General features: G+C 50.5%; 14 protein-coding genes across 19 annotated transcripts in view; 7 read left to right on the top strand and 7 right to left on the bottom strand.

The window, feature by feature from the left end:
* Positions 1–19,204: 19,204 nt before the first annotated feature.
* On the bottom strand, positions 19,205–20,787 carry LOC131213661 (uncharacterized). 3 transcript variants are annotated; one of them, XM_058207749.1, is made up of 3 exons: positions 20,681–20,787; positions 20,381–20,586; positions 19,205–20,309 (listed from the first exon to the last, which is right to left on the bottom strand). In XM_058207749.1, the coding sequence occupies exon 3, from the start codon at positions 20,223–20,225 to the stop codon at positions 19,572–19,574; it is 654 nt and encodes a 217-aa protein (XP_058063732.1). In that variant the 5' UTR covers positions 20,226–20,309; positions 20,381–20,586; positions 20,681–20,787; the 3' UTR covers positions 19,205–19,571. The 3 variants fall into 3 exon arrangements, with proteins under 3 accessions (XP_058063732.1, XP_058063731.1, XP_058063733.1); XM_058207748.1 differs by having other exon boundaries at positions 20,381–20,583; positions 20,681–20,782; XM_058207750.1 differs by lacking the exon at positions 20,681–20,787 and having other exon boundaries at positions 20,381–20,599.
* Positions 20,788–28,752: 7,965 nt separating this feature from the next.
* LOC131213335 (zinc finger SWIM domain-containing protein 8 homolog) lies at positions 28,753–36,569 on the top strand. Its single transcript, XM_058207362.1, has 8 exons — positions 28,753–29,194; positions 29,306–29,712; positions 30,059–30,644; positions 30,756–35,086; positions 35,126–35,554; positions 35,708–36,207; positions 36,284–36,433; positions 36,509–36,569. Exons 1-8 carry the CDS (start codon positions 28,753–28,755, stop codon positions 36,567–36,569), a joined length of 6,906 nt encoding a protein of 2,301 aa, XP_058063345.1.
* Positions 36,570–41,812: 5,243 nt separating this feature from the next.
* Positions 41,813–47,344, top strand: LOC131213333 (uncharacterized). The gene is made up of 4 exons (XM_058207357.1): positions 41,813–41,926; positions 46,433–46,659; positions 46,754–46,936; positions 47,011–47,344. The coding sequence occupies exons 1-4, from the start codon at positions 41,813–41,815 to the stop codon at positions 47,342–47,344; spliced, it is 858 nt and encodes a 285-aa protein (XP_058063340.1).
* A 216-nt stretch (positions 47,345–47,560) lies between these two features.
* LOC131213205 (BTB/POZ domain-containing protein KCTD5) lies at positions 47,561–50,957 on the bottom strand. The gene is made up of 2 exons (XM_058207200.1): positions 49,950–50,957; positions 47,561–49,872 (listed from the first exon to the last, which is right to left on the bottom strand). Exons 1-2 carry the CDS (start codon positions 50,157–50,159, stop codon positions 49,420–49,422), a joined length of 663 nt encoding a protein of 220 aa, XP_058063183.1. The 5' UTR covers positions 50,160–50,957; the 3' UTR covers positions 47,561–49,419.
* A 2,024-nt stretch (positions 50,958–52,981) lies between these two features.
* On the top strand, positions 52,982–56,808 carry LOC131214023 (glucose-induced degradation protein 4 homolog). The gene is made up of 5 exons (XM_058208336.1): positions 52,982–53,802; positions 53,876–54,043; positions 54,132–54,245; positions 54,344–54,462; positions 54,527–56,808. Exons 1-5 carry the CDS (start codon positions 53,656–53,658, stop codon positions 54,588–54,590), a joined length of 612 nt encoding a protein of 203 aa, XP_058064319.1. The 5' UTR covers positions 52,982–53,655; the 3' UTR covers positions 54,591–56,808.
* Positions 55,480–60,271, bottom strand: LOC131214022 (alanine--glyoxylate aminotransferase 2-like). Its single transcript, XM_058208335.1, has 7 exons — positions 59,964–60,271; positions 59,200–59,318; positions 58,312–58,546; positions 58,132–58,225; positions 57,849–58,051; positions 57,553–57,772; positions 55,480–57,467 (listed from the first exon to the last, which is right to left on the bottom strand). The coding sequence occupies exons 1-7, from the start codon at positions 60,026–60,028 to the stop codon at positions 56,907–56,909; spliced, it is 1,497 nt and encodes a 498-aa protein (XP_058064318.1). The 5' UTR covers positions 60,029–60,271; the 3' UTR covers positions 55,480–56,906.
* A 1,238-nt stretch (positions 60,272–61,509) lies between these two features.
* On the bottom strand, positions 61,510–94,357 carry LOC131213690 (mediator of RNA polymerase II transcription subunit 1.1). 3 transcript variants are annotated; one of them, XR_009156970.1, is made up of 9 exons: positions 94,229–94,357; positions 93,301–93,367; positions 83,366–85,397; positions 81,075–81,446; positions 72,665–73,018; positions 66,426–66,508; positions 66,201–66,340; positions 63,153–66,121; positions 61,510–63,073 (listed from the first exon to the last, which is right to left on the bottom strand). XR_009156970.1 is itself a non-coding variant. In XM_058207792.1 (8 exons), the coding sequence occupies exons 3-8, from the start codon at positions 84,544–84,546 to the stop codon at positions 65,879–65,881; spliced, it is 2,373 nt and encodes a 790-aa protein (XP_058063775.1). In that variant the 5' UTR covers positions 84,547–85,397; positions 93,301–93,367; positions 94,229–94,357; the 3' UTR covers positions 61,510–65,878. The 3 variants fall into 3 exon arrangements, 2 of the variants coding, with proteins under 2 accessions (XP_058063775.1, XP_058063776.1); XM_058207792.1 differs by having other exon boundaries at positions 61,510–66,121; XM_058207793.1 differs by lacking the exon at positions 94,229–94,357 and adding an exon at positions 94,022–94,099 and having other exon boundaries at positions 61,510–66,121.
* LOC131213691 (cytochrome P450 4d8-like) lies at positions 70,579–72,282 on the top strand. The gene has a single exon (XM_058207794.1). It carries the CDS (start codon positions 70,635–70,637, stop codon positions 72,201–72,203), a length of 1,569 nt encoding a protein of 522 aa, XP_058063777.1. The 5' UTR covers positions 70,579–70,634; the 3' UTR covers positions 72,204–72,282.
* Positions 94,358–97,023: 2,666 nt separating the features above from the next.
* On the bottom strand, positions 97,024–99,016 carry LOC131213509 (myosin regulatory light chain sqh-like). The gene is made up of 2 exons (XM_058207560.1): positions 98,879–99,016; positions 97,024–97,901 (listed from the first exon to the last, which is right to left on the bottom strand). The coding sequence occupies exon 2, from the start codon at positions 97,797–97,799 to the stop codon at positions 97,275–97,277; it is 525 nt and encodes a 174-aa protein (XP_058063543.1). The 5' UTR covers positions 97,800–97,901; positions 98,879–99,016; the 3' UTR covers positions 97,024–97,274.
* Positions 99,017–99,170: 154 nt separating this feature from the next.
* On the top strand, positions 99,171–100,919 carry LOC131213184 (peroxisome biogenesis factor 10). The gene is made up of 3 exons (XM_058207175.1): positions 99,171–99,193; positions 99,309–100,182; positions 100,254–100,919. Exons 2-3 carry the CDS (start codon positions 99,667–99,669, stop codon positions 100,656–100,658), a joined length of 921 nt encoding a protein of 306 aa, XP_058063158.1. The 5' UTR covers positions 99,171–99,193; positions 99,309–99,666; the 3' UTR covers positions 100,659–100,919.
* Positions 100,920–101,490: 571 nt separating this feature from the next.
* On the bottom strand, positions 101,491–115,519 carry LOC131213325 (sushi, von Willebrand factor type A, EGF and pentraxin domain-containing protein 1). Its single transcript, XM_058207345.1, has 10 exons — positions 115,315–115,519; positions 105,560–105,736; positions 104,835–105,404; positions 104,622–104,774; positions 104,204–104,530; positions 103,606–104,136; positions 102,928–103,527; positions 102,510–102,863; positions 102,261–102,440; positions 101,491–102,185 (listed from the first exon to the last, which is right to left on the bottom strand). Exons 1-10 carry the CDS (start codon positions 115,517–115,519, stop codon positions 101,611–101,613), a joined length of 3,672 nt encoding a protein of 1,223 aa, XP_058063328.1. The 3' UTR covers positions 101,491–101,610.
* Positions 115,520–120,616: 5,097 nt separating this feature from the next.
* Positions 120,617–125,650, bottom strand: LOC131214028 (gamma-aminobutyric acid receptor subunit beta-like). Of its 2 annotated transcripts, XM_058208343.1 has the most exons (9): positions 125,348–125,650; positions 124,225–124,483; positions 124,036–124,139; positions 123,904–123,971; positions 123,453–123,825; positions 123,274–123,389; positions 121,659–122,046; positions 121,026–121,250; positions 120,617–120,966 (listed from the first exon to the last, which is right to left on the bottom strand). In XM_058208343.1, the coding sequence occupies exons 2-9, from the start codon at positions 124,284–124,286 to the stop codon at positions 120,794–120,796; spliced, it is 1,509 nt and encodes a 502-aa protein (XP_058064326.1). In that variant the 5' UTR covers positions 124,287–124,483; positions 125,348–125,650; the 3' UTR covers positions 120,617–120,793. The 2 variants fall into 2 exon arrangements, with proteins under 2 accessions (XP_058064326.1, XP_058064327.1); XM_058208344.1 differs by lacking the exon at positions 125,348–125,650 and having other exon boundaries at positions 124,221–124,294.
* A 7,350-nt stretch (positions 125,651–133,000) lies between these two features.
* Positions 133,001–135,904, top strand: LOC131213300 (gamma-aminobutyric acid receptor alpha-like). Its single transcript, XM_058207316.1, has 4 exons — positions 133,001–133,177; positions 134,506–135,258; positions 135,317–135,674; positions 135,750–135,904. The coding sequence occupies exons 1-4, from the start codon at positions 133,028–133,030 to the stop codon at positions 135,902–135,904; spliced, it is 1,416 nt and encodes a 471-aa protein (XP_058063299.1). The 5' UTR covers positions 133,001–133,027.
* Positions 135,905–137,863: 1,959 nt separating this feature from the next.
* LOC131213862 (monocarboxylate transporter 12) overlaps positions 137,864–137,970 on the top strand; it is a 5,966-nt gene continuing 5,859 nt past the window's right edge. Inside the window, exon 1 of the mRNA XM_058208062.1 lies at positions 137,864–137,956. The gene's annotated coding sequence lies outside the window, so the exon portion shown is untranslated. The remainder of the gene's footprint in view (positions 137,957–137,970) is intronic.

Below are 137,970 nucleotides of genomic sequence, written 5' to 3'. Positions count from 1 at the left end.
AACGCCAACTGCAGCCGGTGTAGGTTACATACACCCCGACACTTGTACGTGACGGACTACGGCGGTAGCCGGTAAGACGTCGGTAAAATACTCGAACGAACGATCTGAACATCTGATACCTTCCGATAGACCCCGGGGGGAATTCCTGGATACGGCGCTCCTCCACTTCAGTCCCCAGGTAGCGCTGTGGGCTGTTGTTTGGTTTGACCTTTCCCATCCCGTGTGTGTTTTTTTTCCCCTTTCGGGGCTTTTGGTTTTGGCTTTTGTACTTGCGGTCCGGTGGCTCGGACGCCACTTCGAGCCAATCACCCGGTGCCCGGTGGATGCTGTTGCTTTCGGGGGTCGGGTCGGGAACAGTGACTCCCGTGGTAACCCAGTAACAAGTTTGATGGACTGACACCACAGGTCCAGGCTGGGTATAATGTACGCACTCTGGTCGTTTTTTTTTTTGTTGTGCTCCCCGGGGCCGCCTCCAAGTCCGCGACCGCGCGTTGGTCAGTGATCGATATCGATATCTGATACGTATACGTCCGCCTATGCCGTTATGCCGAGAGTCCAACAGGCTACACCACTGGAGTACTGGAGTCTGGAGTCCCGGGGGTCTTTGCTATGGCATCCCTGATAGCGTACGGGGGGGCAAAAAAAAATCCCAGAAGCACCAGCACGGTCGGTGTTTTTGGCGAACGTACAAGGCCATCTCAAAGTTAAGGTCGGAGCCGGAGCCGGTTGTCGTGATTCGAGTACGCACCGTCCAACCAACCAACAAAACCGATAACCGCCCATATGTGTGCCCCAGTGTATCTGGCATCGATTTAGAGTCCACAAGAGCCAGAACTTCTTGGTGCTCTTGGTGTAGTGCCACCGTAGTCCGAGGTATCACTCTCAGGGCCACGCAGAGGCAGCCAGGCAGCTCGGGCCGGGGATTCCGATAACAAACCGAGTCTCGTGGCCAACGGGGTTTGCGGAAATTGTGGGTTCCACAATGGGTCGCCCGCACATCTCATCGTAATCATCGTCGTCGTCGTCGTCGTCGTCGTCGTCGTCGTCGTGGTCGTTTTTTTGTTGCCCACAAACACCACGCCGTGTGGGCGGAAGGGTGCCTCGGGAAACCAAGGCAACCAACGGTATCTCGTGGTAGGCCAGCTCTCGGGGCGTCCGGCTCCCCCCCCCCCGTCACACCTGGTACCGCGTGCATGGCGGTTAGTGCTCGGTTGGTAAGCTGGTCGATTTCTGGTGGGCCTGTAGTGCGCCGGTGCACCATCAGAGCAATGTAGTAACTACCCGAATGACCTGACCCGACTACCCGCTATGGCCTACGGAGCGAACGAGCTAAGTTAGTACTCGTGTGGTTATTTGTTGGGGCTGCCTGTGTGGGTGTACGATTCTTTTCTACCTCCTTCTCGCTCTCTCTCTCTCTCTCTCTCTCTCTCTCTCTAGGGGAAGGGTGAACCCCGCGCGCGGTGGCAGCATCCAGTAGCCACACGAGAGCACGACTTGTCACGGTTGGCCACAGTTGGCATTGGAGGTTTTCGGAGGTTCGCGCGTAGGCACGCGTCAATGTCGTAAATTATCCTCTCCCTCTCTACCTATCACGATCGTTCTCTCTCGTTCGCCCACCCTCTTTCTCTCTGTCTCTGTCGGGGCGGCCAACACACGCGTGCTGTGGACGATGATCTACTCTCTTTCTCGCGGTCCACCAGCCAGGCCAGCCGGTGTGGTTTTCCGGCACGTAACAGCTACCGCTCTCTCTCTCGCTCACTCAGAGTGTCGGTGGATTTTCCTCTACATTCGCCTCTCTCTCTCGCTCTCTCTCGGTCGGCCCTACCACCTCGTTACCACCACCGTTGTGTTGCGGCTTGCGGCCCACCCCAAAAGGGTGCTCCCAAAGAAAATGTCCGACATCTTCCCGACCAGACCCCCAGACCAGAGTCGGGTTTCCCGACATCGGCTTTTCGGGAGCTCCTCTCGTAGACCCCGGGGGGCCCGGGGGGTAAGTGTAGAATATCTGCACCGAAAATACCGCCCACTACGCACCCCACCATCCTGACCACCCTCTGCCTGCTGCTTCCCTTTCTTCTTCGTTCAGTTTCATTTCGACGTTTCTTCTTACGTTTCGTGTTTTGTTTGGTTTTCTTTTTTTCTTCCGTGGCTCCGTTCCACACTCTGGTGAAAGATGCAGACCCTAGAACAGGCAGCAGCCAGAGCACCAACAACAACAACTGCGCTCTTCCGCTCAACACGCGACAGTTCAAGTAGGTACTGCGCACTCGCCTATTTAAAATAGATCATCGGGACACGGACTGCAGAAGCTGTGCCGCTCTCTCTTTCTCTCTCTCTGTCCTCCTCTGTTCTTTTACGCATTCCTTATTGCTCTCGCTGTCCCTCTCTCACTCACTCTCTCTCACTGTGTGCGGTGCGGTCTGGACATTCTTGCCATCCCCCCCGCCGGACTTGATTTGATTTATTTCGAATCGCTTCGAGTGAAGTCTGACGCACGTACCGCTGCTGCTGCTGCTGCTGCTTACGGTATGTATCCCTTTCTGCCGGCACGGTCCGCCACCGCGGGGAGAAGGGTAGGATGCGCTCCCCGCTCCAATCCCCCCGCAGCGAGTTCAGCGAGCACATTCCGCTCTTATTTTATCTTAGCTGACGGAGCGCCCGGGAATGGTGCGATGCGAATCACTCAAGGCCCTCTGGTCGGCCCTCGGCAGCCGGAAGAGCAACACTACAACGACAGCAAGTGTAACAGTTTGGCACGTTTGGCGATGGGCACCCAAACTCACCCCGAGAACCTCCTTCGCCCGGGGCAGCGGCAGGAACGATAAGAAGGAAGTGAAACCACAGCAGCCCGGCGAGCCAGGGCACGGGCACTTCTTTATCGGTCTAACCTAGAAAAAACGAAACCGAAAAGGAAATCATATAAACATCTAACGCCTAAACATCTAACGCGTGTGACAAACCAAGCCGTTGTTTTGTTTTTGTCTCGAGTTTGTTTACAAATGCTCGACCCATACCCGAAGCCGCTGCCAGTGGCGCGGTGGCAAAATGTCAAATGCCATGCGGTCTACTAGAATATCTGCTCGAATTGTGTGAATATTGTCATACAACGCACGAAGAGCGAATGCGACCATAGCCACCCGTTGCTGTGATTTGGTTCAATTTTACACAAATGAAAGATAAGTCAAGGGCGCGGAACTCCATTGCAGCCTCTCTCTCTCGCACACTCATTCGTTCTTTGGTTTTTGGAAGATAGAAAGTGATTCGGTTGACGGCACAGCGTTCGAGCACCAAAAGGGTTTTTATTATTATCGTTGCAGAGTATTTATTATCATTAAAATTATCGAAAGTGATAGCGATAGGGGTTGGTCTAGGCTCACTGAGTTTCCTCGATTTTCTGATGCTCGTTTTGGCTTTCTTTACAATACCAAATAAACACAGTCGCTTGCAAACAAACCTTCGTAATGTTTCGATGAATTTACCGTCGGTTCCGAGCGGGTTGGGTTACTTCTTTCCAGCCAGTTGCAGAGTGATGAAACTGGAGACTGGACTTCAGATTGGAATTTAATGGAACACTTGAGTGGCTCATGATATGCGAAGACATTGGGTGGTATCTAAAAATCTTTGTTTCAGCTTCCACCGAGATAACATGAAAACGATACGTAAAAACACTCTGGTGCTACAAAAACACTCTGGAAATCCAGATTAAATGGATTCTTATTAATTGATCCAAGAAAACTAGTAACTGGTCTTATCGTTCTCGTTTGCCAAAAAGCGTTGACCAGGTCTTGGAGCGTTTGTGACAAGGCCGGATATTCGGGACTGCTGGTTCCAGATAACGAACCATACGTCTTCTACGACGAAAGACAAAAAAAATCAGTACATTTGGGACCCAGTTCGAAAATGGCCCGGTGGGCCGTCCTCTTGCTCACTGTCTTGCTCTCTGACTAACTGGAATAAATCTTCAAAAACCTACATAAGCTACCGATGGCTCTAGCTGTCCAATTAATCGTCGTCATAATACTCGATCGGGATTGGTTTGACATCTGGCAAAAGATGTCCAGCCACCGGTCACCACACGCTGGGAAAAGGGTAAGGATAAAATTCTTCACATACTGACCACTGGTTGCCCCGTGTTCACCAGGCGATGGGAAATACTTTGGATTGAGTAGAACTTTTCGCTTCAATGCAATACGCCATATCGTTTCATTCGCTTCAGAGCCCATATCGAGATTCCTTATGCTCAAGTAACAAGAAATAACATTGAACAACTAGCCTGGAATCAGCCAGCAAAATAGTTGAAATTATGCTTAGATCAAAGACTTTTCCGAAAGTGACAGTGTCCAAGAAGTCCAGTACGACACGAAAGTTTCAAATCAGCGCAGCGCAGTGATATTACGCGCTCTTTGGCCCTTGGCCCTTCGGCAGACCGGTAACGAAGCAAAACGATGAAGGTGTCAATAATAAGGAGCTACCCAACAGAGTATTGCCCCACGGTAATTTGAGCGGTAATTAGTTTGGTCGGTATTTTTCTTCCTCTCGGTGTCCTCGGCCAGTGCCGGCCACAAACCGGATGGCCACCGCCCGCGTCTCGCGTCGTGCGGTGTGCTCCGACCGACGGAACCGACATATTGATTTTGAGGTTAAGTGAAGCTAAGCTAAAGGTGAACGGCGAGAGTCGCAAAAAAAACCACAACCACGCAACAGGGCCCAAATGACCCAGCCGGCCGGCCCGCTGTATTGAATCCTGGGTAGCGAGGCCGGGCTAGCGGGGTAGATGGATCGTCGTCGCAAAAAGAGGCCAAGTCTATTCGCAGGGCCTGCGAAACCACAAAACACTCCGGCAAAGCCCTGGAGCTCTGGACGATCCACGCCGAGGCTTGAATCGTGTAACCACAGATCGACTGAATGGGGCAAAACCCCCATTGCGACCTGGAGATCTTCTTGGTGAACAGATGCCGATGGAAAATAATGGAGAAAGGTGTGTGGAAGCGCGAACCACGCGGACAGATGCGATGCGCTCGAAGGAAGCTCGAAGACGACACGGTAACGTCGGCGACGGTATGGCCTAAGATTGGAAAACATACCGCCGATTGTGCGGTTTTTGGGGCGGCTGACCGATCCAGGCACACACTGCTGCTGTTGTATGGAGCGCCTTGACGCCTGTGGAGCGTTGAACTGACAAATTGGTGAATTCGTTGCTGTCGAGGCGAATCTCGAGGGCTGCCCTCTATAGCCTCTATAGCGCAGGAACGAACCATCCGGCACTCCGGCAAACCTTTGGAACTTTGGACCTAAGCTAACTGGGAGACGACATCTCGGTCGATAGGCATGCCTCATTCTTGGGGAGTTCTGTACGTCAAGCCAAGCCTCCGGGTGGGCTAGTCATGTCATGAGAATGGCGCTCGACGAGATCTGGCGTGAGTCTGATAGTTAGGTCAGTAATCCGTTCCCCCGCTCAGGTACCCCTGCCCTCCCTGCCTCCACCACACCCTGACTCAGGTCTTAATGTGGGAAAGATTTATCACTGGACAAATCTGGACATAGATTCTCCGCTCAAAACTAAAAAGGGTTCAAACTATGGCCCGAAAGTGAGGCAGCCCGGCGCCCGTTTATTGATGTGTTCGGTGGTGGTCGCCATAACTATCACACCGCTCCCCCCTTTTGGGAAGGTCGTGCATCGTGGTCGTCCCCGTGACCACGAAGTGAGTGCATCCGGGTGTGTTGGCGTGGCGTGGCCATTCATCTAAAGTAAAGCCGGGCTGCGTCGGGCTGGGCAGACAGGCGGATGGCGAATAGAGCCACAGCCACAGCAAAGCCCAACCGAAGCGCCAACCACCCCACCGCATCCCCCCCCCCCCCCTCACCGCGCCACGTGTGCTCGCTTTATTCGACCCAAAACTCGGACAACCCAAAATGCAGCATCACCATTAATGATGCAGAGGTTATTGCTGACCCCTGCTACTCTGTATATCGGTTGCGACGGTGCCGACAGCAACAACAACAGCAACACCGGGGTGGGGGGACAACCTCCACGATGTCTATATTTTAATTCGCGCTACGGTAATCGCAGCAGCCACCGCACTGCAGCCGCCAGGGTTCCGCTTGCGCCTAAAAAGACCGGAAACCTCGGCAAAGTGGGATCGCGGAAAATAAATTCCACCATCATCGGGCCGCGCTGCGAGTGATGTGGTGCACATGGCGAACCTGCCAGTGGCCATCAAATTCATCAATAGCCCGCGCGGTGGACTGGTCGGTGAGTGACACGCCGCTGCACAAGTTTGGATCCTTTGGGCGTGTGCGTTGGCGTATATCCTGGCGCACCGTTGTGCAGGTTGTGCGGTGCATTTGCGAAAGCCACAATTAATTTTGCCACCCATTTTACGCTACGCACTCGCACGCACGTTCCTTCGTCCGCCCCGATGCCTAAGCGTAGCCCTGGTACGTAGTTTTGTAACCTAATTTGTTGAAGAGCGATTCCGCACAAGAGCCACAGGGCCGCAGCTGGCCGAAGGATAAAAAAGCGGACCCGGTGTTCTCGATGGGCACAAGTCAATCAAATCAACGTCCAATCTCGCCTGTCCGTCAGAATGGTTGCCTGGCCGCCTAACAGCAGCAGCAGCCGGACTGGCTGGATGGAGCCGACGACAAATCCCCGGAACTCAATTAGGGCGCGCGTCTTCAGTACGCCGGCACCTGGACCTCGGACCTGGACCGTGAATTTTTATTCGCTTTTATTGATTTTTGTGCAGTGTTGCACGCCGACCAGACAAACCAATCAAAGCCGGTTCAGACGGTGCGCCGGCATCCGAGATGCGCCGACTCGAATGTGGTGGCATCGTCCGCGAAACAGTTTTGGGTGCCTCAAAATTGGTCCGTATATCATCGGATTACTTTTATGTGTTGTAAATCTAAGAAAACGGTCAAGCAATAAAAAAAAGGATAAAGATCGCCAGTTCGCGGTTAATGTTAATTTCTGTTGCTCGCTGTAACGTTGTGTTTTTTTTCTATTTTCCCTTGAAGCTTTTTTTGCAGCTTGAAACAGCTGCCCAGAGCAAACCAGAGGAAAATCCAGACCAAGCACAAGATTATTACAATAGAAACGTGCGAAGGACGAAATGTGCTGTGTAAAAATTGAATAAAAACAATTACCAGGTAAAAAAAGCCGTGAATGTATTCGATCGCTTCGCATCCACTTTATTTTCCGACTGTACCGGGTGTCATACTGGTGTGGCTAAAAAATAACTAGAATTCGTTGCTAACTCAAACACTCTTTTTTATTCTTCTAATTTTCAGTCCATCATGCCTTCAGTGCGTTCTTCGTTTCGGTTTCAAACCATTCTATCCATCTCGAGCTTAGCGAATAACCAGAAGTGCTCACCGAAGGCCTGCTTCAAACCTTTTCAACTTTTCCGGCAACAGAAATTTCATCCCACATACACAAATTTTAATGAAACTGCGTTGTTGTGAACAAAAGTTCAGACATTGTGATCAATGAAGTGAGTTTTAGCTGTTGAGAAAAGGATGCGCGGTCTCATGCGAAAACGTTTGTCCGTTAACGCAAATCACAAATAAGTTCATAACTCCCTGTGACTGTTTGGCCGTGAGGCGTTAAGTTGAAATCACAGCGTTATTATTTGTTCGATGAAGAAAACACGTAATTTTCCATTATTCATACTATTCATACTCGACAAGAAAAATACATTTTTATGGTTTGAAATACACTTCATTAATAAGTATGGGCTTCCTGAACATCAATACACTTGTTCCAAAGAGACTCCAATTTTTAAATTTCATCCCTGAGGTGATGGAAAACGCTTTGCACGCATGATTGGGTCTGGAAACAGATGGAAGTCACTAGGGACCAAATCTGTTGAATACGGTGGATGCTCCAACAATTAAAACTTTAATTCCTGGATTTTTGCAATTTTCGGAATGCTCTTGTGACCTGAATTGTTCCATTTTCAGCGAATGAGGTACCCATTTTGCAAACAGATTTCTGGAACCCAAAACTTCAGTCAAAATATTGGTTATAAGCCTTATACTAAATCTCTTTCAGTGATTCGGCGATTTTCCACTACGATATTGTATGTTTTTTCTACAATTTCAGGTGTTGCATCTGTTTTTGACGCTTTTGACATGGATCGTCTTGAAGGCTAGTGTCTGTTAAGGCTAGGCTCCTGTTAACGACCAAATTAAAGGTGAAGAGTCCTTATACACTTTTAACATTCATTCATAAATCTCCCTTGTTTTAAAACCTTTCAAAAATAAAAATTAATTGATTTTTTCCATTGTAAAAAATACCGTGACACGTCGATAAAAATGGCTTGAAAAAATGAATTAAGTGACTGATTGAAATGAAATTTCACATACGTTCATATGAAGAGTGTATCAAAATAACATAAAAAATTGGACTCCTGGCAGCGCCCTGTGTTATCGGGGTTACGAACTTATTGAACACCCCAGTAGTCTACCGAAAACAGCGTACTCCTGATAAACTTAAGCTTTATGGCAATAGAAGTGAACAAAAACATAGACTGCAATCGTCAAGATTTTGGACCAAATCCGTTACAACCAATGTTAATTCCTCACTTTAGTTGCTTTGGCCAGGATGTATACGTGTGTGCGGTGAATTTGAAATCCGCGTGGGCCTTTGATGCTGCGCGCTGCTGACTGACGTTCCTGAGACCGCGCGACGTTCACGTCACACGTATGTCACACGTATTGACAGCCGTCGGTAGCGAAAATTGTGGAATGCAAATATTTATTACGCACACATACACACACACCGAAATCAATTAATCGCGCAAAAGGAACAACTTACTGAAGGTCGATACGCGGCCGACCAGAACTCGGCATCAAATCATGATCGATCAACAGAGGGCCCACGAAAAAAGGACCTAAAAGGGATGACGCCGTGGACCCACACTGGACCAAAGGACTCCCACCGCCTTCACTCTCTCTCTCTCTCACTCTCTCTCTCTCTCTCTCTCTCATGCTCTCTCGATTTCTCGTAGTCTTCACCGAGAAAGTCCACAAAAAGTTGGATCGGAATCCGGGGGAAAAAACCGGAACCGGAAAAAAAAGTGTAAAGCAAATCATCTTTCGCTCATCATCACAGTCGCACACATACGAGTGCGCGCCTATTATTTACCTATCGACATCCCGCGTATCCCTGTTTGTCCGCTGTTTTTTTTTCATTTTTTCGCTCATCCACTTCTCTCGTTTGCATGTCCCGAAGGTCCCGAAGGTCCTGGCGGCCCGACGGTTGCCGCTGACGGGTGCTGGTGTCGGTGTGTGACGGATTGTTTTGTGTTTAACTTTTGTCTTTTCTTCGTCCTTCCGGTCCTTCCCCCTTGGAGTCGTTGGATCGTTTGTGTTGTTTCCCTTGTTATCACCTCAGCCCACCCCGTTACATTCCGCTTTTCCCCTCGCCTCGTCGTGCATGAAGCATGTGTCCTTTTTACCCCGGTTTGATGCTCTCTGATAGTGTGTTTTCCCTGCCCCCGGGGTGTTGCGATTTTTGCGCCGCATGCCGCTCCGCGCGCGAGATATGAATTTAGATGGAAGGCGCATCCCGCGTTCGTTCATTTCTCGTGAATCGCCGTTTTTTTTATTTGATCTTCCGGCGTTTTAATACATGCTTGCGAGAGGCGTGCACACGTACACACAAATACACACGTGACGCCAACGGGCAGAATGGCAGAGGCGACGCTGGCAACATTTATAGAGATGTTAACAACTCTTTCGCTGTCATTAGGGACGATGCAACGATTTTCGTGTTGTTTTTTTGTTCCCTGTTCAGTCTTTCCGTGTTTTTTTTCCACCGTTGCTCTGTTCCGTCCGCTGTGATCCTTTTCCGATCGTTATGGAAAGCGCTCGGTCGTCGTTGTCTTTACCCCTTTTATTGCACGCGTTTCTGCGCGTCGATTATTAATCATATTTGCGTTAATTTTTTATGTGTCTTCGTTGCCCATAAATTCGTGCTGCTTGTTTTGGCCGCCTTGCCTTCGGACGTTAAAGGTAGGTTTCGTTGTTCAATAATTACGATGCACCATCGTAGAACCAGCTAAGTTGTCTTTTGCAACATGATTTGGGATTTTTCTGATTGTTCTGATAGTAAGTGGTGCTCACGGTAAATTGAACCGAAACTTCTATGTTCGCTGATATACGAGGTAACAGTAGATGTACCACTCCGGTCATTTTTACTGGCCATCCGTGATACACTGTTTTATTTGGTTATAAAAAAACAAACGCCTTAATATTTTTCGATACTTTCATGTAGTTTTGAAAAGTTCATTCAAGACACTGAGGTATAAAATATAATTTTGGTGGCAGAAAATTGGAAAATTTGGAAAACTTAGAGCTAGAAAATGTCTTGAATGCACGTTTCCAATAAAAGTTCAGGCAACGAAAAATATTAAGCCGTTTGTTTTTAATAACCAAATAAAACAGTGTATCATACATGGCTCACCTTCACCCTGTTGAAAACGGTAGTATATCTAGTGTTAAGAATTGATTAAGCTCTCTACTCTAGTTAAAAGGGCCTGTTAGAATGGGGAAAAAGAAATTCATTATTTTTGCGTGAGTTTCAAAACTGTATTTAAGATGTTCGGATGGTCCGATTTGTGTCAAATATGTACTATTTTATTTTATTATTGTCGTATGTGTCGCATTCTTCATTCCCAGTATCCATCCGCTTAAGAAATGGTTCGATTTCATTCCGTTTCTCCAAAACTTCGCAGATGGAAATTTGATCATGTTTTTCGGTGTAAATGGGGTGGCGCCCAAACTACAATGTTCTTTGTGAATCCAGCTTTGCGCAAATGGCTTTAAGCTGTTCTATGATTGATCTTTAGTTTCTGGCCGATGCTCTGATTACTAAAATGCCGATCAACTTTGATTATTTCTGTGATTTTATCGACATTTTCGTTGACGTGTCTGTCTGTGCGAGCTGCATCTTTAACATCAAAACTAACTGAAGCGGATCGACCAACCAAAAATTTCAACTAGCCAGCTGTTAGAGTATCGGCACCATAAAAACCATGCAAAATTTCAGTGTGAAGTATCAGCTTTAAAACGAGCCTAAACTTGAAACTGTACTATCGATATTTCACTCGATGGCTCTATTTTCATCGATGGCTGAGTTTCAACATTGATATGAAATCTTCACTCTTCAAGCGAAGCAAATGATTGTGTATTTGACAATGACGTTGGTTTACAAAATACAAATTAAGTGGATTTTTAGCTTAGAGTTTATTTATTAACTAATCAATTCATTTATCAACATGTTTAATTATTGTTTTTTTTCACCTCTATTTTTTACAAAAGCTTCGCCGCGAAAGTGATGCCAATTTGTCGCTATCATAAAACTGAAATAGAATATGTAAAAGAAAATTTAAATAGTAGAAAAAGATGAGCAAATGATTGAACCACAATACCGAAATGAAGTTACTAAGCCAAACGTGAACCCAACGGAGATTGGAACTTTCCATAGCCCACGCGAGTCTCGTCTCTGGCGAGGACAGGACCTAGGTCCCTCGGTCCCAGATTTTACTGCATTTCTGAAGGTTTTTTTTTTGTTTTGTTAAATGCTATAGAATAGATAAGAAGCTCAAACTGTTGTCGGTGGTTGCTGTGTAAAAAGCCGATTGTATTAGTTTTTAAAACAACAAAGTACCAGATTAGAACAAGAAACCAACTAAGGTTCGGGAGATTTGAGAATCACATTGATCCTTTACTGCTCCGTTTGATTTCCACAATCGATGGCCGAATCTGATGAGCAATCGGTAATCACTTTTCTAGCCTGATCCGTCGCTTTATGAAACACCCTGTTCGGCGGCCGGGACAGGCTGGCGGTACCTTCGTTCCGGGATTACCTCCTGTGTGTATATCGTTTGCATACCGTTAGGCGCCAACCGTGCTGGCTCTGGCCCCCGGGGGCTCCGGGAAAAAGGACGTAATGCTTTCGGTAAACACACGGAGCCTGCAAGAGGAGACAAGATTTCTTTGCACCCGCTGCGCGTTCCACGGGTTTTAATTTTTTATTTCCGGTGTGCCCGGGAGGGAGAGAGAGAGAGAGCGCGGTATTTTATCCCAATTCATGGGCAATGTTTTTGCATGCCACCGTGACACACGATAAATCTCGTGATGGCCCCCCGATGATGGTAACCGCTGAGTGACGGTAATGAATTGTGCATACAATCGTGCAGAGCCCGAATGACATGTAGTTGACTGTGTCCGCGCTGTCGTCGTCGTAGCCGTAGCCAGGAGACTTTCGGACCTTTTTTTTTTTTTGCTTTTTGCTCCGTCGTTTTCCGTCGTGGCTCGTGGTTGCCATTTTCGCCGTCCGCCGAAAAGAGGCATGAGTGTGCCGCCGTCAACATCAAACACGAGCACGACGCAGACACACGCGGCGGAACGGAAGCCAAGTGAGAAAGAAAGGGAGAGAGAGAGAGAGAGAGAGAGAGAGAGAGGGAGAAAAAAGATAATTCGGAGAGGCCCGGAACTGGAACCCCGTGAATGGCGCCCCGTGAGTGAGCCATGTCGAACCATGTCCAGGACACGGCTCGGGACGGGATCGGATCGTAAAAAGGGTTTCTTTTTTATTTATTTATGATAGCTGCCCTCTCGCTCTCCCTTTCGCCGGTGGGCACACACGCGCCCTTCAGCGCCGTTTCGATTCCTTTTCCTTTTTTGCATGATCGCTCAATTTCTTCCGCTACGGATTCGATGGCTGGAAAGGGACTTTAGTCGCGTTTAATATATATATATATAGATATATGAATGTGCTGGGCGCATGGTGCCATGGGCCAAGCCTTTTTGTGGCAGCTCGGGTTTTTTTTTTGTCCCGGCAAGTCCTTGTTTTACGCTCCGGCGCGGTGCAATTCGGTACGCCTTCCAGCGGAGCCCTTTCCGACCGATTGTCACACGCTAATTGGAGATGCATCCGGTAATTGTTCGTGAAACCGTAAAGATGAGCCCCGAAAGACTTAACCGTGTGCCTCCCGGGCGTTCCTGTGTGTCTAAAGGGCACCCGGCGGGTTTGTTCGTACTAAACGTGGAAGCTGCGTCCTGAGTCCTGGGCAAATATTTACCGACCGCAACGGCTCTTGACGGCTCAATCCAGGCCAGGCCAGAGGCTGCCTTACGAGCTGCTAGGCATCGTCATCATCATCATCATCCTCATCATCGTGAGCCCTTTCGGTGGAGCAAGGTAATTGGATCAACGGGCGGTGTTTATGGCATCGAAATGAAACGAGAAAAAAATAGGGCTCTTGGGGACTCTGGGGAAAAAACAAGACTCAAGTCCGACACTCGCACTAGCTCCCCCCCTCGACCTAGACTAGACCCCTGGGGAACCTGGGCTCCTTATTAAAATGGTCTCTGCACTCCCTGGACGAAGGCCACATTATCACTCCGGTCCGTTTTTTGTTTTGTAGAGCTTCATGTTATTAGATACATTATGCATGAACGCTACTGGAACGGACTGCTGGGATCAAAGAGTTTTGCTGGAGAGTCACCAAACGGGCAAGCCCCAGGCGGCCATAAAATAATCGACCGCCCTGGAAATTAATGGCCCTTCAGAGGTAGCGACCAGAACACCTTTATAGCAGCAGCAGCAGCAGCAGCAAGAATGCATTGGATTACAGAGTGGACATGATGGGACTTTGCATAGCGGCACTGGAGTGCCGCCGGCTGGGTCATAAATATTGGTCCTCAATTGGACAATTGGACAAGAATTCTGGCCATATACAGGACAATCAAAGCGCGAATCGCACAGGTATTTTGCACCAGGAGAAATTTAATAAAATAACGTCCAGCTATAGAACTTGCTCACTGAACTTGAACGATCCATTCCATCGGGGGCGCAATTAAAATACGAAGAAATCTCCTCAAATTCCTTATATCCAACGCAGCAATCCTCAGCACTATCTAGTATAGAACCTCCTATATAGGAGCGTGGCTGATAACCTCATCGCTACACGCATCGTACGGCGAAGCCACCGCCACAACTCAAGACGATAACTCCGGGATGACGACACTTTGTCAGGATTTCGCGCTTGAAAGCACGGCGTTGGAAGGCCGAACGCAAATGCGATGACTCCGACTCTGAGAATCGACGTCAGGGACATGTGTAGAGCGGGTTCGGGCCGCAAAGGCGACGAGGGCTTAGCAGCAGCAGCAGCAGGAGTTCAGCAAAGACAGAAGCCATTAATCCGCAGGTATTGCGGGGCGTCCTCTAACCATCCGACGGTGTCATATACGGGCGCCGAAGGCGAATGGTTGAATATTAGTCAACGCCCCAGGTCCATTAATCAGGACGCTCCCAGGTTGGGGCCACCGGGCCTCAAGTTGTCGAGGACACAAGTGGAGCGTCACAAGCTTCGTTTGTGAAATGAAGACATTTTGGGACGAGCTCCTAGTCAGCATCATAGATCAACCGTGTGTCTGACGATTTTTGTGAGCCAGGACAGCCGGTTGTTGTCGAGTCTCCCGAGCCGATATATGCGGAACTCACTTCACGCGGATCGGAAGCAACGGAACAGCAAATCCGGGCCCGATCTGGGTAAAGGTATCGGTTCGAGAAGCAATAAAATTCGTTTCGATCGATCGATTAGCGCCGACCGAGCGTGTACCGTCGCCATCGTCACCCCTTCCGGGCAGCGATTGAGCACCGCTGACATATGCCTGTGCGGTACGGTACGGTAACATTCAATTTGTCGCCCGTTCGCTACTCCGTGCTCGTGTTCGGCCTGGATTGTGGACTGGATCCGGCTCAGAGCTCCGAAATCGGATGGCTGGCCTATCGCGCGGCCCGGACTGATAAGGATTACTGGCTTTGGTACGGTAGACCAGAAAAAAAAGAACACAGCCCAGAACTTCCACTGGACGTGGATGTGGATTTCTGGTGCGAGGATAATCATGTGTGAGCGCCGACGCGAGCGCCGTTAAATGTCGTGGCCTTTCGTGGATCCGTGGAAACCCCTTTTTGCTGACATTTCCCAGGGCCAGGGCTACAAAGGAAGAAGCGGTGCGAATAAAGCGGTGCAAAAAAAAACAACTAGCAACAGAGGGGCCCTAAAATTGGCCTGACCCGGAAAGAGTGTGTTGCGTTGCGGAAGGAGTGGAAGAAATTGGCTCTAATTCGACAGGCTCCATAAATCCAATTTTGGCGCCCAAGACTCTCACATGTGGAGCTGGCGAAGGATGGCGATGGTTGGAGATTGTTTGATGTTCTTCGCCGGTGAACCGTGAAATGGATTCCGATCGGTGGTTAGCCTAGGACGCACTGCGCCTCTATTTGTCACCGGCCATTTGTCTACTCGCCGCCCGTCGCCTCGCCGTTTCACACCGGCAACCCTGACAGCCCTGAGTTTCCGTCTCGTGCCCTGCCCATAACCCGAAATGGAACCAGGATTTTTTATTGGCCCGGATTGGACCGCTCACGGTTACCGGTTACCACGAATCTCTCGAAACTTCGATCGAAACCTCGGAGAACTCCCCGACAATAGCCTGGTCTCCACCAGGCTGGGGTGGCCACACTTTGAGCAAGAACGCAAGATGTCCCGGCATGCAGCTTGCGTGAAGCTGCGCTACTTAAAACCATTTTAGATCTCATCAAACATGCATCTCGATTTTGTGTGAGGCGCACGGGCCATAGTGTCGACTGTCCACTGTGGTGCAGGAACCACAGGAACCTGCTGTAGCCCCTTCCAGCTTAGTGCCCAGCACTGCTTTTTAATGTTGACAAAGTGTAACAAACAGGCAGCAGAAACACGGGCCCGTGTCCAGCCATCTTGGTGGTCAGGCGGCCAGGGTTGCCAGTCCCGTTTCCTGGCACCGGTTTTACTTTTTTCGCTGTCCGCGCGATACACTGCTACAATTTGTAGTCCCGGTTCTAGGAGCTTAGCCATAGCAAGCTTTGCAGGAGACCTTAAGTCTCGAACGGTTGTTTGTGCCCGTCAGCTTTAAATAACTATAACGGCGGCAATGATGATTGTGGTCCTGACAGAGCGTCCAGAACTCTGGAATGCGTTATACGCTGGAATGCACCGAAAAACTAGGAGAATGACACTATAGAGATTCTTTAATTTCTTAAAATTCGGGAGGAAGCGGACACAGCTCTAGATTTTAGAGCTCTGTCACTTCCGCAGCTGTCATGACGTCATCATTTGATGAAAAATGCTATTCACGCTTTTTTTGGGTTTGAAAACAGATGGAAGTCGCTGGGGGTCAAATCTGGTGAATACGGTGGATACTGCAACAATTACATCTTAAATTCATGATTTTTTGCCATTTTCAAAAAGCATTTGTGACACGGTGCAGTTTCCTGATTCCCTGAGAGGATATTTTTCTTCTACAAACCGGGTCTTTTTATCGAACTTTCTCTTCCAGCTGGTCTAAAATGTTACAACAATAATTGAAATTTATAGTTTTTCCAATTTGCAAGTAACGCGCTAGCTAAATTTCATTCGCATCCGAAAAAACTGATACAAACACCTTTTTGGGCGATTTCTGGACACGAACTCGTTTCGGAGCCGAAGAACCAGGTTCATACCACTCCCCTTAGTCTAGTCCCTTATTTTGGTTCACAAGTATCATCCGCAGTGATAATTCAATGCAAAAAATCCACTTTATCCTTTCGAGAAAGCTGCAAATGTTGCCGAATAGAAAGTTGCATTCGAATGAATTTTCGTTCCATTTTTAGCGGATGTGGCACCCATTCAGCTTTCTGAAACCCAAATACTGTAGTCAAAACTTTGGTTATACTGCTTAATGAGATGCCTAGGCCTTGTATTGAATCTACACTCAGAAACACTCCTTTTATCCCCTAAATTAAAGGTGAAGAGTCCTCATGTACTTTCAACATTCGTTCACAAATCTCCTTTGCATTTAAACCTTCCAAAAACCAAAATTCAATCACTGCACGATACTTGATTTTTTCCATTGTATAAAATAATGTGACACGTCGATACTAAATGGTCTGTGTAAAAAAAATTTAGTGGACTCCCAGCAGTACCCTGTGCTATCGAGGCTACGAACTTATTGAACATCCCAATAATTAATGCGTTAGCGAGCGGAAGAAAGAAAGGCCAAACAGTGAATGGAACGGTAGGGGTAGAGATACAGGAATCAAAGTAGAAAGGAACGGTTAATACTGATGCGCGTTTATATAGTATAGGCCCAGCCCGTCAAGTGTGGTGTGGTTTCACTTCACGGCGAGCGAGGGCCCGAGGGAGAAACTATTTTTCGATGTTTCAAACACTATTTCGTCCAAAAGCTCCAACGTCTGTCTTGTCATCGTCGTAATCAAACCCGATCGCTTCACGGCGTAGTAACCACAAATGTATACCCGCCAGTGGTTTAGTTTTGACATTCGCTGTCATTAGCAAGTGGTTGGTACCGTAGGCTCCGCGGGTGTCACTTCGGACTGCACACTATGGCAAAATTGACGGACGCGTACCAGAGAGTGGCTAGAAGAGTATGCCACGGTGGCGACCACGGCGGTGAGGACGATTGCGTTACGGTTTCCGGCATTCCGGGTTCCGTACCGGGTCTACAAAACAAGAGTCAGAGTCGGCCGGAAAGAGAAAGAGAGATCAATAAATAAATAAAGAAAGAGAGAAAGAGAAAAAGCGGTCTGTTTTTATTGGCCGCAAAAGCCCACTCCCGGGGCTCTGTTCGATTATTTCTTTCAGAGTCAGAATCAATGTCCCTGCCCTCAACCTTCACTTCACCATCCGGCATTGCACGTATTCGCATTGCAGGTCTGGGTTCCAGTCTAGTTTTTCGTTTCCCTGTTTTATTCTAATTTTTATTTCGTGTCCGTAGCTTTCTGCTCTGACAGCTTGCCACGGTGCTGCCAACTACTCACTAATTAGCGGGGTTCCAGAAGCTTTCCAGAAATACTCCGTATGAAGAAGCCCGCATAACAGCTGACAGCGAGAGAAAAGGTTCCACTCGAAGGTACTAAGAAACGACGTCTACCATTTTCGGAGGCACCCGACACTCTCACCCGACGTACATTTGACAAACCATCTCTCAGTACTGGGTGTTTCAATGCCATCCAACATGCACATAGTACATACACGACAACAGTTTTAGTTACACTCTTTTATATCGGAGAGAAAGCCTCAAACCGTATGTAAAACCGTAAATTGCAAAAATATTAACGTTCTAACTAAAGTCAACCCAGAAACCTAAACTAACCGTGCAATCGCTCTGTTTTCAGTACACTCTGAATAAAATCCGCAAATCCGAAATCCGGCTCCGAAAATTCTAACGATAGTTCGAAGCTTTGTGGCGAATCGAAGGCTTAAAAGTTGTTTTAGCTTTCAAACGCTTTCGCAAAGCTTTCACAATTAAGCTCGCTCGCAACGCCATCTACCGGTCGATGCAACAAACCTGACGCTGCCTGAGCCTGAGCTTTGTGTTGCGTTAGGCGGAAATGTTCAGGAACGGGTCTACGGCTTTTTAAAACTTGTTTGCTTGCTTTGCGTATGATTTTATCAAATGCAACATTTTGTCTCTAATAAGAGCGTTCAGGAATACTAAATTAGCAAATTATCCGTTTCTCGATATTTCATTGCATGTTAACGCCCGAAGTTATGCATACGGCATGACAACTGCTACTAGAATCTGCAAATATCGATAAGTCTTCTCACTTAGGCGTGTAAACATACAATTGACTATTAGTTATTTGATTTCTTCATCCAAACTCACTTAATTTAGTTGATTCCCACTTTTTCAGGAATAAAATTGATTGCAATCAAGCAAAGATTATCTCAACCGTGTGAACTATCTCTAAAACGAACTGGAACTACTTTTGAGAAAAAGTAAAAGAATGTACAGTATACCAGACGACAATTCAGCAAATTCCGCCGCTGCACGACGGGGATTGCTGTGCTGAATCGCCAGCGTGAGAGCCCTGCCGCGGAGCTCCCGATCGCGCTGCGTTCTTTAACCGCGCGCTGCTAGTAACCGCCAACTAGTGCACTAGCATGCCGTTCCGTGTAGCGTGGCATGGTCACGTCCAACAAAGTAGCATTCTTTTTTCGGATTAGTTATTGGTGCACACGGTTGCGACACACGCTGCAAAACAAAACATTCAACACAAAATAAAAAACGCCAAACATTTAAGTAGGTATAAAAATATATGTTTGTATATTCAAGTAACATCTATCAAAAGTACAAATGTAACGGTTGCAACAGTACAGCAATGCTGAATTTGTTGTATATACACGCTCAAATTCAAGTAAACCGTTATTTCACACGGAGAAACATTCGTGTCTGGTAGCATTTTCTGTACGCTTAATAACTTTGTATGTTGGCTTTGTTGTATATAATAAAAAGTTTGCGTATAAAAGTTCTAGCGATCCATTGTCAACATGTCTATCATTAAGGCTCCCATATCCATCCGACTTTCTACTAAGGTTCTAAGGGGGCACCAAACCGGTTTACACAATAGCTCGGTTGTAATCAGTTCTTTCTCCCTAATTTTTGTCACCACAAGGAAAATGGGTACGATTGAATAATCTGGAAATGCTTTGGCAGACCAGTTCGACCTCGAGTCACTGTATCATTGAGTATGTGGGATAGTGATGCGAATGTATCACGGCGTTCACGGTAAAGATTTCATAAAATATTAACCCATATGTGTACAGGTCGATAAAGGGTACATTGAAATGGTCTGCCAGCCGTTGCAGTGTGAAGTGTTTCGTAACGCTCGATAACACTAATCCTATACCCCAATAGTTGGTGGTTAAGGTCGAGATAATGGCAAGGGCAATCGCATTGAACAGCAGCATACCGGTAGCGACGTAATCGCCCAAGTGGCGTTTACTTAGCTCACTAAATATGCAACCGAACAGGAAAGCGATCAGGGCCGAACCGAGAAAAGCAGTCGTAAGGTAGTGGTGATTGGTAAGAACCGAAACGTGACCACCGGCAGGTTCATGTTGTGGGAACAGCTGAATATTCAAAAGAGGCAGCGAACATACCTTAACCAGCAACACACATCGATCGTACATTTTGCGCAGAATTGGATGCGGTTGAGGATGAGTGAACCGCAGTATGCCGAGCAAGCAGTGCGCTAGTATGAGCAAGAGCAAAACTAGCACGAACGGGGCACTACCTGTGGAAGCAATATGCTTCAACGACCAGCCCGTGACGATCGCTAGCAGGAAGTGGGCGAAACACGTCGCCAACGTTGACCCGTTTGTCATGATGTCCCGTGGAGAGCAAACAGTATTAAAAATAACAAAGACCGTAAAATTTGCCGACAAAAGCCTTCAGGTAGTGGGTGTAAGCTAAAAGAAAACACCAGCACAGATTATGTTCCATAAACAACGTTCAGTCGAGCAGCAGCACTGTAACTTACCGCGAAGACCTGCTTGATCAATTTTGTGTAAATTATTGTAGAATGGAATGCACAATTTATCACACTGGGATGATGGCTGTAAAGCATGAATGGCGGCGTAGCGCCCCGTATCTACGACGCGGCGAAAGTCTTCGTCACCATCGCCAAAGGAAGTGGAAGAACTGATCACAGCGATGACGACGCATCATGAGTCATGAGGAACTCTGCTGGATACAAGTGGATGGGAAAATATTTCCATCGTGAAGATACAATTAATTCGAACGTCTATTTTTATAACCAAAACGTTGCGTCACAAACTACCATTGCAAGCCGGTTCGATTAAATGCTTTAGATTACCAACAAAATGAGACCACGCCGCAAACATATGAACTTCTCGCACTCCAAGCCATCAGACGCTCATCGCGACGGTCAAACCACAAACACATTGAATCGATGCAGAATTTTAAGCACTCAGTACAAAATGAAAAAGACAAGCTCAAAATCTCTCATATGATAATAACAAAAACAATCTACGCAGTGAGCTCCGTACTGTCAAAATGTATCGCGACTGACCAAGTGATGTAAGCGGTTTGTTCCTTGCTGGTAACTATTCGAGAGCTGGAATCGTTCAATGCGATGCATCTTAACAAAGGATACGTCTAAACGCGGTACACTGATATTTTATTTATTGATTTGATGGTTTATACTGGTTGAATGATAAATGATTGGACAACAGCTAATGGCAGTTCACATTGTCCAATAACGCTTATTTGTTGTTCAAACAATGGATCTGCCACTGTCCGATCGGTAAATTGGCTTCGATGACGGTCGGTTTTTCAATGGCGGAGTAACTCAGCCGTTTGTGGTTCTCACAGCTTTCTGAGGATACTCATCGCCATTTGTTGTATCGCCATTAATAATGTTATGATATGTAACAATATGTGTACAGTTGCTATCTTTTTCCTAGATTATAATTCCTTTGTTATTTGCTTCTGAATGTTGATTTGATACATGAAACATAAGAGAAACGTTTCACTCTTTATCAATGTAGTGGTTAAGTTTCAACACTAATTCAACAGTACAGAGCACTATTGCCCAGAGTAAGACAGGTTTCAAAGCTTGCCGATGGTAGGATACAATATTTTTTTCTACATAGGCTTATTTAGGTTCAGAAATCTTTAAAAAGTCGGATGTCATGCACAGACGGGGACTTTCTCTTCCGATTGAACGTTAGTTGAACAGCTTCGGCGGATAGAAGAAAATTTATGGGGAAAATATCCGTCTGTAAATTCGTTTTCAACTTGATTCCTTACGCCCACAATCTTTGATGCAATTAAAACAACCGTCGTTTTCATAAACCTTGTGTAGTGTGCGTGAGTTTTGGAAACGTACAAGGTTTGTTCGAAAAGTATCACGACATTTAAATTTCCGCGGGCTACGTACGAATGTTTTTGTGACGTTAAATTGCTACTCAATTAGTTCGGCCATTTCGAGCAATCAGTCAATTTTTGACAGCTGTTTGGTTTATTATCGATTTTTCTCCGCTCTAAAAAATGGATGACAAAGAATCTTGATCAAATTTTGGGCCCTATTACGAAACTCGAACGTTCATTTGTGTTCATCTCTTACTCTGCTTTCATTGTTGCTGTGTTCACTCGAACATTTTCACTTCACTCGAACAACTCGAACACGAGCCTTTTGTGTGAAAAACGAAATTAAGAGCACGAACGCATTCAAAATGTTGACGGTGGCTTATGGTGACACTATTTGGACCCGAAGCAGCGTTTATCGATGGTTCAAAATGTTCTCCCGAGAGTGCCGAGAAGATGTGAACGACGACGAAGAGCTAAGTTTGATCGAATGCGAAGGTTTTTGCTTACAGTTTTTCTTCAATTGCAACGATCGTGGTCCATCATGAGTTGTGGCCAAAGGATAGAGGGGTCAATAAGGAATATTACCTCTGCAAGTTGTTCGTAATTCGCAACAAACAAAAATGGCCGAACTTGTCACCATCAGTGAGTGACATGAGTAGCAGTTTAACGCCACAAACTAAATGAACCCGCGAAAATTCAAATGTCGCGATACTTTTTGAACACACCTCGTACACTTGTCCTTAGCTTCTGACTGTAACTGACCTACGGCAGCAAGGCAGCATGGCCAGTTTACACGGCATAGTTCACGGTACTAGCAACGGGTTTGAGGGCTTAAAAATAACATTATATCAATGTTTTGATAAATTAAAAATTACAAGGCACTATGCATTTTTCTGCCACAGAGCCGTTATAACAGCAACTCCGGTTACATCAGTTGTTCGCCAAACTGTCAAAGAAGAGGGTTGAACGTTCTGGTCAAACATGCATGAATTATGCTGAATAAGCGTAATATGCTGAATATGCTGTGTCTAGGCTCGTATGCTAGAATGCTCGTTGAGTGCAGCGCTGTAATTGGTTGAATCTAACGTCATACGGCGCTCTGATTGGTTGAAGCGCCAGAATGTGTCAAACGCCTGCCCTCTGATTGGTTGAATGATCGGTCGTTCTAAGTGTGCGTTATTATATGGAGCACCAATGCAGCCGCAGTAGCAACATGTACAGCGAACGGTGGACCCGTGGGCCCATTGAACCCACCAGCTTTGTCTAGTCGCGGACTGCTGCAGGCCTGGTCACTGGATTTGGGCTCTTTATCGCCTCGTGCGTTGATCGTTTGCAGTGTGTTTTCGGTAGCATTCTACCAGAGTGTTGTTGGTCGATCGGGACCAGTGGTGCTGCTCAACTGAGAAACGGTCAAAGAAAATCCCATCGCACACACAGCATCGGGAAACACCTTTCAACAACGCGAACACCAGCGCCATCGCCAGCGCCAGCCCGAGGTGAGGTGAGTGGCCTGAAAAACGAGAAAAAAGCGTGCATGTGTGCGTGTGCGTGTTGCAGCACGGGATTTTTGGCCGTACGACGGGGGAAAGAAAAAAACGCGACCCACCGCGTTCGCAGTATGTGATCCTTCGGCTCCTGTAGGCCAACACAACAGAAGTAGTGCTATTGGCCACCACGCAGCTTCCAACGCTGGTGGCTACAAGATGGCCGAAGATGAGAGCACGGTTGATGATTTGTGCTCATTTAGCGCCTACGCTGAAATCACGAACGAGACATAGCACTGAGCGGAGGAGCGTGAACGCGAAAGAGATGCAAGTTGGTGGGGACGGAAAGAGATAGTTGAACGGAAAAGAAGAAGCGATCACAGAACACAACATTTAGTGTCAGATATCTGGAGAAGGTGCAAATTGTGAATACATATGATTCCTTGGGCTGAACCTCTCATTTGTCCGCGGCCATTGGATGTGCCTTAAACAGAGGGCCCCGAGGTCATTTAGGTAGTGGTAAATCGGTGAGCCGAGATGTGTTCAGTATGGAAAATGGCAACCCTTGGCATCTCTTGCTGGGCTGCCCTTCACAACAATCCTCTTCTGGAAGCAATGCTCGAAGCTCGCCTACTTTCGTCATTAAACAACATTTGCTGTCAACCTTTGTCAGCCGTAATTCTTCGCGAGGTCATATGTTTTTTATAGTGTTAGCTACTAGTACTGTCGGACCTTTTGTACATGAAATCCAGACGATACTTTGTCGTGGCTTCTCTAGTTGTTAATTAGCAATTGAACGACAACCGCCCCACACCCACCCCCCACCGCTCGATGTGTAATACATGCGCTGTCGTTTTGTAGGGCTCCAGTTTTTTTTTTCTGTACCGACATGATACTGACAGCCATCGCCACGCAGTTGGATGGTGATGTCCAGAATACCACCTTCCTTTCTCTAAGGGTGCAATGTACTCCAAGGGGCCAATGTTTGCAGGTTTAGCTTTTGGTCGATGTAAACAAACGCTTCCAACACCAACACCACTGACCGTTGACGATTTTGGAGGATTCTCAAAAATGAATTTGAATAAGCAGTAATGAGTAAGTTTGTGTTAAAAACGATTTGGAAAGTGTTTTGGCAACTGCGAAGCCTTGAGGAAAACATAAAAAATAGCCAAATCCACGACCACGTCGTGTTCAGTCGAAAAAGCAGGCATTGCTCACGGTTTGCACGGATTATCACGGTGTGGCACATGGCGAATTCTTGCCAGAAGGTACGACTGTCAACAAGGAGTACTATACTAAACAATCCGTCAAAAACGCCAGGATTTGTTGGCGAACAGCTGGTGGATCTGAATTCCGGAAACGCTTCGATCTAGATGGTTTTTTTGGTCCTCGTTGTTTCGAGGAAATTGAAAACGTTTTGAATAAATACACAGCCAGAGAAGGACATACAAAACAAAAATACATGGAATTTTCATGTCATTTTGACACATCTATCGAGGCCCAGCTGTCTGAAGCTAGATTTGTTTCGACGTTCCTTTGCAAACCGTGTGCCAACAGTAAAGATTCTGTTCTCTGCCGTTGTCCACAGCAGCAATGGCTTCGTACCGATCCTGCTTCAGACCCGTATCGACAAACCTTCTGACCGTTAACATTCATATCTTTTTCAAAGCAGAAGGCCTCGGTTCTGTTCTTGAGATGGTACTGATATGATCATCTCAAGAATCATCAACAGTGAGCTACGTACGACGATCTCACGGTCGTGCAGCGCATACGTCTCGCCAGGCTAGTCTCCGCTGGGCTAGTTATGTCATGAGACGAGCAGACCACGGTCCAGACCCTCCTAAACGGTCACAGGGGTTTTGCTAGACCCAGTATTTAAATGTTGTTGGCACTACTGTCACCAACGGTGGGAGATTCTCATCAAGAATGACAGCGAGTGCTGCGTGGACTACGGAATACCGGGCATTGGCAACGCTGGACGTACCGCCTTATCTCAGACCATGGACGCTGACTAGCGCGGAAACGTGAAGAGGTTAACCCGTAACTTTATGCGCCTGCAGCGTTAGTGGCCCCTTCGGGGAAGCTGGAAACATTAGTCCCAGAAGGGATGGAATGGGGAGAATGTAGGTGAGTGGTTTAGTGGGTAGGTCAGCCCTCTGGGGTGAATTCTATACAGTCTCATCCTGGGTCATCAAGCACCCTGTACAACAGTTAAAACAACGCGTCTAGAGGCATCCTTCTACGGATGGTAGCTGTATCTGGCCAAGCACGCATGAGTATTTATTTTGTTTATTTAATATTTTGACACTTATATTTTTAGTGAGTCCATTCATCCAGTTAAGCAATTACTATTCAATCCGAAATCGGTGAGACAATTGAATGAATTTTTTTTTTCATTTTTTGTTTAACATTGCGCCACTTTTCCAAGTCTTCCGGTTCCCCGGGGTTACTTCATTTGCATTACATGGCACCACACTGGCATCAAGAGGAGGAAAAATCCTGCCAGGTCACAATCCTGGAAAAATCCTGCCAAAATCACAACACCACGAATTCGAAAAGTGGCTGCGCGCTCTGTAAGCGAGCAGTCCTTCCGCGAGGACACAGTGGTTGCGGCCAATTTCCGGTGAACAAATTAAATCTTGCTCTTCTCCGTCGAAGCCCCCCCCAAGTCCTGTCCAGAGTGAGCCCGAGACAACTGTTCTCTTTCATCTGTTTCGCGTGTTTTTCGAACCCCGCTCTCTTTCACTCCTTTCTTTTACTCTCTTTCTTCCTCTCTCTCTCTTTTTCTCTCTTTCATTCCATCTCGTGCGCGCGCGCCACTATGGCTGTGTGATAAACCATTTTACACAATCTCTTAAACAGAGTCCAGTTGGATCGTGTGCGTGTACGTAAAGATTGTAAGCGAGCAGAAAGGGTTTTCCATAATTTTTTTTTGCACTTGCACAAACTACCACAAACAGTTGCCGAAAAATTAGGGACAGTTTGTTTACAATGCTACAATACCTGGCTCATGCTGTCTGATTGTTTTAGGTGTCCGAGACAAAACAGGAAACCCCTGTAAATGAGGGAGAACCGAAGGCTTCTTCTCGTGCACAACGTTTGCGTGTGCTTGCGAAGTAATACGAAGATTTGTTGGAAGGAGAGAGAGAGATAGGTACAGAAGAACCAAGTGTAACCATCACCAGCAGCAAAGCAACCAAACGAGGTGTAGAAAACATGAAGAATAGTGCACAGATTTACTATAAGTGCGCGCATTCCTCTTCTGGGTGCTGTCTCTCTCTCTCTCTCTCTCTCTCTCTCGTTATTTCTCTATCTCTTTTCTTCTTTCTCTCGTTCTCTCGTTGTATCATTTCTATTTTGTTCTTTGTTGTTTGTCTCGCGGTTTGTCAGCGGGCCAAAGCCTGATGATTCCTGGCGCTGGTGACCAGTGCCTAGTTGTGTGCACTGGTGTGCGTGCCAGGCCTGCTTAAGAAGTAGATGGCAGTAGAATTCGGTTAACCAGCCGAAAAGGGTCTAGCCAGTGAAAGTAAGGCATATAGAGATCCGTAGACAGAAAGAAAGAGCACCAGTGGGAGATAAACATAGGAGAAAGAGAGTGAGAGAGAACTGAAAATAACTGAAAAGAAAGCGCTGTGTTGTGGTGTGTGTCGACTGACGATCTTATCACTGCGTGTACGGCGAGCTTTTAAAAAGAGCCGCAGTATTTCACATTGCAGCGGCACAGACGCACAGACGCGCTTCTATACACGCATGCACGTTGGTCCTTTCAAGACCAACAAACACACCCATACACTCCTAGGGGCATCATTGTGGATAGGGAAGGCACGGAGCGAAAGAGAGACTGCGTGCGAGCTATTGAAGAAGGCAGTGAAAAGGGAGAGCGAGAGAGCCTTGCCTTTTGAACTGCAGCACACCTGTGCGCACACCAGGGAAGAAAGAAGGAAATATTCCAGGAGCTGTCCGCACCATCCGGACGCAAAAACCTGAGGAACAAGAAGCATTTCCCAACGTGGTGCACTCTCTGCAGTTTAAAACAAGGCTGTCGTGTGTCGGAAGGGTCGGTTCTTCGTGTGGGCCATTTTTCGTTCGCTCGTTCCGAGAAGTCGAAAGCTCGCCCCCGAAAGTCCTGCTGGTGCTTTGTGCTGGTGTTCCTTTGTGTGCGCGTTGCAGCTACACGACGACGAAATAGAAAGTGGTCACCCTGGAATCGACGAGAGTCGACAGGCACAGGTTAACTTTGCCATGTTTCGTGTGCTCGCGGAATACACAGTTCTTCAGACACTGTCGATTGGATAAAGATGGTCCGTGGCTTGAATGTCGTCAACAGCGCTGTGTAAACAAAAGCTCGCATCGATATCTAGTGGCTCCTTTTTTAAGTTAGTAACTGTGGATCCGTAACAAAGCGAACGGGATGGTGGTTCCAGATAAAACAACCCATTCCCGAAGTCCTCGGTGGTGTTCTGTTCTCACTCACGGATCTGGAATCAGATTATTGAAAGAGGGGGATCTCTTCTTCCCTACCGCCGAAGATGTGCAAGATTTATTATTAACTGTTTTTTTTATTTTTTTGTTTTGCTTTCTTTCTTTATTGCAGCCAACTGTGTTTCGCGCGTAAAAAGTCCTTGCTGGAGCGGTGGGAACCACAACAAAGAGTCGAGGTAGACTTACGCACAAGTATGATATAAGCGACGACGAATGCTGATGGACACGAGAGAGAGAGAGAGACAGTAACGAGAAGACTTCGCACAAATATGGCATAAGCTGGAGAAGTGCTACTAGCAGCAACTCAGGGGGACGGTAACGTGTTTCGGCTCAAATCAGTAGACTGCATTTTCTAGCGCAATAAGAGCCTGTGTAGGGGGTTGAGGCCGGAGCGGGGAGCGTTATGAAACCACCAAGGACTCGAGGGAAACTTGCCCAACAATAGGGGTGTAAGCTTGCAAAGTGTTGGCACTGACGCAGAGGGCAGTGGCCCCTGTACCCGTTCAATTCAGTGCACGGAAATTCCAGAAAGTGCCGCAAGGACGAAGCCAACAAACGACACGCACCCGCAAACGCCTGGTAGCCGGATCATCGGAGATCGCTCGCCCAATACCAACGGCACCATCACATCCCTCGGCATCGTACGTAGCAGCCAGCGCCATCAGTACCACCTTTTCAACCGGAAGTCTGTACCACCAGTAACTTGTGCAGCGAGCATCTCTCTCTCTCTTCAAGCGTTCTCCCCGAGCCGATCGATCCAGTAACAGTGCCCGTAGCAGCCGACACAGCGCGGTGCGGCGTCTTATCGTTGTCTATCACGGCACCAATCTCCGGCAACAAAAGTGACTCCAGCAGTGCCTATAGTAATTGTGGTGTTGTTGGTACTGCAGGCGACAACCGAGATGCTTTGGTAGCGATGGTAGCTGCTGGCCCTTCCTCTGCCGGCAGCAGCGGCAGCCAACAACAACAGCAGCAGCAGCAGCAGCAGCAGCAACAGCAGCAACAGCAGCAGCAGCAGCAGCAGCAGCAGCAGCAGCAGCAGCAGCAGGAGCCGATGAGTGTAAGCAATAACAATCACCACCACCGCAACAGCAACAGCAGCAGCAATAGTAACAATAATCCGCACATCAACAACGACGAACCGGATGGTCGAATAGGAGAATGGAATCCGGTCGTCGTGGCGGCGGCGGCGGCCGGTGCCGCAGGATCGGCCCCAATGGCTGGTGGTAATGGTGCCGGCGCCGGCGGTGGCGGGAGCCACGACAACGGTGCTCCCGTCGTCCCCGGCAATAACAATGCGGCGAACAACAATGGCAACAACGCGGAAGAGTTTGACCGGTTTAGCTTTGAAGACTCGGATCGCTTCGAGGAAGATTCACTGTGCAGCTGGAGTTCCGAGCCGGAAAGTGTGTGCAACAACTGGCGAGGATGGAAGAAGCCGACTGGCACGTCGAACACGTTCGGGTTCAACACCATGCGCCGCTCGAGCGATGGGGGTAAGTGGTTATTGGGTAGGTCGCCAGTGGTCAGCTAGGAAGCAACTAGTAGCAGAAGCGGCTCGATGGGTTTCTGATGGGCTGATGGGATTCTTACACTCTCCGTTGCAGAGCTTTCCTCCCTGACGGAGCTGGCCGCCCGGTGCGTCGCAACCTACATTCCGTTCGAGCTGGTCGAAGAACTGTACCCGCCGGTTCCGGAGCAGATGCAGCTGCGGATCGCTTTCTGGAGCTTTCCGGACAACGAGGAAGACATTCGGTTATACTCGTGCCTCGCGAACAGCTCGGCGGACGAGTTTCACCGAGGTGAACAGCTGTTCAAGAACCGCGCCGTCAAGGAGCCGCTGCAGATCGGCTTCCACCTGTCGGCGACGGTTGTACAGACGCAGCCTCGTAACCAGCACAACGTGGCGGTTACGTTCGATCGGCGACGAATATCGTCCTGCAGTTGCACCTGTCTCCCGACCGCTTACTGGTGCTCGCACGTCGTCGCCGTGTGTCTCTATCGTATCCATTGGGTAAGTAGCTTAAGCATCGCGTTTCGCGCTATAGATTACATCCTAGTGGAGCCTAGCGGTTGATTCTGAGACTCGACTTTTCCGTTGGTGTTTATTTAGAGATTTTTTATGCACATTGTTATATTCAAAAAGAAGATTGTACCCACATGATGGTGTACCTTGGCTAGCTCCTCATTTCAACTCTTTGTTCCTCTGGACAAAGTCGGACCACACATATCGTCTCATGCTCCAAAACAACAAACCGTCTAACTACTCACACGGCCTTACTCCTTACTTGCTCATCCCATTTCTTCGTTTCGTGAGCGGTGAGTTCATTTTTTCTGTTCTGCTTTGCGATTGCTTCCAGCCCACCAAAGTAAGCCTCCGTGCACCGGTATCGGAGTCACTGTTGCGGCTGCAGCGCGATCAGCTGCAAAAGTTTGCCCAGTATTTGATCAGCGAGCTCTCGCAGCAGATTCTCCCGATCGCCCAGCGCATTCTCGACGAGCTGCTGAGCACCCAGCCGACCACAATCAACACGGTGTGCGGTGCGCCCGATCCGACGGCGGGCGCTTCGGTGAACGACCAAACGAACTGGTATCTGGACGAGAAGACGCTGCACGACAATATTAAGAAGATACTGATCAAGTTCTGCCTGCCGACGCCGATGGTGTTCAGCGATGTGAACTATCTGACCAACTCGGCACCGCCCGCCGCGGCCGAATGGAGCTCGCTGCTGCGCCCGTTGCGAGGCCGCGAGCCGGAGGGCATGTGGAATCTGCTGTCGATCGTGCGCGAAATGTACCGACGGTGCGATCGAAACGCGATCCGTCTGCTGGAGATCATCACCGAGGAGGTGATGGCCTGCGACCAGATACTGGTGTGGTGGTTCAACATCAAACTGGCCCTGCTCGTCGGCTCCAACGGTCACGGCGGTGGCGGAGGCGGAGGTGGTGGTGGTGGCGGTGGCGGCGGTGGAGGTGGCGGCGGCGGAGGCGGTGGAGGTGGTAGTGGCGGTGGTGGTGGCGGCGGCGGTGGAGGTGGTGGCGGCGGTGGCGGTGGAGGTGGTGGCAAGCACGGTAACACGCACAGCAACTCGAACGCGACCCAGCACGCCTGTGCGTCGCTGTGCGACGAGATTGTGGTGCTCTGGCGGTTGGCTGCCCTCAATCCGGGCCTGGCGCCGGACGAGCGCGACATGCTGCACGCACAGTTCACCAGCTGGCACCTGAAGATCATCGACCGGGTCACGAAGAATATGGTGGCATCGTCGTCGCATAGCAGCAAGCAGCAGCAGAATATGCGCAACGATACGGAGCTGTTCGCCGGCTTCAAGCCGGCCATCGAGGCGTGCTACCTCGACTGGGAGGACTATCCGATCGAGGGCGTGACGCACACACAGGACACCAACCCGATGTACCACTGTCCGTTCACGTGCTTCAAGCAGAACATTGAATCGAAGTCCGATACGGCCGGCCCGGGCCAGGTGAATGCTAGCCAAGCGGTGCTGCACAGCAACGTGAAGGCGTTCCAACTGATGCCCCATCACCACCACCATCATCACGGTCACAGTTTCCACGGTCACTATCACCATCAACAGCAGCAGCAGCAGCAACAACAACATCAACACGGTTTGCTGCGCGCAACGGGCGCCAATAGCCATCAATATTCGGCTTCGGCAATCAACAGCTCCTCCTTGCTGGGGCGCAACGTGGCTGGTGCGTTGGCCAGTGCTGCTGACACAAGCGTTGCCGGCGGCAGTAGCGACCACAGTCACCATCACCCAGCGGCTTACCAACCGCTGTCCGTTTCTGGAACGAGTAGTTTCATTGTTAGCGACAAGTCAACCAACTCGGCTGATATGATGGCTTTGGCAAAGCTGGGCGTCTCCGTAAGTTCGAAGCCGACGGGTGCCACTGGTGACCGTGGTCCGGTTGCTGGTGGATCCGGTGGCAGCAGCGGCGGAGATCGTGACATTTGCACCAAGAACCAGCATCGGCGTACGCACCGCGACCGAGCGTATGGATCGTTCAGCAAGAGCACCAATAGCAGCAGCGACAGTGTCCCGGACCGTTTGGTGCACCAGCAGCAGGTAGCTGGCGCGGTCGGTGGAACTAGCGTAGGGCAAAGCGGATCGATGAGCACACCTTCCGGCACATCTGCTGGTGGCGCTGCTTCAGAGAGTAAAACAGTGGCTGCTAGCGATGCGACGGGCTGCGGCACCGGTAACCGATCGAGCGTCAGTAGCGAAGGGTTCTGCGAGAACGAAGACGATCTGCCGGCCGACACGAATCGCTTACCGAGTGCTGAACTCACCAAAAAGCCCGCCGCTGCTGGAGCCGGTGGTGACGACAGTGTCGAGGAGGAAGCGTCGACGGCAGGGGCGCCCGAAGGCACCGAAGGCCCACCGGCCACGCTACTGAGTGTGAGCAACTCGTCGACCAGTTCGGCGTCCTCTTCGTCGTCCAGCTCGGCAACCGATGCGCTGCCGAAGAAGACGGCGTCCGGTAGTGGGGAGGTGGCATCGTCCCGTTCGAGTGACTCGAGCAACGAAAACAGTATCCTGAACGATATGAACAATTACGAAATTTCAGGCAACATCAAGCTGTACGAGGTGCTCAACGTCGTCGAACAGGAGCAGTCCGGCGAGGAGCAGATCGTGGAGCCGGTAGTCGGCAGTAGTAGCAGCAGCATCGGCGGTAGTAGCGTGAAGCGTCGTAACAGTGCCAAACAACAGCCAGTGACAGCGCCAGCGCCGACGACAGCGCCAGCGGGGGTGGCTCAAGAATCGCCCGACGGCCGATCGAAGGAGTCGGAAGGAGCCACGTCTAGCGGTGGGCCACCCGCCGGCGGAAATGCGGCAGATCACAGCACGGTGATAGATAAGGCGGTTGCACACGGGCAACATAAACCGGGCCGTCAGCAGCAGCACCACCATCAGGCCGGTGGATCGCAGCCGAATGAACCGAAACATCACCAACAGCAGCAGCAGCAGGTGTTTTCGAACCTCAAGCCCTCGGAAGACGCCTGGGATATACTGTTTGCCCGGGCGGAAGGACTGCACGCCCACGGGCACGGTCGGGAAGCGTGCACGCTCGGCGTCCGGTTGGCCGAAGAGATGCTGGCCAACCCGCCGAACCTGATGATTGATCTGCCGCCACCGCCGAAGAAGAAGGGCAAGAAGCATAACATCAATCCGATCTCGCACCAGCTGAGCGTGCTGGCGTCGGCCACCCTGTCCAAGTGTGCCTTTCTCTGTACGGTGCTGGCTGAAAACTCCGAGCACTACCACCTAGCGTTCCGGGTGTGCATCTTTGGATTGGAGATGTGCCGACCGCCGGCCAGCACCAAGCCGCTCGAGGTGAAGCTGGCCAACCAGGAGTCCGACCTACTGGCCCTGCTGAAGCGCATCCCGCTCGGCAGCGCCGAGCTGCGCAAGATTCGCGAGCGCGCCGAGCAACTGCGCGACGGCACGCTGAAGTCACGCGGCGAAGCTCTGCTGCCGATCATGCTGGCGAGCTTCATCTTCGACGCGCTCGTGATGCCGTCGGTGGTGGGGCGCGAGAACCGCATGAAGGTGATGAGTAGCCCGTACCGGTTGCCGACCGACGAGAACTGGGGCTTCGAGGCGGCGGTCGCTTCGCTCGGCCTGAAGGCGAACGTGTCGGAGGCCGAACACCCGCTGCTGTGCGAGGGCACCCGCCGACAGCGCGGTGATCTCGCGCTCACGCTGCTTGCCTACTACAAGGACGAGCCGCGCAAAATCTGTCGCATCATGGAAAAGCTACTGGACCGGGAGATTCATGTGCTCATCAAGACACCGCTGCTACCGTCGTACTACTCGAACAATCCTCCCACGCGCAGCCAAACGTCGCAGTTGCTGCGACTCGACGAGTTCGAAGGTGGTTCCGGTGGCGGCGGTGGCAGCAGCAGTCACAACCACAACGGTAACGGCGGCGGTCACCAGCTGCAACAGCAGCAGCAACAGTTCTCTGCTCGTGGTGGTGGAAGCAGCAGCAGTGTCGGCAGTACAGAGGCTGGCCTGGCCGGCACCCATCATGTGGGGCCGGGGCAAGCAGATTTTGCACTGGTCAACAGCCGCCCGCAAAGCAGCACGAGTGCCGAGGCGGCCGAACTCAATATCGTAGGGCTCAGCATTAGTGGCGGTGGTGCAGCTGCAAGTAGTGGCGGCGGCGGCACAAGTGCTCCCACTCTGTCTGCAACCGGAAACACCACCGCGTACGGCATGATGGGTCAAACGGGAAAAACCACCAGCAGCCCTTCGGCCGCCAACACAACGACAACGACGACGACGTCGTCTTCCGCCGCCGCCACGACGACGTCGGCCGTGACGACGACCCGCTCGAAGGACTCGCGGTACAAGGGCAAACGGGCGTACCCGTCGATCCCGAACCAGCCGTCCGAGGCCAGCGCACACTTTATGTTCGAGCTCGCGAAGAACGTGCTGACGAAGGCGGGCGGTACCTCGTCGACGTCGCTGTTCACGCAGGCCACCACCAACCAAAACCATCAGGGGCCGCACCGGGGCTTGCACATGTGCGCCTTCCAGCTGGGGCTGTACGCGCTCGGGCTGCACAACTGCGTCAGCTCGAACTGGTTGTCGCGCACGTACTCGTCGCACGTCTCGTGGATCATCGGGCAGGCGATGGACATCGGGGCGCCGGCCATCTCCTTCCTGATCGACACCTGGGAGGGCCACCTGACGCCACCGGAAGCGGCTGGCATGGCTGACCGGGCGTCGTCGCGTGGCTGGGACAGCAACATGGTGAACCCGGCGGCCGAGCTGGCCCTCTCGGTGCTGCCACACGCGGCCGCCCTCAACCCGAACGAGATCCAGCGCGCGATCCTGCAGTGCAAGGAGCAGAGCGACCGGATGCTGGAGCGCGCCTGCCTCACGGTCGAGAACGCCGCCAAAGGTGGGGGCGTGTACCCGGAGGTGCTGTTTCAGGTGTCCCGCTACTGGTACGAGCTGTTCCTGCGCAACACACCGGGCGGCGAGCTGGAACCGGCCTCGGAGGAGCACCAGCACCACGAACAGTACGGCCACAGCTTCCTGTCGCTGCTGGACGTGAACGAGCTGGCGGCGGCGGCCGGTGCTGGCCAGCAGTCGCTAGGGGGAGGAGGCGCAGGAAGCGGTGGCGGTGGTGGTGGTGGTGGTGGTGGGGTGCTGTCGGGAGGAGCTGGTCTCCAGCCGCAACAGCCGCAGCAGCAGCAGCAGCAGCAGCCGGTGGTGGTGAGCGCAACGCCACCGCAACCATTCCAACCGGTGACCACTCTCGCCCCGATCGCCCTATCCCCGTATGGGTATAGTTTTCCTTGCCAGAGCGCAATCTACCACCAGAACCTGCCGTATCCGCACCCGGCCGCTGCAGCCGCCGCGGCCGCCGCAGCCGCCGCAGCCGCTGCCAACCAGATGCAGATGTACATCACGACACCGCCCCAGTTCCAGTACCCGCCGCCACCGCCACCTCCGGGACACGCCGGTCAGCCGACGGCTCCGCCGGGGCAGCCTGGGCAGCCCGGGGGGCAACAGCCGGGGCAACAGCAGCAACAACCACCGCCACCGTTGGTCGGCGGCTATCAGCAGCCCCCGCTCGGGGCGGCCGCCGCCGCCGCTGCCGCTTATCAGTCGATGCAGGGCGCGTTGGTGGGGGCACCACCGCAGAGTTACGGCACACCACCCCAGTACCCGGTGCCGGTGGGAGGGCCACCGACAAACGCTGCCGGCAAGATGGCGCAGCCTAACCTGCAGCAGTTCTACGGCGCGGCAACGCCCGGTGGAGTTGCCGGTGGTCCACCGGTACCATCGCAGCTGGCTCAACAGTTGCCAACCGTGGCAGCGGTAGCCGCCGTTGCTGCCGCCGCCGCCCAAGTATCGGCCCAGCAGCAGCAGCAGCAGCCGATGAGTGGGGGCCCACCACCGGGAGCAGGCGCGCAGCAGCAACCGCCACCGCCGTCGGTCGTTATGGGTGGACCGAACAGTATTCGCCCGCAGCCCGGTTCCGGCTCACCGTATGCAACGTACAGTGGCGGCACGGGACCGCAGCAGCAGCAGCAACAACAGCAACAGCAACAGCACCTGTTGCCCGCCATCGGGAACGCTGGATCGTCGGGTGGCGGTGGTCCCGGTAGGCCTCGTCATCCGCCCCAGTTCACCCCCACGCAGCTGCGCTACCTGCTGGCGGCCTACAACGCTGGCATGCTCGCGCTCGAGACGCTCGCCCGGCGCGTGCACGACGACCGACCGCAGGCCAAGTACGCCCGGAACCCGCCGTACGGCGAGGACGTCAAGTGGTTGCTCGGCATTTCGAAGAATCTCGGCACGCAGTACCTGCACCAGTTTTGCATCTGCGTCGTCAACTCGATCGTCAGCCCGTTCGTGCTGCACGAGGTGGCGCTCGAATCGGCCCGCTACCTGGCCCGCAACAATCCCGCGCTCGTGATGCACCATCTCCGGGCCGCGCTTACGCCCCTGATGAACAAGTGCCAGAACATGTAAGTGGCTGTGTGTGCGTCACGCATCTCCCGGTACTGATTGTTTTCTTCTCCCTCACTCCCTTCTTTTCGGCAGGTATTTCCAATGCATTCACCAGAAGCTATATCATTTAACGGTGCCGGATTACGAGGACTTTACCAGCACGATCCTGTCGGCGCGCAACGCGTTCACGATCACGCCCGAAGGCACCGCACAATTCAAAGACTGGTTGCAGTCGATCAAACGGTAATAGGCAGCGGGGCGTGCATTAAGAGTGTATTTCGTTATTATACGTCTTCTGTTCTTCTTTCCACTTGGCAGCTCAAAATCGTGTAAGAAAGAATTGTGGACGCAAATCAATGCTGCCCTGAACTCAAAATGACACAGACTGGACTCGATCGGTGCGGAGTTAAACCTCGTCCTAGCGGCGGCCGCATCGTCAACAAACTCCACAACCACAACCCCCAACATGGTCGTAGGCAGCAGCAGTAGTGGTAGTGGCAGCAACGGTGTCAACAATATTGGCGGCGGCGGCAGCGGCAGTTATCAGTACCTGTCTGGTCACATTATCGCCGCCAGTAAAGCAGGAGAGCATCATCATCATCATCATCATCAGCAGCAGCAGCAGCAGCAGAATGGCTCCGGCGATGGAACCGGTCTGGTGACTTGCGGTTCCATTTCAACTTCCGGTGCTGCATCCTCGTCCGCGGTGGCTACACTAGCGCCAGTGGCCAACGAGCAGCTGACCGCTAATGCTCCACCGCCTCCGCCACTATTGTTCGTCTCATCGACGGTAGCCGGTAGCGAGGAGCGCGGAGCTGACGCTGAACAGGGCACCGGTGCGGCCAGCAGAACGACATCGAGTTTGCTGCAGCAACCGTCCGTGTTTCTAGCGATGTCTTCCCCGCGCACGGTTAACAATGTACCATCACTGCCACAGACCAGCGGTACTGCTGTCAAGCAGCAGCAGCCTGTAAAGTCCCTTCTGAAGCAGGCCGCTCGTTCCTCCACAGCATATCACTTCTCTTCGCCACCATCCTCCTCCCCAGTGGAAGCTGCTGTGGCTTTGCCCTCCCTGCCGCCGGCTGGCAGTGGGGGGACCGCAGTAGACACTGGCAGCCGTCAGCCGGTGGACAGCCAGTCGGCGGCAACACTTCCAGGCGGTAGCAATTCGGCCGGCGCAAAAGGGCGGGCACCGACCGACCGACGCGACCCAAATGCTGGCGCCAGTGTTACGGCTCGCAATCAACAACAGCGAGCTGGACGGGGCGTTGGAAGCATTAGAAGCGGCGGCACCCAAGCGGAGGCAGCAGAGGGACGGAAAGTACATAATTTTCCACCGGGAAGGATTCAGAATGGTGGATCCACTGACGGGGGACCACTGTCTACCGTCGTTGGAAGGAATGCTACCCATTCGGTGGACGCGGGCAGTGGTAGCAGTGTGAGCGGTGTTGATGTGGATCTGCCTGGCAGCCTGGTGCCTGCCAGCGAACGTGTCTGTGTCCCGCGCGACCATGAACAGAATCTTGTGAAACCATCTGAATCGCCGCAACAACCGACAAAGCATAAATCGAAACAAAAGCAACTGAAACAATCGGCTCAGAATGTAGCTGCAGCTTCCACCAGTCTCGGACACTATCAGCAACACTTTTCGCCTGTGTGTGGAAAGTTGCCGCTAACGACGCAGCAGCACAAGATTCAGCAAACACCCAAAGCAACCGTCGTAGCCGCTTCGCCGCACGCACCATCGGCGGCACCATCCTCCACGGTTGTTGTTGCCCCGCAAACGAAACCTCAACCAGTTCTCAACCACCACCAGCAACAGCATCGCCATCATCATCACCCTCCCGGCCTCGTCCCCGGCCAAGCGTTTAATCTGGCTGCAGCGGCGCACATTCACCAGCAAGCATTGCGGCAACCTGCAGTTCACTTGCAGCCACAGCAACGGCATCACCAACAGCCGCAGCAACCTGCACCACCGCCACCACCGCTCCTTGCAGCGGCAGCAGCACCACCGTCGATGACGTCCATGTTGCCTGCCCTCCAGTCGCAACAGTCAACGCAGCAACAACATATGCATCACCATCATCATTTGCACAAGCAGTCCTGTCAGCCGCCGCATCCACTAGCATCATCGGTTACGCAACCGCTTCACCACTCTCACCAGCACCAGCAACCACAGCTTCGCCAACTCCACCAACTTCATCAGCTGCAACAACACCACCACCGCCAGCAACAGCAGCAGCAGCAGCAGCAGCAACATCAATATCAGCATCAGCATCAGCACCGGCATCAGCATCAACATCAGCATCAACACCAGCATCAGCACCAGCATCAGCATCACCATCAACCACCGCATTTGCATCAACCTTCACCGACCCAACCGGCGGCAGCTGCTGCTGCGTCGGTTGCAACGGCAGCCGCACCGCACCATCACCATCAGCAACGGCAAAGCATCAACTTGAACGTCAACCATCACGTCATCTCGGCCCCGATCGTAGTGGACTTCTCCAACCTAACCGTTAACTGCGTACAGCTGCAAGAGGCTCAGCATTCGAATTCAATCGCGGCCGCGGCCGCCGCAATGGCCGCCGGTTACGGGGCAGCTGCTGCCGCCGCCGCTTCCGTACCCGCTGCTATCGGACGTGTGGCAAAATAATTCCAGCATGGGAAGCGGCGACGGATCAGGCGATGATAATGCTGCTGCTGCTGCTGTTGCTGCTGTACACACCGGGTTCATTTCGTTTGGTTTTTTATTGTGGGCACACCCAACGATTCGGGCGAGGCTACCGTTTATCCCTCCTTCAAGTGGTTTTGGTTTTATTTTGTTCAGCCAGACTACAATCACACACAGAGCCATGCTTGCTTCAACCCACACGCACGCGCTGGCACTGGGATTGGCAACGAATCAGCTTACCGGGGGGGAAAGCATGGGAAAGTAAAGCAATAGAAACCCTTTACTCAGCTAGTTCGTATAGTCACTCTCCGCAGGCGCCTCTCCTACCTCTTGCGTGTCCGGTTGCGTGAATCAAAACGCGATACTAACAAGTAAAAACGACCGATTGTCGACCCTAGTGTCGTGCTCAATCTCAGTTTAGCTCCGTTTAGCTGTCCAGCTGGTGGGCTTTTGTGTCTTAAAGACTTTTAACGCTGATGCGGGTTTTTAAAAGCCAATTCTCTCAATGGTGTTCAACGCTTAGAATTATTGTGATTAAATTTTGTTAGTTTACTTTCGCCTTTCGCTGTCGTACCTCAAGTTGTGTTTCACATTTAGTAAAATTTTAGTACCTACCTAACCACGGGGTTATTTTAACACGTGAGCACACACTGAGCAAGCGAAAGTTTATTAATTTTTATAAAGTAGTAGAGTCTTTTATTGCTGAGTTGTCGGTTTTCATTTTACGTTTTCTTCTGTCATCTCCGTGTACGCCGTGTGCGCTGTGGGCGGCGAAAAAAAGACAAAGAAATGGGAAACGTCCTGGGAGAAATTGGAAACCTTGAAGGAGGGAGGTGTGACGACTTCGCTGCACCGGCGGGAAAAGTGTATAGATCTCATTTGGTTTAACACGGCAAACCAATGGTATAATTAAGGTAATATAGACTTAAGCGGGTGATTAATTAAACAAAGATTAAAAGTAAAAAAATGGACATTGACGAGCGGAAGAAAGAGTATCAAATATTATGAAACGTTTATGCACGTGCAAAACTATATGACACCGTAAGGGTAAAGCGTAACATTACCGGCTCTGCGCCGGAGGATTCATCAAGAAGGTGTGCGTTTCCGTGCGTTCGGCATAGGCGCGCATGCTTTGTCCGATGGAAGTGGAAATATGTGGCAGGCGTGTAAAGAAAGAATCATTCAGTAGTCACGAAAAATTGAAGGAAAAACAAAACAAAAAAAAACAAAAACAATAGATGGCGGATGGAAACTTGAATAACCATTGCGCGGGATGCGCGGGCGATAGAAACATAAAAAAAAATGTGGGCAGACAGCAGGCGTAGCGACAGAGTTTATGATAGTTATTATAAGAAAAAATAAAAGTGTCTTTTTATCAGGAAAGTGAAATGCAGAACGGTGGTTGGTGTGCTGGTGTTATAATGGCGAAGGGCTAGGACGAGGGGAGGTCGGGGAGGGGGAAAGAAAAAACGGGCGTACATGGTCGATTATGACATCGGGCGAGCAAAGCGTGTATGGTAAAGCTTGCCCGTCTTTCCCGGAAAAAAACACAACGTTGCAGAAATCAACAGTGGTTCACATTGTCTCTGGTGTACCCCAAGCCAAGACCCGTTGGTTTAATTGCCGGATAATTAGACGAAGGATGGAGGAGCGTTAGTGTTCCATTATTGTGAATTTTTGTTTTTTCCCACTCAACTTTCCTGTGTGGGCGGCTGGGGTAGATGACATGTCAGAGGCCACCAGCCGCAACTTACCTACATGAAGTCCGACCGATACCAAGTCGTAGTTTCTCTGTTCGTATGACCTCATTTCTGGTCTGTGGTGGATGCGTTGTCAATTTGTGGAGTTTTATTTTTTACCGACATCGCCATGGAGTCGTTATGGTGGCGGCAGGCAATATTTATGTGTTTAGGTGTAATGTGTTTTTAACGCGAAGCCTCACACAACGCAGAAGGTATCGCCCGAATTTGATGTACAGCACATACATCTGAAGCCAATTGTCCGGGTGTCCGTTAATGCATTATTAAAGTAAGGTAGATATGCATTACAAAACTATTGTGGGCTTATGAGCGTATGGGTCTTTTATCTTTCAGGTGGAGTGGGTCTCCGCGTGTGGAGAGCATTTGTAATGTGGCTTATGTCTAAAGGAAAAAAAAGGAATTAAGAGAATAAATATACAGAAATGCGAAAATTCAAAAACCATGAAAATAGTTTTTGCACCCCCTTTTTTTTTGTTGCGCCTCAACAGCAGTTGGTGCGAGGAAATTGTTTTTCATTAAAAAAAAGGAAGGTACACTTGAGAGACTAGCACGCTCACGCACAGCCTAGAGGGACCCCCATTACCGCAGCCAAGGTCCTATCCTAGTTTGCTAAAATGTCCTCGTAAGGGTTCGATGTTCGTTTTAGTTTTTTCACAAACATCTGTGCCAAACGAATAAAATAGACATCCCCGGGTTGTTCTGTTTGACCCAAGAGAGCTAAACAAACAGAAATGGTAAAACAGCAGCAAATAAAAAGTATAACAGAATGTGTATGATGGATTTTATGTGAGTTTAGGATAGACAAAATTTAAGAAAACAACAAAAACAAAACATTGAACATTCAAAAAGTGGAAATACAATGGAAATGGAAAGCAGCAATGGAGACCGGGGGGCCCTTCTGATAAACGTAATTTAAATCGAAATTTGCGTCGAAGTAAATAAATTGGCGCTCCGAAGCTTTACGTGGTAAAAGCTTTCGAAAGGGGCTTTCGATGCTTCCACTCAAATTTGGGACGCTTTTCACGCGACGAAACAATTTTTTAAAAATTTGCCGCTTCTTTGGTGCGAGCTTTTGCCAGAGGCACATGTGTCTTTCGGTGCATTACAAGTCGCAAACACTGTTTTATATTAGGAGCTCGGATATATTAGGAGAAGGAAGGAGCTCTGAAACGGAATCATCTCACTAAGATGTCCTGCACTGGCGTGCCCTCGGACCACAGTTCGATCGCGTCGGACGTCACCGACCTGATACTGTCGATGGCCGCAGCACCATTGGCAAGGAGAACCAGATCGTTCCGGAGCGTAAGGCCACTCCGGCGGCCACCGGACGGAGGAGTGTTGTTGAAATTCCAATAAAGCAAGTGTGGAGAAGTGGAATCGGCTCGTCGGGGCACGGGGACCAACGGTGACGGGATGGGCGTTTGCGCGAAGAATGCAAAACAAACCCCTGCCTGCCAAAAAATGTCAAGCAGGCACTTGAAAACCCGCATCCAGTATCCTACGGACAGATTGGACAGTATCTTCCGGCTCTTCCGCTTTGAAGTGCCACGCGGCCAATGGGACCGTGGCCAAAATGTGGCCAGCCTTTGGTGTCGCCCGCCAGTCATCTCTGTAACGGAAGGTCAATTGGCCAAGCCTAGCCCAAGCCTGCCTGCCGCTGAGTGGTGTTCGTGAACTGTCACCATCGAGGGTGCGACGCGTGAACTATCGCCCGAACGATCGATAAAGTATCGCGACGGGCCGGTTTAGATTTTCGTCATCATCAAAGTGATTGTACGACGAAGTTTCGACAGGTCCCAGCTGTCGCACCAGCGATCCACCTTGAACTCCGGGGGAGGGGGGCTCCGGATTATGAGGAGCGACCGTCAGGAAGCTGACACACAATTTTGGGAAATGGGAGAGTAAGGCGTGACGCGGTGATCCAATCCTTCGCGGTATGGTCCGGTTAGTAGTCTTAAGAACAGCAAAGGACACACCGTACGATCCGAAATCCTAAAGGTGGAACATTATTTATTATCAAACTGGTAGGTTTGCTAATCGAGTCTTTCGATTTCAAACAAAAAACAATCAACAGACATCTATGCATCGAGCCGCCACATCGCTACACCCATTGGTTCCGGGGGGGGGCCTCCGGAAATTTGATCAATTCGTCAGTTATGAAACTCTCTGACTTGGAATATATCGACATCTGGTGGCCAGTGGCAGAGGCCGAGGCCATAAAAAAGGCGATGGCGCGACGAAGAAGCGCCCATCAAGCAGCATCAAGGAACGAATTTCCAACACGTCTAAATGTCACGCCGCCGCGCCTCACCCGATCGAGTTTCTCGCCGATCGGTGATCGCTCGCATCGAAATCTTAATCCACGGAGGCCGACGGAGGACCCCACGGAGAACAACACACGGAGCAGCCCCAAAACGAGCAGGGGACCTCTTTTTCGGTGAGTCTGTGAACTCCTCCAACGCAAAGCGTTCGAAGTGGCAGCAGAGGGGGGAAAAAAACGGCAAGCCACTCGAGAGGCGATTCACGTGCACGTGCTTGTGTTCGCTTGCGCATTTCTCCACACGATACCCACCTCCGTCTGGTTCCCTGGTCTGGTCAGTGGGCGGTAGGGATGGTCGTCGACATAAATAAACGTCTGTGACCGACAACCCGTTCGGGCAGCCACAGCGTCTTGGGGTCTCCCCGTCTGCGGTCCGCGCCCCGTTAAGCATACAAATTGCCCCATGGGCACCCATGGGGAGTGGTCAACCACCCAGGAACACCGTCCGCCCGCGGCCTGAACTGGGGTTTTTTGGAACCTTTCCGTTCCGCACCGGGGGGACTTCCATTCTTTGCGATTATCCCTGTTCACGTTCTCGCGCACCACGAGTGCAGGAGAGAGTGGCCTGAAAGCCACCTGGCCGCCAAGTAGGGAGACACGTCATCCCGTTGTTGGCTACAGCAAGAAAAAACAAACGGAAAAAACAGCTTTGCCCTGCTGATCTCTGGAGAGGAGTTTTGGGATTTTCTTAACAGGCAGAGCCGGTGGCCGGCCGGAGATATCGAGAGAACGGAACGTTCAGGAGTATGGCCCCGCGGAGAGACGTGTGGTGTTATCTTAACTACCAATCCGACTGCTGCACACTGTCCGGAATAAAAAAAAAAGGTTGTGTCGACGAAAACTGACGGGGTGGAGAACCGAGCCGAGAATCGCGCAAATCGCGACTCAGCAAATGAATGGACCAGAATGGGCATTCACAGCGTGTGCAGGTGGCCCAGCTGTTACGGTCCACGGCCCACCACCACCACCACCACCTGGGGATCTGGATCACAGGGGACCGGAATCCGGTTTAGGTTATTTATTTCCTTCCCTTCGAGGAGCGGCTCTATAGCCGGCTTCTGCATTTCATGTCGTTAATTAGTGCTGGGCTGGGCTGGGCTGGGCTGAGCCGGGCGGGGATGGGATTCGGCGGCCGCCGTGTCGTAAATCTTCAACGCCCCCCCCCCCCGCCCAACCCCCCTCCAACAGCATCTTCATATTGGGGAAAAAGACTGGTGACCGCGGCGCGGTGGTGCTGCCAAAATGCTGGCCTTCACAACTGGCATCTCACGCACATCGCACATTTCCGGAGTGTGCCGTTCCTTGCTGAAGTTCAAACTCGTGCCCAAAAGGTGCCGCGCCACCGAGACTGGCGCAGCCTCAGGCGCAGCAGGCTCAGCGCATCTTCCGAGCTCCGGGAGACCGTGGGTGTGTTTCCAGCAGTGGGAAACGTTGCCGTGATTTCAAAAAGGTGGTACTGCCTTTATAAATATATGCGCAAATTTTGGAAAAGATATGAAGGAGTGTAAGGAGTAAGAAATTGAGGGAAACCAGCACGACCGATGATTTTATTTCACACAAATTCAGTAGCCTAATGTGCCGGAAGAGGTTGCTTCCACTACGAAAGCGACCATATACCGGACCATTTCAGACAAGGTCTCAGAACCCTTGGAACCTCTCGGATCTTCGACCTAGAGCCCTTAGAAGGCCACGGTCAACTTCCTCAACTGTGTGATGCAACTGTCGCGATTCTGAAAAGGATGCGATCAATCTGTAATCTTCTCCAGTACGCGGCTCGCTCGTCCGTAGTCTGCCTGCCTGGTCGCTGGTCGGATTGGCGACAACAACAGCGACGGCGACGACGACACCACCTGTGCTTTGGTGGTTTTTTTTTCCTTTTCTTTTCCTTGGGCCGTTTTTGGAGGTCCACATCGTCCGACGACGGTCCGACGACGGTTGGTATAAAGTGCCTATCCGCCCGCTTGGTCCGGTTTAGTTTGTCGCCGAAACTGATCCTTGCCACATCTTCTGCTCTGCTCGGGTTCGGGGTTCCTAAGGATTACTACGCTAGGCGATCGAGGCAATCGCGTGGTGCGTAGAGTACACGGCGCCTCTACTTCGGTGTAGTGCGTGCGGTCCAGTGTGTCAGGTTTAACCTGTAAGCGAGTGCTTGTGGTTGTTGGAGATTTAGGATTGTTCGATTTTCCACCTGTTCCACGATGCAGCACGTAAGTAAGCGCTAATGCCGCCGACCCCTTGAGACGGCCTTCCTGCCAGGCACGGGGTGGGCCATTGAGGATCTGTTGTGTAGCTCAAATGATCAATCCCTTCAATCAATCAAACATTCAAACGGCATTTCCTTTTTATTGCATCTACTGGGGCTTGCAACGAATGTGATACGTTGAGCAGGTACCCCAGCTTAAGGAGCACTTCAGTTATTGGCGTTTTGCCTAAACTCTCTAGTGAATCTCTAGTGGAGTCTCTAGTCTCTAGTGGAGAACAAAGTCAGTTGATCTATTATCTGAGAGCATATCTGAGCAATATCTGAGTTATCTGGATGTGGAGTTGATACGATGACGATGGCCATGCAGTTATGTCGATGATGCGGAAGCATTAGTTTACGCCGTTTATAGTACACTTTATAAAGCAGCACCATACAACCTGTTGCTGCGACGGGCTTTAGCAAAGAACAACCGACTTTCATCGGGGCCGGTGTACAGTGTTTGTAGAAGCGCAAGAAAGATAGCTAAGCAGATGAAGTCGCCTAGTACGCCCACGAAGCAGCTCGCCAGAACTGGTTCAAATGGGCTTCCCTCCACGGGGTTTGCCATAGCGCGTAAGAACGCCTATTTGTCTCCGCCAAATAATTTAAATGTTGGACACCTCAAGATCAGTACCGGGAACGGTGATCTGATGGAGCTCTTGGCGGTGGGTTGGCTCATTAAAATTCGGTCGTCAAAACATCGATAGCAATAAATACGACCCAGCCCGTTTCGCTGAGATGGTAAAAAAAAACACCAGAAAAATCGATAAAAACGCGCTCACACCTACGAGAGCGGTGGTGGCGGCCACCAGACACAAGCCCAAAATCGCTGCCGGGTGATAAACGGGAAATTAGCATAATGCTAAAAGCGAAGCAATCATCATCATCGTCGTCGGTATCCTAGCGTGCAGGTGGACGACGACTTCACGGCACGGACGATGGACACATGGAGCGTGGTGTCTCCCTGATGTCTCCATTTCCATCCGGCTGGGGATGGGGCGGCTTCGTCGTTTTGATTGGCGCTACACATGATGGATGCCGAATCGGCACCAATTCATTAGCTGGCTTCATAATGAGTTATATGGTCCGTCAAATTGGTGTTTCCACTTTGGGCAGGGAGCCACCGCCGATACCTCGTATCCGTGTAGTCTAACAAATTCAAAACCAGACAATCCGAGCACGAGTTGAGTGATCGCTTCATCTCCCGCATCTAACCTCTCACTGTCTGTCGTGCTGCGCTTTGCAGCGGTTAAGGTCACTGCCGGTATTGGGCTTAGCGTTAGTGGCGATGGTGCATGCGGCTCGCATCAAGATACCGGCGAAGAGCCGCAACGATGATCTGTTCTCCGAGGACGAGTTCACGTTCCCGGTCGAGGACACGAAAGATCCGTCCAAGTTCAGCGGCAACGTCATGAAGGCATCGATCGTAATGGCGGAGGTGCGCAACCAGGGCAAAGGGAAGTTCAAGTACGCGTAAGTATCGCAATGTTAGCATTCGGACGATGCCTTGCCTTGATCCTCTGTTGTTGATCCATTTGTTTTCTTCTGAACACTACTCCAAGTGCAGTGTAGAGACTGAGAATGGCATCGAAATCGAGCAGATTGGCAAGCTACGCAACGACTCCAAGACGTTCGTCGTCATGGGCTCCTACACGTACACGGGTGCCAATGGCAAGCGGTACAGGGTGCGCTACACGGCCGACGAATTCGGCTACCATCCGATCACCGAGCTGGACTTGGAGATTCCCGAGTATGTCGCGATTTAATACATTGTACGTGGAGCTTGGATCTTGGGCGTTGTACGAGCCACATCTATCTTTACAGCCTTAACCAGGCACCGCCGCCAACCCAACGAACCTCCAAACCGTTTACGACCCGTCCCACAACGCCTCGTCCCACGAAGCCGGCAACGACGAGGACAACGACGACGACGACGACCACCACCACTACGCCAGAACCGGTGACTTTGGACGATGGGTATCACTACGAGCGACCGAACAATGCCTACCTACCGCCCAACAACGAGTATCTACCACCGCAGGAGCCGGATATCGATTATCTACCGCCGAAGACGTCGCTGGAAGATGCGCGCCTCAACTACCAAGAGCCGATCGACGAATTTGTACCCCCCAGGTACGATCTTAGGAACGGTTTCTAAACTAGAAGCGGAAACGGAAAGCCTGGCAGTTATGACCCCGTCGACTATGCTATGCGTTGTACGGTAAATGTTAAGTAGGTGAACAAATAAAACTCAGAGTACAAATGGCTACCACAAAACGTAGGTTTGGCGAAAGCAGTTCATAGGGGTTCGATGGGTTCGAGGATTCGCTCGCTTTGACAACAGACGTGTACGTTAATCGGCTTTTATTTCGTTTCTTATAATCCACGTCTTGCACACCTCGCGTACGAACAGGTATCTCATTTATGGTTGTTTGTTTGGTAAAAATAGAGATAAAAACCTATAAATTCACTATAGTTCCTACCACGATTGGAGCCATTTATAGTTTCTTTTTGTGTGTGTGTGCGCGTGTGTGAACGAATCTTCCTTGAGTTCGAAATACAATTACATCTTCGAGGGGATACCGTTGTTCGATCGATCTTCGCTCCTGCCAAATAACCTAATTGGTAACGACCAGTTCTAACAGAGCGGCGATCATAATCGGCACCATGCATCCCGATATAGATACCCGTGGTTTCGGCCCACGGAAGCAGTGGGAAGCACTGCACTTCCGACAAAATGCCCCCTACAATAATTAGGTGCCCATATAGCCTCTAGTCAAACGATTAATTAAACACTTTCTCTTTACCTCACTAGTTCTCGCCTTTCCACGGTCGCGTGCGTTCCCTACGCAGCTCTAACGCACTACGAAAAACGCTGGAACGAGAAACTTATTACTTTTTACATCAATGCTGTCGCTCTCCTGGTTATTGCCTGCCACACGCGTGCCTGTCGTTGTGCGTTCTATTCACGATCCTCACGAGTTTTAGGGACACCATCAGTACCATACTTAAGCAAGGCAATCCAAGAAATTTACGATCTACGGTTCGTGTGCGTTTACGTTCACCGCACATCTATCGGGATCGCGCCGATCCTATGTGTAAACACCGCTAACCACGTAATGGGGATGAACGAATGGAAACATAAATGAAAATAACATGTACTGTATTACGATAAAGAAGGTGATGGGCAATGCGATCGGCAAGGGTATTGCTTTGATTTTTTTTTGTTGTAAATTGTGCGTATATGTTTTCTTGGGTCGAAGAGTCTTACTCCGTGAACATCGTTCGTTGTCATTCTTTAACGGAGACAACGAGCAAGTACCTCGTGAAAAGCGCCGTAGCCGTACCGAGCCCACATTCTACTCTTTTCGTAAGAATGTTGGTGTTCGTAGTATGCAAGACTCCCATAATCCCGCATGCGTATCGTCCTACCGTTCTGTATCATCAATGTGTCTGTGCAAAGATAATATGCAAATATATGTTAAGGAGTTTAGTTTGCGCTACGTTTTAGATAGTTACAATTCAAGTCTTCCTGCTTGCTTTCCACAGTCCTGATTGCTATACATCCATCAGCGTGCTACTGTGAGGTCCTGTCTTTTCTCATATCACAACTGCTGCAACTAATGGAGCTCGTGCGAGCGCAGCTGCCATAGCTGACATTGATATATTGGTTTGTTGATTTGTAACGTGCCAGGGGCGCTGTTTTGGTCAAACCCTTAGTTCACTCGTACGAACTTCGCCGTAAGGCTACATCGAAATCCTCGTGATCTTACTTGAGCGTCGCCCTCATCACCGTTGCTTGACAATCACCACTAGAAAGACGAGCTGTGAGCTGCGCGCATTGGTAAAAACGGAACGAAAACTTTTCATGAAAACTTTTAACATGACACAACTTTTTTGTTAACTGATTGCCAATAAGTAGTTGTTCTTGTCTTGAACTATGTTTTTATATTTTGTTTTACTATAGGGCTTGTTTTTCGATCAGTTTCTTTTTTTGTATAATACTAACGCTTACTGCACCATTTACTTATGGTACTAGTTCTCCTTACTACTGGCTTTGTGCGTATATTATGATGTTATAGGTGAGTAGATGTTCTGTTAATAATTGAATTCTCATGATTGCCCTCTACTACACCGTGTCCTTCGGAAGGCCAACTTTTCTTCTGTCTCCACTGTCGCATCCTACAATCCAACATCCGCAAGCATGATGGAATTTGTGCGACGAACAAGCGCTTACATTCGCGACCCTTTTTGCTGTAGCACCTTAGCGCGGTCGTTCGATTCGACCTCGCGCCCAAGCAGTGTGTTGGCGCACTCTTTCGATACCACGCACAAAAACTCGGCATTTTCCTCTGCGCCGTAATTGTACTGAGTACCAATGTTGATCAGCTGCTCGAACCGCCAGCCATCCGACATGGTCGAAACCATTTGTGTTAGCTCGTTCTCCTGGCACTGCAGCACCCGGTAGACGCGTTTCTTGTCCGCTGCTGGGCACTGCTGCTCGCGTCGCGCTATGTTATCCTTTAGTAATCCGATCAGGTGCGTCACGTTATAGAATTCGGCCTCTTCCAGTACGCCCTCCTCCGACAAACCGTCGTCCAGCACAAGCTTGCCGTGGCGCAAGTAGTTGAGCACCGGTGCGAAGTAGCGTGGATCACGATCGATCAGATAGGCACCTGTTTCATCCTGCGGTGCGATGCAAGCCGTTCTAATATTAGCGCAATGAAAATGACAAGATGCCAGCAGACACGTGTTGGACTTACCCGATCGGAAATGAGGTCGCTGTCTTCTTGAATCAACCGCGATAGGAACGAGTTAGGATCGCGCGATAGGGTGGTTTTGGTCGTAAGAAAGCAGGTGCCACCAACATTTAATTTCACCCACTGGTCCTTGCCCTGCCCTCCCGACCCCGATGAATCAACTGTACCCGACACCGGACAACCATTCAGCGGATTCAGATTGACTCTTGCCATCGTGTTACAGCACTGATTAAATGTTGTTGTGTGTGAGAAATTGTGGTTGATGTTCAATAAAAGAATAGCTGAATCGGGTCCACCCTTAAGCGTAAACTTCTACCACCAGTTTTTGTCCAGTCGGTCGAGCTGCGAACGCTGCGAGCGAATATCAACACGAATAAAGAATCTGGCGTTGGTACGTTGGCAAGAGCGATCTTGGCCACTCCGTGCCGTACTACTTAACGCTGCATGCCACTCATGTGCGATAATAACGTAGATACAACTATAGCAGGACGCGCGTTTTCGCTTTGTTGCAAGGGTCTTCTCTTTCGGGGACCCTCACACCTGCAACAACAACAACAGCAAGAACGATAGGCAGAATTTGGCTGAGCTATCCTGCCCTGTCCAAGCAATCCTCCAGTAAGTCTCTTCAGTTTCCTTTAGTCTTTTTGTTGTATTGAAAAACAATGTTCGGTGCGCAGCGTGTCTTTTCGGGTGTGTTTGGCGTTTTGGCTCTACTAAACTTTCAATCGATCGCGCGTCTCGTCCACCTTGGTGGCATTTGTTTACGTTGACCGAGAACTGTTTTGTAGCTTTTTTTCGTAAATTCTTTACCACGCTCCACCAGTCTTGAGATGGTATTTACGAGCACACACTGTCAAAAGCCCTTCTTTTAACACTTTTTTCTTGCTGCTGTCAAGAGCTTTCTGCTGTGCTGTGTCAACTGAGTTCTCGCTGTACTGTTTACATGATGTTTTCGAACGCCACGAGCTATTCCAATTGTCTTTTTCCTGCTAGTTTGTTTGCTGCTGTATGTTCGTATGTATGTTTCCGAAAAACAATGCAGACATTTTGACAAAATAAGACACAACTGGGGGGCCACATGAGGCGTCACGTAATGTTTTTGACATTACAGATTAATGCCAAACTGCTGCGCTTCTGTCCAAACGTTTACGGGTAACCCGTAAACGTAAACCCGAGCGTAAATACTTTTTGCATGCGCTTTGCTTACAAACAGAGGATAATTAAAGTTCCTATTTACTGGTATAGCAACAAAATCGAAAAAAAAACAGAAAAAAATATTCAGAAATTAATTTATTTCTCTTCTATTTCTATTTTCTCGGACCAAAAACACGAATGTAAACACGTTTCACATTTCGTTTTTATATTTTTGCTGCCACACGAAGCGTAAACGTTTTGACATTACAAATTAATTTAACGCTAGTTTTTACGCTTCGTGCGGCCTCCCAGTAAGACATTTTGTCGACTGTCAAACGTCTCCAATTGTTGCAGATACTCCGACCCGAATAATACACGATTTGCTGAGTGAAGTCTAGCCAATCGGTTACGAGAGGGCAATTTTTCTAAAATCTAACCGCTGTGCTGCTCATAAAATATAATTTGGTCGGAGGAATGCATTAATTTGTTTTCAGCCACAATGGTAAATTTGCAAAGTGGCTAACACGAACTTGTAAACGCAGACCGACCGATGTGCGTGAAGCGAGTTTGTGTACGGCGAAGAGTGCAGAGCACTCTCTATAACTAAACCACCGAACCGTAGTGACGAAAGTCGCTCTGTTACAGTACAGGTGATAGTTTGTTAAGTCCAGAGCAGTTCGCTAGAAGATTTGCTTCTTCGTATAAACAAATGCTTCCGTCACCAGACGAAACAACAACCAGATCGCAGCCGTCAAATAAATTTCCCATATCGCGGCCCCGTCTGTCAATATTTTGGTGCCCGTTGTTTCGAGTGGGTTGAAAACTTTATTAAAAAAATTACAGCCACATAAGGCGTTAAATAACAAAAACCGTTCGTCCTTAATTGAACGAAATCTGAAAACGAATAAAGCGTAACAAAAGGGATTTCGACTTCAACCTACCTATGTAACTGGCGCATGTTAACGAAGGGCGCCTGCAAACTCTAATAGAGAAACTCTGCTAGCGAAGTAGTAACCGGGCTAATCGGTGTGACAGTTTCCATCACATCGCACACTGGAGTCGCTGCCACGAAAAACAAAGGGGAACAGCGATTTGAGCATCGCAGTTATTGTACAGAGAACGTTGCGAACGACACATTGATTCGCCAGTCGCACGGTATGCTGCTATACCTCGTGCATTCCATCTGATCAGCTGCATCAAACCGAACGCCAGTGCCGCCGCCGACGAGCAGCTCCGTATTTGCTTCGCACTGCTGAGTGATCTCCACCTTTTAACCCAACATTTTAAAATATCTGCCCGAATCTTCCCTTGTGTGTGTGTATGTGTATGTGAGTGATAAAGAATTTACGAAAAGCGCTGAAAAAATGTGCATGTGTTTGTGCATTTTAAAGATTGCTGCGTAAGCTAATCGCGAAAGGCCCCGTCCTCCCACGAACGCAGGTATGCGAAGGAACGTGCCAGAAATTTTGGGCCAATGCTTAGGTGAAGAGCAAACACTGAAGACATGCATTGGTTGGCTGCATGAGTAAGAGATCGAGCACCAAATAGAGAAGCTGTTGCGTGGACGTTTCCCGAACGACGCCGTTCGTCAAAATACGGTCTTGAGTGATACGGTAGCCGGCTAGAAAACGGACCGGGAAAGTTTATCGCCGTCTCGTTGCATTCGGCTTCGTCGTCGGTTGTGTTCACCTCTGCTGTCCTGTTCGTCGTCATCGTCTCACCGTCTAGCGGCGTCACAGCTTTGGCGACGGAGTCGTCATAATCGTCATCTTCAACAAGCCCCCATCATCGTCATCCTCAATCGTGCAGCAAAAGAATCCGGTGCGCTGCACTTTCTCTCCGTCTCGTCCCACAACGCCATTCGTGACGAGGCAGTAGCCGAGCAAACCGCTGATCTCATCACCATCACCCATCAGCATCATCAGCAATCATTGAAGCCATCAAAAGGCGAATAGTTCTAACGTTCGACGACGACATTGACCTCGAGTACGCAGACGGCGGCGGCGGTGGCAGCGGCAGCGGCGACGGCAACGGCAACGAAGATAACCCCACAATCGTGGCAGAGGTCGATGGTGGTGCTGGTGGCAGTACGCTAAGCGATACCGCGAAGGAAAAACTTGCGATAACGTTTTCCACCGCCGCCGTCTCCTCGGGAAGTAGGGTGGGGAAAGTAGTGGAGCGCACAGCCTCGCGACACGGCGGTGCCCCGGTGGGCGAGCAACTGGTCGATGAAAACGCCGGTGACTCGCGCACATTGAGCGAGCGCAAGAGCGAAACGGCCAGTTTCACAACGCATCCGGTCACCGCTATCGAGCCGGACCATCCTGGTTCGGCACTCGGCTCCGCCCTGAAGAGCCAAACAGCAGACAACGGCGACGGTGAGACCGTTCCGGGTGCTGCTACGAGCGGTGAACGGGGTGGTGGCAGCTGCGGCGAAACTACTTGTACAACCGAGAAGGCGCCAGAGAGGCGCGACGAAGCTGAAGCAGCCGAAGAAGCCGTCTCCTGTTCCACGGCGGAATCCACTGACGGTTCCGACGCCGGCCCCCCGGAAACTAGCACCGACGAACTAACTATGCCCGTTCGCGTCGACATTGTTCCGCCTCCACCCAACAACTCCAAGCAGCTGGGTGTCACAAAATCGCTGCTGTACAATGGCTCCAAATTTCGCGGATATCAAAAGTCCAAAGGCAACGCATACGAGGTGGAGGTGGTGCTTCAGGTACGGTGCGGAGAAATTTGTCGATTTGTCACCACCACCCCACGCTTTACCTTTCTTTTCCATTCGATTGTAGCACGTCGACGAAGCCAACTCGTACCTCTGCGGGTACCTTAAGATTACTGGCCTAACGTTCGAGTTCCCCACCCTGACTACGTTTTTCGACGGGGAAATCATCTCAAAGAAATATCCCTTCCTCACACGCAAATGGGATGCCGACGAGGACGTAGATAGGAAGCATTTTGTGAGTGGTGATCTTGGCTTTTCGTTTGCGTTTCGTTCCACAATGCACCGGTATTGCAATGTCTCGCGGTATCATTTTATCTTTTCAGGGTAAATTTGCCGCCTTCAGCGATTATCAAAAGACGTTCAACTCGGACGACTTTGACTACGATGCGCTGGAGAAGAGTGACTTTGTTTTCATGCGTTGGAAGGAACATTTTTTGGTAATGATTGGGCAGGTTCATTTGGATAAAAATGCGCAAACATTTCTTTGCTAACACGAACGTTCCCATGCATTTTCCCTGCACTGCCGTGCCAACAGGTACCTGATCACAAGATAAAAGACATCAACGGAGCATCGTTTGCCGGGTTTTATTATATTTGCTTCCAAAAGTCGCGCGCTGTTATGGAGGGCTATTATTACCATCGATCGTCGGAATGGTAAATGAAGATTTTTTTTTTGATAATCTGGTACCTGTTACTACTACTTTACATTCCTCCGTAGGTATCAGTCTCTCACCCTTCAGCATGTGGCCGAGTCTTGCATTCAGATCTATGAATTCCGATAAGTTTCCAACGACTGCGCGTATGCATAGATGGCGTTTAAGTTCGAGAAAAGAAAACTATCATACATCTCCAGCCATTTTTCCACCCTAGAACTGTCATTGCCATGGTCCACGTTCTGCAGTATCAAAAGGTGGCATGACACAAACACATTTACACAAAACAAAATGTGTAACTTACATGCATCCCTTCTGTTACTGCAATACACTTCAAACTGATTTCTCGTATGTGGTATGAAAACGTCCCATCAATGCAGCAACCCCGACCATCTCTAATCGTCACAGCTCGCTCGATACGATCAAACGTACAATACTCAAAATGCAATTGATATAGCGGTGGTGATGCAATATTCTTAAGGTAATCTGACGATGGTTAACATTATTCTAACAAGATGCAAGCGATACGATTGAGTAACCAGGAAACCATGGCAACCACCAGGCACACAAGTTTCGTATAATTTCTAGGTATCGATCTTTTTGTCAAAAATTTCCGTTTCGTCGCCGCTGTTTTCTGAATGAGAAGATTACAACAAAAACTTTTTAGTTAATTGACAACACAAGGAATAATACAAATCTATAAAATAGGACGGTTGAATAGAAACAGTTGGGCGTTGGAAAATAAAACGTTGCCCTGAACATCAACTTTCCCTGGTAGACACGTTCTAATACCTATCGCAGTAGATTTCAGTTCATAACCATGTAGTTCAACTATTGTGAAAAATATACATAAAAAATAGCTATTTGAGTAACTTTTGATGTTCGCACTCGTTTATTTCGCTATAACGGAGAAGAAATGTTTATTTTGAATGGGCAAATAGCGATACACATACTGTCGTACCGCATATACGTTTCGCTAAGCTCTAGTGGGCCGCTCATACCATGACAATGGTGGACGTTGAACCAGTTCGTGAAGTGTTCTTGGGCCGTCCTGAGAAGGACTGAGGGGACGTTGTAGGCTCCGCTTGAGAAGGTGCGATGGTATCGTTAGCGGTACAAGAGTAGTTTGTTTAACGATTTGGCGGACGGAAACGCTCGATCACGGGAGTATCTGTTTGAGACCAGCATCCGTCGGCGGTTGTAGCTCTCGGTTGAAGATGATACACATTGATATTCATTAACTTTTTGTTTGCAACTACATTCTAACAGTTTTTCGTACCCCTTTTTTTATTTTTCTATAATGAGTCTTAAATTTTTAAATGATTGTTTCCAGGCCTGCCGGTAACAATTTCCTTTGAATTCGGAAATACGCCTTAATTGCCACCACAGGCAAGCAGATTTCAAAAATGGCATCATCATTTCCACTATCACTTGCAATGTGTGGTATGAATGTAGGGTCGGGTCATGTTGAATATTTGATGATGTATGCTCTGATAAGCGTAGCGATAGCTAGGTGTCGTTCTGCTGGCTTAACCGTTTCTACGAAAACAATCTTCTAGGTGCGTTTTTTAATTATGTACTTTACGATGGTGATGTATGCTAATCTATATGATATACACAATTGTGGAACCCACCAGTAAACATCGATTTTGTTCTATTTGTTACTGTGCACCACCAATGCCGTTATCAAAATCAACAGCTCACCTTAGAACAATCATCCATTGTCTTATTTGTTGCAATTAAAATAGCTTATGAGTATTTGTTTGTAAAACCAACAGACAACGAACTGGATCGCGGTGAATGGTGCAGTAACTACTGGCAATAACTGCTGGCTACTCAAGCGATAACAATCGAGAGAAAGAAGAAAACTGAAAGACCTACGAAATACCGATGTGTAGAATGGCTATTGAAAAGCAAGTGAATATTAAAAGAGACGGCCTTGGCGGTTTAATAATAGGCGAGAATAAAATAAATGATGAAGGAATTCAAAAGAGAGCAGTTTTAGCCAGACTGGGCCGTGATACAAACGGACGCAGTGGACAAGTCTATTTTTGTGGCCAGTTCTATTAGACCGTTGCTATTGAACCGTTTTAATACAAGCGTTCCGTGGACTTAGACAGTAAGTTAATAGGTAATTATTCAATATACGACTCACAAACAGATGATAACTATTCCATACTTTTCCACGAGGAAACTGTTTGGAATGAGTTCCCTTACATCGCACACACGCGCGCAACGTTACCGTTTTATTGTTCCGTTCAACTCGGGCTCAACTATAGCTCAACTCAATTCGATTAAAAGATTAGAAACTCCACTCTGGATCGCACGGTTTGAACGGCAATTTACCTATTATACATATAAGATAACAACGGATAAGATATTTTTGAGAGAAAACACATAACAAGTTTCAAATAACTAATTGTTTGAATGGAAGCTGCGCCTCGTCTAAATCGATTTGATCAGATTGGACGAATCACGCTGGCCAACCCCACCGATGGGACTGTGCTGAAGAACGCCACCGGTCGCGAGCGCATGGGTAACGCGGACCGGTTGCGAGTCAGCCACCACGGCCATCTGCTTCGCCTCCGAGACCAGCGACTGCTGCTGCTGCTGCTGCTGCTGCAGGTACGCCAAACATTCGCGGAAACCCACGAGAAACTCGTCCACGTTTGCCGTTGTGAACACCATCGGGGGCTTCAGCTTCACGACGTTGTCGTCCGGTCCGTCACTACTGACCAGTATCCGGTGCACCGTTTTCATCCGCTCGACCACCACCTTGGCGGCGTCGGTGGCGGGCACCCGGTTCTGCCGATCCGTCACCAGCTCGATCCCGACGAACAGACCCATTCCGCGCACGTCTCCCACCAACCCGTACTCGCTCTTGAGGGCTGCCGCTTGCTCGAGGAGATAGCGGCCCACCAGGAGAGCATTTTCCTGCAGCCGTTCTTCGTCAATCACCCGCAGCACCGCGTTCGCAATGGCACAGGAAACGGGATTCCCACCATACTGGAACCGACGACCGAGAGAGCGAGAGAGAGAGAGAGAGACCGAGTGAATAATAGTAAAAGACGGGCCCACTTACGGTGCTTACGGTGTTGAAGTAACAGACACCGGTTGAGGCGAAACTTTCCGCTATCTCCGGTGTCGTGACGACGGCTCCGACCGGATGCCCGTTGCCCATCGGTTTGGCGATCGTCACAATGTCCGGAATGACCTGCTGCTGCTCAAACGCCCAGTAGTGGGTGCCGATCCGCCCGAATCCCACCTGGACCTCGTCCGCGATCGTCACCCCGCCCGACTGCCGTACCGCCCTGCCATGAGAAACGAAAAACCAGTGGCGACCTTGGCGACATGGCGGCTTGCGACAAAACAGAAGCCGTCACTTACTCGTACACCCGCCGGAAGTAGCCCGGTGGCGGGATGATCTGGCCACCGCAGCTCTGCAGACTCTCGGCAATGAAGGCGGCCACCCCGGTCGGGCTGCCATCCAGGAGCCGCTGTACCTCACCGACGTACAGCTCGGTCAGGTCGGTGCCCTCGGGGTAGTCACAGTCCCGGTACTTGCCACGGTACACGTCCGGGCACGGTGCCTGATGGCAGCGATGCGACAGATAGATAGTGTGAGAAACTGCTTGGCCTACACTGCGGCTGACGTTGAGCCGGGGCTTACCACATGCACGAAGTCCTGCTTCGGACCGCCACCGGCCTGGTTGAACTTGTACGGCGAAACATCCATCACGGCGGACACGTGGCCATGGTAGGCACTGGGGCCAGAGATCGAGAAGGAATCGTTTACAATTGGGGGGGGGGGAGCCGTGGTGTACAAAGCGGGTGCACAACGAGAACTTACTGATCGAGCGTGATGACCTCGTGGCGTCCCGTGTGCTGCCGGGCGAGGCGCAGTGCCAGATCGTTGGCTTCCGAGCCGGAGTTGACGAAGTAGCACACGGACAGGTGGCCCGGCAGCTTCTGGGCCAGTGTCTGGGCGCACCGGACCAGCTCGTCGTGCAGGAAGCGATTGTTGGTCGAAAGGAGCGCCAGCTGGCGGGCACCGGCTTCCACCACCTTCGGATGGCAGTGCCCAACTGTCGTGAGTCCATCCCGGCGTGAAAATGGAAACAAAAGGTGAAGATTGAAAAACTGAAGAACTTGAGCTGGGGTTTTGCGAAAGCTAAACGTCAGAATCAGAGTCAGCCATTGGGTCGACTACCGGCCCAGACGACTGATAGTTGTTGCGGCCTCTATCAGTATTCCGATGGTGTCCCACATGGGGATGGTCTCAGAAACTCTAGTTCGCCAGTGATTTGTTGTGGTTCCAATCCCTGAATTGGGATTAGGCCGCGTTGGCCGCCTATCGATAAGAAATGAGCTTGTTTCGGACTGTGGAGCTCTGTCGATGTGTACAGTGCAGTCTAGCGTAGCTCAACGATGGTTCGCTCTAACACGATCATAATGCATATGATCGTGCACCCGAAAACGTGTGTTGAGGGCGAGATGCTATCACTGTTCATACCGTGGCGCGACGTCCGCCAGCGTCAATTACGTCAATTGAACCCCACGAACTACAAAAGCTTACGCTGTGTACCATGGGCCACGTGTGCAGCACGTGTGAGACGTGCCGTACTTGAGCTGCCTGAGGCATTACATCAGGTCCCGGGTCGCTGGTCGCTGGTTCCCATCGCTACTAACACCCCAACGGCGAACGCTCCCACTCAGGTCCACTTCACCCGACACTTACCGTGGGCAACGTTGTTGATGCAGTCCAGGTAGCGGGCACCCTGCTCGTCGTACATGTACTGGCCCTGGCCGCGCACTATCTTCAGTGGATTGGCACGATAAAACAGTTGACAGGATTTGCTGAAAATGGAACAGGGAGCTTCGTGAAGAACTTGGAGCTGTTGGTGGGGTTGCGCGGCCGTAGAAGTGGGCCGTAATAGCAATTGGGTTTGTGGAGCGCCCCCTCCTCTCCCCTCACCCCTCTATCGTCTCCGTTATCGCGTGTGGCTGGCTGGCTGTTTGTGCGAAGTGCTGCAAAGTGCTTCGTAATTCGCTTGCCAACACGGCGCGCTACCGACCAACAAAAAAAAACAACAAAAGGCAACAAACGGGCCACAACTCACGGCGAACCCGGCGGCGGGAGAAGGGGCGCATAAATCTTCATGATCATCACCATCAGCACCGGTGATGACGGGGTACCGCCCCGGGCACGAGTTGGCAACGGCGTAGTTGGGTCGGCATGGCGTGTGCCGGAAATAAAAATAGTCGCATATCCTCGCATTCGCGAAGGCGAAGGCGCGTGGGTGGTTTTGACACCGATCGAACAGGACGGGACCTTGTGCCGCGGACTTGACTGTTTGACCGTCAGGGGATGGCGTGTCCCATCGAGCGTCACCCGCCCAACCCTGCTGGCCCCTCTCTTTTTCGCTACCTACAGGTTGATGAGCCGCCGATGGGAGTGGAGCTTGCGGCCCGGCCGGTTGGGTGGAGATTCGTACGACTTACCCGATATACTTCTGGCGTAGTTTGATCGTGTCGGCTTTGCTCATGTTTTCTTCCGCCACCTCCATGGTTGTAGCGCTGTGTGCTCGGTAGGAGTTGAGTTGTTTCCACTACACAACGCGAGGCGCAGGGCGGCACACTACAGCGGGCGGTAACACAGACTCTGGACACCGCAACGTTAAGTAGCAGCAGATTAACTCTGGTCGCGTCGGCACAGCGCGTCAAGCCGAGCCGTGGCAGGGCACACCAAATACACACAGCGCGACCGGATGACGACGGCCAACTGCCAACTGGTCTGCTAGTGTCGGGGGTTGTCGGTTGTACACTGCCAGAGCGCGCGCTAATCTTCATTCGCGTCCTCTCGTCAACCGTCAAACTGAGTTATCACCGGTCTGCCCCGGTGCGCTATTTGTACTCTCGGAGTTTTGTACTTGCTGGCAGTGTCGTCGCCGTCGCCCCACCAATCCCTCTCTGTACATCCCTGATCTACTACCGCGCTCACCCTATCAGCCGGGAGCCTAATCTATCTCACTTTCTCCCTCCCCTTTTACCCACGACCCCCGCCCTCGCTTTCTCTATCTTTCTGTCTCTTTCTCTCCCATCCTTCGTTTGTTTCCAGTATATCCTCTCTGACACTACCACCGGCCGATTCTGCGATTCTCGTCCAGAACGAACCGGTGTCTCGAACCGGTGCCCGTTGGCTCGAGCAGCGCCCCAAAGGACGACAATCGACCCAGTAGGTGGGTGGGGTTGGCTTATTAGTTTACGGTAAAGACCTGTTGGTCTTTTGAGGAAACATTCGAAGATCTTGAACTTTTCTTCAGGATAGCTTTGGACAGTTCCTGCTAGCCGCGTCGGAGAGTTTGCGTACACAGCAGGCACAGCTCGGCAAAGATACATAACACATGGGCTGAAAAATCCCGGGAATTACGCGTTCTGTTTTGTTAAAAAATGTGAGCATGTTTTATGGGGTCTGCGTACAGCCAGTAGTCGCTGGGAGCCAGCCATGTAAAGCTTGATAAAGCAAAATGTCCTGATAAAGCAAACATTTTTTTTTCTAGTTGCGGTCGTTTCTTAATTAACCGTAAGTTAAAGATCACGTTTGCAGCCCGCAATCCAACGTTGTGATTTTTTGAGTTGGAGCGGAGTCCTTACAGCATTTTTCCTGGCATTGTTTCACGTTAACGGTATTTCGCGCACATCAAGAAGCAGTGTAACATGAAAACTCGAAATTGTTTTGAAAATCACAATAGTAGTGTAGTGGCACATGAATGCACAAGCTGATGTTGTATCAGAATGTCATGAAATTTCAATCACTTTCTTTTGAAGCTCAGCACTAACAGAAAAAGCGCTGAGTGCAGTGCCATCTCCCAGACTTTTCTGCCCACTGTGTTAAACTACCCGTGCCTTATCTTAACGGCGGGGGGGTGGTGGTGGGGGATCAGGAGCTTTTCTCACATCGGGAACAAATTAAACAACGCAATAAAACGGCCATATAAAGGGTGTAAAACGTTAAACGCAATAAATTAGCATTAAATAGTTTCTTCGTATTTTTTTCTTTATTTAAATATCTTTTTATAGTGGGCTCTTTATAGTCTCATCAACACGTTCACCATCTGTTTCGCACCGTTTGCGTCGTCCCCTTTTTCATTCTCCCTTTCTCGCTACCTCGATCGCTCACTGCCTCGATGCCAGATTCACTCCGATTCACTTTCGTACAAAATATACTATGGTACCGCCTCAGGAGCCCGCCCTATCCTGATTGGAGACTACCGCGTGTCACTAGCGCTGTGTCGCGAATGTTTCGCACCATGCCTTGGTTGCCTTTTTTTTATTTTACTCGTTTCGGTTTCCATCGTCCTTTCGATCCGTCGCTCTGTGTCTGGCTCGGGGCTTTTCTTGCTCCGTGTACTACGCTGTTTGTTTCCGGTGTGTGAGTGTGAATGTGTGGGTGTGTAACGGTTGTTGGATAGACTATAGAGTCATAAGTTCCGTTTGCTTGATTGGGGATGCCTTGCTGTGTGTAGTTTGTGTATGTGTGTTTCGGTCACTCTTACTGTACGAACCTTTTTTTGCGTTTCTATTGCGCAGCGATTGGGAATATTACTCTCTCTCTCTCTCTCCCATGGAGCTGGAAGTCGAAAAAGGTGAGATAAAGGAGCTAAAATGTGTGGTTGAATACGGAACCGAAGCTTAGTGCACCTTACCACCGCGAAAGGGCTTCGCGCTCGCGCCTAGCTCAATATGCCCAGAGACAAATTTCGTTTGTTTGCTGGCGCGCTTACATCCAGCTCTTTTACCTTCCTTTGTATATAGTTCATCAAATGTATTGTTAAATGTTGCATCTAGTGTTGTGGTTTTGTTCATTTTCTTTTTTTCTTTTATTTTTGCACGCCGCGCCTCTCGTTCCTATAATCGTCTTTCCTATTCCATAATATTATTTTGCTCTTTTTATTTTTCATCAAATTTCGTTAGCGAGTAATAAAAAGGTTGTTTGTTTGTTATTTGTTTTGTTAGTTCCCGTTCTCCCCCTTTAACGCTTTATCCAATTACGAAAATAACATTTTCTACACTTTTTCCTGTGTACTTCTTTTTTGCTTTGTTTTTTGCTTGCGAACCTTCTTCGTCCAGTACAGCCGTATTTGGGTTGTTGCCGTCTCGTTTTGCTTGTAAATAGGTCGCGTAAGTGGGTAGGAAGGGAAGTGGGTGTTACAATAGGCTGAAAACCTTTTTTTTCTGCTGCGTGTAATCCGTGTGTGTTCGTGGCCGACCCAGCAAAAAAAGGGCAAAATTGTATATATATCTACAATATTCAACTATGTACGCGTTCTTTGTTTGTTTAGTTTTCCATTGCACCTAATTCCAAACATTGTTTCTGTCTCGTTCGTTCACTCTATTCATTCACTTCATTTCGCTCGTTGTGCCCCTACGCCTCCTTATCCTGTGGGTTTCAACTGTTCACAATCTTCGAATCCTCAATTCCACCGCTGAAGTGCGGCTCTTTCCACATTCTGATTTCGATCCGAAAACGTTGTATTCCTACAGCAGTGCTGCACTTCATTTACTATAGCCAGGGGAGGAAGCAAACGTGCTACAACAATAAGAAAAAACTACTGCACTACCGGAAGCAAAATGTTGTGTTAGGGCATAGGGCGGTTGGAATAAAAGTGCAATGTGCATGGCCGTACAGACCTGTTGTCATCGAGCCGGCACCTGAATATGTCGTGTAACGGGCTGGCACGGTAGGGTTCAGAGCTACTGGAGTTGAGAAAATATATAATCATGCACATCGTTGCACTATCGCGTTGTCAGGCGCTTTAGCTTCGGATCAAAGACGAGCAGATTGGATTGGATTTGCTTTTTCGTTTGAATTCACTATCTCCTTTCGCACACAAATACACACACAACAGCCGGGAACGTGGCCCATACAACAGTGCCCAAGAAATCTTCTCTTCCTATCCGGGATACAATCTCCGAGCGGTCTCAGCCTGCAACAGAGCCAATGGGACGTGACTTGTGGGACGAGGCGAATGCGAAAAAAATGAAACAAAAAGGCGGTGAAAGGGCCAAAACAATACAGTGGCTGCGCGGGCGAAAGAAGGTTTAATTTATTCATAGAATAGCGTTACACAGTAATATGATACAGGCCGATTACGACACTACACAAGAACAGGGATACTATTGGATTTCGAAATGCTGGATCCAGTTTGACCAGTTGTCATTGCGCCGAAATAATGAAAACCGAAAGAAAATGGGTGGTGGGTGTGGTATGAGATCGGGACTGGAACAGAAATCTGAAATTAACGTAAAACTGACACACAGGATGTGTGCTCCCAAAGTCGCAACAACATCCGTAGTAACTCTTTCTATGAGGCCGATTATACTGCAATGGCTACACTGAAACGATGATCGATGGTGATGCGTACAGCGAGCACTAGGAAACGCACAGCGATTGTCACACATATGCTACAATGCAAAGGAATGGGCAAATGACGAGCGAAATGACCCACATTTCTGGAGAAAAAAAAACAAACAAAGTATGCTCGCGCTGTCCTGTCGTACCTCTTTTTCCTCTTTCTGCCTCTCTGTCCCTCTTTCTCAGACTCTACGTAGTTGTGCTTAAAAGCTTCATTCTTCCTATTTGGAGTTACAACCACTGGGTGATCTAAGCCTGCACCAGAGACAATGTTAATCTCTGATGCTCTCTGTAACAGTTCATTTTAACGGGCGGGGTTGTTAGCCCCGCGCCAACCCCCCTGTTACGCCGGTATCGGGAATCGAAACCATGGCAGCCCCCGCTGATAGAGCAGTCGGTAACGCTCGTCGCTGTCAACGCAGCAGCAGCAGGGTTCGAATCCCGGGACCGGTTTTCAAAAGCTTCATTCCAATACAAAAAAACTAAAACAACGCGTTGTCTGCCCTTAGCGACGACTCACTGCACCCTACTCTCTTTCCTTTGGTGTGGAGTCATTCTTACCGGCCGGGGGAGGCCTTAAACGTAGAAAATTGTCTCTGCGCACGCACGCACGTCAGACGAGCACGAAAAAACCAAAACGAATAACATTTATACGCTGCACGGTGATCGTGCTTTCTTTTGCTTTCATTCTGTCATTCTGTCTCTCCCTCTTTCTCTTTCGCTTGCTTGCTTGCTCGCTCGCTCGCTCGCTTGGTCTATCTTGAGTTGATTTAATTCGACTCCATTTTGTTTTCTCTCCCTTCGTTTGGTCACTTAATACTTAACTATTAACATTAGTTACTATATGTAATAGATTGTTTGTTATATATGATCAATTGTAAAAATATCCGTGTCTGCGTGTGTGTTTATGTGTGAGAGAGACAATACAGGCATCACGCTATGTTGATACTAGACTAGCTAGTTCCTTGCCATGCTTTTACAAATCAAAATTTCCAATCGCGCGTTGGCCATCTTCGCCACACCACAATTTGCTTCCCACGTCTCTATGTGCTACGTCTTTGCCTCCCTCTTGCTAGCTATAGTCTCTCTCTATATAAGATCACTCCTCTTGTCTGCTCTTGGCACGCTCTGGCGCCATGCGTCTCGTTTCGCTATCCTGTCTACGCGTATCCTGACCAGGGTTGCCTGCCTGCCGCCCGTAAGCGGCGGGCATGAGAAAAAGTCCCCGTCCACAAGTGCAAAACATAAGTTAAACTCAAAGTAGAATAAATATTATAAAACAAGCATTGCAGCGATTATCCACAACCATCATCCACTTACTCGCTAACCTACCGTAAAACGTAGGTGCATACAAAAACTAAAGTACACGACAAAATAGCTTGAAGGGACTTTATAGACTGGAGCATGGAGAGAAAGAGAGAGAGAGAGAGAGTGTGAGTGATGATGAATGAAAAAAACGAAAGGAAGATTAAAAGTTTGCTACTTAAAGAATGTGCCACCCACATCACACACACACACACGCACGCACACACACACACACACAGAGAATGTGCATTGGGTTCACTGCATTCGGCGGACTCGGATCACACCATTTTTCTAAACCATACCCTTCTCCTGACCGATCCTGAGTGTGGCTGGTATAAAATCAAAACACAAACCCTAACAACGATCAAAAGCGAACGCCCCAGCGAGGTTCGCGCTACACAACATCGAACAGGCCCACTCTCGTTGCCCTGCAGCCGGTAGCGGAACCCCTTCCCCGTGGCTTGGCTTGATACGTCCTTCCAACGCGTAACAAGTCCTCTGCTCCTGCTGCATGCTGCGGGGTGATGGTGGTAGGATGGTGTGATAGGAAAACTACCAGAATACCCTTTCTCGTCCTCCTCCGCCGTCTTCTTCTTCTTCCGCTTTCGTTGGGCATATCATCTCCCCACCCTCCTCCTCCGCTCTTCTCTGTACCACTATCGGCCCGCGTATTCGGTCGTTATTCGTTCACCTGGTTCTACTGTATTACGCAACAGGTGCACTTTTTCTTCTTCTTCTCGTCGATGACGACGTGCGACGCGGACTGCGGGCCCGGTATCACCTGATTGCTGATCGGTGTTTGGGCCATCGCACCGCCGTCCGCCGTCGGAGCGCCATTTTTCGTAGCCGGTGATCCGACGGCCGAACCACCGCCACTGGCACCGCGTGTTTTGTGGGGCGACTTAGTCCCATTCTGCTGGCTCGACTGTAGCTGAACAGACTGTGAAATGTAGAAGAGAAGAGAAGCAACAGGATAAAGGCACCCGCGGCTGAAGAAGATCGAGGGAGCACTTGTATACCTCGTCCTTTGTAACAACCCCGTCGACTATCGTGGTGCCGCCGTCGTTGTGGCTGTCGGTAGGGTCCGTGCCTTCACCATCCACTACACCATCCCCGTTCACTAAGCTTTGATCACCCGTCGGCGTAATAGGTTTGCCGCCTACGACGAGAAAGAAAGAGTGGTAAAAAAGGGGGGAGGTCATAATAGAGACAACCCCATGATGGGAGGATGCACCCGCGCTTACCCTTGATAAGATTAACTATTTCATCGGCCTCCCGCGACAGATCGCCTCCCGGTCTGAACGGATTGTCCCAGCCTGATTCGGTGCTACAACGAGAAGTAGAAAGTAAGGAAGGTTTAGGTTTAATAGTGGCCCGCAAAAATAAACCGATTCTCGGTCAATTCGGGGAGGGTATGAAAACAAAAACCAAAACATAAAAAAAAGGAAAAGAAGAGATAAATGGTCTCCGGACGCTTGCCATCTGTTAGGCCGCGGCACCAGAATGGTTGTGTTCGGCGCGTGCTGGAACTGCTGGGGATGGTTGATGAAATGGCCCTGGTGGTGGTGGGCCGGTTTCGGGTAGTCGCCGGCATACGACATCAGTGTCGCAGCCTGCGCAGCGCACTCCTTGAGGTACTCGTCACGCGGTACCTCCACCACGTAGTAGAGCGCCCCACCGTGCGTTTGTGACGGTGTTGTCGCGACCGTATGCACCATCGCGGCGGCAGCTCAACTGTCAACGAATTAGCTCCGCGTTACACTGCTACACCAACACTACACCACGGTCCTACAACACGCTCGTCACTTCCGGCCAGCAGACACGGCCAATTCGGCAGCTTCCGCTCAACCGGAGCTGAGCGCCATCTAGAGTCACGAAACGGGATTCAGCGGGCTGCCGCTTCTTTCTCACGCACTTTCTCTTTTCACTGGAACCTGCAAAGCTAGGTTGCATTAGGTGGTAAGTTGGTAAAAATTGCGACCCCCCAATTGCGAGTGGCCCTCACCCTCGAGATTCAACAAGCCCGTTTAATCGAGATCGTTCCACTGGAAATGAGTGCTGAAAGCCTGATGCATGGCTGTAAAAGTTAGCTTGAGCTAACTTGTTGCTCTAATAGCATTTCCGCTGTAAGTAGTGAGTGGCCGGCTACGAGACGCACCAGGCGCCTCCATTGAAACCACGTGTCGACTATCCACTCATAACCATTGCGACCCGACCCGGACTGTTTATGCAAACGATATTTTGTAAGCCCCACAAACACAGCAAGTCTCAGCAACAAATCGCATCTGGCGCACGACGCACCACACTCAAAAAGGTGCTACCGATGCGATGCGATGTAAGGAACGCAACGGCGTGCGCAGAAGTGAGTGTGCGGTGCGACCAGCACGCAAATACGCGCTTACTGGGGCACCATTTTTTCTTCATATTTTTAGCATTGGCACATTGGCACTGGTAGATCGCCGGCGGACCCGGGGTGGGGGAGGGGGGCGCGTATGACAATTCGCCCATCAAGAACAGCAACAGTGGCGCGTGAGCTCCACGTTTGGTGTTTCTTCTCACTCATTCGGTCGGTCGGTCGGTCGTGGCGCCTCACACGAACGTAGCTAAAACGACTAACAACAACAACATTATACTCACATATACAGGAGGGATAAAGAGCGCTCGAAGCGACTCGACACAAAAGTATACCCACCCCATCCGGCGGCAGCTCATCTGACCCTCCTCGTCCTTCACAAAAATATGCGCCGCGGTTTGTGAGAAACGGCGAGAGAGCCAGAGAGAGAGAGAGAGAGAGCTCCAATATTAACTAAATATTTAAACAGTGGCTATCAATTAGACCCCTTCGACCAAACGATCAACTCTCCGCGCGAAGTGCTGTGCTGTTTAGCATTGTTTATGCCAACTCGATTGTGTCATTAGCATTGTCCCGCCGTTCATTACATTTTACTACCCTGTCCTCCAGAGGATTGACAGCCCCTTCACATGTGCATTCGGCGGGACGGAGCGCTGGTTCACAATGGCTCGGTTACTGGCACGAACAACAGACAGCTGCAGCGGGGGGCGAGGGGTTTGATTGTAATCGGGACGAACTATGCGCCGCTTGATTGCCGATTTTCCCCGTTGACCCGTTGACCTTTAAAAACAGCCTGTCTCGGGGGGGTCGGGGGCCTCAATGGATTTCCATCCATCCAGGGGGTTCTCACAACGCTCGCTCAGACACGCACACCCATCCACTGAGGCATCCACTTCCGGAGTAGGCAGCCCAAGCCCGAAGTTGGTCCCTTTCCAGGAAAGGACCAGCCCACCTCCTCAAGAGAGCCCACCGCGATACACGCCGCACCACATCACCGGGACCGGAGCCGGGCCGGGCCCACTGCACACTGCGGGGTTCGGTTAAATGCGTTTCGATTACTACTACTCAACGGCTCAACGGGTACTGTACTACTCTGTGCTAGAGCTCGCGCCCCGGTAACCACTCTGCGGCTCGTGTGCTCGTGCGTTAGCATTCGGCAGGCGACTGTCGTGGTCGTGCAGAAACCTAGGCGCGCGCTCTCCGCATTCCTCTTTTTATATGTCGCGTTTGTTTGTTTTCTTTTTTCTCGCTCGCTCACTCGCTCGTATTAACTCCCATCCCGCCCGGGGGGGGGTGGGGTTCACTTATTCGCTCACTCCTCGCGCTGGTTTACTACGGTTACTACCCAACAGGGGGTTCTCCCGTTTGCTCTCTCTCTCACTCGATCTCTCTCTCTCTTCCTTCCTTGCCTGCCTTAATGGATGTCTGTTTGCTGTGTGTCTCTCTTTCTATCTCTCTCGTTCACTCTTTCTGTCTCTCTCGCTTCGCTGGTTGGAAAGATCAATCGATTGTTTGTCTCTGGCGCGGTGCGAGACACATGTGGAGGTTGAATTGTCAAAGCCACTGTCCAGGTTTTACGCACTCGTCTTCTTTCATTTGGAATCTAAAATTTGGTGTCGTTTTTAATACGTGCATGTGTGCATGCGTGCGTACTTGTGTATGAGTGTGTGATAAAAAAAACCGACGGTATGGGTTGCGATGTGCGCGCGCACACTCCCCGTGCATTGCTTCGGTTCGGAGGTCTTCCCCAATCACCCAGTGTGTCTGTCATCTTGCTCATCTTTCTGTCCCGATTCGACGCTATCGTTTGACATCCGCGGTCTTTCCTTCAAGATAAGTACTCTTCGCACTCGGTTTCTCAGTTCTGCTACATTCCCCGGTCGACAAGATCTGCAATTTTTAGCATAAAACATCAACAAAATCGACGAGGACCATGCGCCTCCATCGTGCTGGCAGAGGCGTCACCTTGGTTATCGGGACTAACCGAAGAGCATGCCGACCCGACCTGAGGAGTTACCTGTTTCGGTCGATGATGTAATGCCGGTGTGGAACGTTCCTCGATCTGCTGCTGAATGTCACCGTCGACGGGCATTCGCGAGGAAGTCGACACGCTCATGTTGCAAGATCCAACGTTTCCAGCCGGCTCAAGGGTCCTCCGTACAGTCCAGCACTTCAAGTATCTAGATACGGTCTGGTGCAGCAGGGGTGCAGCTCAACTATGCCAGCAAGGGCGGCCATAAAGATAAAAATCACCCGATTGTACGGATGATTTCGCACTGTAAATTGTATTGCTGCCTGGGGCTATACCAAGCACGACGAGGTGCGCCTGCTAAACACCGATCTTCGGCATCAAAGTTTGTCCTAGGACCACAAACGCGGGGCGTGTGGTGAACATTGCCGCACGAACTCGCACTGTCCGGGTCGGGAAATCACAGTCACAAATTAGATTAGCAAAATACGGAACGGAAACTACGAGCCACGCCCCCACCGGGAGAGCGGAGCGACTCTGCAGGCACACGGTCCACCGTTTATCGACAGCAATTCAGATACCCCACCACCAGACATAGGAATGTGGCGATACACTACCGATTAGGAGTGATGGGCGGTCCAGCATTTACTAAATCAGTACGGTATTTAGAGCAACTTCTTGAACTTTATCCACGTAATCCAGAGACTTTATGGTAAACTTCGCTTCACATTGATTAAAATCCAGCACGCTGGTAAGAATTACATCCTGGGCAGCTGACTAGAGCGCTCGTGACTGGAATGCTCGATTATATCTGCACCGTAAAAGCCATGCGCTTGAGATCGACGAAACGTGCCGATCGTTTATCAGCACAGTAGCTACTCCAGAACCTAAGCTAGACTCTGTAGTCTGTGTTCCGGGGTACTGTTAGATAGCCGGTAGATTAATGGACGGACGCATAGATTAAGGCGCATGAAGTGAGGACACTGATTAGGCATTCAAGTACCCAAGTGCCCGTCTCTTCATTGATGTTAAAATAGAAATTCTTACTAGTAAAGTGTCAGTTGTGAATTGCATTTGGAAGCTTTCGCCAGCCCGCTTTCCTTGTCAAAGAGAGAGAGAAGCTAGACCGTAATGTCAGTGTTGTCGGTGGTAATTCTGCTTGCAACAGGCTGGTTGCTGCTGTACGCCGTGAAGGCATACCGCAAGCGGCAACAGTTACGCAAGATAGCGGCCCATTTTGGGGGCGCGAAGCCCCACTGGCTGCTGGGCCATTTGCTGGAATATCCTGCCAACGATGTGCCGGGTATCTTCGACGCGATGGTCCAGCGGCACACCGATCACGGTAAGGATCTGTTCAACTGGGGGCTGCTGAACGACCACATGGTGATTGTGAGCAGTGCGGCGAACGTGGCGAAGGTGGTGATGGCGAAGAAAACCCAGAAGTCCACGTTCTACCAGTTCATCGAGGTCTGGCTCGGCCAGGGGCTGCTGATCTCGCAGGGCGACAAGTGGTTCCAGCGGCGTCGGATTATCACACCGACGTTCCACTTCAACATACTGGCCGCCTTTGCCGAAGTGTTCAACCGGGAGGCGAACGTGCTGGTGGAGAAGCTGAAACCGCACGCCAGCACCGGGCTGGAGTTTGACATTTACGAGCCGGTGTCACTGTACGCGCTGAACAGCATCTGCCTTACGTCGATGGGGGTGGACGTAAACGCTCAGACGGACCCAACGAACCAGTACGTGCGGGACGTGAAGCGGATGTCCGAGCTGATTCTGTTGCGCATCTTTCACGTCCTATCGTCGTTCCCGCAACTCTACTGGTACACGATGCCGCACGCCTGGGAGCAACGGAAGCTGATCAGACGTCTGCACGCGTTCACCGATTCCGTCATCCGCCAGCGCCGTCAGCGGCTGCTCAACAACCGACCGACGACCGGCGGGGACCAGAAGCACTTCAACGACAACGTGGAAGAAAGTCGATACGCGAAGCGCAAAGAAACGTTCCTCGATTTGCTGCTAAGCGTCACCGTCGACGGGCGCCCGCTCAGTGATTTGGACATTCGCGAAGAAGTCGACACGTTCATGTTCGAGGGCCACGACACGACCTCGTCCGCGATAGCGTTCACCTTTCTCCAGCTGGCCGGACACCGCGAGATCCAGGACAAGCTGTACCGGGAGATTGTGGACACGCTGGGGCCGGCCCATCGCACCGTTCCGCTGACGTACGCCACGCTGCAAAACTTCCGGTACCTCGACATGGTCGTGAAGGAGTCGCTCCGGCTGTTGCCCCCGGTCTCCTTCATCGGGCGCCGCCTCGTGGAGGACCTCGAGCTCAACGGGGTCACGGTGCCGGCCGGGTCCGATTGCCTCATTCCGATCTACGTCATCCATCGCAATCCGGACGTCTACCCGGACCCGGAGCGTTTCGATCCGGAACGGTTCGCCGACGGTAGCTCCCAGCGCCGCGGACCGTACGACTACATACCGTTCAGTGTCGGGGCGCGCAACTGTATCGGCCAGCGGTTCGCGCTGCTCGAGATGAAAATCAGCATCATCCGTATGGTCTCGCATTACCACATCCATCCCGGCGACGGGATACGCGGGGTGCGCCTAAAAACCGATCTGGTGTTGCGACCCGACAAAGGTATACCGATCAAGCTCAGTGCCAGACCGCAAGACAGCGTTTCTTCTACTTGAACTTTCTTCCCCCGGCTCTCGGCGACGGTGGGGTGTTCGCGAAATAAAACGATGCAACACAAAGGGCGGGGGCCCGGTCAATGAACCAATGAATAGCGGGCCGGGTGAAAAGGCTTCGACTTCCGAAATGCGGGAACCATATGAATATTCAATGAAGCTTGGTCAACACAAACACTGTGTTGAACGAGCAAGGGCTGGCTACTGAGGCTGAAAGAACGCGCTCTCGGCAAAGGACATTACGTGGGGTCCTCGCCTAGTCTAATGTTTACAGTACATTAGCCCAAGATGGGGTTAGACAAACACACAGCGACGTAGGTACAGCCAATTACGTGGTGTGTGTCTTGGTTTGAATGGTGCGGTCCTCTCCTTTGAAAAGGTCCAGGGTCCGCCAGCCAGGTCCGGGGTATGGAATGGAAGAACACTTTATGGGTATGGTTGGATGGGGCGGTACGCTCACTTACCTCATCTGGCGATTGTACGCTGATGGTGGCGGGACGGTACCGGTACCGTAGAAGGCGGCCATGTTGGGATCCCAGTGATCCGGGTGCAGGTGTGGTGGCTGCTGCGTTTGATGGCCCGGTAGCGAGTCGTACTGTTGATTGAGTGCTGCCGACGTGATGTACGTGTCTAGCGTGGAGTTGTTGTTGTTAACATAGCATTCTGAGCTGCCGCCGTCTCCACCGCCGCCGTCACCGAAATAGATCAAATTCTGACCGCCGCCGCCGCCGCCGTACAGGTGCAGCAGCTCCGGTGGACTAATTGATTGCGGTTTGCTGCTTTGAAAGAAAGACACACGCACCTTCGAGCGCTCTACTCTGCAGGAGGGGCCAACCAAGAAGCCGTTAGCAAGCCGTAGAGCAACACGAGAGGAACAAGAGCAAAAGCAGAAAAAGGACGTCTTAGATGGGTGGATGGTGTGGCAATAAGATGCGAGTGGGGCACGGTGGCACAGTACACCAAGAGGCAGAAAACAAACAGAGAAGGCAGCAGAAACCATCAGCAGAGAAAGAGAGAGAGAGAGAGAATAGCCAGAACACTGTGAGCGGAGGGCCATTACTTCGGTCCCTCTCTGCTCTCTCTCTCTCTCTGTTGCGTGCGCGGGACTTCCGGTAAATCGCAAATGGGCGAAAGAGCGACCTAACACTAACTAGTTCACCAGGTTAGTGGTGCCTCGGTACGACGTCGCATTCGCGCTCGTTCGTTCCCATTAGCGGTCCTTGGCGCGTGGTGGTCATAAATCGATTACGGGGTCAGTCATCAGGATGGATGGCGCCCAAATGGCGACCTTGATAGCGCGTGGTGTGTCGAGCCATTTACTCCTAGAAGGCTGCAAAACCCTCGACGACTCGGCAAAGCGTTCCGCGGGCGTTCTCTGAATCGCCTTCGCAGTAATCGTCATTAGAGCAGGGCAGATCCCGAGCATGCTGCGTATCCTGGATCCGATCCTGGTGCTGCCAACTTTGTCCGCGCTAGACAGAGTCTGTGATCCTTCGGAGCGAGTTTTGCAGAGCGTTCCCGGTGGACTTTCTTCGTCACTAACGCCAACAACGCGCAACACGGTCGAGCACAAGGTGGACTGTTTTGACAGGCCTTGCGCGTCTTGCCCAACCGGAATGCCAATGTCAGGGGCTAGTAGTTAATGCTTACAATATTTATATCCGGTCCACGTGTACGCCATTAAGCGAATGTGGGAGAGAATACGCCGGGTATGTCTGAGAAGTCGAAGTAGCGTGCGCTCGCTCAACAGCTGTAGTTCGAGCGATTAAAGAACCGGATCTTCGCTGTGGGGCCCATCTGTTGAAGCGGTTGCTGCCGAACGACGTGCTTCCAAGATAGCTGATGACATCTACGCAGGCAACCGAAACAGAGGCGCAGACTCCTAGAAGGCGTTGAAGGACGCCCGGATCACCCCGGCGATGATGCGGCGAGTGATTGTAGCAACTACCACCGGCAAGAAACGGGGGTGAGATCATCCAGCACAATCGCCTTCATCGAAAGTCGACCCGCACACCACTGTTGTAGTGGATTCTTCGATCACTTACAAACCGTTTAAAACGAATAAAACGCCACCCAAAATCCCAATCTCTTCTTCGCCGTGACGGCGTTTTTGGTCACGTTTTTGGCTTACGGGTGTGAGAGAGAAGCGAAGAAGAAAGCGAGGTAGGGGTTTCAAATTTATTGAAGACAGCCCCCGTCCAGATCTGGAAGTCTGGTGGGTTCCTAAAAATAGAATTATCTCCGAGTCCAAGTGCCGAAGGGCGTTCCAATGTGCGCCGTGGCCAGTTGTTGCTGGTTCCGTGTTGCTAATAGTGGTGGTTAACAGCTTCACGTTGCCACGATTGGATTGAACTTGGGAGAGCGCCCCCCGTTTTGGAACTTTGGTGTGTGCCGGTCGGCCATAGCTTGGTTTTGATCGAGCTAATCCTGAGCCATGCAAAAATCCTCCCATCTATGTCAAAGTCTACAATGTCTCACAAGAATACGCAATGTCCGCAAATGGGGTGGTGTGGAACCAACCAGTAATAGGCAACCCAACAATTTGAGGCATTTCGGTCGGACGGGATCCTTTTCGGCACACAACGGTGCCTGAAGGGGGTTGGTGAACCCGCACCCCACCTCGACACATGCGCAGTTTAACGGAAACTGACACAAATTTCGCCTGCCCTGGTCGGCTAGATCTAGACCGGAACCGGGTTCCAGCCCCCCCCGCCAATCTCGCATTCCAGTGTGTCCTTCGAAATATTTCGCCTCCTCCTGTCTGATGCCTGTTTGTATGAGCCAACCAAGAGGCGCATAGCTCGTGCAAGTTTTAGTCATTCGTTGCCATCGGCGTAAAGTCACCGAAAGCTTGCACTACACACCAGAGGTTTTGCGTACTCTGAACAACCGAGGAGGTATCCCTCCTCTCTCGGGGATGTGGTGTGTTTTAGTGATTGACCTTGAAAATTCGCGTCGCGCATCATCATCGACCGGCACACGCCTGGTGCTGGCGCTGGCCTGCTGCTGCTACTACTACTGTTGCTATGCGGCGCTGACGAAACTTCCTGAACTGCGCCTTACCTATCGCTCCAGAATTTTTATTACATATAGAGGTGATGATACTGCCCAGCCAGCCAGCCAGCCAGACAGTTGTGTTCGTGATGGCGCAAGACAGGCGTTTCTGTTTCTGGCAATGGATTGTTACCGCACGGATGGGTATCGTTTGCGTGTTTTCTAAAGCAAAGGTGCGGCAATGCAGACCTGCAACTGTGTTTAACCCGGGAGAAACCGGGCTGGGGCGGGGGGCGTTGACACGGGTGGCAACCACACCAAAACACACAGACACATGCGCGGGCCTCAACCCCCTCCCGGTTAGGGTTAATGTTTACGCGATCTCCACCCAATTCACGCCGTGATACACTTGACCAAACTTCGTCGGTACGTCATTTGACTCGTCAGGCCACAGAAACGATAGTGATAATTTGAGCGATTGTAAACGATTTTTAAGCCGTTAGCTATTATGGTGGACCTTGAGTCAGTCAGGCGGCTGGCGGCTATTGGTAGTAACCGATTAATCAAAAGGAGTTTGTTGTGGGGGGGGATCAGCAATCATCCATCACCGTAGGCTCCTCGCAGCCCTTTAAGCGGCAGTTGAGATCATCGCCGACCCGTCATCGATCACAGGATCTTCCAGGGTGTGGGATAACCCCCTCCCAACCGATGATGCGGTGAGTAGAGACAGGGCGATTTTTTGCAGACGCCCAGGGCCAAGTCTGGAAGTCTGGTCACAGGTACCTAAAAACAGTATAATCTCGCCTAAAGGCTGTCGTGAATATTAACCGGTTGGCCGGTACCGTATTGTTGACGCTGCATCGCTCCTACATTGCTACTACTCCGATGGTGTTACTTTCAAGCCCCCTATGTTGGGTCCAATTATGCCAAATTCCGCATAACCAAACATCAAGGTACGACTCGGCTCCCGTGGCTCTGTTTACGGAATTGAATCGAATCGCTGATCGCTACTTTTCGGACGGCTCACGACTATCAATTCGGGCGCAGCCGGGGCCAAACCTCATATCAGTCCCGAACAATGGCTGGACCCCGCCTAATTGAACGGGGTTTCACGGGGCGTACCGTTTTTTTTTTCGATCGCGAATGCGGAGTTACTACCAACGACAACACAGCGAGAGAGCGAGAGAGAGCGAGCGAGAGTGCTCTCTGTGTATGATGAATCCTGTTACTTCCTATCGGGAATTTTGGAGTTGCGAATCCTTCGCAGGGTTTTCTTGTCTCTCTTCCGCGCACACCCGGAGGCATTTCGTTGCTGGTGCAACACGCTAGTCTTCGGGGCCGAAAACAGCGCAGCGATTGATTGGAGAGAACTGCGGTCATTACTAGTTCATCTGTTGAAATCAGCGGCCATCGGCTCTCGAGCTGACATCATCCAGACGACCCTGAACGAACGGGGTGCAGAAGAATGACCTATGGCCAGGGCTCGATCTCCTTCGTCGCCACCGAATGGTCACTGTGTCCGAGATCATCCGATTCTTACACCTCACCGCGGGGTTGTTGCTCGCAGCCGCGCATTCACCGGACTTTATGGCCGGTTTTGCCTCATTTCTCTTCTGTTGTCTTTTTTCACCCTTTTCGCTCGGCATGCATGCACCAAACACATTCATTCCCTTGTCACATCACCGCACACAGACAAGCGCACGCGCCCGTGCGCCCCGAGTGCTGAAGTGAGAAGCCCACCAATAACGGAGCGGGAATTCCTGCTTCCCGGGGCCAAACCCTGCTAAACGCCCTTCTTTCGGTAGGTCACTTTGGAGGTTAGAGAGTTAACTGTTTTCGTCCTGTTGTGTCGCGGACCAAGAAGGGTGTCGGGGGGGAGATGGGGTTTCACTCATCAGAGGTTAGGAAGCGACCAGGGTGCGGCGTACGTACCCCTTCCGTTCCGTTCCGTTCCGTTCGTAACAAGCCGCCTTGGGCGCGTCGTCGTCGAGCTCGTCGAGAGAGAGTATCACACTTCAGGGCACACACCGCACGCTTTGCATCGGGAGACAACACTGACGGCGCCGCACCAGGAGTATGATGCCGCGCTCCGGGTTCGGGCTTTGATTATGTGTGTGCCCGTGTGTTTATTGTTGTGTGCCGTAAGCTGACCGCGGCACGACGGGGCGACGAAAAGGCAACAACAACCGGGCGCTCTCCCGGCGGCTGACAGAGCGAGAGCGACGGTCTGTCACTCGCGGATTCGGCGCTCAGCACCACTACTCCGTATATACACGCGCGCTGGAGATGCGGTGCCGTCATCGGGTGCGCCCTTGTATTGGTGAGCGGATGTTTACAGAGCCCGCTGCAGAGCTTGCACCAAGTTCTGCCAAGTTGGTGGCACCACTGGAGTGCATTTAACGGTGCATCGTCGTGTTGTGCTTCTGCGATTGCAACAATATTTAACACCCCGCGAGTCAAACCTCACGCGCGCACACGCTGCGTCTCTAGTGGCAACAGGCAGCACTCACACAACCACCGGGGACCCCGCGCGATTATGTCATTGGGTGGAGCAGAACTGCTCTCGCGTGTGTTGGTAAGTGCCCCCGGCCCCGTACAACAGATGGCAAACGCGGGTATTGCGCCTTTCGAGATGACATCAATAGCAGCATCCGCGAAGCGTCGATAGATTTGGTAGAAAATTGCGGACAGTGCGCCTGGCAGCAGCATCTTGGTGGACGCAAAATGGTGGTGAAATAGGCCTAACAGGTCGGCCGGCCTATCAAACAGATCGCACACATGTAATGGAAACTTTCTTCTAGATTCACGCCCGCCAGACCCAGGGACGTCGCCAGCGCCGAAGATGTCTTGTGATGCTTGACTGGGGGCAACCACTGCTTCCGAGTTTGTATCAGCCTTGAAGTTTGTTGTTACTCTTGAAATTGAAATAGTGCATTTCTTTTGGTTCATCCGTAGATTCTCCTCCCGATTCATCCGGTTCTACGCCGAAAACATCAACAACGGATTGACCGGTGTGACTAGAAATGTGGCCTTAGAGAATGCACTCGCAACGGGTAACACCCAATGGTTCATCGCAATCGCCCACCAGCACCTTTGTTTCGGCAAGACCATGACCCGAGCGTGGCCGCTTAGCTCGTTAAAAACCACCTACAAGTATAAACAATGCCAACGACAACCTCACACACAGCGTGTGCAGCATGAAAGTGAAGTCATGCGGAATGAATTTCCTAAGCGGAACAGATTTATCAGAATTGCCTTCTTTTCCCTGCCTTTTCGCTGGCAGGAACATCTGACGAACATCTGCTGACTGGGCGTAGATGTGTGCGTCCGCGGCTCTGTTTGTTGGTCAAAAGTTAAAAATAGCCATTTAATATCAACAAGTAATTGAAGGTCCACCACTAGCTCTTTTCCGTGGCCATTCTGTGTCACGGGGGCGGGCGGCCGCCCGGGGGTGATCGTCGTGCGCGCACAGAGGGATGGTCATATCCGCTCCGAATCCGTCAGAATCGCTATTTACTATTGCCGCAATAACTAGAATGTTTCGTACTTGCGCGTATGTAAGCCACGGTGTTTATAGCATTTCTCCGATGGAGCTCTCAACTGGGGGAATGAGCCTCTCACTATTCAGCCAAAGGGGGCAGGATGTGGCTCGTATTTGGCACAGCACTGCATTTGCCCGAGCCGTCACAACATGCCTTTCGGGCCCACTAGAGCCTCCTAATGTGTGCCTGCCCTCAGAGCCCCGTTTGATGTGTAGCTCAGCTATGCGGAACAAAATTTAGGACGATGATGCTAATTGTTGGATATTCGTGTAAGCGCCTGTGTCTGTGTGCTTTTCGTTAAAGAGAGAGGGACAGGGAAACATTCGATGGTCGATTCAATCAGCCATCTCGTTCCCGTACTGAAAATTCGAAAACTCGCTATGGATCGACGATCGGCGGTCTCCAAAACCCCACGGGAACGGGTAGGAACGTGATTAAGGAGTAAAAGAGAAGTAGCACAACGGCGGGAAATTCGTCGATCGACGGACTCTAGTTTCTACGAACGTACACATGCAACCACCCCATTCTCCCATTATTATGGGCTTGCTTCATACGCTGTGAAGTTGGTATGGACCATCGGGAGAAAAAAGGTGAGTTACTTTTAGCGGAAAATGAGTTACCGGTAGCGCAATACCGTGCATCATTCGGTAAGATACTATTCCCGATGTAAACAAATGTTTGGTTGGATTGAGGGCGGAAATGGTTCCTGGAATTCCACTAATGAACCTGACGGAAGCCAAACATCTATTCTGGCATAACCTGTGGCATCACGGTAATCATAGTGATGGCCAGAAAACGGTCGGTTGGCAGAGAAAATTAGGGCAACCAAAATTTGGGAGAGGCTAACTCTTTTTAAGGAATAACCAAGCATTGCTTCCGCCATCACTCACCGCCATTGCATCGTAACTCCACAAGAAACCAATCGAAGCGCATGCGCTGCCGCAAAATCACAGCGCGTGTACAACACACCATCTCCAATTATGTTGGCGATGAATCTCTTTGGCAGTCCCTTAACGACGAAGGTAACCCCAAAAGTACTATTACTTCGACGTTCTCTAGTGAACGATGCGCTTTACATCCTTAATGGTTCGATAATTACTTCAGCAGCATCTATTTCGCATACTTTCTTCGGTCAAGGCACGGTGGTACTAGCACCTCAATATAGTGCAGTTGTATATATACTCGGGTACTCACCGGAAGGTGAGTGATCATAGCGCGAATAAAACAAGTCACTCACTGTCGATGCGATAGACAGATGACCGGGGTTCGTTCAAAATATGATTCGAATAGTTTGTAGGGTAAAGTCATGGACTAAACTGTAGTTTGGTGGACACCCACATGCTGCTGTGAGACAGACATCCATTTCTCCAAGTATGTTCCCACAAAAAAGCAGTTCCCCCCACCGGGTTCATCCTGGGACCGGCGTGATCTAATTCTGGTGTGTGGGTAAATGTGCGTAAATTATGCTTCTATCTACTGTCCCCACATCAATCAAGATGGACCGGCCGCCGTCGGAGTCATCGAACCGTAGAACGACCATAATTAACGACCGATCGACCGTCCGCGGCCACTCTAGTCGTCGTCGTTCCAGCTGATCGGCCCGCGTGGGTTCAGAATCGACACGATTCGGACGAGCACAGCGTACACATAGAGAGAGACAGACAGAGAGAGAGAGAGAGTACGCAAGAATGGATTGGTGTCATCCGTTGGACTGTCGTACCGGTTGGAAGAACTCCACATCTGCAAGACCTGCACAGAGGCATGCGGAGGAGCGCTTCCCCGTGTGACCTTAGGCAGAGTCCTGGTGATGGTCTGTACTGGTTTCATTAGACCAGTAGCCACTGCAGAATTAGCATAATGATGTTGTTCCGGTGTGTGGTACGCTCCCGAAGCTAACTCATATAAGTGGAGCTTCTCCAACTCTTTCACTCTCTTTCTCTATCTCGTCCATTTATCATTCTCGGGTTACGTAGCTCCCAGCTGGACACCCTTTTCACACTGCACACGGTATCGTGTACGAAGAAAGGTCAGAACAAAAGAAACCGAGTGAGGGAGAGAGAAAGAGTGTCGTAAAGATGCGTGGTGACGCGCCAGGGAAGATGAAAGAATCATCAACAGGTCGTCCGACGACAGACGGCAGACAGGCTTCCTCCTCTCAACAGACTCACGTCCGCTGATGTCGGATATTGATGTCTGAGCTGACGTGCATTCCATATACTCGGGGACTCGCGGGACTCCAGCAGATCGAGGCGGGCGCCCCAAAAATTTCGGGACTCCTTTTCCGGTCCCTGTCCCCAATGCCCAATGTGCCACCTAGTGCCACCCTTACTATACTTACTCTTCTTGCAGCTCGATGCCACTATCGTCGAGGGGCCGTCCGCCGAGTCCGACAGTCGGACCGGCACCGTCCAGCGGGTAGTAGTGGTGCGCGTGATGGTGATGGTGCTGCTGCTGCGGATGATGCTGCTGCTGGTGGTACGGATACAGATGCGGGTGTTGGTTCGGTGTCGGGGTTGAAGTGCCGCCCGGTGCAGCCGGGAAGCCCTGTTGCACCGTTGCGCCGCCTCCACTGTGGACGGTCGTGTGGCCGGACCCCAGTAGTACGGCCGGCGATTGGAAAAACTCCCGCTCGGCGTGCTCCGGCAGCGGTGTGGGCGTCTCGAACACAAGCGTCTCTACCATCGAGCCTTTCGATGACCCGAACGATACTCTGCGGAAAAGCAAATGAAGTCGACAAAAAAAGGGCTAGATTAGACGACGATTCCTGGGGCATAATGGCACTGCTCCTGAGAATTGGACACACATGTCAGACGACACCTGTGATGGAAGTATCGACAGCTGTGCCTGACATTTCCGATCAATTCTCCGTCCTTTTCCGGATTTGCCCATGTTCCCCGGCGACGACATTTGCCCGACATTTCCGCAACTCGCCGGGGGAAAAGGCAACCGGCAAAGCGTGTAAAAATGAACGATAAAACTAGGGCGTAAAGGGTTGCCTAGCTACAGCCAACTTTGTCGGGCCATCGTCGATGACATCAACCCACTGAGAAAGCACCCGTTGATTGGAACTAATTGACTACCGAGACTATGACTGACGATCGACGGACGAAGTCTGGCGAGGTCGGTTAGGTCTAGCTAACTGTGCTAACCATTCTACTAACCGTGTTCCCACCGTGTAGCTGAACGTTAATGGGTTCAAGCCAGCGCTGTGTCGATGTGCGCAAAGCAAAAACCAAAATGTCTGCCCGGCTCACATCCTATTGGCTTTCCGAACGGGCTCGAGCACCACGAGACTGATAGATAGTTGACGACGCCGAAAATTCCCCACGCGATTGGCGTTGATGGTTTGTGCTTACGGGGAAAACGTGAACCTCGGCGTGATGGCATGTGGAAAATCGATGTCTGTTCGCCGAAAAATCCCACAGAGAGATATTGGGAAAACCCCCCGCAAGAAGACCCACGAGAGCGCCGGAGAAAGCGCAAGTCAAAGGGTGTGAAAAGAATGACAGTTTCATCGTGTCGTTAAGGACGATGCACTTCATGCATCGCCCAATTCTGGGTTTCGGGGTCTGCACATGAGACTCTCATCGGAAGTCGGAAAGGATACAAGTAGCATCTCAGCAGTTTTGCGTTCAGTCGACTCTCTCTCTGGAGTAAACGGAGGCAAGCTGCCACTGCCGCTCAGCGACTCGGTGACGCTAAATTGTGGATAGTTGTGGAACCGAACGCTCGTTAGAACTCGCGAGGAACTTGCGGTTGCTGGTTAGCTGCTTCACACCGCTGCTTCACAGGCCCTGCGAAACGGGTCAGCAAGGGTGGTATTGCGCAGTGGAAAATCAACCCTCCAGTACTACTGTGGCCACAAAATAAAGGGAAACTGCTGAAAAACTCTTTAATTATTCTTTTAAACTCATGTCATACCCCCAAAGGTCAAAGGAGCTCTCATAGTTGGAAAAATGGTCACTCGAAAATTCGGATTCCACAAACCCTTTAGATCCTTCTTCCGTCAAGGTCAAGATCTCGGACTCGGTCGTCAGTCGACGATTTAGGAGCCCCAATTCTTCGATTTTAATTACGTGTAGCAGGTACTATGACGTATAGTTTGAGTTGGACAGTGTTTTCCAGCTCAGAAAAAATAAACATCCCTTTCGAAATCTCGCAACAAGTTCCAAATCGAAATTCCCATTACTTTTTGTCCACCATTGGCAACCACCAAAAAACACACGCGCACACACGGGTTATGGATTGGGCCTCTCTCTCATTCGCGATTCGCGCATTCGGTTGACATACAACACAGAGGCATGCAGAGCGGAAGTGCTGCTGGGATATCGGCGTGCGCGTGCCCTTGAAAACTACGGCGCCATACGGCCCCCCCTGACGGGTTGCGCGTGTATGTGTTCGATCTCTGCGTGTATTTTTTTGGCTGCTCCTGCAGGAGTGCAGCGCGCGCGGTGCGCCGGTGCGCGCTGCAGATGCATCCTCTGCCTTCACTGTGCCCTTCCTCTGAGCGAAAATTTAGCGGGCGCTGGGCGATGAAAACAAAACTTCTGGTCCACCCTCCACACCTAATTACTAATACCACCGCCCCGCGTACCGCCCCGCGTACCGCCCCACCCCCGCACCACTTACCTTTTCAGTGGTACACTTTTGCTGGGGAGCTTGCCGAGCTTGTTGACCTTTGGCCGGCCCGAAGCCCCGCAGTCAGCGGCTGCAGCGTCCATCGGGGAGTTCGAGTCCGAACCGAAGGGCACGTCACCGCTGCCGTCGCCACCGCCATCGTCGGTCGTCGTAGCACGCGTAGTGACGCTCAGGTCCATCGTCGTCCCGTTCCCGTTGAGCGGTTTCATGACGGGAGGTGCCGGCAGGACAAACTTGCCGGCCGTAGGGAGCGGTAGTGTGGGCCGGGGGTTCGCTCCACTTCGGGGATTGATTGAGGTGAGGTGGGAGTCAACGGAGGCGGGCTGCTGCTGCTGCTGATTGCAAGAGTTCCGCAGCAGGAGCTGCGGTTTTTGCTTCTTTTCTTTCTCCTTCTCCTTTGCTTTTTCTTTCTTTTTCTCCTTTTCTTTCTCTTTTTCTTTCTCTTTCTGTTTTTGCTGATCCTTCTGCTCTTTTTCTTTGTCCTGTTTTTTATCTTTCTTTTTCTCTTCTTCTTCTTCGCCCTTCTTATCATCGTCGTCCTCCTCCTCCCCGTGCTCCTGCTCCTCCTTCACCTCTTCCTCCTCCTCCTCATCATCGTCATCCTCGTTTACCGCACGGTAACCGTTGTAGTAGACATTACCGGTATGGCTACTACTACTACTACTACTACTACTACTTCTGCCTGCCGCCGTGGTGCTACTCTTAATACAGCCACGTCCGGGAGCGCTGGTGCTGTGCTTCAGTAAGCCGGCCAGCTTCGACATGGCCGTTCCGTCGCCCGCCCCGTTGCCGTTCACCACGTCACTGGCAACCAAGCGACCGCGATGGGTCGCCACGACCCTGACCTTGGCCGACGTGGAGTCCTTCGGCGGTGGCGGCAACAGCAGCAGCAGTGGTTCGGTTGAACTCTCGCCCTGTGGCTCCTTCGCCAGCCTGGAGGACCCCGTCCGACCACCACCGACCGCCTGATAGCGATGTTGTTGTGGTGGCGCTGCTGCTGCTGCTGCTACTGCTGGTGGTGCTGGTGATTGCTGGATCGACGAGGGTTTGATGGCGGACCGTATGGTGGTGGTGCTGTTGGATGATGCACCGAGGTCGAGGGCCCGATTTCGCACAATGTCCTCCTTTCGAGCCGGCGCTATGTCCTCGACTGGCATCCCGTAGGAGAGCATAGTGGAGAGCTCCCGAAAATCCCGTAGTGGCGTGCACGGCCTGCACTCACCTTACCGTTCCCACCGACGCACGCACACAGAGAGGGAACGAGGAGTACACCGTGATAGAAGCACGACTGCACGGTTGCAGCCCGGCGAGATTGTCGTGTTCACTGGACACGCGATTCACGCACTCACGTCACTCGAGCAGCGGAAGTCCATTTCCGGGCGACTACAAACGCACGAGTCTGGAGAGAGAACCTGGTCAAGCAGTTCCCAGGTCAGCAACCAAAACAAAAACAAATCACAGACACACACAAACAGATGCTTCGACCCGAGGTCCAAGTCTCCAGGACCAACCTTACCAGGAGGGCTTGGCTCCGGCCATATTTTCACTCACAAACCCCGTTTTCGCCCTCCTCTCCAAGAGCACCCACGTTCGAAGTGTAGTGGTGCTGTTGTTGTTATGTTAATTGAGTGATTTTTAGCGAGCAGCTTCCTTCATCTCCCGATCTGCCACGCGGGATAAGTGTGCAGCAAATTTACGACGTGTAGCTGAGTGGCCCCCGCTTATAATGAGAGCGTCCGTCCGTGAGTGGCCCAATTTCGACCCGTTGCTCACGCTGAACGGCGCCGCTCAGGTGAGAGCTGTCAGAATTATCGCTTGCTAGCTCCTCGGCTTTGCGTTTCACATGTATTGCACAACAAACAGTTTTTCTTCGCGTGAAAACAAACTCACACCGCACGCACGCACGCACGTTATGTTACGCAATGGAAAACACTCCGGTCTCTGGGGGCTTCCTTACTGGTCCTCACTCTCTGGCAGCACTAGGAGCCGGCGGCCGGCATTCCAGTGTTAGTCCGAGCGCCACCTAGCAGAGAGTAGATTTTTGCGTTTTGCGATGAGCAAGAAAAGAAAAAAACAATAGAGGAAAGAGAGAGAGAAAATGAGAAAAAGAGAGAGAGAGAAACAGAAATCAGTGATGACACCCGAACACAAAGATCCAAATACAGTCGGAAGGCCCGTCAGACACTACCACATGGCAAACATCCCGAGATGTTCTCCAGGAGAGTGGAGCTTTCGCGGTGTGCGGGTTTGCGGGCAACACCGCGGTGTATTCTAACTATTCCTATTGCTGGATCTTGAATGTCAATCTAGGCGGGGTAGCTCTGCAGGAAGTTCCCAAAGACGAGACCAGCGGGGTAATGCGATGGACATACTCCGACCATCATGTCGAGATTCTCGAGTCTATCGCTCCCATTCTAGGTGCAGTTCCCACAGTTTTCTTCATTCACTCGCCATCCAGCCACATTGGTCCCCCGTGTATAGGAATCACAACAGGAGAAGCTATTGTAATTGTTAGTCTGCTCTTCGATGCTCGTCGGCTGTAGTATCAACAGGGCTGTGTCAGTACAGACTGCCCCGCAGTAGTCGTAACTACTCCGAATAGCAGGTATACGAACGAAAGGACCAGCAGCTTTCCACTGTTTTCCCGCAATGGTTGGAGCAACGCAGAGGGCGATATTGATTTTCGATCCTATAACGAGCCGTTCGCAATGTGGTGGTGACTCTGTGGTCTTTGGGATTCCGTTGCCCAGGAGTAACACTGTGCCGAAAAAGTAATGGCAATTTTAATTCTTAGCTTGTTTGTGATTCCGATAGGGGGGCAAATGTTTCAATTTCTATTTTGGCAGCACTATCTCCAACTAACAACTCCGTGTAAAATTATACGTCATAGTACTAATTAGCGTTTAGTGGTATGGGTCCTTTTCTAAAGAGTCGTTCATCATTCATCAAAGAATTGGTGCTCCAAAACCGTCGATTGATACTCCGAGATCTTGGAACAGGGGAATACCCGTTATTTGTTGGCCACAGTAGTAGCTAGCGGAATGTGGCAGGCCAACCCGGGTCCGGTCGGCCTCGTTGGGTAATGGGATAATTAATCGAGAAATTAAACAAACACTATCGATGCAGTGCTGCCACAGACAGGGCAAGCTAAACGGGGAACGGGGAAGGGGGCAAGCTAAACGAGGGCATTTTTATTAAGAACTGTTTTCTTTCTCAGAAACTGAGAAAAATTGAGGCGATGAGGCGGAGAAAGAGAAAGAAATAGGTAAACAGTGCGGAGGGAAAGAAAGAAACATAGGGAGAAAGAGTTAGATTGAGAATGAGAGAAAGAGAATGAGAGAGGTAGATAGAAAGCCAGACAAACAGGGGGCAAAGACACAGAGAGAGAGAGAGAGAGAGGGAGAGCAATACAGCGACTACATTCATCAGCTTTGACTAAAATCTATAAAGTATTCCGCGACTGTCTAATGTGCAGTAAAATCTCGAGTTAAATGTGTCCAAGCAATCGCTGTCGAGCGCGTGGTTACCTGCGACTGGAGACGCCTAGTTCTGGTCCTAGAACAGCAGAACTGTCTAATAATAGGCATTTGCCGTGCCGGCGGCGTCCGGGATCAACCGGACCCGGGATTTTCTCGACTGTGGTGCTACTGCTGACTATAAGAACCTATCGTTTATTTAAATTCACCACCAACTTAACAAGTGGGCTATGAGGTTGCTATTTTCGGGGAGGCTTCGGTTCAGGTGCTGTAGATTGTTTCTTTGGATCGAAATCCAGCCACCAGGAGGAAGTGGTTTTATTGAAAGATTGTCAAGCCAGGCTCTCGTTCATTGTCTTTATTAAATTATTATTGGGCTTGTTGAGGTAATGACGGTTCAGTGCCTTCCAACGGGTTGTTGTTGCTGCCATTGAAGAGACTTCATCTCAGTTTCCAAAATCAGTTTAACATCTGTTGTCTCCCTATGGGAGATCCCTATCAGATGTCCAATCAGATCAATCTGTCCCCCGGAGAGGCATGTCTACTCTCAACCGCGGTCACTCAGAGACTGGGCCAACGGAGCGACTGATTCTTTTTTTTTGCGGTGTATCGTTCTTAGATTGCAGTGGGAGTGAATTAGTTGAGTGGGCGAGTACCCCCAATCAGGGGGTTCTCACTAAACCCACCAAAACAGTTCTAAACGAATAGAGCGGTGGTTGTTGTTTCGCCGGCATCGATCCTATAACGGTGATTGCTGTCGAAGGGAACTCTGTCACCACAAAACCTGAGCGCACTTCACGCTCCTGGCAAAACAGATTTGCGGTAACCGAACCGGTGTTTGCTTTTTTCAGCTGTGTAGACTGTCCACAATGCATGATTTCGTTGTTCGAACGAGAATGACGTTGCGCCCGCGAGCACAACATGGGATGGGATGGGACCCTGTGATTGGTTGTGAACGCTTAAAGCCATCCACTTATCCTAACATGGTACGATGGGGCAGTCTCCCACGCATACCAAACATCTTTCCCGTCGCAGAAGCAGAAATTCATCGGATCTAAACTTGTAATGGTTCCGGAACAGCCGACTGGAACTGGAAAACACCCAATCCGTGCTCAATTGTCTTTAAGTACCGCTGGACAAGCTGGTTCGCTTGAGACTTGGGCCGTAGCAATCCCTCCTCTCCAGGAGCTATTCGTCCAGCGACCTCACAGTTGGGGTAGTTGATCATGAGATTCTTGAACGCAGAGCTGGGCTATGGAATAACGGCACTGAATACATTCGTTCATGGTTGGTAATTGGTAACTGTCAGACAGAACTCCGGAAGAGGAAAAACTATCGCTTCGCTACCATCAATAGATTGCGCCTTACAGACACCTTACATAACACTTTATTTAGGTTGCTGCGTTTGGACTCTTTGTCTGATCTAGATCTAGTCTGTTTAGCTGTCTTCTTCCAGGCTTCAGGTCAGGTCCAAGGACACTGACGCAACCGAGGATAAGGCCATGCCAAACGATGCCACATATGCACCGTAACAAAAGGTAATCCTGTTAAGTTAGATAAGGTAAGCTATAAAATGTTAATTTAATAAATACGGCTAAAAATAAAACCAAATTGGTTTTCCTCCAGGTTTCCCCCCTGACGACTGACTGGAGCACGTGTGTTGTGCATTGGGCGGGGGAAACGAAGGCGACAGAGAGTCGCTTGTGTCGGGCGTGAAAGAGAGAGGCGAACAGCGATGCGAACCTCGAATACGTCACTTATCAGCAGTCGTGCAGTTTTCAAATGCGCGAGGTACGCTTTGTTTTTGTTTTCTCTTCGAAACCAAGGCGCGTCGACCGAGGATTGTTTTCCTATACGTCAAATTCTATTTTAGTTTCCCCACCGGCGCCGGTTACTTCCGACGATCGTCGGACTGGCAAGTGCAGCAAGCCCCGGGGTGGGTTCGGCGAATGTTTACTAACCGAACCGAATGGCGACACGCGGTATTAGGCTCAGTTAGCTCAGCTGCTGGCACAATCGCACGGTGGCCCCGTTGCCCCGTTGGTTCGATTCGGTGTTGGGGTGCTGCAAAACAGCGTCATGGTGGCGTCGGGTTGCGCCAAACGATGGCGGCACCGATTGCTGTAAGGTTCGCGATAATCGCGAGCGTGCCCGGCTCCAACAGCAATTAACGAAACAACAAGTCTAGCGAAGCGTGATCGTGTAGCCAGCCGATTGCCAATATACCTGATACCATTTCGAGGGGGTGATTCATCAAGCGTTTGGAGCGACCAATTACTTGACTTTCGGAAACGTCAAACTCCATTCTGGATATTGTAACATTTACGGAATGATAGCATCAGATTTTTTTTCCGTTTTTCCCTTTTTCCTTCGAAAATTCTTCATTTTTCAGTTCAATTCTTCATTCAGGAACCGCCACAAGACCGATGGCGACGACGCTACCATGTTGTCCGATTGGTCGCGCTTCGATGAAATTGCGAAGCTGAAACCTTGGACGACATCTGGTTTCAACAGGCCGCCCCATCATGAGTCTAAAGTCGCATTGGTTTGCTGGGACGCACCCCAATCACGGATTCCGTTCCGCATTTGATTGGCTGGATCGCTGACCCGGTTCGGGTTTTCGGTTCGCGCATCTTCCCACGTCAAGTTGGGGTCGCCTGTTACCATACTCGCATTTTATCGATTTCATCCGGCGTCGATCGTACGATTGTTCCCGATAGGGCGCACCGGAAGCGAAGCGGCACTTCCATTTTTAACGGCCATATTTCAATGTTTTCCCGGGTGTTGAGTTTTCTATTTCGCCTCGGTCGATGTCGGCGTCGGTAATCCCTTTTGGAGGTGTGTTGTTCCCCTCAAAACAGGAACTGTGCACGCACCGATTGAGTTACTAGCCCGCCCCGCCCGTGGTGCTGTAGTGCTTCCCGCCGAGTCTGCTTCCGCATCCCATGACGATGGCCACCTTTTTGGGCACTGGGAGTGTGGTCATCACAAAGTAGGCCCGGTAGGTGGTAGAGGGCACACACGCCTAACAACCGTTTTGTTTTTCCTTGTTTTTTTTTCAAATCTTCGAGGAAGACACTGTTAGGCCATAACAACCGTTTGACGTTGCCGAATCGCGCCCCTCACTAGCTGTTCGGAGTCCGTACCTGACCATCCTGAGTACAGTGTGCTGCTGCTGAGCTACGGCTGCGGCATACAAATGCAGGCCCCAAAGTGCGCTGTGACGAAGTCACGTGGATCCACGGTGGACCGACCCCAAAAATAAGCCGAGGCGAGCGTGGCGCGGATTCTTGGACGGAAGTGGAACTGGAACGGGCTGACCGTTCGGCGCTGGATGGGTGGATTCAGTAGCTGAATGGAGTGTGGTGAACAATCGATTCTGGCCCACCCCCCACACCCCACTGCCGCTTTCTCCCGTTATACCCGTTGGCCCACTTTCGGCCAATCCGAAACTGCTTCGACCAGAAACCCATTCGGCTGGTGGTTTCCACGTCCACGTCGTAGTAGTGTGTGGCTCCAGAGCTCCGGAAGGGAACCATCACAACACACCCCGCACACCTTGGTCTCAGCCTCACCTGTCAGGTGAACGAGTACTGCATCTGTCAGTGTTTTTTTTCTCTCTCCTTCGTTATCGGACTTCGACGCTTTGGCGCGTTTGGCGAGTTTGCTTCGCTTTGGCGCGGAACAAATAGTTGATTGTGAACAGTAATGGCGGTGCTGTGGCTTGCTGCTGCTATGGATGCCGGCTCGGGGAAAGCAACTAGCCGTTATTGTTGAGCCGCTGTCGTCTGCAGTTGTTCTGTTTGCAAATTCCAAAAACGGGAATAAACTTCAAACCGCTGCGGGAACACTACAGGAAAAACAACATTACAAGCGATGCACAGCGTTATCCAGGATTCGTTTGAATTTTTTACTTAGGCATTCAATGCTAATTTTCAAATACTACCAACGTGGGTCTCACAAGAAAGAAAGTCCAACGGTGTCGCTGATCGCGCACGTTTCTTTTGGTGGCCAATTGACATCACCAGAAAAGTGCTGGGGTGTTCCATAAGTTCTTTGCCTCCATAGCAGAGGGCGCTGCTACGAGCCTAATTTTTTTTGTTATATTGGTACACTCTTCATATGAACGTATGAACAAAGTTTCATTCAAATCGGTCGCCTAATTTTGTTTACAAGCCATTTTGTATCACAGTATTTCTTACAATGGACAAAACAAGTATCGTGCAGTGATTTAATTTATATTTTTGAAGGGTTTAAAAGCAAAAGGAAATTATGAACGAATGTTAAAAGTGTATAACGACTCTTCGCCTTCAATCAGGGGGTTTAAAGGGGGTGGGATGATCGGAGTTGACCAGATCTGAGTTTAAACGTGATCGTACTAGCTTTCAAGACGACCCATGTCAAAAACGTCAAAAAAGAGACACAACACCTGAAATCGTAGAAAACAACAGGATATCGTCGAATCATTTAATGAGATTTAGTCTAAGGCCTAGCCTAGCATTGAGCAGTGTAACCAACGTTTTGACTGAAGTTTTGGCTTCCTAAAAGTTGTTTGCAAAATGGGTGCAGCATTCGCTAAAAATGGAACAATGCACCAGATCACAAGAGCAATTTGAAAATGGCAAAAATCCATTAATTAATCGTTCGAATTGTTACAGCATCCACCATATTCACCAGATTTGACCCCTAGCGACTTCCGTCTGTTTTCAGACTCAAAACAAATTATGTCCGAAAAGCGTTTTTCATCAAATTATGATGTCATCACAGCTATGGATGCGTATTTGATAGCTCTTCCAGTTTCTCACTTGAATGGATGGAATTTATAAATTGCAATCTCGTCCGGAACGAAGTGTATTGATGTTTAGGAAGGCCGTGCTAAACAATAAAGTGTGTTTCAAACCATTAAAATGCGTCCTTCTTAGGGACCCGCAAAACATAAAGTAAACATACTAGTAATGCGCAGCCCAAATAGGCACCGAATTTTCTGCCCAGTTTTTGTTTTTGCCCAGTGCCCTAGATGCAGCCATTTTTGCTTGCTTTCGTAGCTTGCCAAGTGAAAAAAGGTTTGTTGGAAAAACGCCCAACTTTTGTTACAAGTTTTAACCATTTTACCACGTTGTTGTTGTGAGTGATTCAAAATGGCACCTCATTCAACCGTGTACTTGAAAAAATTGCATCCCATACTAGCTCTCAGCTGAAGCTCCTTCACTCGCGTTGAGGTTGTTATTTTTCGTGGTTGGCTTCATTTGCGTCTTGCTTGTTCGCTACCACCCGCGCTCTAAGCGCGAAACAACCCCATCTCGCCAAAGTTATGCTCGTTTGGATTCCTTTTCTCCCTCTCTCCTTCGGTGCTTCTCTCTCGCTCGCACACGCTCTCTCTCTCTCTCGGCCTCGGTCTCGGTCTCCCTCAACTTTCTTTGGCTTCCTATAGTGCGCCGCGGCGAAGAAGCAGCCAGGAATGCAAGAACGTTTCGAGACCGCGAAACGGCATGCACCACCGCAGCGAACGGCGATTATCGCGAAGTTTCGATCGCACTGGAAGTTTCGATTTCCGTTCTCTATACGGAACATAATTGGTCGTTCTAAGCGCTTGCGCTTGAATGTGTTCCGTAGCGGTATCGAGGGCTTAGCTGATCGATTCCAATCTTGGTACATCTTCATCATCTTCGTTGGTCTTGGGCGATGCCTCGTCGACTCTTGCCAGCGAACATAGGCGGCGTCCGGTCGAATTGTCACGGACTGGAAGCGAAGCAAGCCGTCGTCTGTGGGCGTCGGATCATGTCGGAACGCGCCGGCCTGTTAGTGAAGCGTTTAGTCTGGCGCTTCGTCATCGCATCCGGTCTTTTACGACCCACCGCCACCCGTTCGCAAAGACCCCTTTGTCTGGGCTGGTCTCCGCTTCGCATTCTTCATTCGAAGGTGTGCTCGAAGTCGAGATGGCCACATTCTGTCGCGTAGCGGGCCCGACCCTTACATCATCCTTTTTCGGCTGTCGAAATGTTTTGGTCGCATTATGTGGCGTGCGCGCAACGCTTACCTCGTAAATGCTCGCGCAATGCTCTGGCTCTGCGGTTGTGCAGGATGGCCTAGAAATGTACCCGGCCGGTCGGCCTATATTTTGAACAGAGAGAGAGAGAGAGAGAGAGAGAGAATCTGCGGAAAAGCTAGATAGGTCGTCCCGCGTGCCCAGTATCGGACCAGATCTGTCCACCCACCCACACACGCTCACACCGGGCATATAGAGACGGTTGAGATGAGAACACCCTTCGAGTCCTCCCACCGCTTTTCGCGCTTTCTTTCCGCGCTTTTCGCTATTCAAGAAAGGCAGTGAAGGCACAGAGCCAGAATGGCGCAGTTGGCAGAGTGTTTAATGTCCTCCCCAACAACCCAGCCCACCACCACCACCCACCAAAATTTCCACGAAAAGAAAACCCACGGAGTGACACTCACCTGAGTCTGCGGCGGCCGTCTGTCATCGTCGCTTGCTGTGGCGGCTGGTGTCCTGGCTGAGGGAAAGCTGTGTAAACAGTGGATCCTTTTAGAACACATACACACTCACACACACACACACGAAGGGAAAGGGGTGGCGCACACCACGAAAATGGTGGCCGGTTTCCGGTTCCCGATTCAGGGATTCACATTTACAGCGAGAGAGATCGCGGCAGATGCAGCAACAATAACAAACTGATTGATAATGTTTGTGTGGTTGATTGATGAGACGGGTGAGGGGCGGTGCGGGGGGGCATCAGACTGCACTGTCCACAATATTTTGACTGCTCCAATGAGACACCTGTCACACGCCGTCGACGGTTCCGGTTCAGAACCTCTTCAAGGATCGGCTCTGTTTAGTTTTGTAAACGCACACCACCCTATTACGCACCTCCTATTTACAACCCCCACTCACACCCCGAGGACCCGAAAACCTTTTGGTCCTGTGTGTATGTCGGTGTTAATGGGAGTGTTGCAAGGAATTCGCAACTACCCCGACGGGACCATAAGGGGGTGGCGTCCATAAGGACAGGGTTTCCCGGGGGGACAAGCGTTCCCATATCCTGCAGCAACTCCCCCCAGCCTAACCTGGTTGCTGCCGGCGCCAATGGCGCCTCAACAACACGGTAAAGAAGGTCCCCGAAGACCCGCGGCCGTCTGTAATGCAATCACCCTAACCTACCGTTAGGATTCCCGTTAGCTGCCTTTCCCGCTGCGGGGGAAAACTTGCACACACCTGAATGTAAGAACCACCTAGAACAGCTCAAACACCGCGCACAAACGCACTACTTCCCGCTGTGGCCCCCGCTGCTTGGCCACTGTTCGGGCTCGCTGGGGTCAGCAGTCACATTGAGTGGTGGACGCGCTACTATAACTACACGCAACTCACGCAACGTCAGCGGAAAAACTTCACTTCACTGCCTTGGCCCGGGGGAGTTGAAAAACCGGAAGGAGGCAAACAACGCACTACCGCGCAGAAGGAGAGAATCCGTGGTCATCCGAAACCCGCAGCAGCACTCGCAGCCCGGATGGTTAGTTGGAAACTGAGACGCAGCCGCGGTGCTCGTCGGCGCCAGGCAACTCTTTGACGGCACTCACGGCCCACCGCGAGGACCCACCGCGGTGCTCAAATATATAGGTGGACACGAGATGTACACAATAGAGAGTGCTAAAGCAGCACGCATACCACCACCACGTACGTCGTATCGGTGACTCAATTCGGAATTCTACAACGCAGATGCGCCTCCGGGCGGGACAAACAATCGAAATTTTGTGCAAAAAACGACCTTACGTCATCCGACGGTGGGGTCGGAGTTGAGTTGCAGAAAACTGTAACCTACCTGATGGCGGGGGGGGGGGGGGGGGGTTGCTGTGTGTGGGGGCGTGTGGTAATGCGACTTACATTCGATTACAACGCTTCCCCGTTCGATTCGTTAAATAACAACAAAAAATATAAACAACGCAAAAAAATATAAACATGGCGCATGGTTGTCAATTAGCCGCCCCAGCGCCGAATGACAGCGGCGCGTGTACAACACATACACCGACACCGACACACCGAGCGAGCGAAGTTGTCGTTGTATTGTTTACGTTCTGTTCTGGTTGATTTGTGTACAGAACGACGACTGAGTGTTCAGTTGAGAGACTTTCAGGTTAAAGCGGATAAGCGGAAAAGAAAATGCCACCCACCGCCGCCGTCGTCTGCGGGTGACGGCGACGGACGGGTGGAACGGGCTCTGCCTGGAACGGCCTTCGGCCTGTAAGTGACGCGCTCCGTCTGGCGCTTCGTCATCGCATCCGCTCTTTTACGACCCCGTAAATCATTGATATTTATGTCGTTAATTGTTACTAAAACGAATCTGGAATTGTTGGGACAGAATCGCTGCTGCTTCTGAAAGGGCTGTATTTTCTGTGCTCGCGCTGAACCGGGAGTATGGAAAATGAGTACTAGCCACATGCGGCGGAGCTCGGTGAGCTCTCCTGAGCCGTATTGGCCGTACCTGTAAAATTGATTAAATTTCCGGTTCCGATATTGCACAACATAAGTTTACCATTTTCGCGTTTTTTCGAATTTTTTTGTATCGATTTGTCGAAAATTGATAACGTTAGGTCTACTGGCAACAATTGGCGATGAGAGTAGTTGGCCGTTTACCGTTGCATAAATGCCATCTTAAAAACACCTAAACTACAGAGTGGCAACGTGAAAGTGATACACTTAAATTATGTCATAAAAATCGGAATATTATACACGCCGCACGCACGGCTTCGTTCGGCATTTCATCCCAGATTTTGACTAAATTATTCTTAAAAGTGTCCAAACTCATATGCTTTATGTCGCCCAACTTTTCTAGCATGTATCCCCAGATATTAAAGTCGAGTGGGTTCAAATCGGAAAACGATGAGGGCCATGATCAGAGGAACTGATGAAACATGGCAAATTTTGTTTGCACCATTTCTTAACAACTAATGCTTTATGCGCAGGTGCTGAATCGTGTTAAAACCCTAAAATCTTCATCTCCAAAAAGTTCTTTGGCACAAGGAAGCAAATGGATTCTGATAACGTTTTGCAAGTTGAACTGTTTATGGATTTTCACCACCCGATCGATGAATAACAGTGGTAGTTTGCCGTTTGCTGATATTGCTCCCCAAACCATCACAGCTGATGCATTTTGGTACCTCTCGACCCCTTTTTTATCGGCTGGTATATCACGAAGACTTCCACCATAGACACGATCATTTTGCTTGTTCAAAGTTGCCTAAAAGAGAACAATTTTTGGTTCGAAAAAATTATGTTGTGAGCAGCGAGCGTCTTCAGGAGCATCCGAGATCTGACAACCCTGTCGGCAATATTTTAGAGAGATAATCCATGAATCGTCCGCTTCTTAAAAGGACTATATCCAAGATCCTTTTCGATTATGTTTTGCATGGAGGTATGACTCATTTTCATATCACGTGCCATTTTTCTTCCCGAGTGGACCGGATTTCGTCGAATACGCTCCTTCACCGCTTTGATTGCCGCTGAATTCCGTACAGCTCGTTTTTCCCCGGTTTCTTTTTGGGGAAAACTGTACCAAAACGAAAATGAAAATTAAAACGAAGGGCACTCGAATGAGTGTATCACTTATCACATCTCGCCATTGATTCTATTTCCGCTGTACGTTACTTTTTTGAACAACGTACAGAGCGTGTTTTATGCTGCGGAGCGTGTTTTATGCTGCTGAGGGACCATCTACCATCAAGTCCAGCCAGATCCCGAACTATGCTGATGACTTAGACATTAGAGTTCGAAGGCTCTCCGATACAGCTCAGCTGTACATACGGATTGAGCAGGCTAAGCCAGATAAAAGAAAACTAGGCCAAATTGATGATGCCACCACACTCAGCAATGGATCGACTAATCGATTTCGTTTGCCTAAAACCTGACCATGATGAACTATTGTCGTGAGTGCCAAAAATCAACTGACTTCTTCAGGATACAATCTACTAAAACATTTTCAGATTTGTATCTATCGTATTGACAATTTCAGCATCGAAAATGGAAAGTTTTCCCAAATGACATGTTACTAGAACATTTAAGAACGGACCATTAGAAGAACCTATAGAAAAGTAAGTAAACCCTCGCCAATTCAAGCCACGCTCTCGTTACCGGTTGCTTTTCTTCGAACAGTAATGATGAATATCGGCTCCATGGACATGGGGAATGGTACGTTTTATTACAGAAATTTTATAACACTCGAATTTAGTACGCAGATTGGGAAATACAAATGCTGCGCTGCGCGATTGTGCGTTAGTCTAGTAAGGACCTCCCACTTGAATGCCAGAAAATCATATTGTATGGAAAGGAAATGTAACGTTAAAGCGTTACACGTTTGGCGGTTAGTTTTTTATCTACTACGTAGTGCATTAAGAGAGCGAACGAAAGCGACTACCGGTGTTTACTGCTCGTCCATGTCCTTGGCCCCATGCTTCAGGATTCTGGTGAACTCGATGTAATCGAACAGACTGTCCTTGATCGGTGCTTCGCGGAACATCTCGTCGACGTCCTCGTCGGAAAAACGATCTCCCATCGTCGTCAGCAGTTCGCGCAGCCTGTCCTCGTGCATGACGCCGCTGTTCTCCTCGTCGAAGCAACCGAACGCGTTCTTGATCACTTCCTCCGGATCCGTGCCCTGGAGCCGCTCGCCGAACAGCGTGAGGAACATGGTGAAATTAATCGGCCCCGGTGCCTCGTTCATCATGCCGTCAAGAAACTCTTCGGTCGGGTTTTTCCCGAGCGACGCCAGCATATCGTGCAGGTCGTCCTTCTCGATGAACCCGTCCCGGTTCTGGTCGATCATGTTGAACGCCTCCTTGAATTCGGCAATTTGCGCCTTGTCGAACATCGCGAACACGTTGGAGGTGGCGCGCTGAGCACGCTTCTTCGTCGTTCCACGCCGTCCGGCCGTTTTACGGGAAGACATCGTTCGGCTGGTTGATTTTTCGGTTTCGGTGGATGTTGGCGGTTTTCAGTTGATGGCGGCGGATGATAGCGAAATAATTACTGCTTCCCGAACGACTTGACGCTAAAAGGTGAGCAATGAAACCGGAAGATTGAAACATTATGGCACACATTAATGTGACTAGACAGTTTGAAATGCACCGTCCCGCACTCGGTGCAAAAATTTCACCAGCTCGGTTGAAACAGCGGGCAGCGAGACGAAAATATAACTGCCAGATGTTTCCATAACAATAAACCACCCATTTTAACTGCCCGTCGCCCAGTTCGCAACCTACAAGTAATCAACGACCTACATGTGGTTAGTTTTGGGAAGGGAATGGTCGGCAATTGGGGTCGTGTGGGGTTTGGAGTAAGCGGTGACTCCATGCGAGCCAAAAATATGACCCTATAAGGCTGGCCTACTTGGCTGCTGCACACTACCAAAACTACATACTACATTAGCATTATTGACCTCTCAAGATGAGGGAGACGGAAATGCTCGCTCTTTCTCCGTTAGCCGAAGCGCACTCGTTCGGCTTGTGCCTCCGCACCGTCTACATTGCATGTTCCCCTGCCACCTCCCACCTACTCGAACTATCGGCCAATGTTGGATCCGGAGCGATGCTGTAGCGTTACCGTAAAAGGCGTCAAAGACTTATAAGGAAAAGACGAGTTTTTCGCTTTCACGCACGGATTGCTATTGGATGATTATGTCGTTCAGAAACAACGCTGTGCGTTTGATGATAAATGCAAGCCTTGCGAAACGTACATGAACAAAGCGCTATATTAAAGCAGTTTAGGAAAATGTTTATCGAAAGTATCCGCAGTCCGTCGTAAATCGAAAACCGTTTTATGGTCAATATGATCCACCAATAAGACCGCAATATATAGATAAATACATAAAAACATGTATCTAACAATATTCAATCCGTTCACAAATTCAGACTGGCCGTAAATTATAATATAAAAGAAAGAACGGTTCGGTCGCGATTCCCTATTTCAATGGTCGCGCGCACTATTTGAAACAATTACAAACTTACAGCTAACAGCGGATTTACTTACCCGTAAATGAATCGAACAAGCACAAAGGAACCGTACTGCACCAGACGACGCACAAAACAATTGTGACTCAACACAGCGATCCGTGCAGAAATTGTGTTTGACAGCTGCGGTTCGATCGTCGTTTATGGAATGAATAACTGCTTTTCCACAACTGGCTGGAGGGGCTAATGTCAAAATTCTGTTTTTCCGCAATGAACCGAGTTGTCAAAAGTAACTCCGATATGGCGTCGTCGTTATCTGTCAAACTGTCGAACAAATTTTCACTTTCGCGTGGTTGGCAACGTGTTGGTAACAACAATCACTCTACTTTATAGGGTTAGGGAATAATAGAAGTTTAACAAAATTTTTGACTTACTTTCTTCTTCTCTTCTTTCTTCTTATGTTCGGTTACGTTTCTGTCATTCTACATTTTACGGATTACCAATAATAGTTGTGTAAAAATATTCTGTATAAATAGCATTATGGTGGTGATGCAGTAATGTTTTTGATGACAGAAGCATTTGTTTACATCGCGAAGCAGTGCTTGGAAATGCCTTTACGAAGGGGGCCTGCACAATCTATCTATTGGGCCTTCCGTCACCACGAAATGTCCTGACGAACAAAGCTTCTCCAATCAACTCGGTTCCTCACTGCCGCTCCCCCGTCCCTGGGACACCGAGTACTCGCCGCTAGACCTCGCTCCACCTGGTCTACCCATCTTGCTCGCTGCGGGGCCGCTGCACTAAGAATACTACTAGATAAGTAGTAATCGTGGCGAGTATTCAAGCGGAAAACAGTAGGAAACGAAAATGTCGCTCTTCCACGCGAATGCCGGCCAGGCGGAGATTATTCGTAGTGTGCAGAAGGACCAGGAGCACATCGAGGAAATACGGGTGGCCCTCAGCGAGTTGTTGCTGATGCTAAGCCAGCGCCGTTGGTACAGGTACAACGCGCTGTGCAAGCTGATAGCGGAGATACTTTACCACCACTATGCGATTGCGAACAATCTGCAAACACTCGGCGAAGAGTACACCGGGATCATCCAGGTCGATTCGAACTACGTGATGCTGCCGAACAAGGCGCTACAGTTGTTGGCCATTCTCCTGGAATACGGCGGCGAACGGTTGGCCAATAGCGCGCTGGGCTACCTGCAGAATGAAATCGACCGGAACGATGAGCTGCTGCCTTCGGCGAAAGGTGCGCTCAACCAACTCATCGACACGGTGCGTGTGATGGTGCCGTTCGTGCGAGGGTTCCACACCAGCTTGTTCTACATCAACGGCGGGAAGTATCACATTTCAAAGCGGCTAGTGGGGATCAATTATGTAACACACACCCGGAGCGTCACAACCTGCAATCGCTGAATTAATCGCTCACGCTGCCCTAATCCCAACAGGTGCTGATACGGAGTGCTCTGAAGGAGAACCATTCCATGCTCGGGTACCGCGTGCTGGGCTACGCGTCACTAGTACAGCTGGTGCTCACGTTAGTTGCACGTTACCGAACGTATCGCGGGGAATCGAAAAGCACACCGATCATGGCACCAGCAGGCAGCCAGACTTTGGTAGCCGGCGAGCGTGCGGCTGACGCGTCGCATAATCAGTGTGCCCTGTGCATGAATACCTTGCAAAACATTAGCGTAACCCAGTGTGGGCACATGTTCTGCTGGCAGTGTATCTTCGATTGGGTCGATCAGCGCCCACTGTGTCCGATATGCCGGGAAACGATCAAAAAGTCACGTATCGTGCGATTGCAAAATGTTGCCGTCAGTCACCGGAGCGCCGGTTCTATGCAGGCATAGTAGGCTAACAGGAGTAAATCTAGTTCATTTCTTTCCCCCGGCGGGAGTAATTGTGAGTCGTAACCCGGTTCAGCTAGTTAATACCTTTAATTCTTCTTCGTTATTGATTTCACGTTGTTACCGATTAGTTAGTTCGTTGATTTTCTGTTTGTTGTTGCTCGGTTGTTTCTAGGGATTTGCATAAGAGTTGATTATGTACAAAGCGGGACTTTCTTTTCATATAGTAACAATAAAACTAAGCATACGGTTTTCAGTATATAGTAGCAGAATGTGCTGGTTGATATGCAGATTGATGAAAACGCAGGCAAGAGGGTGTAATGATTCACGCACTTAGGCGATAGGTGTCGAATCGGTACCGAAGACGATTTCGGGTACATTTCGGTGTTGCTACTACCGTTGCTACCGTTTCCGCTGGTACCTCCTAATGCCAGCGCCGCTTAACGTCGCTTTCCCAACAAACGAATTTAAAATGTCTATATACAGTACGGTTTAACATATCATGCCACACCATGTCGAACGGAGCACAAACAGGGTTGTGTGTGGTTGTTTTCACGTTTGCGGACAGTTGGCCGAATTGACTATTCCTGAACACCAGGACGATTCGTCCGACCAGCTCGCACACACTCGCACAATCAGCCCAGCATCTAACTCTGCACTCTCTAGTCTCCGACTCATAGATTCTCTTCCCCGTCTCTCTGTCACACATGCACACGTACTCGCCCATTCACACAACCTTACACGCATCCGAATCCTAACAACAGTTCACAGTGCGATGCGATGGACTCGCTCGTTATTTTTCTTTACATTTTTAGCACAGCCGACACCGGGTCCCGGTGCAGGGGATCACGTGTTCACGCCCCGTGTCGAGGATTTCGGGAAGACATAAGCACGCTGGGCAGAGGGACGTGAAGTGCGGGGTCCGATTAGTTCGCTCGAATCGGGCCGCGCGCGCTCATCGAACGCTGACCCCGTTGATGGTGATGATGTTGCCCCGGCCGGTCGGTTCCGGCTCGTACACCTCCTCGTTGGTGCGCATCTCGTACGGCGCGTCGTAGAACTGCTCGCTCGGTATTTGGTCGTAGATGTTTTCGCTGCCACCCCCGCCCGAATGGCTGTTGCTGTTGGGGCTACCACCACCGCCGCGGTGATGGTGGTTGTTGCTGGCAGTGCTGCTGTTATTGTTGTTGTTGTTGTTGTGCAGGGTGCTACCATGCGTGAGCTGGCTCGGCGGCGGCGGATGATTGGCACCGGCGCTGGACTGGAATGTGTTGAACGTCATTAGGCCGCCCCGGTTGGTGAGGTCGAACGTGTGGCGCCCGTTCTCGAGGCTCGAGTACGACATGACGGCCGCATTCTGGTCCTCCTTGTGTTCCGCCGCCTGCACGTTCTCGGTGTTCTTAACCGGACGCGCCTTGTTGCGGTGAAGAAACAGCACCCCGATCAGGATCAGCAGTATGACAATGACGGCCGCCCCGATGGCTATTCCCGTACCGAGGCTACTAGTCTCCTGCGCATCGTTCACGATCACTGTTGGGTGAGATGGATAGAGAAAGGTCAACATTTGATGCTCGCAGACAGCAAAACAGTCAACAGGATTCGTACGCTCGCATCGGGGTTCTTCGCCGCTCCACTTTCCATCGTGCATGCACTTGCGCAGGTAAGGTCCGATCCGGTTGAAGTGCGGCACGCAGTGGTACTCGGCCGAGCCACCGTACACCGTCGACTCGTTCACCACGATCACCCGCCCGTTTTCGATGTCTGCCGGGCGCCCGCAGTCGGTCACTGGAAGTGGTAAGTTTTGTTTGGGTTTTTTGGGTGGCTTCAAAGTTCCTCTTTTCACGGAAGACTTACGCTTGCAGATGGGGCTCCGTCCCGACCACTGGCCGCTCAGCAGGCAGGTGCGGGTGCTGTTGCCCACCAGGTAGCGGCCCTTGCTACAGCTGAACTCCGCCCGTACGCCGACCAACCGGGTCCCGTAGTTCACCAGCACACTGTCGGTGACGTTGACCGCATCGCAGGTGATCTCCGTACAGCGCGGCGCTTCATGGCTCCACGTGCCGTCCTCGAGGCACAGCCGGCGGGACACCCCGTCCAGCTTGTAGTTATCGCCGCACTCGTACAGGGCGGCCGCCCCGTAGTAGGTGGCGTTCGTCGCAAGCGTCACCTTACCGTGCACGATGTCGGCCGGCGTTTCGCAGTCCACGTCTGGAATGGCAAAAGAGAATCGCGTCAGATAGCCGCCACGAAAGAGCGCACGGGATCCACTTACAGACACACTCGGGAATCTCGCCGCTCCAGCGGCCGTTCTCCTCGCAGGTGATCAGCGCTTCACCCACGATCTTGTAGCCCCGCTCGCAGCGATACTTGGCCAGGGCGCCCACCTTGTAGGTCTGCGCTCCGCTTGACGACGCGGCATCCAGCGCGGTGCGTATCAGCGTGCGGCCATACATCCGGTCGTTGCCGGTGACGCTCAGGAAGCTGTGCGGAGTAAGGGTCGGTTCCGCGCACCGAATCTCCTCGCAGCGGGGTGCACTGTCGCTCCACAGGCCCGTCTCGAGACAGACGCGCCGTGCTGGGCCGGCCAGCCGGTGCGAGCTGCTGCACGCGTACAGCACCTCCGAGCCGAGGTAGGTCGTGTTCTGTAGATAGCGGTGCGACCCGTGCGGGCTCGGCGTCAGCGTCCCACAGTCGACGTACTCGCAGTCCGGCGCATCGCCGCTCCACTGGCCCGACTCCAGGCAGACGAGCGTGTCCTCGCCGCGCATAATGTGCCCCGGGTCACAGTGGTACTGGATCGACGAGTGAATGTTGTAGTCGTACCCGATCACGTACGAGCCGGGCGGCACATGCGGTGTCTCACAGGTGATTACTACAATATAAACAAGAAACCAGATGCACCCGTAAGCGGCAGATCTTCCTGTGCCACACTAAAAAAAACAATTCTTACGTTCACAGGCCGGTGCACTGCCGGACCACTTGCCATCCTTGGTGCAGTGGAGCTCCTGCGGACCGACGAGCCAGTAGTCGTCGTCGCAGAAGTACCGCACCGTCGACCCGACCGTCGTCGAGTCGTTCACGAGCAGCAGATTGCCACGGTCGGGCCGGGCCGGCATGCCACAGTCCACGAATCGGCACACCGGTATCCGGCCGGTCCAGTTGCCCCCGAGCCCGCACGACAGAATGGGCTCGCCGAGCAGGACGAACCCGTGGTCGCAGGCGTACAGCGCGGTGGAACCGGCCCGCCGGCCCGACACCTGCATCCGGCCACCGGGGATCGTCGGTGGTTCCGGGCACCAGTCGACCAGGCACTTGGGCTGCTGTCCCGACCAGCCCACCGACCCGCACGTCCGGTTCTCGTTCCCGATCAGCGTATAGTTCTCGTGACAGCTGTACGATGCCACCACACCGTAACTGGTGCGCTGCTCCGACAGAATGATGCTCCCGTGCTCCAACGCCGGCAGGGGACCACAGTCCACGTCTGTCAACGAGATAGGCCCATTAGAGCGTGCCATAGCGACTGAGAGTGAGCGAGAGATGATACTCACACTTGCAGGCAGGGGCCGCACCGCTCCAAGCGCCGGTTTCCTGGCAAGTGCGCACCTCCGTTCCGAGCAGCGAGTGGCCCACGGGGCAGCGGTACGCAATGGTGGCACCGATCGAGAAGTTGCGCCCGGTCACCGTCGTGTTCAGGAGCGCGTCAGGCGACCCACACTGGAGCGGCCTGTGCTGACAGATGTAATTCAGATAGTCCAGATTACAGCCCACATCGTTCCACAGCCAGTTGCGACCGCCGTCCAACACCACACAGTTCTGCTCGCCGTTGTAGTTGTTCGGCTGGTCCTTACCCCATGTCGGTTTGTTCACGGTGCTACCTACGGATACAGAGAGCGAGACAGGGGACGGATTGGTGGTTGTGATCGATTCTGTGGACCGGACCGGATGGCGGGTTGGTGCTTGACCTACCGTCCACCCACTTCCAGGTGCGTGAGGTAATGCCCGGCTCCTTCTGGGCCCCGATCCAGACCAGCTGCGTGCGAAGGTCGCTCTTGCGGCGCTCCAGCTCGGAGATGATGTAGTCCGTCGTAACGCCCCGGAAGTCGTGTATGAGGTCCCCGCCTGTGAATTGAGCAATGCGTTGAGTGCGATGTACCGGGGGATTCAACGGGTCTGCCTTACCGTTGGAGCGGCAGATCGCTCGCGCCTTCTCGAAGCTTTCGCCGCGCGTGATGTGGAACTCGTAGCAGGTCTTCGCGAACGTCGTCACGACCGTGTCCACGCTAAGGGCCGGCGCTGCGCACCTGTCGGCCGAAAACTCGTCGTTTGAGAACACCTCGACCTCACACAGACTGAGGCTGCTCTCGACCCCGACCAGCTGCACGGTGACGTACTGGCCGACCAGTGGCCGGGCGCACGTGAACGACTTGGTGCTGCCCTCGTCGACCGTACCCGGGTACCAGGCGCACAGCGGGTTCCGCTGCAGGTCCGAGCTGCTGTTGCCGACGCGTATCTCCAGGTCCTGCAGTGGCTGGTGGCCGCAACATCCGCGCGTTGTGATCCGCACCACGCGCACCTCCTCCGGCGTCAGCAGGTCCACGCGCCACCACGGTGACACTTCCTTCTGCGTTTCCGAGCACTCCTGCCCGTCCGGGTTCTGGTTGCCCGGTTTGCCGTCGTTCGCGTACCCAGCCGGTCCGGCCCGGGTCGCTGACGATTGGTTAACCGGCTTCCGGAACGCCACATTCGTTCCTGCAAGCAGAAGGGAGATGATAAGAAGGAACTTCGCACCTCGCGCAAAACAACACCTTTCGCCGGAAGGTGTGACATTAGAAATGTCACGAGAAAGCGCGCCGACAAGATGTCTGATGGCCGAGGGGTAGAGCGTTGAGAGGGGGGTTACTTACCGCAGAATGGTAACTCACGATCCCAGCCTTTCGCCGGGTCGCAGCGAACGGTCTCCTGACCGAACAGCTCGTAGCCTCCGTCGCATTCGTAGCGCGCCGATCGCAACCCTCCGGAACCATCGTCCGCCTTCGTGACGTGGACACGCGCGTTAGCTGGGACCGCCGGAGGCCCACACACTGCCCGGGAGAGAAAGAAATACAGGTGTGAAGACACGGGAGAAAAACAAAGAAATAAAGAAAACGTCTTAGGTGACGCACCCTGACGGACACACTGGGCACTAGGAAAAAGGTGTCCAGAGCAGACCAAGTTCGGCTACGTGGGCAGGTGCCACTTCTATTACCGTCTACGTCACACGTTTCCACCTCGATGCAAACGTTGGGTCGTTGGGTCGAATCCTAACGGATTTGATAGTGGTTGTGGGATAGCGTCTCTGTCTTCAAGTAACATTGAGTTGAACATTCACCAGTTTGGGAAAAGGTTTAAATATAAATTTCCCAATTTCCTGCAAGCGTATCAAGCGGGGTCCCATTTCGTCCCACGTACCAAAGTTTTTACTAAATGTTTACAATTTCCAGAATCAATTTTGATGTTTTAAAAGTCAAGTATTCGCTACAAGTATTCACCCTAGTAGTAGTAATAGCAGTCGATGACTAGTAAAACCTGTAAAATCGGCCCAGCCAGCGATGCACATCTTGCATACCGTGAGGTCTGGTTGGTGCAATTGGCCGTGCAGCCATTTTCCTCTTTTCTCCACACTCCAATTACGCGTTCTCGGCGAATCGATCGGCGGCGGGTGAAGTAACACGTCCCGTTCGCTCAACGTGCCAGACAGCCACAGTAAGTGTGTGTGTGTGTGTGTTTGTGTGTGTGTCGGTGCCGCTTCGGTATGCGGTTCCTTCTCTTGTGCAACCATATTGCACGTGAATTATCTTCGCCGTTACCAGCCGGAGCAGAGTGTGGAGTGGTCCGAGACCGACGCGCGCAGCCCGCGTAAGCTACACCGGCAGCGGCTTGTACCAGTTTTCACCCCCTGCGTGGTGTGAATGGCAGACCACACCCCCTCCACCTTCTCCACAAGTGGGGCTCCTCAAAACCCAAAGGGTCCCGACAGACTGGGCCGAAGAACCACAACATGGGTTTCCAGCAATAGCTCGAATTCGAAGCCAAAGTTCCAATACTTTTATGTGCTGTTTGTCTGTGTTTGTATGGTTACGCCAGTTTTACGGCCACTTTGCATGCCCCACCACCACCGCCGCCAGAGTCTGGTCTGTCGGTCGATCGGTCGCTCGGTGAAAGTATTTCCAAAGCATTTTCGGGCCGGCTTCGGCCACCAACAACCAACCGTCGGTTTCGCTTTCGCCCAGACTGCTGGTACCGCCGTCGCCACTTTCGTTTCACTTTTGATTTCCTTAATCGATCCCCGGAACCGGAACCCGGAACCGAACCGTGAAGGTTAACGCAATACGTGCGCGCGCAGCGAACGTGGATTACCAGGCCAGCCTTCAGCCTTCGTTTACGGGTCAGCACTTCCTCTGTGAGAGGGAGTGCTGGTTTTGGTCGGTGTCAACGATGATGGCTGGCCGCCAGTAAAAACACAACGCTACAGAAAGCAACAGAGATTAACGCGGTCGCTGTTGCATCATCGCCGGCACTGTCTAATACGACCTCAAACGACCCCGGCGAGCGGCAAGGCTGGATGGGATGGAATAAAGACATGACATGTCTAGCCCACCGGAGCATGGCGAGGCCTATTTGCACACTCAAAATTGCTGTTGCTATTGCTGAAAGTAAGCTTTTCTATAAATTGGAACATTATTAAACATTAATGCTTGGTTACATACATACATTACAGAGTACAGAGATATTCCACATTGGGATTGCAGCTATTTAATAAGTCTTACTGGGGGGCTACATGAATGCCAAAACTGCTGCGCCTCTGTCAAAACGTTTACGGGTCGGCCGAGGCGTAAACCCCGAGCGTAAATACTTTTTGCATACGCTTTGCTTACAAACAGAGGATAATTTAAGTTCCTATTTGCTGGTATAGCAACAAAATCGAAAAAAAACAGAAAAAGAGATATTAAGAAATTAATTTATTTTTATTTTATTTCTATTTTCTCGGACCAAAAACACGAACGTAAACACGTTTGACATTTCGTTTACATTGACATTGTTGACATTACAAATTAATTTAACACCAGTTTTTACGCCTCATGTAGCCCCCCAGATAGGTATCAAAATGATTGAAATGAAAATGTTTCGATTTAAATCTATTTCAATTATATGTTATGCCACATGGCATTGAGTGTGAAAAGTAAGCTCAGAAGCATTGCATGCACAGCATCAATATTGTGCTTAAAGATCGGTATCCTTCCAACAGTTCGGACCTCCGCTCGAATGAAACCGTTCGAGCCATCGGCATTAGAAAATCAATAGCACAATTAGCTAATGAGCTGGAGTTGGTGAACATGATGTAAGTATGAAATTAATAAATGAATTACTAATAACCGATTCTCTCTGCCAGCTTTTGCTTTCTGCCTTAATGCGGGATGGTTACGAGTATTTTCTCGGCCACAATGAAAAGTCCACCGGCCACGGCATGGGTTACGTGAAATCGATTTCTTCATTTGCATCGGCCGCAAAGAATCCCACCACAAAATTAAATTCACCCCAACCGCGCCACAACAACAACAACGACCACCTTTGCGTATCGCGGTGCGTTTTGTGGTGGTGTTCGTGCCGGCTGACTGGCCAGAGCTCACGCGACCACTTGCGATTCGGGGTGACGAGCAAAAAAAAAAGAAACAAAATGCGAGGGTCTTCGAGCGGTTGCCGTTCGTTTCTCACACCATTCCCAGCCGCACATTTCGTATTGTTCTCCCATGGCGATGATTATTCTATCAAGCTGCTGCTGCTGCTGCTGGTTCTGGCTGGCTGACTGTTCTCGCGTTCGCCGGACCTGGCGTGACCTCAACCAGAACCGAAAAGAAAAAAAAGGCATCAACAACCAGCCCGAATTGAGGTTGATGGTTGGTTCCGTCCGGCGACGGGCTCCATGCCATTTTCTATGCGAAGCTACACGCAACATCTTTTCCCATCATGTCCGTCCGTTTGTCGACCGTTTGTCGTGGCCACTCCACACATACAGAGTAGACTCGGGCCGTTCAATGGTGCGCTGGAGGCTGCGTGAGCGAAAGTGACAGGCCACCGTGAATAATGCTGGGGACGCACCACGTCCGTGAAAGCATATCGCCAGCAGCGCAGGTGGCGCTTGATCGTCGTTTGATCACTTCGCACTTCTCCCGCGGCTCCCGAGGCGGCCCGGGGCAAAGGCCTTCAGGCGCTCGATTGGATAGTGTTTCTACGAAGCGCTGGAAAACGATGGAACTTCTCTGACTGAATGAAATTCTCAAAATGATCCTTATGATTTACATTGGAGAACACCAACGAACCTTGTCCTACAGCTTGTTCGTTTGAAATCAACAAACTAAAAGAAATCCTAATTAATAGATGCAATAATTCTATCCACCCAACAATTCGAGAGCTATTTTTCTGAAGTTGTTTAAAGTTAACTAGTTGTAAGATGTTGTTAGCTATTAGTCATAAGTGGGATAAAACGATTCAATAACTTAAATGACTCTTACGTAAGATTTATTAAATAACTGCAATCCCAATGTGGAATATCTCTGTGCTCTTATGTAAACAAGCATTTATGTCTAATAATAAAGTTCCAACTAAAAACAAAATGAAACTTCTCGGTACCATGATCCGGAGCCTTCGCCACCGAAACACGGTAAATCGCTTGGCATTACGGCACAACGACTGTTGTTTACATTCTTAATTGCTTTTTAACCAGTTTGGCTTGACAGTTGGCACCGGTCTGGCAACAGGAGTCAGGCGTCTGTCGTAGAGCGCACAGTCGGAGATTGGTCTTTTCCGGGCTGCAATTACTTCAAGAAAACACTTCATCCGATTGAAGTTGAGCTCCACTGTACGAATACAGTGGTTATCTGCTGCCTGCTGATTTTTGCCTTGCTTTTTGCCTAGCTGAATATCAATATTTGAGGATGAGGATCCCAGATCTTCAGCCGAAACTTGGTAGTCCCTCGTAGGTAGGTCAACATTCATTTTGGGAAACAATACAAAGCGAGTGTAGAGCACGGTGTACAGTGAGTCACTTGTGAAAGTTGTGACCCCCTCCCCGTCTGGGAGCAACGAGATCTATACCCTCTGGACGCTCCACGTTCCCGTTTCGGCTCCCCAAGAGAGAGAGAGAACCCGAATTCCGCTGCGCTGGCGCAAACGCAGTAATAAGCGACAATTCCAGCGAAGATTCCACGAGGAGTGGATCGTTAAAAATGCTCCAACAACACTGGCCCCCCGGCTATGCGGCGCCGGCAACATAAGGGTATTTAGGGTATTATTAGTAATCTGGAGCCGTCGTCGCCAACCCGTCGATTGTCTTCGCCGGCGAAGTGGCGATATGCATGTCACAGGCCCCCGAACCGAAGCTCTCTCTCTCTCTTTCTCTTCGGTTCGTTCCCTTTCTCGCTCGTGCGCTCCCGTGCCGTGCCGTAGCCATCGGGAAAGGCCCCGAAAGGGAACACGATCGCTATGCACACAGAATTTCTAATATTTTGTCCGCGACCTGATTTGTTGCGGCGATATGGTCACATCAAGCGGGAGTGGGGATGGTGCCTGGGAACCCGCAAACGAGGTTAACATAGAGGGACGACTCTTGAGGGCTCGGACTTTTCTTGATATCTTGAACCTAAGTCCCCCCAAAAAACCCAACGCGATTATTTTAAATGCCAGATCAGCGCAAGGGTGCCTGCAGAGACCCTGTTTGGCCCCGTAATAGGGAAATCAATCGCATATGCGCGAATCGTACGCAAAAAGTTGATGCGCAGCGCTGATGTAAGCGCTGAACCGAAGTGCGCTCACGGCCCATCGAATGGTCTGCTTTGCGTCGCTCGAAAAAAAAGGGGGCCCGTATTAAAGAATTACCCTCGCTGCGTGTGTGTAATTCGTCGCCGACCACATCAACAACTTCCCGGTACAAGGTGTGTGGTTACCTAAGCCATAATGCAAAAATGAAAACGGCAAACATTCGCAAACGCAACCAAAAAAAAACATAACCGATAACCGTTCGGCAACCTTCTCGGTAACATTTCGGGTCGTCCTGGGCCGCCATCATTGGTCGATAGTGGTTCATTTGGCTGTTACGTTGTGGTCCGGGTTCGGGTTGTCATTAATGCAATACGCTCACAATCCCTTTTGGGTAAAAATAACCACAAAAAACCGAAACCCGCATTGATGCCATCCTTCTCGGAAACAGGAAACAGGGAGCTGACCTTTTCTGTACCGCAACAGCCCGTGAGCCGGGAAACGTTTGCAATGCAAATTCGCAGCAGCAGCAGCACTATCTAGAGCAGACCATTTGCCAATTTATTCCCGCCCGATCGCTTGGAGGCCTCAACGTTGCGTTGCTCAACGCCCGTTGCTTTTTTCTTTTGTTGGTGTAGTTTGGCAAACTTCCTGTTTCCTTTCTGCCTGTACCATCTTTGTGTTTCACTGAGCGCAGGAGCCCAAAACGAAAAAAAAAACAAAAAATTCGCATCAAAATCTCACTTCAAAATCGCGACCTTTGCGTTCGCGACTTCAAAAGACTTCAACGCGCGGGTACCCAGCGGCAAGCGACGAACCTCCCCGGCCGGAGGTTGCTGTGTTTTCTCCATGCGCGGAGGAGAAAGATGCGGAAAACGGAGGGCGGGGGGTGGGGCGGTGGGAAACGATGGGAAATAGAAATGATAATCATCGATCATGCAACGAAACAATGCATAACTGCGGCCTCAGCACCGTGACGGGCCCTGCGCGCCGACTAGCGGCTTCCGAAGCGCTCGGGGCGGGGACGATTGGGACGACCGCCGAGGTTCCGAGAACGGTGTCTCGGGGAAGCTGCGTACGCACAGTGCACCCCCCGTGCACACGCAGTGTCGGTGATCGTTGTGAAACCATCACCACCACCGTCGTTGATCGGCCGTTTTTTTTCTTTTCGAAAGTAATCACTTTTTTGTACGGCGACTCCACCTGCATCACCGGCGGGGGGGGGGGGGGGGGGGGGGTTTTGGTTCGCACAACACACAGTTCGCACTTAATTTTGACGCGCCATTGCGATCGACTGTGGCCCTCCCCGCCCCCCCGTTTCGTTCGACCCCCAAGCTAGCATTATGCAGCTCATCTTGCATCGTGCATCTCCCCGCCCGGGTGTTATGCGAGGAGGATGCAAACAATAATATGAGAGAGGGAAAAACACGCACGCCGAACACTTATTAGAAGTGGGTGGGGAGGGGGCGCATACCGGTAGTGACTCTCACCTCTTTCGGTGCCGGTCCACCACCGGTCGTTGAACCGGATTGTAAGGGGCGCCAAACAATTAAAACACAGAAAAATGCCAAAGATTTACGCTACGCATGTGATAAAACCGAAAGGCGGCGAATGAAAGAGAGTGACTGGGAGAGAGAGAGAGAGAGAGAGAGAGAGAGAGAGAGAGAGAGAGAGAGAGAGAAGAAGCATAAAAACATTACACATTACTAACCAATCGTGCGAGGTTACCATTACAACCGCGGCCGAGCGACGGCAATGTTACTCTCTGTTACTTTCTGTAACGTTGTGCAAATTTCCCATGTGCTGGAGAACTGATTCTCTGTTATCAATTTTCTGAAGTAAATTTTCGTTCATTCATTCGCCAATAAAAAAAGTGTCACTTTGTCACTGTCAAAGGACCGTTACAGACCGTTACAGAAAGCAACAGAGATTAACAGCGGTCTGCAGGGGCCGGGACCGAGACTCCTCAGTGATTGTAGCCGGGGTAGAAGTGGAGTAGCAAACAAGACGCTTGGCCTCAACAATTAACTTTTGCTTCTGGTGGTGACTTTTCAGCGACGAAAATGCGCTGGACCATATCGGGCTGTGGAATGGTGAATGGCTTACTAATCAAACGGTGGCCATGACTGGGAATGGTAATACCGAGCGCTGGCAATCGGTCGGCCAAGTGCTAAACGGTCCGGGATGACGTCGTCGTCATCGGAGTTGAAGGAACGGAACTGTTCTGCCTCTCTGGATCTGTAGCCGCCGCCCGGGAGGATGTGCCTGCTGGTTGCAGCACCGTTTCCCCCTTTTTCGGGGTTGCCCTGCCTCCCATTGCCCGAGTCCCACGCATTCGCATCGGTGTGAGTGTGTGTCGTGGCCACGACTATGACCAGCACCCGGAGCCGAGCGCTCAGAAACAAGTTTTACGGGCGCTGCCGGGGATTCAGCTTAGTTTCAGTGCTTGGCCCCATTAGCGCGCTGTTCTCGATCAGGTGTGGCATTTCATTCCGCAACATTCAATCGCCACTACGACCCCCCGGCCAACCTCCCCATCCACCCCCGGGGAGTCTCAGGTCTTTCGGCACTTCGGATCGGTTCGGAAAGGCTGCCACAATGACGCCACTCGATCGCCGCTCTCCACAATGTCATCGGATGATGAGATTGGCAGTCGTGCGATTGCTAAGCCGCCATTCCGCGAGGACACCTTGCGGACGCGACAGAATGTTCGGAGGGCGGGTACACTAGTCCTGGAGCGGATCTACGTTCCATCGTTTGAACGGCAACGTCAAAAAGGAGGGAATCGAAAATTGATCGATCGGTCGGATGAGAAGGTCATCATTATCGTCATCATCATCATCATCATCATCATTATTATGGTTGTTGTTGTGGTCAAAGTACCGTATTTTTCCGTGTATAACGCGCACCTTTTTCCCAATTTTTTTAGCTCCAAAATCTGGGTGCGCGTTATACAAGGGTAGTAAACATTTTGTTTCCTCCAAACATACAAATGTGCCCTTTTCGGTACATATTCTATGGTATTATTGAATAAATTATAAAATGAAACACTTGTTAGGAATATAATTATCCATACAATATCGTTTTTAAGTCATGGCAGGGAGTTAAAACAGAAGTTATTGTGAAATCATTTAAAAAATGTGGCATCAGCATGGATCTGAAGATGTCGCAATTTATGAGGACTCTTCAGAGAGTGACAATGAGGAGTACATTGAAGAGCAATTAGAGAATATCAATTTGTGAATCTGAGTTTGAAGATTATTACGAAATATAAAATACTAGTATGTCTTTTGCAATGTATACGCATTTTATCTTTAGTCTACTTTAGAATATTTATAGAGTATTTAGAGTAATACATTATTATCATTTGGTATTTGTTGGATATCACATATCTGAAAAATGTAAAGTAAAAAATTTGTTTTCCAATTTTGTTCTCGTAAAATATGGGTGCGCGTTATACACGAAAAAATACGGTATATGCGGATAGCAACCCGGAGTGTTCTAAAAGGACGCCGTGATGTAAGGGACTAGCCTTTAGGGACTAGCTAATATAGAGAAGCGAGGTTTCCAAATTTCGCCCAGTTTGAGTTCGAAAGACTAGCCACTTCGAGCGTCCCATTTCGTCCCCTGTCAAAGTTGTTACTAAATGTTTACAAATTCCAAAATGGAGTTTGACGTTTCAAAACACCAAGTAATCGGAAGTATAAAATCCCAGTACTTGATGGGTCACCCTGAAAGTGCAACGTATGGGGTATGGACTACGGTACTACCACATATCTTGATCGAGCGCAGATCGTACGTTGCAAATGGCTGTCCGATGGCCCTTCAGCCCTACTACTACTACTGGCGAGGTTTCTGCTGGTGGAGACTGCCTTTCGGAGAAAGTCTAATCACTTAAGGTACAGCTCGGGAGCCGACGGGAGCTGTCCGAGTTGGCGATACCGTGGCCGAGTTCACCAAGGAGTCTGGGGATAGTTGGGTGTGCAAAAGTTCCTGAAGAATGTCAGGTTCCGGAAACAAAAGACTCCGCCATCGACTCCACAGATTTGGAAGCGCTGGCTGGACCAGAGCTTACCAGAAACCACCGTAACCAAGGGAATTAGAACTAGCCCACGAGTGTCTACAGTACAGCCGACTACACGACATCGGGAATTCCAGCCCATAAACACCGAATGGAACCACCGCCAAGTACTGGGCGGTGGAATGACCAATTCTGCCGTCCCCTTTTCGGTGGAACCCATTAACATCGCCGGCACATCTCTACAGGAGTGGGTGCCTCTCCGTGAATTCGGGGTCGTCGTGAAGTAGCCCCAGCGGTGTCCGCATTTTTTATCCCACCCCATTCCATTCCCACCATTGTGTGGCGGAAATCGTGGAAATTTTTATCTCTCCCCGTGCCAGCAGCGCAAGTGACCCAGCGCGTCAACGGGGTCGGCTCCGGAAACAATTGGGGCGCTGACCGGCACTGGCTCGGGAGTCCCGAGAGTGTGTTGGGTCACCGGAGAGATTTAGAGCACGGCCACGGCGAAGGGCGGAGGGCCCAGAAATCGTGGCTCCCAATTAGTGACAGATCGAGGCTGATCGGCTGATACTCCCGGAGCTCCCGCACCCGGACCCATGGGTCCTGGGTCGGTTCGGGTCCGGGCCTGGTTTTGGGGTCGTTCACACGTTCCCGCGTAATGAGACTTCCAATGAAGAATTAATTGGGTTCCGGTGTGAATGAAGCCAGCAGGTGGAAATCGACAGAATATCTGACAGCGAGGTAGCGTGGACGTGGATCGTGGATGGATTGGAAACCGGTGAACGGAAAGTGAAGGATCCATGAAGGACACCAGCTGGAGCAGCCCAGCGTGACGCCCGGACTCACCTTGACAGCTAACGCCCGAGAGACAGGTGAGGCCGAGCACGACGGTGACTGCGACGATGAGGTGGAGCGTCGGTCCACGCTGGCTTTGGTTGCTGTTGTTGTTGTTGGTGCAGGACGTCGAAGGTGTTGTTTGGTGCGCGGTAGGACATCGGCCACCACCGGAGCCACCTCCGGTGGTCAACTGACGCCTCCATCGGGGACGCATTTTCGTCCCAAGGGCTTTGAGGCGTTGATTGCTGGCTTTTTCCCAAGTCCGGTCCGGTCCCGGTGACAAATGAGGAAGTAAAAGGAGCGACGATACCCCGGCCTCCCCTGGCACTAGGCTAGGTAGGTGGTGGCGCCAGTCTGCTGGTTCCACTCGCAACACATACACCCAGACAGACACTGGACACGGAAAAGCACTGGATTCGCCACTCCACTCGCACCTACACACCGTCCACGGAAGTGCACAAACACACGCGTGCGGCAGGGTTGAAATGGAAACCTCTCAAGAACACGGCGCGGCTCTTCAACTCTTCGCGGTGATCGGTGATCTAGAAATTAGATGAGGGCCTCTAATTAAACACTTCATTCTCTTGCGGAGGCCCAAAACTCCAAGAGTTCAAAACTGTGCCACAACCGAGCCGAGGACTTGCTTGCGTGTGCGCGAGAGAGAGAGAGTGAGAGTGTGAGAAATCCCAAACAAACAAGAGTTGCGGACTCCAGACCTCAAGTACCTCCGAGAGTCCAGAGAGTCCCCGCTTACTGGGACCCATTGAAGCTTCTGAAACGGGACTTGGAGGTCCCTTCTGATAACGCGGAACTCCTGATAACCTTGGGGTCGGAGCCTTCCACAACTTGGGAGCCCGGCTAAAAGTGGACCGCCCGCGTATGAAGCGGATAAGTTCTGCGAGAGAGAAACTGGTTCAGCCGCCCCCCCCCCCCCCCCTTCCCAGCCTCCCCCTTCTATCTCTCTCTCGCTCGCTCTCTCTCCATTGGTGCCCCCCCACCAGTGGGCGCACAGTTGGTCGGGGAGTTTGATTGTTGTCGGCCGAGAAGGGGCTTGCGGGCCCTGCTGTCTTCCTGGTTTTCACTTTCGCCTGCGTCTGCGCTACACCATCCCCGCATGCTGCCACACGCTCGCTGTGCCCTGCCCTGTGCCCAGCTATGTCTAAAAAAGGCACCGTTTTTAGAAGTCACCACTCGAGCTCAAAGTTCCCAAATTCAAGCTGCGGAACTGCGGAGCTAAGAGCGAAAACTACCACCACACGTACACACTGAGACCACTGGCTGACCACGGCACGGCACGGCACGGCACGAAATTGAAGCGAAAACCGCGACAGAAATGGAATGGAGCTGGCGGAAGCGAAGGAAGAGCGAACCTCGTGGGTCGGTCGGTTCGTCGCTTGTGCACGCGTTCAGCTCGTTCGTTCGTTCGCTCGCTCGCTCGGCCGACGACGTCTGCGTGTTGCGCTCGGCTCGCACTGACTGGCACTGGCGGCGGTGCGACGGTCCGGGGACCGCTGGCTATGCTGCGCGCGAAACCGAAAAGAGAAGGGTGTCCGCTCGAATCGAAAGTCGGGCTCGCCGTTCAGGGCTACACGTACACCACCACGGAGCACGGACAGTAACGCCGGACGACGGAGCGCCCCACGAACCTGATGCGCGAGACCTGCCCAAGAAGTAGCCAAAAGTGGGACCCCCGGGGGTGTTCAATAAGTTTTGCCGTTCAAAAACGGGGGGCGCTGTTACTATCGTATTTTTTTTTTTTTTGTTGGCTTCGACAGTATTTTTAGTATTGACAGTTGCAATGGGAAAATAAAGGGTGTTACTGTCAAAAACTTCGAAAAAGTCAAACAAAAAATTTGTAAATTAGTCAAAAAAATTATTAAAAAGCATCGAATATTTCTTTCGAAAGCTCATTAAACACAAAATATGTAAAAAAAATATCATTCAGTCCTCCATCTTATGGAATGCGTCCAGTATTTTTTGGGTGGAGTTTTGGCATGTTGGCGCGGTTCATGTCTTTGGACACCACTTTGACGTTGTTTGCGGCATACCACTCCATGGCCTTTTTCCCATAATTACATGTTGATAAATGCACCCAAAACAGAAACCTTTGCACTTTGTTAGGAAAGGCAAAAGACGTTTATTTAGGCACGTTCGGACATACATTTCCTGGTTGATGGTCCCGATCGCGATGTAAATGCCACTTTTTAAACCATACGAACAGATGGGTCTGCCATACGAGATATTTCTTTGCGGATTTCGACAGCTTTCTCTAATTACAGCTGTTCTCAAACGTTCCCCGAATACTTTTAATATGTATTAATTGCTGACCGCAATGCAATGTTGCTGACCGTTGATTTGGCCACAACCAACAATTTCGATAACTTGGCGAGCACTTTTGACTGATAACTTTTGATGCACTATGAAAAATACTGCGTCAAGTTGAAGTTGACTAGTTTTTGACAGTAACACCCTTTAATCAAGTATTGTGAATAGTGATTGAATTTTTATTTTGTTTAGAGTTTAAAACTTAAACTTAAAAACTTAAACTTGTTTAAAACTACAGGATATCGTATTGGAAAATTGTCGAATGTCGGAAAGAGATTTAGTTGAAGCCATCACAGGCATCACATTGGGCAGTGTAAGCAGCATGGTGCCTGAAGGCTTTCAGAAAGCTTTTTGTCGAAGAGTTATGGAAGAGGCTCGGGTCTATTGCCATGATCCTGCATCAAAATAAGAGGCTAAAGAATGGTGTGAACCTGATTCTTCGACTCCAACACGAGTTCGTGATTGGAAATCACGAAATTGGGCAAGAATCGGATGGTAGCATTAGTTTTTTGGGATGCGAAAAGAATTTTGTTCGTGGATGCACATGCAAATAGGTAAAACAATTAATTCGGAATATTATTGTAACTTTTTGCTGACCAGCTGAAGTAAAGAAACAAGAGCATTTTGACAGTGTCAAAAAGCGATGAATTTTTGGAGCAGCCACCGTATTCACTAGATTTGGCCCGACTAGCGACTTCCATCTGTTTCCAGGCCTAAACAAATTCAAGTATGGAAAAGGCTTTTCCATTAGATGATGAGCTCACAAACAGTTGTGGAAGCGTATTTTACCATTCCAGATGTATTGAACTTCAGCAAAACTTATTGAACAGCCTGGTACAGCGATTGCCATGTTACACGAGTGCGCAGACTGTGGGCTCAACCAAGAAAGCTCCCGGCGAGCTTTACGTCGCTGGCAGTCTCTCGGCGAGTCCCACCATTCCGTCTTAGGTTGGCTCTCCGTTCGAAGAGCTGACTGCTTGGGAGATGTGAACACACACACAGGCACACCAAAAGATCAAAGCATATCCGAGCGAGTGGTCGTATTTATTATTATTAGAACGGACAGTGCCGTGGTAAGCACCCATGTCAGGGTTCGAACTTTCGCATAAAACACCCGAATGAATCGGCGTGGCGGCGCAGGTGGATGATTTAGCCGGACAAGAGGTGGAGCCGGTCTTATGAAACTTGGAAATATGGTCTTAGCAGATACCAAGGAACCACCGTACCGTAAAAATAATGCGGAAATAAATATTCAGCCCGGGAGCAACCAAGAAGTGAAGCATTTCTTTTGATTCTCAATACCATCTCGAAGGGACCCTTTTAATTAAAGTTAAAAAAATGTTACATTCGCCCCAGTGGTCAAGCATACAGTAAGTGATGAAATTATACATGTTTTCTTGAATATCTATTTTGTCCATAACGAGTCGACCGGATCCCGCTCTCCCGCAGATATTCTTCAATTGCCGAGTGACCTAATTTCGGATTGCATTGGGCCCATTACTTGGAGGAAATATTCATTGTTGACCATTTTGCTAGGTGGCCAGAACCCATGGTGGCGAAGCTGAATCGGTTCTCATTTCTACGATATCGTTGTTTACAAGGACGCATCCGTAGTTCACGGTGTATAAAATGTGAGTTTGTAGTTCTGCAAATTTTTCCAAAACGACCACCAATGCTTTTGCTAGCAAGAACTTGTTGACTGTTCTCAATTGACTGTCAATTAATTGACATTTGAATTGGCTTAAGGTTTTCAGAGCTGGAAACTGGAATGTCCGCCATCCATTTCCGGGCCGTAATGGATTCGGACGTAGGATTCCGTACTGTAATCCATTTACTCCTTTTGCCATATTTAAATCAATTTTCCGAATCCCGTTTTCCAATCTATGGTTGGGTATACGGGGATCCCCAACTCCTTGGACGGATGGTGAAAATGGCTAGAACAACTCGCTCAAGTAGAGCGGGCGGGAATAACAACCAAGTTCGTTTCCATAGGGGTTTCCAGTTGAAGAAGAATTCTCTTTTGATTTTTGATCAGTTTAGAGGGCATTTGACGGTAAAAGTTAAGCAAAAGGCTAAAGAACTGAGAACCCAATTAGCAGTCATTCCAGGTGGTCGCACAAGTCAATTGCAACCTCTTGATATCAGTATCAATAAACCTTTTAAGGCAAATATGAAGGAGGAGTGGACCAAATGGATGAGTGAATCTGATACAAACTTAACTCCATCAGGGGCCTGTTGAAGAGGCCAACAATCTCACTCAAGTCTGCCAGTGGATGAAAACTTCATGGGATGCCATCAAGAAAGATGTTATCATCAAATCATTTAAAAAAGCAGGTATTAGCATCCCAGAAAACTGGTTAATCAATGTTTGGAAACAGAAGATGTGTTTGAGACTGCAGAATTTCATAATTTCTTTGACGAATGAATTACAAAAAAAAGTCGTTTAAAAAAGTAAAGCAATTTAGGTTTTTCTTAAATTTTTGATCCAAAAATGAGTCTTAACAGATGTAGGGTCTTGATATCCGTAATCTGCGGTAGTTTTCGACTTCATAGCCATCCTATGCTGACGACATGGACAGGTCTACGTCGAAGACACACAATTTCGGTCTGCTGATAAACGAGAAGACCACATTCATGCGTGGTGCTCAAGTACGCTAATAGATTACGGAAAGTTCGCAGCCGTCTCGACCTTCGCCTGTTTGGAGTCAAATGTTAGCCGCCCGATGACATAACCCGCGGACCGCATGACCGGTGACCGTGGCGGTACCTACCTGGTACTTAGTTTTCCCACGATGCTTGCAAAACCCCCCCCAAAAACCATTCGGATGTCACATATGTTCGGGGAAGAGGGATTTCGAAAGGCCTAGCTGCGTGTTAGTGGCAGTAACGCATTGATAGTAGCAGATAGTCTGTGTTGCAAACGCCTTTGCAGGTAGTTGATTTGTTATTGTTGTTCCTTTGGAATATCGTTGGAGTAGATGGCCTTTGGTAATCATCCACTCGCTTCACCGGCTACGGGCTAGAGCGCCAGAGCCTCTCTCTCTCGCGCGACGCGCTGGATGATGCGGAAGGGAAGGTGAGTGAAGGGTGTGACTGGGGGGCTGAGGGCGGTGGTCGTCTTCGGCAAGCGCTTTCCGGCTTCCGTTCAGTGGCCGGGCGCGGGTCACTCGAAGACGTAGAATATCCAGTAGCCTGCGTTGAACGCGGCAAAGCTGACGGGGAAGATGACGCGCGAGTACTTGTCGATCACGTTCACGTCCTTGATCTTCGGTATCGACGCCTTGATGACGGACGCACCGCGCTTGATCGCGTGCAGCATTTTCGGGCGGCCCTGGCCTACAGGAGAGTGGGATCAGAAAAAGGGCGGGCAAGGACCTTCTTGGTTGCCTTCTTACCGCGTGCACTGCGATACCGGAGGCCGCTCCGGGTGCTCGAGCCGTACGACCGCGCAATCCGGAAGCTCGGCGGAAACTTGGTCGAGTCGACCGTGGCGTCGCTGGTCGTGACGGTGGCACTGTTGGGGTAGTGGCGGTTGCGGAGCGACGCGATCGGGCTCATCCGGATGTCCTGCAGCTCGATGATGTCATCGGCCGACGAGCAGGTCGTCTTTTCCGCTTTTCCTATCCAGGTCGGAAGGGGGGAAATGTAGCAGGACGAGGACTTTGAATTAATTCAAGTGGGGGTTGACTCTAGTCTAGACAATAGAATTCAAGTTCCTGCTAATACGAAGAAATGGGCCAATATTGCAGACGAAGTGGAAGATGATGAAGAATTGACAGCATTCCGCCATCAGGTTGACATATGTAAGACGCAAAAAGAGGTTTGCCTAAATGTCAGGAGTTCACCAGATGACAGTTCCCAAACGCCCGAGCGCCTGTGGGAATGATTAGAAACATGTCTTCCTTGGGTTCCAGCAATGAATTGACGGAAACCCAATCGGAGAAAAGTATCGGTTGGGGATCCGGAGATTACTGGACCGAATCGTGGGAGAGCAGTGTCCCGGGGACGTCATTGGGGCCGCTACTAACCAAACACTTTCCGCTCGGCGTCCTTGTTCGTTTTGCTCTTCTTCTTCGCCCGCGCACCCCAGTAGGTGTAGTTGACGGCGGCGTACTCGAGCAGCGCGGCGAACACGAACACGAAGCACATCACCAGGTAGATGTCGATCGCCTTCACGTACGAGATGCGCGGCAGCGAGCTACGCACACCGGTGCTGATGGTGGTCATCGTGAGCACGGTCGTGATGCCGAGGGCGACCCGGGCCGACGTCGCCTCGTGGTTGATCCAGAACGACACCCAGGACAGCATCACGATCAGTATGCTGGGCAGGTAGGTCTGGAACACGAAGTAGCCGATGTTGCGCTGTAGCTTGAATGACAGCGACAGCCGCTGGTAGATGCCCGTGGCCAGCTTCTCCTGCGAGGGTGCGAAACAGAAGTTTATTGTTATTATTATTATTATTGTTGTTGTTTATTGTTTACAATCAACAGGCCGACATCGCCTAGTTGACACATACGTATAAACTAATAATTAAACTAAACTAAAGCTAAAGGATGAGCCTAACATAACAAAAAACGCGTACAAAAGGGGAGGGGTAACGAGAGCAATCAAGCATTATGTAGAGAACATCAAAAAGTGCACGTCAAAATGAAAAGAAATAAAAACAAGTCTTGCACTGGGTTAAAGACATGTTGAAGTTCAATATCGGTGAAGCCCGGTTATATGCCCTAACAATGTGGTACAGCGGATCCGTCCGAGAAGAGCGGACATCCAGCTCATGTGCGGCACGTCTACGAATGATCCCCTCGTAATGGTTCATAAAATTAAGCTTAGAGTCTAAAACAACGTCTAGGTCTCGCACCGAGTCACTTCTAGGGATTGTGGAACAATTCAACTTATACGACAATATTAACGGAGCTTTCAAGCGCGAAAACGAAATCACATTGCACTTGTTTACGTTCACAGACATTCCATTGCAGATACACCATCGCATCGCAAAAATATTTATGAGGTCCTGAAGGGATCCGCAGTCAGAAATATTATCAACAGGCAGAAACATTTTCCGATCATCGGCATACAACAGATGACAGTTGGGATGTAGGACAGAGCTAATGTCATTCAGGAAGATAATGAAAAGTACGGAGGGCCAAGGTTGCTGCCCGGAGGAACGCCAGACACATTGGAGAAGCCATCAGACAGACAATCGTCAATTTTCACCCGGATTTCCCGGTGAGAGAGAGGAAGGATTTAAACCACCTTACGCAAAAGACGAATTTACACCAATCTTTAACAATTTCCTTCACAGAATCTCGTGCGGCACCCGGTCGAACGCAGCACTGAAATCAGGTATAAATAACATCTAATTGTTGGCCGTTTGCAAAATGAGGTGCTTGCCAAATGTAACAGGTGTAGCAGAGTAGTGTTGACCGATCGCAATGGGGACAAAACCATGCTGGTGAACACTAATGTGTTGGGAAAATGCTTAGGTCAAGCATTCAGCAATCGTGAGCTCGAACAGCTTGCTACACGCGCCAAGAATCGATATGCCGCGGTAGTTCGTTATTAAGTGACGTTAAGTGAATGAAGTTAGAAGTGAGTCGGTCATGGGGACGTAGACGCATGGCCGCCAGCCGCCTTCCTCACCTTCCGATCGTTCGTTTCGTAGCCGATGATGGTGAACTGTGGCAGCTCGGCTTCCTCCACGCCCCGGATCGGTGTGGTCTTCCAGTACATCACCACATCCGACACGGTGTATCCATCTAACGGGGGGGAAGGTAATCCCGGTCAGACCTCAGACCTCCGACACCCGACACCATACGTACAGCTTTCGATCTCGACGGTGCAGTTCTGCGAATCGAGCGGGTAGTAGTGCAGGTCCATCATGCAGGCCAGCGTCGTGGTGAAGCGCATCCCGTACGTGACGGCACCGTCGCCCGCCAACCGGACCAGCTTGTTCCGCTCGGTGACGTCGTGCAGGAAGCTGTTCTTGTCGTTGGCGAAGAACGTGTCCGGCACCCAGATCTTCTCGGCAAAGTCCCCGGACAGCGTGATCACGTCGTTGGCCCCGTCGTCCTCGATCATGATGTCCCGCTCCGCGTGCTCGCTGTTCTGATTGTCTCCCCACAGGGCGAACGCGTTGAACGCTAGCCGTTCGTCCTTCCAGTACTGGTTTAGGTACATTGTGATAGTGTAGTCCTGTAGCCCGCCCAAAAGTGTAGTGGCCCGGTAAAAACAATCAAACGCTCGGCGCGGTGGCGGTGCCCCAACACTTACCATATTCACTTCCGATATGGCGTCGAAGCTCGCTATGGTCAGATCCATCCCGACGTGCAGCGGTTCACCTGCAACGGGTTCGGGGCCCCCAAATTAGCACTCCCATCATGAGAGGGCGCCGACTCGACTTACCACCGAAGTTGGGCCGGAGCCGTATGTCGTAGCCCTCCAGGATGCGGGAGATGGTCTGTGTCACATTCTCCAGACGACCGGCCGCCATGGACTTTTGGTGAACGCTGCCAAGACGCGAGAAGCACAAGAAGAACCGGACGAACGGAATTATCGATACCACGAGGGTTTCGGTCCGGGTCACCTACCTACCTTCGCAGTGCATCGCCGGTCGGTGCTGAGTGGAGAACGAAGAACACCAGGAACTGCCACATGCCTCGCTTTGGCGTGTTTCGCCTGGTGCCTCACGCTATCTCGCTTCGTTTCTCTCTCGCTCGCTCTCTCTCGCTATTTCTCACTGACGCTATTTCTGGTGGCTTTCAAGCAATTAGTTGACTTTCTTTCAATTAGTTGACAGATGGACGACAAACGTTACATTCGTGGCGTGGTGAGTGACTTGGACTCCTAGGTGCTGTGGGGGAGAAAGAAAAGGAGAGGGGGAAAAAGTTTGCCAACCTGATCCATGGTTTCTGATCGAAGCACTGCTCGGGTTTATTGATGGATGTCGTATACGTCAAGAATGAGTGCCAAAAATGGCTTCCTCATTCCAGGGTATTCGCAATTAAGGGGAGCAATTATCAAATTATTCGCACACACTCCTGCTACCTTACATCCTCCTTACATAGGATGATCCATCAGCTGATTGAATTTTGGAGTACCGATTGCTTGGCTTTGGAAACGTCAAACTTCCACTTCTGGCAATTGGCAGCATCAAACGCCCGACCCGACGCCAGTCTAGCTACGCTATGGTTCCCTGTTACATTGGCCAATTTTCCAGGGGCTGTAACTCGAAAACGGAGCAACATTTCCAATTGCGAACAGCCTCCACAAAAGCCTGAACCCGAAGATGGGCCGAGCTATAACAATCAAGTGCCTAATTTTTCGGTTCTCCTTTTTTGGTACTTTCAAAGGGCTGCCACACTGTAGGTCAGAGGGGCTGTTGAACCCTTCTGATTTTGCCGAACCACCCACTCTTCATTAGGCGAAAAGGATCATGAATAATCATCAGCCAGTGCCAGTGAGTGCCACACGGGGCATCGAAGCCTTCACCGAATGGGGACGCGAAAAGGGACCTGCGACGCACAGCACGAATACAGGACACACGTCCTGATCAGGTCCTGATTTGGATCGAGACGGCCGGACGGTTTGATTGATGTATTACATAATTGAGCTGTCGTCGGTCGGGCACGGTGAGCGATTATGTAAACAGTCCGCACGCCGCGTGGAGTACTGCACGGATCAGGACTCGGACGGAACGCCACGGGGAACCACTCACCTCTAGTGCGGCCCTCTAGGTCGAGGTCGACGGCGACCCCGCCGTGCTGGCAATCGGCATGGTCGCTGAACGGGACACTGAACTGCAACACCTGGGCACCGTCGGCAGACGGTGTACCCTGCTCGGCATTCAAGACAACTCGGCGACCTACAGTGACACCATCGTCCTGTGGCTCCGGGGACGTGGACTTCCTGCCCTGGTGGTCCTGTTGGTCGGCGGCCGACGGCTACTGGGCCGACGGTTGTCCTGTGGGGCACTGCGCGAGGTTTGTTGGAGCACCGAAACGAAAATTCGGTCGGTCGACAGAGCCTCGACCATCCGTCTGCGGTGAATCTGGCCAGAGATTTGACAACCCACCACACACCCACCCACGCACACAGACACGGACGGCAGACGGACAGCATCCGACCATCCCGGGCGGGTTGGGCTGCGCATGCCTCAGCGCTGCCGAACCAGAGAAAGAGACCCGATCCCGACCCGATCCCGTCTGTGTGAAGAGACGGGCTTGCTAAAGCCGTTGCCGTTGTCTGTGTTTTCCATTCCATTTTCCCTGCTGCCACTCTGCTTCCAAACCACGGTTTTCCATTGCTTCGCCCGATGGTGTGGAAGACGACGTTACCATCTCGTCGTACAATGCCCATCTGCGTCCGACTTGCGCGCTACCGATTTGTTCTCATTTTGTTTTGCTATTTTGCGCGCGCGAATAATTTCTACGGAAGGAGAGCAGCGCGGAGAGCCGACATCAAACAGTAGGGGGGGGGGGAGGTATGGATACTCCATTCTCCACCACCACCAGCAGCCGTTGTTATTGTCCGTACCGTGTGCAAAACATCAAAAGTTCACAGAGAGAAGAAAAAAAAAACTATTCGAAGCGAAAGGAGGCCACAAAACGGAACTGGAACCATTACAGTTCGTCGTCCTCGACGTCGTCGTCATCGTCGTTGCTGGCAAAATAAGACCAGATGGAGGGGGGATTTCTAACGATTACGAAGTTCTTCTTTGGTTTGAATTTTCCATAGTTTGAATCATCTCATGACATGCCCAGCCCACCGGAGCCTAGCGATACGGCCACGGGCACTGGTACACAAAATCGCTCACTTGCGGACGTGGCTGACACGGACGAAGGACGAAGCTAAGGTTCCAAAGCTGGTGGTCGCGGTTGTGGTAAGTGCTATTTATTCTTCCGTGAGCATCAGGAGTGTTACGATGAGCCTTACCTGTATCAAAGATAGCTGCTAGTTTTGGGCGATTCGATTTAATTTTTCACTTGCACGATGCCTTTTGATCGTAGTTAGTACCTGCAGCTGTCGCACACCCTGTTAAAGGTAGTAATAATCGTACGCTGAGCTCGCTTCGCTTCGTCAGCCGCGTATTTTAAAGCGTTCCGCGCTTACTGTTAGGAGGCCCGCCTGCAAGGTATGCTATGCGCCTAGCACGAGCGGCGCTGTGAGCTTTGCCGCACTGGTGCAGAGGCTTTCCAGGGGCCACTGGCCACGCAAAATGGCCGCCGGCCCTAACCGCCGGGAATGTGCGCGCGTGTTGTAACGGGCCAGTGTTGAGCCTCCAGCCCGCTGGTGAATGCCAGCTCGAGCGAGCGAGCGAACGCATCGGCATTCCACAAGCAGCATTCCTTTTGTTGGTAGCCGAGCCCACGAGCCTCGGCAGGAGCAGGAGTAACGCACGTAATGTGCTCAAAAGGATGCCTCTCTCTTGTGCTCTTTGAACAATGTTTTTGGTGAAACGAGAAACGCCTGACTTCGTTTTTTAGAGGAAACCGAGCGATGTCGAGTAACTCCGTGGTAACTTTGGTAGATGACGGGTCCATTAAATGGACGAGTATAAAATGGCCACATGAACTGGACGAAAGACAGCCGAAAAAGCGAAAAACCACAAGTGAAATTCTGTTCCCCAAGTACTGAAGGATGTGAGTCTGACCATGAACTGCAAGGACTGCAAAACCAGATCGATTCGGCGCGAAACGACTATGCTGTGTGTTTCGCTGGGTGGGACCAGACAGGTGTAGTGCACCACAAGCTCCTGCAACGAGGTGAAACCGGCTTACCACAGATCACTACGGACCGAGCAATGAGCAGTTTGAATAGAGTGTTTCATTCCAATGCAATAATCCTTTAATTTAATTGAAGAAAATCAGTGCCGTTTTCGCCATTTCGCCGAAATCGGAAATCGAAGGACCTGGCCCTGGTCTGAGAGATGCATTTGTGGCTGACTCTGGATTATAAATGCTGCTGCTGCTGCTGCTGCTGAATGCGCTGTTACCGGCTTCGTGACGGTTCGACGGTTGATACATTGGTTTTTGGGGCCAGATGAATTCACCGCAGCACCACGCATCAATGAATACCGCGCGCCATTGTGATGGGACGCGGTCGGACCGGCCCGGCAGGAATGGCATTATGCTTGTTAGCGAGGAGCACACACGGGACACGGATACCGGACTACCGAATGCTATTATACGGGCTATTGTGTCGGGCCCAAGGAAGAAGGACAAGCAAGAAAATGAGCCAAAGGCACAAAATAAGCCCCGGAAAGAACTTGATGACGACGGCGGAGACGGAGACGGTGCTGTTACTGCTGTTGCTGCAGGTTGTTGTGCCGTGGTGGATGGGGTCGGGAAAAATTTAAGCTGAACTGATGCTGCACCGTCAACCGGAGGTAGAGGTAAGCTCCTGTCCCACCGTGAAACTGGCTGGTTGCACCGGCTTTGCTATGTTGGTGGCCGGCTGCTGGTGCTTCCGATTATTGTTGTTCCCGCTCCCGCGCTACTACTACCAGGCTGTGCAAAAAGTTTTGCGCTTCAATACCAGAGGGCGCTCGCTGCTGACCTAATTACCGTATTTTTCCGTGTATAACGCGCACCCATATTTAAGAGAAAAAAAATGAAAAAAAGTTTTTTATTATACATTTTTCAGATATGTGATATCCAACAAAGATCAAAAGATGATAATGTATTATTGTAAATATTCTATAAATAATCTAAAGTAGACTAAAGATAAAATGCGTATACATTGCAAAAGGCACACTAGTATTTTATATTTCGGAATAATCTTCAAACTCAGATTCACTGCTGTCTGACAAATTGATATTCTCTAACTGCTCTTCAATGTACTCCTCATTGTCACTCTCTGAAGAGTTCTCATAAATTGCGATATCTTCAGATCCATCCATAGCATTGCTGATGCCCCATTTTTAAAATGATTTCACAACAACTTCTGTTTTAACTCCCTGCCATGACTTAATGACGATATTGTATGGATAATTATATTCCTAACAAATGTTTCATTTCATAATATTATTCAATAATACCATAAAATATGTACCGAAAAGGGCACATTTGTATGTTTGGAGGAGACAAAATTTTTACTCCCCTTGTATAACGCGCACCCAGTTTTTGGAGCTAAAAAAATTGGGAAAAAGGTGCGCGTTATACACGGAAAAATACGGTTTTTTTGTTTTTGTTATATTGGTATATTGGTGTCGTGCGTAGTGATTGAATTTTTTTAGTTTAATAGTAGAGGAAATTGATGAACGAATCTTGAGAGTATGCAAGGAGTCTTCAATTAGTACAACAGTTATCCATCCATATCCACAGTTATCAACAGTCTACGATCCATGTTATGGACGTCCCGAAAATAATACCTGAAATCGTAGCAGAAATACAGAATTATTAGAAGCCATAGGCATCTCATTGGGCAGTGTAAGCAGCATGCCAAGGCTTTCAGAAAGCTGTCTGCCCAACATCTATCACCATGATCCTGAATCAAACCTGGTTCTTCGGCTCCGGAACAAGTTCAGAGTGAAAATTCTAAATACTATGCTGTAACTCGAGAATCCACCGTATTCACCCGACTTGGCCCCGACTTAGCGACTTCCATCTGTTTCCAGACCTAAACAAATGCATGCGGGGAAAACGGTTTTTCGTCAAACGATGTTCTATCGCAATGGATGAAGAAAGCTAGCCTTTTTCCTATCGCAATCGCAACAACTCTTATTGAACAACCGAGAGTCAAAAGTCAAGAGCTGCATCGTTTCCTCTTGTCCGCTTCCTCGAAATAGGATAAACGGTGCACGCGCACACAGACACACACGTTACGAACGCCGCATCCACACACCACCCCCCCGGCCGAGCAAGCCGTGCCGTGAGGCAAGAAAGGATTGCGCTGAGCGCGCGCTTCGTACGTTTATCCTTACAGTTCAAAATTGTCCGCCGACGTACGCACGACGCTGTCGCTGTCAATCGGTGGTCGGTCTCCGAAAGGACGACGACGACGTCCGTCGGTCGGTCGTAAATCCGTGTAGACCACTTACGCTCAAGCATTCTGAGCCTCTGCCCGAGTGTGTTCCGTTGCATTGCTCTTCCGTTGCTCACCTAAGTGGTGGACGTGGACATTTGCGCCGACCCTGACATTTTGAAATTCAAATTCATCCGGTCCGGTTAGATTCGGGATTGGTTCCTGGAGCTTTCCTGCGTGAGTCCTGCCAGTTGGCTAGTGGAGTGTGATAGTTGCTACGCGCACTTCGCGACTTCGCGAAGATCCTTGGGCTAAGGGATCCAAAAAGGCGGAATAGGAAGTGGACATCGATCGAGCATGGGATGCACCAGCTGCCTACCGTCGCTGCTGCTGCTGCTAGTGAGGTGAGCCTCGGTTTTTGTGCCAATACTTAATGTGACAGTAATACTTACTTACCACCAATTCGGAATTAACGGACGGATAGGTTCCTGTGTTCCTAACCGCATGTAATCGCCATGACCTGCTGACCTGCTTTCCCATCGGAAAAAAACCGGCGTCTACGTCCCGGTGCTCGTTATGCAAACTGCTCGTTGTTCATAAATTTTACATCCTGTGGCATATGCATATCTACTGCCTACCGGCAATCCAGCCAACCCGTTTTTGAAGGATTTTTATTGATTTTCGCTGCCCTGGCGTCCTTGCCCGAGCCGCGTCTTTTGTCCTTCGATTTCTGTTTCGCCGTTTCTGGTCTCTGCACCGATAAGTGCACAGCCCACAGCAAGGCTTACTACAGAGCGAAACGGGCTGCTCGGGGGGTTAACCAACAGTTACTTCTAGCGTTTCCGGTACAACTCAATTATGAGTCAAAGTTAAAACTAAAATAAAGCCATATTTAAATCGACCGCAGGTATCGCTATGGTGTACTTCATAGCAAAAAGCTAATTCGTGTCTCTCATTGCTGCTTATAAAACCGTTAATCTTAGTTCTTCATTCTTGGTCTGGTCACTTACTACGAACTTACAGTTATTGTCTCTTCAGGTAAGAGTCTCGGTAGTGGTTGAAAAAGTCACCTGAATCTGTGTGGGTGCTGTAACTTAGTTCTAATGAAGACATTACTTCAACTACTTCTATTGTAGCTTCAATTATTCTAGCTAAACTATTTTATTCTTGTTTTTAAATGTGAATATATAGCGGGGTTCGGTTAAATTTCCAACTCAAAAAGCCGTTTAAAAACGTTTCGAGCAGTACACTCAAACATTACATTCAAGACCTTTTGCGGTAACGAATGAACGGAACTGCTACGATACCTTTTTTTGTGGCGAATCTCTTACCTCCTGGTTCGGCCGCCCCTCCTCTCTCTCTCTCTCTCTGTCAGTTGTTTAGCGCAGCGCTGAGGACCTATTATGAAGTCCCGGTGGTTGGTGCGCCTAGATTGCTGCAAACGCGTGATGAAGTGTAACGTTCTCGAGCACCGTGCTCTCGCTCGGTGTAACCGTTTAACTGGTCTCTCCTAATTACGCCGCCAAGTGACACTCCTACCATCGAGCTCAAGTACCTGACGACGACGACGATGATGACGTCCGAGTGCGGCAATTAATAGTAGCGTCTCGGCCTGAACCCCCAACACACACGGCAAAGAACAGTGCAAAGAGGGCTCGGTACCAACTTCAAACGATAGCAATTTTCGGCGTTTCCCCGTCGGTCACTCGGCTTCAAATGCGGAGCTTGTGTAAATGAAGCTACACTAACAACACGCTGCATATCGATAAGACTCCTAATCCGGAACTGGAGGGCACACTCTTGAGTTATTTCCCGCAAGATTTGACAATGTTCGCTCAAGCTTTACAACCAACAAAGCTGCTCGCCGTTATCTGTTAGCCTAAGGGGCATGAGCGCTATCAAGCGCAGTGCTCGTGGGATGTTATTTGTTGGCTTGAGCCTATCAGGGCTCTAGGGCCCGGGTGTTCATGAAAAAGAAGACCCACCAGAATTCCAAACGTCAGATGATGCCAACCGAAACGAAGGCAGACCGAATATTGCGTAACCAGTCCGAGATGATGATGCGAGAATTAAAAGTAGGGTTTGACCGAGTTAAATGCAGGAGTTCCTCAGGAGGGCAGGACAAGTAGCTCCTCAGAAGCGGTGGCTCGATTCCTCCTGTCAGACACTTCCTGTTCCTCCTGAAAATTAAACGCGAATCACATCATCCCTCAAATGCCAATATTATTACTTTACACTTTTTCAAGCGCAAAACTTATTATTAACCATTCAAACCAATTTATTTACCTTTATTTATCTATTTAACCTATTCATTATCTTTTATTATTTACTATTTATTATCTTTACTATATTACCCCCCTATAAACGCAGTCCACATTAATTTTATTCACAATTATTTGTTAGTCGCCTAAACTGAGCGGACTTGGGTCACCAGCAATTCACCAGGTTTCATCAACTTAGGTTTGATCGGCGCACCCGGGTTGCAGATGGACGGTCAACGGCTGCTTGGCGGCGTCTCCCGTGTTCCCGAGCATAAACTACGTTCTTAACAGTCCCTGTAGGGTACTTTATAAAAAAAGAAAAAGTCTCTCCCCTGTGAGCCCAAGCCCAACCCATAGTCGTCAACTCCCCAGAGTAGGGCTCAATTTTTCTTCATTAACTTCTTGAAAGAGTCACTTCCTTAGCGAGCCCTTGCCAACGACCCATAGTTGCCGACTCCCTCAGAGGTCGGGACTCTAAATACTTCCAAACCCCATACCAGTTTACGTCTCTCGGAAAGGCCAAGGTATAAACGCCCTGGTACCCTGATTGGCAACCGGTATGGGAATTAAAAGTAGAGTTAGAAAGAGACGAATGTTTGGCCACTACGGCTCAAAGTCTCTATAATGCAAAAGAAAAAAAAACTCCAGTTCCTCCTGTCCCTGTCGCTCCTTCAAACGATTGTCCTAGACGGGGCCCTAGACGGACGTAGCTCCTAGCTGCCTGAAGTTGAACTAACGAACTTTCATATCGCAGCACCGTCGGGATCGTCGCCTTCACGCCTGGCACGGGCACCTTACCGTCGGTGGCACCTGGGCAGGAGAATGCGTCACCGTTGGCCGATGCCCCACCGAAGGAGTACAAATTTTTCTACATCATCCCGGGGCTGGAGGCTCTCCGGACCGATAACGCCACGGCCCCTGCTGGGGCACTGCTGCTCGCACCGCTCGCCATTCCGGTCGAGCGTCAACGGCCCAAGCTGCGTCACTTCTCTCTGGCCGATCATCGGTTGGGTCAGGCGGCCGAACCACAGAGCACGGCCCGGGTCGATCGCTACTACATCTACGGCGGCCAGTCGGCCGCCATTCCGGTACGACGACACCCCGCGGCACCGGACCGTGGCGACGTGGAAGTGCCGGTGGATCGCTTCAAGCGACGGTCGGCCGTGGACGATATGCTGAGCAAGAACATCACGCTCATCCTGGAGAACCTGCTGAAGCGCTACGAAAACTCGCAGATCCCGACGCACGGCCAGGGTGTGCCGACGGTGGTCCAGACCAACATCCTGATCCGCAGCATGGGTCCGGTCTCGGAGCTCGACATGGTACGTAAGGCATGGCCCAGTTAGAATCGGGAACAATTGCATTAGCTCTATCTCGGGGTTGGTTTGACTTAGGAAACACATCAAGGTGTCAAATTGAAAGTATTTTATTGTACTTTGAGAGAAAAATTTCAGAAATTTATTATGTCGGTCATCGGATGAAATCACGAACTTTCTTTGGAATGCACGCCATAATTTTCTGCACAATCTTCTGGTCCACCTCAGCGGCTAATTTGATCCAATTTTTCGCCATCTCTGCAGCATTCCCCATCACCTTTTCAGTCTTCTTCAACTTCCTATTGATTGTTGCCCAATAATTTTCGATTGGGCGGAGTCTAGGGCAACTTGATGGGTTGATATCCTTTGCGATGAAATCCACCTTATTGTCAAATCAGAGGCCAAAACTTAACCGGACCTTTGTGTGACTTAATAAATAATAGAACTCGCTTTCTGAGGCACTCTTCCTTCTATAGAGTTGAGTTCATCGTCGTGTTTGTGATGAAAACCTTGATTTCTGTCCACAGGTGCAAATTCCTTATCATATCATTAATTTTTGTGCAAATTTATTGGCGAATACAAATTTGATCTTGGAGGGGACATCTCCCCGTGCCGTGGCGAGATAAAGTTTTGGTCCAGGAAGCCGTCCAAAATCAATTTTCACGTATGTTTCGTCGTCCATAAGCAAGCATCCTTTTTACCTCGTCAGAACCTTTTCGTCCAACATTCTAGCGCGTGTTTTCATGACTAGATTTTGTTTAAGTGTGCTTTTTGGATGATTACATGCAAGGAAAAAACAGTAGCCTCTTCGTAGACAGATCTTCTGGGCAGTACTTTTACTGGTACAATATTTTTTGCAATGTCCCGAACCTAAAGTTCAGGATTTGCCTCGATTGATCTTAAAACCTTCCAGTTCAACTGCCGATTGTATGTTCCACTACGACGTCTACTCTGAATCTTTCAATCTACGGTATTGGGTTCCCAAAAACGGTAAAGCACAGCATATATAGTTGATTTTGCGAATTTTTGTGTTTTAGAGATTTTTAAAGTAGACCACGTGGTGTTTTCGACGTGATTGTGCAGAATTATTTTTCCTCTTTCGAGTTCAATTAAGCATCATTTTCCATAAACTCCACGTACCAAAATGAAACTTTCAGCCTTGAAAGTTGAATGTTTACTGAAGATACGACTATCAACACTTTTGAAATCCGACCACCAGAGGCGCTGCTAGAAATCATGCAATTGTTCCCGATTCTAAGTGGGCCATGCTTTAGTAGTCAGCGGGGGGCGGGGGGGTTTGAGTCAGGGTTTGAGGGGGCTCCGCTATTTGACAGGACTACTCGATGGACTGCTACTTCCGGCAGTACTGGCGCGACAAGCGGCTCAGCTTCCACGGGCCGATCAAGAGCCTGTCGCTGAGCATCAAGATGCTGGAGCGCATCTGGCGGCCGGACACCTACTTCTACAACGGTAAGCACTCGCACGTCCACACGATCACCGTGCCGAACAAGCTGCTGCGCCTGAGCCAGGACGGCGAGATCCTGTACTCGATGCGGCTCACGATCAAGGCGTCCTGCCTGATGCAGCTGCGCAGCTTCCCGATGGACCGCCAGTCGTGCCCGCTGGTGCTCGGCAGCTACGCCTACTCCCGCCAGCAGCTGGTGTACCGGTGGAAGAACGAGGACTCGGTCAACTTCGTGCCCGGCATGACGCTCAGCCAGTTCGACCTGATCAGCTTCGGGCAGAAGAACTACACGTTCATACGGCGCGAGGGCGAGTTCTCGGTCCTGCACGTCTCGTTCAACCTGCAGCGCCACACCGGCTACTTCCTCATCCAGGTGTACGTGCCCTGCATCCTGATCGTCGTCCTGTCGTGGGTCTCGTTCTGGATCCACCGGGAAGCGACCAGCGATCGGGTCGGCCTCGGGATCACCACCGTGCTGACGCTGTCCACCATCAGCCTGGACTCGCGGACCGACCTGCCGAAGGTGCGGTACGCCACCGCCCTCGACTGGTTCCTGCTGATGAGCTTCTTCTACTGCATCGCCACCCTGCTAGAGTTCGCCGGAGTGCATTACTTCACCAAGGTAAGCCTCGCCCCCATGCTCTAACCCTCTCTGACTCGGTTCCGGACTCGGTCGACAGGTTGGCAGTGGCGAGATACCGCTCGACGAGGAAGAATGGGAAGATCTGGAGAACCTGGACGAGATCCACCCGGACAAGCCCGGGCTGACGGTGGCCGCCGCTGCCGCTGCCCATCTGCTGGCCACCAGCAACAGCAACGACTCGCCCCGGTTGATCGCGGCCCGGCGCCGCAGCTCGCTCATCTGCCCGATCTACAACGACCCGACGCACATGTTCAAGCCGACGTCATCGCACCTGTCGACGATGGAGCGCACGACCCAGACGGAACCACCGAAGGAACCGACCTGGAAGCAGATCTGGCTGTGCTTCCTCGGTGACGATCAGTTCCGCCGTCGCCGGCAACGCGAAGCGTCCAAAGGTAGGTTTGCCGGGAACTACTACTACTACTACTGGTGGTTGGCCCTTGAGTGACTTGAGTTGTACGCGTTCGCAGGTGGAGGCAACCGGCACATCAACAGTGTGTCGCTCATCGACCAGGCGGCCCGCATCCTGTTCCCGACCTCCTTCACCTTCTTCAACATCCTCTACTGGCTCGTCTACTACACCTACCAGGCGGACTTCACCTGGAGCCCCCTGAAGGAGGTGTGAAATCGAGGAGTCCTCCGAGTTTTCCAAAACGTCGTCAAACTTTTTTCTGGAAATTGTAACGCCTCGACCACAGTATGAGTTTTCTCTACAGGTTTTTTTGATATGCTAGCGTCCACACTAGTAGCTTTTGCGTGAAAAATTCCGTGAGCTCCAGTCAGTGAAATGACAGTTCGTTTGTTTATGCTTTGATTTTTCAGTTTCCTTTCAGTTTCTCATTCTAGTGCCATTTTTGTCCAAATTTGATCCGCTGTCGAAAAAGCTAGCCTTATTTTTGGAAAGCAATAAAAATTAAAAACCGTTCAATTTGAAAAAAATACCCCCAAAACGGGAAAATATCCCGTAAACATAAGGCGCTCAAAAGCAACTCAAAGTAACTCACGGAACTCTAGCAAAAGATTAATAGTTTCTTGGCCTGCCATACATTTTTTCCAAGTTCCTCATACTGTGGACCCCGGATAATACATTAAGTAAAAACTTTTTGAAATGAAAACTTGGACGACGGTTCGGTTAGCTCCACAGGAATCCACAATCCACTAGATGGAACCCTATACATTAGGCACGTAGCCGCATTTGGAGTCGCTGAATCCAGTCCAGGGTCCAGTAAACTGTAACCTCTCCCTCTAGCCCAGGTCCAGTACTTCAAAACGAGACGAACCTTTTGGTTCGGTACCGATTCTTGGGCGTCGATCCCATCAAACACACCGTGGTGCTGGTCAAATAAAGCTATAATCACACACAACACACCGCATGTCGATAAGCGTCGTACTAGAGAGCTCTCCAGCGCTCGCATTCCACAATTCCGGATAGAATTGCTTACCTGATAGTGTGCGCTACGGATCCAGAGAGCAGAGCCAGTGCGGACCAGTCCGGAGTTGCCCAGCAGATAAGCAGATACGAATTTGAAGCCTCCCCCCCGCCCCAGAGGGAAACCACTTATCTTCCTCGTCGGCCCACGCTACCCTAGCAGAGGCAATGTTTGATCGATCCCCCCCTCCCCATATTCGCGGACAACCTTTTTTGGTAGCGCTGTTGTTTGTTTTTATTAGCCCCAAAACCGAGTGTGCTGGTCGTGGTTAGTCCGAAATCGGTCCGCGAGCAGGGAGCTACAACAGGGCGAACTCCTCCGGGATAGCCTCAGTCAAAGTAGAACCCCTTCGATAGGGCCTCGATATAGAACCATCCACCAGCTCGGGAGTCTCGGGAACCGAATTCGACACCACGTGCGATTAGCGATGCGATAAGATAAGCGCCCGGCTAATGGCTAATGAAGCGAGGGCTAATGGAAGCTCGCCTCCGGTTCGGGCAATCTGTCAACATCCCAATCAATACCGCAAACAACTTTCACCGTCCCCATGGAGTCGTGCCGTGTATCGACGCCACGTCTATCAACTCTGCTCTGGTCTGTTGGCGGGCCAGAGCGAGAGAGATAAATCATCCGCCCGAGCTGATGCCGGTGGCGGCACGTGTGTACGTCTAGGGTTTGAGTAGCCAAGGAGATCCTTTGACGACAGCGACGGCTCCGACGACGTCCAGAGCAAACAGCCAGAGACAGTGGACTCGAGTGGCTCAAGATACAATGTGGTGGCGCCTGCTAAGCCCGCTATCAACGGCTAGCGATAAAGCTAGCCCACTACGCTTCGTCCCCGGGCGATAGTGTAAGTTCTTGGCTGGTTGCTGGTCGCACTGCCCCACTAAACCCCGTGCAGCAGCAGCCGGACCTGATCCGATTTGCGGATCCTCTGTACGCCAGCAGGTGACCGACCAGGGCTGTGACTCCCAGTGCCAGTGCTTCCGGGGTAGTTGCTTCCCTTTGTAGTAGGGCCGCTACAGCAGCAAACGCTGGCAGGCAGCGTTACGTGAAGTCGGCAGCGATCTGGGTTATCCCCCTGATACCGTACGGATTTAATTACTCACACACGCCTACCCACGCCGCCAGCAGACGGCGGGCACAAAAGTGAAAGAATCTAGAGACATACGAACGGTACGACGACGTGTTTATTTTCGACGCGGCACGCACGCATCGACACAGTTGGACGGGACCTGCACCGAGAGGTAAGACCGGGGGG

The sequence above is a fragment of the Anopheles bellator genome, chromosome X (assembly GCF_943735745.2).
Source record: "Anopheles bellator chromosome X, idAnoBellAS_SP24_06.2, whole genome shotgun sequence".
NCBI lineage: Eukaryota > Metazoa > Arthropoda > Insecta > Diptera > Culicidae > Anopheles > Anopheles bellator.
Note: the sequence above shows the minus strand (reverse complement) of the source record. Positions and strands in the feature narration are given on the sequence as shown.

What these genes read in the sequence shown, in the direction of transcription:
- LOC131213335 (XM_058207362.1), top strand. Translation starts at nt 28,753, where the DNA reads ATGAGTGTAAGCAATAACAATCACCACCACCGCAACAGCAACAGCAGC. An exon ending in GCGCCGCTCGAGCGATGGGG is followed by an intron (nt 29,195 to 29,305) that starts GTAAGTGGTTAT and finishes TCTCCGTTGCAG; the next exon opens with AGCTTTCCTCCCTGACGGAG. An exon ending in TGGTTGCAGTCGATCAAACG is followed by an intron (nt 36,434 to 36,508) that starts GTAATAGGCAGC and finishes TCCACTTGGCAG; the next exon opens with CTCAAAATCGTGTAAGAAAG.
- LOC131213690 (XM_058207792.1), bottom strand. Translation starts at nt 84,546, where the DNA reads ATGCTCTCCTACGGGATGCCAGTCGAGGACATAGCGCCGGCTCGAAAG. An exon ending in AAAAGTGTACCACTGAAAAG is followed by an intron (nt 81,447 to 83,365) that starts GTAAGTGGTGCG and finishes GCTTTTCCGCAG; the next exon opens with AGTATCGTTCGGGTCATCGA. An exon ending in GCGTACAATCGCCAGATGAG is followed by an intron (nt 66,509 to 72,664) that starts GTAAGTGAGCGT and finishes TTCTCGTTGTAG; the next exon opens with CACCGAATCAGGCTGGGACA.
- LOC131214022 (XM_058208335.1), bottom strand. Translation starts at nt 60,028, where the DNA reads ATGGAGGTGGCGGAAGAAAACATGAGCAAAGCCGACACGATCAAACTA. An exon ending in CTACGCCAGAAGTATATCGG is followed by an intron (nt 59,319 to 59,963) that starts GTAAGTCGTACG and finishes TTCCATTTTCAG; the next exon opens with CAAATCCTGTCAACTGTTTT. An exon ending in TACTTCCGGCGGGTGTACGA is followed by an intron (nt 57,773 to 57,848) that starts GTAAGTGACGGC and finishes TTCTCATGGCAG; the next exon opens with GGCGGTACGGCAGTCGGGCG.
- LOC131213184 (XM_058207175.1), top strand. Translation starts at nt 99,667, where the DNA reads ATGTCGCTCTTCCACGCGAATGCCGGCCAGGCGGAGATTATTCGTAGT. An exon ending in GGCTAGTGGGGATCAATTAT is followed by an intron (nt 100,183 to 100,253) that starts GTAACACACACC and finishes TAATCCCAACAG; the next exon opens with GTGCTGATACGGAGTGCTCT.
- LOC131213509 (XM_058207560.1), bottom strand. Translation starts at nt 97,799, where the DNA reads ATGTCTTCCCGTAAAACGGCCGGACGGCGTGGAACGACGAAGAAGCGT.
- LOC131213325 (XM_058207345.1), bottom strand. Translation starts at nt 115,519, where the DNA reads ATGCGTCCCCGATGGAGGCGTCAGTTGACCACCGGAGGTGGCTCCGGT. An exon ending in TCGTGAGTTACCATTCTGCG is followed by an intron (nt 105,405 to 105,559) that starts GTAAGTAACCCC and finishes TTCTGCTTGCAG; the next exon opens with GAACGAATGTGGCGTTCCGG. An exon ending in TGCGGCCCCTGCCTGCAAGT is followed by an intron (nt 104,137 to 104,203) that starts GTGAGTATCATC and finishes TCTCGTTGACAG; the next exon opens with ACGTGGACTGTGGTCCCCTG.
- LOC131213300 (XM_058207316.1), top strand. Translation starts at nt 133,028, where the DNA reads ATGCTGAGCAAGAACATCACGCTCATCCTGGAGAACCTGCTGAAGCGC. An exon ending in GAGTGCATTACTTCACCAAG is followed by an intron (nt 135,259 to 135,316) that starts GTAAGCCTCGCC and finishes CTCGGTCGACAG; the next exon opens with GTTGGCAGTGGCGAGATACC. An exon ending in GCAACGCGAAGCGTCCAAAG is followed by an intron (nt 135,675 to 135,749) that starts GTAGGTTTGCCG and finishes ACGCGTTCGCAG; the next exon opens with GTGGAGGCAACCGGCACATC.
- LOC131214023 (XM_058208336.1), top strand. Translation starts at nt 53,656, where the DNA reads ATGCCCGTTCGCGTCGACATTGTTCCGCCTCCACCCAACAACTCCAAG. An exon ending in ACGTAGATAGGAAGCATTTT is followed by an intron (nt 54,044 to 54,131) that starts GTGAGTGGTGAT and finishes TTATCTTTTCAG; the next exon opens with GGTAAATTTGCCGCCTTCAG. An exon ending in GTTGGAAGGAACATTTTTTG is followed by an intron (nt 54,246 to 54,343) that starts GTAATGATTGGG and finishes CCGTGCCAACAG; the next exon opens with GTACCTGATCACAAGATAAA.
- LOC131213661 (XM_058207749.1), bottom strand. Translation starts at nt 20,225, where the DNA reads ATGACAAACGGGTCAACGTTGGCGACGTGTTTCGCCCACTTCCTGCTA.
- LOC131213333 (XM_058207357.1), top strand. Translation starts at nt 41,813, where the DNA reads ATGTCCTGCACTGGCGTGCCCTCGGACCACAGTTCGATCGCGTCGGAC. An exon ending in GAACCAGATCGTTCCGGAGC is followed by an intron (nt 41,927 to 46,432) that starts GTAAGGCCACTC and finishes TGCGCTTTGCAG; the next exon opens with CGGTTAAGGTCACTGCCGGT. An exon ending in CTGGACTTGGAGATTCCCGA is followed by an intron (nt 46,937 to 47,010) that starts GTATGTCGCGAT and finishes CTATCTTTACAG; the next exon opens with CCTTAACCAGGCACCGCCGC.
- LOC131213691 (XM_058207794.1), top strand. Translation starts at nt 70,635, where the DNA reads ATGTCAGTGTTGTCGGTGGTAATTCTGCTTGCAACAGGCTGGTTGCTG.
- LOC131213205 (XM_058207200.1), bottom strand. Translation starts at nt 50,159, where the DNA reads ATGGCAAGAGTCAATCTGAATCCGCTGAATGGTTGTCCGGTGTCGGGT. An exon ending in GCGACCTCATTTCCGATCGG is followed by an intron (nt 49,873 to 49,949) that starts GTAAGTCCAACA and finishes ATCGCACCGCAG; the next exon opens with GATGAAACAGGTGCCTATCT.
- LOC131214028 (XM_058208343.1), bottom strand. Translation starts at nt 124,286, where the DNA reads ATGTGGCAGTTCCTGGTGTTCTTCGTTCTCCACTCAGCACCGACCGGC. An exon ending in ACGAAACGAACGATCGGAAG is followed by an intron (nt 122,047 to 123,273) that starts GTGAGGAAGGCG and finishes GCACCCTCGCAG; the next exon opens with GAGAAGCTGGCCACGGGCAT. An exon ending in CGCCGAGCGGAAAGTGTTTG is followed by an intron (nt 121,251 to 121,658) that starts GTTAGTAGCGGC and finishes CGACCTGGATAG; the next exon opens with GAAAAGCGGAAAAGACGACC.